The sequence below is a fragment of the Chlorocebus sabaeus genome, chromosome 27, assembly GCF_047675955.1.
Source record: "Chlorocebus sabaeus isolate Y175 chromosome 27, mChlSab1.0.hap1, whole genome shotgun sequence".
In the NCBI taxonomy this organism is placed as follows: Eukaryota; Metazoa; Chordata; class Mammalia; order Primates; family Cercopithecidae; genus Chlorocebus; species Chlorocebus sabaeus.
Window position 1 is genome coordinate 1,967,971 of NC_132930.1, and position 144,179 is coordinate 2,112,149.

At 38.0% G+C, this 144,179-nt stretch overlaps 1 protein-coding gene and 2 pseudogenes across 2 annotated transcripts; 1 reads left to right on the forward strand and 2 right to left on the reverse strand.

Moving 5' to 3' along the window:
* Window positions 1–12,012: 12,012 nt before the first annotated feature.
* Window positions 12,013–89,649, reverse strand: SLAIN2 (SLAIN motif family member 2). 2 transcript variants are annotated; one of them, XM_038008549.2, is made up of 9 exons: window positions 89,005–89,649; window positions 61,615–61,763; window positions 54,111–54,275; window positions 52,249–52,407; window positions 49,125–49,484; window positions 48,286–48,423; window positions 37,155–37,232; window positions 15,976–16,294; window positions 14,487–15,008 (listed from the first exon to the last, which is right to left on the reverse strand). In XM_038008549.2, exons 1-9 carry the CDS (start codon window positions 89,391–89,393, stop codon window positions 14,942–14,944), a joined length of 1,824 nt encoding a protein of 607 aa, XP_037864477.1. In that variant the 5' UTR covers window positions 89,394–89,649; the 3' UTR covers window positions 14,487–14,941. The 2 variants fall into 2 exon arrangements, with proteins under 2 accessions (XP_008015649.1, XP_037864477.1); XM_008017458.3 differs by lacking the exon at window positions 37,155–37,232 and having other exon boundaries at window positions 12,013–15,008.
* Window positions 22,124–22,582, reverse strand: LOC140710540 (U6 snRNA-associated Sm-like protein LSm2 pseudogene; annotated as a pseudogene).
* LOC103246128 (peflin pseudogene) lies at window positions 63,349–64,299 on the forward strand (annotated as a pseudogene).
* Window positions 89,650–144,179: the final 54,530 nt, after the last annotated feature.

Here is a 144,179-nt window from a genome sequence, read left to right on the forward strand (position 1 = left end):
GCTACTTGCTAGCTATGTGTTGCTAGGGCAAGTTGTTTGCCCTACAGAAGCCAAAATTTCCCTGTATTAAAATCGGGAAAAATATTAGTATCTACCTCATAGTTTTGAAATGATGCATGTACATGCCCAGCAAACACATGGTAAGCACTTCACAAATTGTTGCTATTGTTAGCATTATCATCTCAGCTGACCACATCCTTTGAAGACCTTTGTTCTGCTCTCTTTTGGACAATGAAACCAAAATAACTGAAGTCTACAAGAGCAAAATGCTTCAACAAGTAAAAATAGCTATTAAAAACAGGCATTATTTCTTTCCCTACCAATCCTGGTGACTTATTCTTGTTTACTCTGTTATCAGGTGGGTTCATCAGCCCTGCAATATAATCATTGCTCCTTTATAAGGAATTCAAAAATCTGTTTGTATGACTTAATACTGAGTCCACTTGGAATGTTCTAAACATTTAAAATAATTTTTTAAAAATGCTATATTATTAAATTTATCAAGCTTTTCCACTCATACTATTGATTTTGGATTATTTACCCTGTTAATTAGGAAGTCTATGAAATTGACAATAGGATAAATTAGTCAAAAATTATTACATCACATGTCTATGAACAAGGATGACATCTCAGTCAATTTCCAGAGAAGCTCTATTGTAAAGACTCATGGATATGAATGCCAATTTCGGTTTTGGTGCTGTTACCCTAAGAAGTGATCCCTTTGTATAAAACATGTCTGAAGACTGGTTTATTTCTTCCAGGTCAAGGAGAGTGTATCTAGTGTTGCTTCTTGATAACGTGGTAGGCTTAATCACTATCAATTTCTTAGTGAAACATGTGAGAATGTTTGGGGAAGATAAATTAGGATGTGAATTTAATAATGTAAGTGTTCCTTATTTTATGAAAACTGCACATAACACAAGTACTGACACATAGAAGATGCTAAATGATAATTGTCAGATGAATACATATTTCTTTTATCATTCTTTGCTGATTCTGAGATTTAGACATTTCAAAATCATGTTCTTCTGTTTCTCAAATATTAGTAACATCCATCTTCTGGAGATTCACAGATTTCCTTTTGAAGTTTTGTGAGAAGAAAACCTAAGCCTCAATGAAAATTGGTTGTTGTGCTTCAGATTATGGTGGAAACATGTTGGATTTAAAAGAAAAAGTTAGCATTAAAATAACTCTAGATATTTATGTCTGGTTTGGTGGCATCTTACAAAAAAAAAAAAAAAAAAGGTAGATACTACCTTTTGTCTAAAAGATGTTTGAAATGTACATATCTTAAGCAGCTGTTGGCCAAATTTCCAGTTCTCAAATATAGCTTTTTTCCCCTTCAACTTTGTAAAAGTGTGGGGGAAAAAAAGTGTCTACCACAGAAACGTGAGTTTTGTAATTAAAACTGTTTTTCATGTTATTTACAAGTAATGAAGATAAAGAAACTCTTATAGAAACACTTTCTGTAAAAGACTAACAGGTTTTGCTTACATTTACTTAGTAGTCATAATCTCCTTTATTTCCTATGAAGCTAATATTTTAACTTGATTACAAAATTACATTATTAGGAGTGGTTTTGTTCTCAGTCCATAGCATAGGGCTGTGCAAAATAAACCTACAGAAGCCTTGCTAGCTTGCTGAGAATGAAAATAGTTGGAAAAATCTGATTATATATATTTAAAATGTAAATATAAATTTTTCACTTCTGTTCACTTTAATTCTAAGAGAATATTTATATAATAAAATAAAAACACAATCAGGTCTCTAAAAACAAAGAGTAAGCAATGATGCCACACAAGAGCTCGCCTATATTACAAGGCTATAGTAACTACAACAGTATGGTACTGATACAAAAATAGACACACAGATCAATGTAACAGAACAGAGAACCCAGACATAAAGTTGCACGCATACAACCAATTGATATTTGACAAAACTGACAAAAATAAGGAGTGGGGAAAGGGAAACCTGGCTACCCATATGCAGAAGAATGAAACTGTACCCCTACTTCTAACCATATACAAAAATTAACTCAAGATGGATTAAAGACTTACGTGTAAGACCTCAAACTATAAAAATCCTAGAAAATCTAGGAAAAATTCTTCTGGACATTGGCTTAGGCAAAGAACTTATGACTGAGACCTCAAAATCAAATGCAACAAAAACAAAAATTGACAAATGTGACTTAAAGAGCTTCTGCACAGCAACAAAAACTATCAAAAGAGTAAGCAGATAATCTACAGAATGGGAGAAAATATTTGCAAACTATGCATCTGACAAAGGACAAGTATCCAGACTCTATAAGGAACTTAAACAAATCAAAAAGAAAAACAACAACCCCATTAAAAAGTGGGCAAAAGACATGAACACTTCTCAAAAGAATACATACAAGTGGCCAATAAGCATGAAAAAATACTCAACATTACTAATCATTAGGGAAATGCAAATCAAAACCACAATGAGATACCATCTTACACCAGTCAGAACGGCTATTATTAAAAAGTCAAAAAATAACAGATGCTGGCGAAGTTGCCGAAAAAGAGAATGCTTATACACTGTTGGTGGGAATACAAGTCAGTTGAACTTCTTTGGAAAACAGTATGGAGATTTGTCAAAGAATTAAAAATAGAACTACCATTCAATCTGGCAATCCCACTACTGGGTGTCTACTCAAAAGAAATCGTTCTATCAAAAAGATACATGCACTTGTATGTTCATCACAGCACTATTCGCAATAGCATTTATATATTAATACATTTATATTATTTATATTATTAATATATAAAAATTCTATATATAAATGAAATCAACTTAAGTGTCCATCAACAAATGACTGGATAAAGAAAATGTGATACACATACACCACAGAATACTACACAGTCATAAAAAAAGAAAAAAATCATGTCTTTTGCAGTCACATGGATGCAGCTGGAGGCCATCATCTTAAACACAGAAACAGAAAATACTGCATGTTCTCATATATAAGTGGGAGCTAAACAATGGGTACATATGGATAAAAAGATGGGAAAAGTAGACACTGGGGATTCCAAAAGGGGAGAGGTGGAAAAACCACCTACTGGATACTATGTTCGCTATTTGGGTGATGGGTTAAATAGAACCCCAAATTCCAGCATTATGCAAGACACATAACAAATCTACACATGTACCCCCTGAATCTAAAATAAAAGTTGAAATTACATAAATAAATATATAAACAAACAAGACACCTTTGCCAGGTGCAGTGGCTCATGCCTGTAATCCTGCAAATGGGGAGATTGAAGTGGGAGAACTGTTTGAGTCCAGAAGTCCAAGGTTACAGGGAGTTGTGATCGTGCCACTGCACACCAGCCTGGGTGACAGAATGAGACTCAAAAAACCACACCTTCATCTCATATTTCTATAAACCACCTTAAATCCTTTTGGGGACAAAACTGGCTTAAAAAAAATTCAGTTGCTGCAATTGAGCGTCATATATGGATCTAAACTTTCTGGCAACAGGGACAAAAATGCAAACATAACAAATCACATAGGTCTTGTATTGAAGGAGAGCCCCAGTTCCTCAAAAGAGACAATCATTTTTCCAGATACTGCATTCTAGAAAAAAATTCTCACATGGGCCTTTATATAGGGGATATTGAGTCACATAATGAACAATGCTCTTGATAATTTTACACCAGAGGCAGAAGCAGCTTTTGTTCTTCACAAACCCTTGATAAAGCCAAATGCATAATATTAGAGTAAAATTCATGAAAATGTTTCTTGTGGTGCAAATATAAAACTTATGATGCCATAATGGAGAAGGCTGAAACAATGAAGAGTGTATGCACAGACCACATTGAACTCATTTCATTAAGTAAAACAGGTTTTTTGAGGGGAGCAAGGAAGCCAGTGGTTCTATTTCTCTTTTACTGTTTGAAAAAGCAGTGCGTATACATATGGATATGATAAAGAATTCAAACGGGGCTAGGTGGGGTGGTGTGCGCCCCTAAGTCCCAGCTACTCAGGAGGCTGATGTGGGAGGATCGCTTGAGCCCAGGAGTTCAAGGCTGTAGTGAGCTAAGATCACACTACACTCCAGCCTGGGCAACAGACCCTGCCTCTAAAAAAAGAAAAGAAAAAAAAGAATTAAAATACTCAGGTAAAATGCTGGTTCCTTATCTTCTTACCACTGTTAGCTGTGTCTCCCACTCCCCTCTTCACAGGTAACCAGTTACCTGTTTCTTTTGTATCCCTTCAGAGGCAGTCATTGCTAACAGAGCAAACATGACACAAACCTTTTTATTCCAAATGGCATCTTTGGCACCTTGTTTTTACTTTTCATGATGTATCACGGGTGTCTTTCCACATCATTACACAGAGCTACATCTTGATCTTGGTAATGGGTGCCTAATATTTCAGTGAATGTTTCATAATTTAACCAGTTTCCTATTGAGGGACATTTAAGTCCAGCCTTGTTTGTCCACAAATAATACTATAATACATATTCTTGTATTCTTATCTATACAAGCACATATGCAGGTATATTCATAAGATAGATTATTAGAAGTAGAATCACTGGATCCAAAGTACATTCTTTATTTATTTATTTTTTGTAGCGATGGGGTCTACTATGTTGCCTAAGTTGGTCTCAAACTTCTGGCCTCAAGCAATCCTCCAGCCACTGTAGCCAGGCCAAAGGTATGTTTTAAATTTTGTTAAGTGTTTCAAGTTGCTCTCTAGAGACTCCCAACAGCAATGCTTTCATTCAATAAATATTTGTGTGCCTACCATGTGCCAGGCACTGGTCTAAGTATTTGCCAAAAATTGATAAACAAAAATGATCTCTGCCTCCAAGAACCATATATGGTATACACACATGTGGGTGTGTGTGGGTGTGTGTGCTGCGTGGAGGGAGAACAGAAAGTTGGCATAATAATGAGTTAATTATATGGGATGCTAGGTGATAAGTGCTATGGAAAAGAGTTTGGTTAAAAAAAAAAAAAGATTAGAAGCTGGGGGAGGGGCTGAGTCACAATTTTCACTGAGGAGGTGACACATGAGCAGACTTGAAGCAGGTAAGGGACTCGACATAATGGCATCTGGGGCAAAGAGTGTCTCAGCAGAGGAAACAGGCAGTGTTTTCTTGGGTCTCTGGTGGGAATGTGCCTGAGGCCAGGAGCCAGGAGCCAGGGAAGCTGAAATGGAGTGGAGTGAGGGAGATAATGCCAGAGAAATAAGTGGGAGGAGCAATAGACATTTTGGCTTTTACAATAAATACTTGGTGAGCCCCTGGAGGATTTGAGATGAGGTTTGACTTGACTGAATTACATTTTAAAAGGATCACTTGTGGCTGTGTGGGAGTGAGGGTTGAGGCAAGGAAGTGGTTAGAGTCTGTATATATTTTGAAGGTAGAATCAATGAGATTTATTTACAGATTGGTTAGGTGTGTATGGAGAGAGAGCAAGAGAGTGAGTGAGGGATAAGAGATACAAAGAATGACTCCAAAATTGCTATTAGCTGAGATGAATGAAGCAGGTTTGCAAGATCAGAATTGCAGCTTTGCACAGGTACACTCTGAGCTGTCTGTTTAATATCCAAATGAAGACACTGAGAAGGCAGTTTGGTATGTGAGTCTGGGGTCTCCAGACATACAACAAATGGTTTCTAAGCCATGCAACACTGCAAGAGTGTAGACAGAGTAGACAGAGAGGTGGACCAAGGACTGGGTCCTGGGACACAACAAATTAATAACTACAAGACTAAACTTAAGAAACCCCTGGTGGAACTGATAAGAGGTATGGAGGGGAAAGAGTGAGGGAGGGAAGGTGACAGAGAGAGATCCAAATACTAACACATGGAATGAAGGGGTCGTCACTTCAGATCCTGCATTCATTAAAAAGGGTTACAAACAACTTTACTAAAAACTATCTATCTATCTATCTATCTATCTATCTATCTATCTATCTATCTATCCCCACAATACCTATAGAACTCCTACAAATTAGTAAGAGACACCTCAATGTAAAATCAGACAAATGATTTGAAAGAGACTTCACAACAGAGAATACCCAAATGGATGCACTTGGACACGGGAAAACAATACAAGAAAGAACCTTTTGAGAGCCAATTTACCATTGGATTCCAATAATGCCACTGTTAGACCTTCAATATTGCGCTCAGGTTTCTGAGGCTCTGCTCATTTTTTGAATTTTTTGTCTCTCTGTTCTCCAGATTGAATAAATGGTATTGCTGTCTTCCACTTCTTGATTCTTCGGCCATCTTCAGTCAGCTGTTGAATCCATCAAATTTAAATACTTTTACATATCTTTTCAGTTCTAAAATTCCTATTTGGTTCTTATTTTTTCTACTCTCCTGAGGCCTTTTATCTTTCCTTTCATAAGAGTGCTTATTCCACGGTATAATAGCTGCCTTAAAACTGGTAAGTCCAACATCTGGATCATATTGGTGTTGACATGTCTTTTTTCTTGAGAATGTATCACATTTTCCTGGTTCTTTGTACGCCAGGTAATTTTAGATTAAATGCTGCACATTCTGAATATTATAATTTAGACTCTAGGTCTTGTCAAAATATTCTGGAGAAAGTTGATTTTTGTTTAACAATAAACCCATATAGGTTCATACTGAAAGTTTTCTGCCATCTTCTGTGGCTGTGGTTCCCAGTTGTTTTCAAAGGGTGATATTATATTGGATCAATCTTAACATGTACTGCTCAGTAATCTGTGTCTTGGCCAGTGGTTTAAATTGTACGTTAGTTCCTAAAGCCTCTGCTGTGCTGCTTTGGGTCTGTCCTAAGTATGTAAGCTTAGAGCTTGTACTAATTAACACATACAAAAAAGGGATTCCTTCTGCTTTGCTCTCTCTGGTTTTCCCCATCATGCCCTAAGACAGCCCATTCCTCTGTCCTCTGACCAGAAACAAGGGTTTTGCTTGGAATTTTAGTTCCATCACTATTACTATGCAGTTCCCACTCCTCAGGCCACCCTCAGAACAGAGAGTAAATAGAGAAAAATCCAGATGACCTCCACAGTCTTAAAGACTACAAAGGCTCTTTTCTCATTTCCTTTGCCCAGAGAGAGTGCTTCCATCCATTTTAACTGTTGGCACCACTTGCTAGCACAGCTTACCTGAGGGCTTACCCACGACAAGCCATGAGAGAAAACATAAAAACCTGGGGATTTCCCCTGACGTTCTCTAGCTTCCAGGAACTCCTTTTGCTGATCTTTTGGGTTTTTCCTCAGTTTAATCTGCCAGAGGTGCCTCTGTGACAGCTCTTCTGGGTGCCCTCGCTTGGCTCAGGGTCAAGAAAGAAGAGGGGAGAAATGAGAAGTTCACCCCTGTATGGGTCTTTTCTGCAGGTTTGACTCTGTCTTCTATCCTACTGCTACCCCCCACCCCTACCCCCAGTGTTCTCAGTTGTCTTCTACATTTTGTACAGAATTTTTAGTCAGTGGGAGAGGCTTCAGTGGACTTATGTCATTTTGACTATACTGAAATCCAAAACTGCATTACTTTAAGAGCTCCAAACTGGAAACACCACAACTGTCCTTGACATGAGAATGGACAAACTGTGATATACTTATACAATGGCATATAACAGCAGCAATGAAAATGAACAAATTACAATGACATCAGCGACATGGGTGAATCTCACATTATTTTTGTTTAGTGGCTAAGAGAAAATCATTTTTAGCTTTCAAAGAAAAAATTAGCCTTCAAAGAAGAAAAAATACAAATTGTATGGTTTTACTTAAAGCTCAAAAGTAGGCAAGACTAAATTACAGTCATGTGTCGCTTGACACAGATACATTCTGCGAAATGCATTGGTAGAGCTGAGTTCACCCTTGTGGGAACATCAGAGTGTACTTACACAAACCTAGGTGACTGCCCACTACACACCCAGGCAATATGATATAGCCCTAGGCTACAAACCTGTACAACATTTAACTGCACTAAATATTGTAGGCGACTGTAGCACAATGGTAAGTATTTGCATATCTAAACATAAAAAAAGTACAGTGAAAATACCGTATAAAAGATAAAAGATGAGATACTTGTAAAGGGCACTTAACATGACAGAGTTTGCAGAACTGCAAGTTGCTTGAGGTGGGTCGGTGAGTGAATGTGAAGGCCTAGAACATTACTATACTTATAAAACACTGTACTTAGGCTACACTAGATTTATAAATTTTTTTCTTTAATAATTAACCTTAGGTTACTGCAAGGTTTTTATCTTATCACTTATAGTTTTCACTTTTTGACTCTTTCATAATACTTAGCTTAAAATACATTGTATGGTTGTTCAAAATTATTCTCTTTATATCTCATTCTATAAACATTTTTCCTTAAAAAATTTTTTTGTTGAAAACTAAGACATGACCACACACATTAGCTTAGGCCTGCACAGGGTCAAAATCATCAATATTACTGTCTTCCACCTCCACATTTGTCCCACTGGAAGGTCTTCAGGGGTAACAAAATGCATGGAGCAGTCATCTCCTATCATAACAATGTTTTCTAGAATATCTCATGAAGGATCTGCCTGAGGCTGTTCACTTATTTTATAAGTACATTCTAAAATAACAATAAAGTATGGTAAATATGTAAACCAGTATCAAAGTTGTTTATTATCAAGTATTATGCACTATACTTCTATGACTAGCAGCGCAGCAGGCTTGTTTATGCCAGCATCAGCACAAACATGAGTAATGAATGCATTGGGCTATGTCACTAGGTGATAGAAATATTTCAGTTCCATTATAATTTTACTGGAGTATTGACCTATAGGCAGACCATGTTGACTTGAGATGTTGTATAATGCACTGATGCTTTACAACGTTAGAAGTCAGAATAGCTGTTAACTTTTTTCTGAGATGGGGGTCTCACTATGTTGCCCACGATGGTCTTGAACTCCTGGGCTCATGTGATCCTCCCACCTCAGCCTCCCAAAGTGCTGGAATTACAGGTGTGAGTGACCCCACCCAGTCAGTAACTGTTATCTTTGTAGAGGAGGAAGGAAGTAGTGATTGTCAAATGACACTAGGAGAGTTTTTGGGGTGCTGTGAACATTCTATTTCTTGTCTACATGGTGATCACACATGTAGTAATTTAATTCCTTGAGCTGACCATTTGAGTTGCACGAACTCTTCTGTACATACTTTATGTATCAATTTTAAAAACGTTTGAAAAATTACCTCTTCCTTCTGTTTGCATATGACAGAACCCTACTTAAACTGGTCAATGTACTAAGGGGAATCTTTAAAGAGCACACCAAGATGCCTAGTGGAATCCACAGACAGGAGTAATACAGAACCTCACGAACAATTGAGCCAGAAGCTCAAATACTACCAGAAACTTCTCTTCTTACTACAAATGTTTCCTCCAGGTCAGTGACCACTGACATGGTATAATCATTTTATGTAATATGCACTGAGACATTTGTGATGTGCACCTACTGTATTGCTTGCTTAAGACCTTGCCTACTTTCTGGGGACAGTACCACCCTCAGGGATAATGGTCTTTCCCCATTCCATCCATATGATTTTCACAGTAGAAAACCATAGCTAGTGTTCTACCTTAACCCCAAACCTCTAGCCACAGTCAATTAGTCCAGTAATGTGCACCTGACCTGCCCTGGGAACCCTATCCCTAGAATTTTGGGACTTGGAAACTCTCGGGAGTACAGTGCAGAAATCTGTTTTAATAGCCCTTCAGGTGACCAAGTTTAAGAACTGTACTAGAGACTAGTTTAACTCTTCATTTGGTTGCGCCTGTTATTTCTTTAAAGGTATTTTAAAACTGGCATTGTACTCAATCAATACTGTCAATTCGTGGTAGATGGGAGGCAGGGGCGGTGGTGGGGAGCATTCAAGTATCAATAAAGGATACGATACGAAGAATTAAAATAATACAGTCTGGAAAAGGTTTAGAATATTTACATACTCTTTCCAGAACTAAATGGCTTTTTGTAGCAGCAGAATCCATCTAAATCATGGTAGTTATGAATTCAGACTTAAGAAAAAGTTAACTGTCAAGCATAAATGATTACAATTTTAGAAGGAAAAAGAAACAAATACATTATCTTCAAATTTAAGTGGCTGACTACCTATTAAGTACTTTTTCTTCTTTATAATTTACTATATATTTCTCAAATTTCAGTATGTAGAGGCTGGGCATGGTGGCTCATGTCTATAATCCCAGCACTTTGGGAGGCTGAGGTGGGAGAATCGCGTGAGCCCAGCAGTTCGAGACCATCCTGGGCAAAATAGTAAGACCTGAACTCTTAAAAAAAGAAAAAAAAAGTTTTTCTCTTTAGGAAACTAAAAGTCAATAGTCTGTAGTAGTATCACAGCAGGTAAAAATACAACAGCAGGTACAACAGTGGGTGGATCAATTGAAGTCAGGAGTTTGAGACCAGCCTGACAAACATGGTGAAACTCGATTTCTACTAAAAATACAAAAATTAGCTGGGCATGGTGGTATGCACCTGTAGTCCCAGCAACCTGGGAGGCTAAGACAGGTGAATTGCTTGAACCAGGGAGGCAGAGGTTGCAGTGAGCTGAGATCACGTCACTGCACTCCACCAGCCTGAGCAACAGAGCAAGACTCTGTTTTTTTTTTTTAAAAAAAAAAAAAAAAAAAAAGTATAAATTGTAAAAAACCAATTAATGTTATAAACAACACAAACAATACATATGATACTATTATCAATAAATATCTAAAATCAGGAATTAAGATATATGCCAAGCTTTCAATAGCAGTTAATGTATACTTCTGTGCAAAAGCAAACACGTCAACATTTTTACATAAGAAATATTTATTTAAAAGAAACATTTTCTCATTTAAAAAAAAAAAGAAAAAAAAAGACCTACCCTTCCACTTAACATGTTACAACTATGTGAAGGACAGTACTTCAATATTTCTGGATGATGGGATTGCAGGCAACTATCATTTTTCACCTTTATACTTTTTAATATTTTTAGTTTATGTTCTACAGCAATGAGTTTCTATTACTTTTGAAATCAAAAGAAAAAGATTTTTTTCTTACTTTTAAAGAGAAAACATTAAGATGACTTAATGTAGATAATTTGTTTGAAACTGGCATTCAGTTAACACAGTTTTTAACCAATTTGTATTACAGCAAATAAGGCCGATGAGTATAATCGGTTTCATTTTCAGACTGGTAAGCAGAGGGCCAATTTAGCCACCCAAGACTTATATTTAGGATCATTCAAAATACATTAGTGGTTGAACCTCCATATGGGTTCTTCTGTTGCACTGAGTATGTAACAGATTTAAATTTCTCATGTATTGATTTATAATACAAGTATAGTGACATTTAATTTTAAATGGCTCTTCAAGTCTTTAGACTGGCTTGAGAGAAAAAAACAGAAGGGTGTCTTTTTTCCCCCTCTCATCAGTATTAATCTAATTGTAACATGTAATATTATTTTAATGGTAATTATTCTAATTGTAACATGTAATTGCAAAGCAAATATCTCCGAAAGGAATATGGAGAAGTCATTAAACAGTGCACAATTCTTGATTTTTCCATTCATACAAGAAAAAATATACATGATCACCTAAATATTTGCATTTGGCATGAAAATACATTAATCGTCCCTCTTGGAAACTCGCAATAGCTTTTTGCTTGTTTTTTCTAACTAGATATCATATATAGTTATGATGTAGGCAAATGCTAGCTTTTTCTAACTAGATATCAATTCACAGCAGGTGAAAAAGTTCCAAGAACAAATCAATTTAAACTATAAATTTCCTCCAAGTAAAATCCATAAATGTAGTAACTCTGACAGAGAAAATGTAAGACATAAATCCAACCCCATGAAGACTAAGCCTGAAAGGGCAATATGATTTGGGTTTCTGTGTTTAAAGAAGAACTCAACTGAACAATTTATTAAAACCAAGTGTAGGCAAATGAGAGAAAAAAAGGAATCTTACCATATCCAGAGATTAATTAAACAATTAAAAAATATATAAATTTAATAATAAACATTATGGTCAGGCTGTTTATTAAGGAGGCAACCACATATACAAGTTCGGCTATAGAAATGTTTGCAAATCAAACGTAATGTGATCTAAAAGGACCATGCGTAACGTCAAAAATGGACACCTGTACATTCAATAAAAAGTTAATTTAAACATACATAGTCTAGATCATTCTAGAGTTATACAAACATCTGGGGCCATGTATGTTCTAATTTTCTTTCAAAAAAACTTTTTTTTCTTATAAAAGTGATGTATTGAGATAATTTTAAAAAGTATCTGACAATTATGAATGGTCCCCAGTTTTACAAAATGTGATTTCCAGGATACGAAACTGAAAAAAAGTCAACTCTTCAGAGAGTGTTTTATATTATACAAACAAGTTTTGTAGAAAAATGATCCAGCAAATGCTTGAGTTAAGAATATTTATATTTTTTTCCAATTCTTTACACTTTTAGTAACACACTTACAAAAAATAACATTCAAACACTGAGAAAATTAAATAACTTTGGAAGCAGAGCTCATTGTTTTCTGCTTACACGTAAGTGACAATTCTGGGCTGTTGGCACAAAATAATCAACATTCATAAAACCCTTACTACTATATATCAAACATAAGTTAAAATCATAGGCACTAGTTTATCAAATCCACATTTCTTCTGTAAGACTAACCACAGTAAATCCTTAGATTTTCCCAAACAGAAAAATTGCGATATACAAAGGCTTTCTAGTAAAAAGGCAATTTTTCTCTTTAGGAAACTAAAAGTCAACAGTCTGTGGTAGTACAAAAGCACGTAAAATAATACTTTACCAAACTCAGATCCAAAATACGTTTTAACAAGTGATGAAATATTTTAATAAAAAAAAATAGACATTTTTTTCTGATGCAGCCATTTCAAAACAAAGTTAAATAACCTGAATACTCTTTTGAAACTGATTATCTAACTTAAAAAATGTAATGTGTTTCATAATAGGTAAAATTCCTTTCAATTATTAGATTGCAGCATATATATTTTTTGAAATGTTGCACTGAAAACTGAGACTTGTTTTGCTTTTGTACGTGGTTTTTAAAAGAGACAGTAGCTAGTTCTTTTTTTTTTTTTACTTACTTAGACATGAGATACCCCCCTCCCAAAAGAAGATGCTTTATCTTCCTCTGAAAAGCAACATTTTTTAGTTCATTATCATGTAGAATTCTGCGCCATCCTTTCCTGACCCACCCCATCACCCTCAAATTCAAGGATAAAGTTTCTTCTTTGCATTATACACCAAATACATAGTACTGGCAGTTTCAATCTCCAGCTGCTTGTGCTAAATGAATGACTTTCCACTGGTCAAGTTGACAGACTACCATGGTGTCAGTCATGACAGAATGGAGGTCCTGGTTTTAAGTTTTTATCATTCTTTCAACCTATCAACCTTAATGCCATCATGAATATCAAGCCTTCCATTTTCTCTCTTCCAATTTCTTTTGCCAACTTACGGAATGTCTTTGATGAACAGGAAATGAACTTACGTTCAAATCTCTAAAAGTTTTTAGATGACCTAAGTGACAATATCTTAGAGCTGTTCAAATTAAGGATTTAAAAACAGACCTCATAATAAAAAATGAGAGGCCTGCTACAGAAGGAAGTTTTACTCTGGTAATAGTCTGATAAAATTGAAATAGGTGATTTCAAGGATTTATTAAGAGCCATTAGAGACCAAGTATTTATCAGGTTAGAGTCATATGTAGTAGGTTTGTTACCAAAAATGCAAAAATTAATATAAGGCAGAATCTAAGTCAAAAGGGAAAGAATTTTCAATAGATGTTTTATATGGTTACTCAGTTTAAAGTGGATCAACTTAAGTAGGATTTAGCAGGCTATATTTTCCTACCACATAATAGATCGTTATGCCATGTAATAGCAACAATACAACTGTCATCACCAGAGATTTTGTAGGTTAAGTGCATAGATTTTTTTCCCCCTCTCTCTCATTGTATGGTTTTGTTCCAGGTTGTAAGCACTGAGGTGGTGTTGTATCAAGAATAAAGACACACACTACTTGTTCTTTCCTATCATGAAAACCTGCTAATAGAAACAAGATCTCTTAGTTCTGTAAAGATAACAGCATGCGAAGAAGTTGGCTTCAATAGCAAAGGCCATCTTTCCTGAGCCAGGAACTATAAAGTTTAGAAAGATTGTACAACTGATATTAAGCCCTTTTGGCAATCAAAACAAACACACAGAAGTTCGATGTGTCAATGCAACATGATGGATGCGTGCTGTAACACTATCTGGTGGTGGTGATACGTGAGCTACATCCAAAACTTAAGATTAAATGACAATTTTTCTAATGAATCTGCAAAAATAATTTCTGAAATTCTCCCAAATTTAGGAATGTTTTAAATCTCTAGCCTAGGTTTCTTTCCTCCCACCCCCTAATCTCAATCTGTAGTTTCCTGGTGTACTAGTGAAACACTTTAGATAATTAGTCAGCATATTAGTTCTCATTAACACAAATATTTATTGATACTATTTATACAGTAAATTAGGTTGAATGTGAAGTTTTGGATAGCTTGAATTCACCATTTTCTTGTGCACAAATGGGCATTTTTCTCATTTACAAATGGGCATTTCTCTTTGGCATCCATTAAGTATTTGCCCAGATATTGGCCTCTGTCAAATATGTTAAAAAATTCAACCTAGTTTCTATTAAATAAAACTAAAAGTGATTCTATGGAGAGTGATTGTATGATTACCAAACACATCTGATGTTAAATGTCATTAAAGTGCTGTTTGATGATCTCTGTCAGTTTGTGCTAATTAAGACAGAGAGGGCTGGGATTTTATAAATCCCAAGAGTCTTATCTGAACAGTCTGCATATAAAAGTTGTTTTTTAGCCTGGTGAAGGGTATCCATGAAGCCGTGGACTTCTGCATTCTTGTCTTTGCTGGTCAATAACAGCCATCTTTCCAACTGTCATCTTTCATGCTACCATAGGTTTTAGGAGCTGGCAAGGATCTGAAATAAAGCAATTTTGTAATTAAAATTTGATAAATGTCTTTATGAAATATTACCATACTATCTCACACATATATTAATTACTCTTCAGGTGGCATCATGATCCCATGAAGGCTGTACCAAGGCAAAAGCTCTAAACAGGTACTAGTACAACCTCCCAACACTCTGCATTTTCACAACTTCCAAGTTTTACTGGACAACAGATGACTTCCCATTTTGTTAACATAGCTACTAGATCAAAGAAGGGAAAAGATGGTCTCACCTTTTCTCAAGCACATAGACAACCAACCTTATCATTTACTTATTATTTTGAGAGGCAGAATGATGAATGTGATATTAGAAGCTCAGTGTCAGCATCACTAGAAAGGCAGCATGGAACAGTGATTAAAAGAGCTCCGAAGTCAGACATACTTGGAACTCATAGTTTTATTAGCTATGTGGCCTTAGGCAAATTACTTAATTTCATTAAATAGGTTAGACTCTCTGAGGGTAAAACTTAGACCCTACATTTATATAAATCTCATAGATAATTCTGAATTGTAGAATAAGGGTTTGAAAACCATGCTTATAGATTATACTCAGACTTAGTAGCTTTAAGTTTTATCTTAAATATCACTCTATATTCTAATATACCTTTATCATCTTCATTGAATATAATTCTATTCAAAATGAATGAATATCACGATCAAATTGAGTGGTTCTAACAAATTTTTTTCTAGGGGTCCTCTGAGATGCTTAATCATGTTAGGCAACTGGACACATTTAATCTGAACCAAAATGGTGAAAGTCCCAAATGAGGATTTCTTTAAAACAATGTAGTAATGTTTTATTCCAATTGTATTAAAACTCTGGTGGGAATCCACCATGACTTTCTGTTTACTATCAAACATAGAGATGAAGCTAATTAATTCCAGTCTATCCACTTTCAGGTACTCAAGAATGCTGAAACAGAACATTTGCCACTTACCTGCGAACAGGCTGTGCAAGTTTGCTGCGAGGCACTGGTATGCCCCCAGCAGAAGGGGCACTGGGTCTGGGCAAGCCACTTCTCATTGCAGTTGTCCCTGCGGGTCTGGTTAGAGTAGCGCTGTTGATATTGCTGGGAGGATTTGCTGAGACTGTGTTCTGAACCACAGGAGGCCCAGGTGAGGAGGTGGTTTGTGTGAGCTGTGTTATTTCTTGGCTACCAGGAGAACCAGAGCCATGGTTACTAAATGCTTTCACTGGTTGCCGAAGAGCCAAAGGAGATGGTGCTGCAGGGGAACGGAATTTGCCTGGAGAAGGTACTGTGGAATAGCAAAGAAAAGTCAATTTTTGAGTGGAAATCTATATATATATATATATATATGAAACCATCGCTTTAACTTACAACTGATGATTAGTCACTAGTATTCAGGAAACTTCATAGCAATGCAAAAAATAAAAGCTATTCCTGGGCTACTAAAAGAAAAAAAGGTAACTGTGAATTCTAAATAACCAAGTACTTAAAGAGGATTACAACTGTCTTTGACAACAATATTTTAAATAGGTCAGCTTGGAACGCATAACACCAGAAGAGAAAAGGCACTGCAGAATTCTGTCTCACTGTAGCAACTAATCTGGGCCACACATGAATGACCATTCTAGAGGTGAAAAACAGACTGACTATCCAATTGTTGTCTAGAATTTGAAACATATTTCCCCCGAAAAGAAACATTCATGTAAACATGTATCAAGTATCTGGAGGCTCTATGTCCAAATCCCACATTATTGACACTGTAATTAAAAATTTAGAAACTAAAAATCATTTTTAAAAAGTGCTACCATTGCTGTGCTTCACAAAGCACAACGTGATGAAAAAACAAACAAAAAGGCAGCCGGGCATGGTGACATGCACCCATAATCCCAGCTACTCAAAGCTGAGGCAGGAGAACTGCCTGAACCTGAGGGGCAGAGGCTGCAGTTAGCCAAGATGAAGCCACTGCACTCCGGCCTGGGTGACAGAGCAAGACTCTGTTTCAAAAACCAAAAAGATCAGGTGCGGTGGCTCACACCTGTAATGCCAGCACTCTAGGAGCCCGAGGTGGGCAGATCACCTGAGGTCAGGAGTTCGAGACCTGCCTGGCCAACATGATGAAAACCCGTCTCCACTATAAACACAAAAATTAGTCGGGTGTTGTGGTGCATGCTTGTAGTCTCAGCTACTCAGGAGGCTGAGGCAGGAGAACTGCTTGAACCCAGGAGGAGGAGGTTGCAGTGAGCGGGGACTACGCTATTGTATTCCAGCCTGGGTGACCGAGCGAGACTCTGTCTCAAAGGAAAAAAAAAAAAAAGGAAAACAGAAAAAAAGTTTATGTCCACACAAAGACTTGACTACAACTTTGTAACAGCCAAAGACTGAACAAAGCTCAAATGTCCATCAACAGGTGAATGGATAAACAATTTGTAGCATAACCACACAACAGAATACCACTCAGCAATAAAAAGGAGTAAACTACTGATGTATACAACAAAGATGAAACTCAAAAATTTTGTTGAATGAAATGAGTGCCAGACACAAAACAGTCCATGTGTATACACACACACACACTGTAAAATGTTGTGTTATAAAGAAATTTGAGGAAAGTCAAATCTAATTTATGGTAACAAGAAGCAGATCAAATGTTTGTTGGAGGTTGGAAGCAACCTTGTGAAATTCTACCAAATGTTTAAGAATGAACACAAATTCAACATAATCTCCATCACAAAATAGGAGAGAACATGTCCCAATTGATTTTTATGAAGCCAGTATTACCGAGATACCAAAACTAGAAAAGGACAGTACCAAAAAAGAAAACTTCAGATCAATATTGCTTACAAATACAGATGTAAAAATCCTTAAGAAAATATTAAAAAAATAGAATCCAGCAATATATAAATAGATTTATATGCCATGACTAAGTAGGATTTATTCCAAGATGCAAAGTTTGGTTCAATATTTGAAAAACAATCAGTGTAATCCACAGTAACAGGATAAAGAAGAAAAATCACAGAATCGTAACAGTGGACTCAAAAAAAGCATCTGACAAAATTCAACAGTAATCAAAAAAATTCTCCGAAAAATGGAAATAGGGAAAATTTCCTCAACCTCATAAAGAACGTCTACAAAAACCCTACAGTTAACATTATACTTAATGAAGAAGGATTGAATGCGCCTCCCCTAAGACCAGGAACAAGACAAGAACATATGCTCTTACCAGTAGAAATTCTAGCCAGTGCAATAAGCAAGAAAAAAAAAAAAGAAGGATGGAGGGAGAAGGAACGAGAAAGGAGGACGAAGGAGGAGGAGGAAGGAGGAGGAAGAGGAAGAGGAGCAGGAAGAGGAGGAGGAGGAGAAGAAAAGAAAGAGAGAGAGAGAGAAAGAAAGAATGAGAAAGAAAGAAAGAAAGAAAGAAAGAAAGAAAGAAAGAAAGAAAGAAAGAAAGAAAGAAAGAAAGAAAGAAGAGAGAGAGAGAGAGAGAGAAGAGAGAGAAAGAAAGGAAGGAAGGAAGGAAGGAAGGAAGGAAGGAAGGAAGGAAGGAAGGAAGGAAGGAAGGAAGGAAGGAAGGAAGGGAGAGAGAGAAAGAAAAGAAAAAAAGAAAAATAAAAGGCACAGAGGTTAGAAACTGTCCCCATGATGTCTACACAGAAAATCCCAATGAATCTACACACACACACACACACACTTCTAGAAATAATAAGTGAATTCAGTAAGGTCACGGGACTGGATAAAAATACAAACTCTGATTATGTTTCTATACACCAGCAACAAACATTAGAAATCAAGATTAAAAATACCATACCAATTGCATTGCTCGAAAAGAAAACCACTTACGTATGAATCTAATAAATCTCAGCCAATGTTTGCTGTGAAGAGCAAACGAGTAATAAATGTGTAAACTGTTAGTAAAATGTAAAATATTAAACAAATTGTAAGGCATTCTTATCTGTGGTTTTCTTATCTAAAGAATAGGGCTCCTTTAGCGTGCTACAGATGAGTTTCCTAGAAAGATATTCAACAATGCCACACAGAACAGTCTCCTAGGCTTTCCTTATAAATTAACTCAAACATGTTATTACCCAAAATGTATTACGCAAATTGATATTGACAAGTTATAATTTCTCTTTACTCTTTTTGAATACCAAGAATTACACTCGAGTCAGGCATAATGTGAAGGAGAGCTATCTGCTCTGAGCAAAAATTAGAACTCTATAAAAATGACATGACTAAGAATCCTAACCTTGGTGTCTAAGTTATCTCCAAATTAGGATGAAGTGTAATAGAGAATTCATATCTTAAAATATTTTTTCTTTCAATAAGTATTTAATAATTGTGCTAAGTTTGCTTTCTAATTAAGGTTTCTATAATTCAGGCATGCACTTACCCTAAAATTAAAAAACTGAATAAATTATACATATCTTTTTAGCTTGATATTCACTGAATACAAAATGCTTTATAAAAATATATCCAACATGTACCTAGCAATACAAAAGTTAGATATTCCAAGTTGTCTTCACAGAGCAGTCTTCCTTCAAACTACAACTTCCATTAGCTGCATAATTTATAAAACCTATAAATGCCCAGTAAGTATATAGTAATAAAAATAAACACTGGTCATCATGACCAACGGGAAACATCATTTATTAAAACACATATGAATTCCATTATTAACAAATGAAGGACAAAAATATCTCCTTGTCACCTATGCCTTACTATATTGTTATATCATTTCAATTATTCAATGGTCTCTACACTATCAATAATAATCACAATTTACTGATACAATAAGTATTTAAAAATAAGTTCTGGCTGCTAAAGAAAAAGATGAATTAAATATGATTATCTCACTACAGAGTTAAAGAATCCTTGTAAAAAAAAAATTATTACTGACCATGTACTCTAACCCTCTCACTTCATGGACAAGGGAAATTACCACAACCACAGAAGCCAACTGAACAAATAAATAGGAAAGTCAGAATGTCGTGTTATAAATGAACTGAACCCAGGTCTGCCGATTCCCAGATCAACATTCTTTACCAGGAACCAAAAGAGAAACATCTCTGGGGGTAGAAACTAAAGTGTCATTATCAACATTTTTTAAATTTATTTTTTGAGACAGAGTCTCGCTCTACTGCCCAAGATGGAGTGCAGTGGCACAATCTTGGTTCACTGCAACCTCTGCCTCACAGGTTCAAACAACTCTCATGCCTCAGCCTCCCAAGTAGCTGGGACTACAGATGCACGTCACCGGGTTGGGATAATTTTTGTATTTTTTGGCAGAGACGGGGTTTTGCCATGATGGTCAGGGCTGTTCTCAACCTCCTGGCCTCTAACATGATCTGCCCATCTCAGTTTTCCAAAGTGCTGCGATTATAAGTGAGCCACCGTACCTGGCCAAAGTGTCATTATCAACACTTTAATTTTCAACTAGACTCAGAAAGTTTATTTGTGGGGTTACTATCCTAGACAGGTTTTATAAGGTATGACTCCAAAGCATATTAAAATGGCAATTGCTGACAAGTAACCATAAAAAAAAAAAAGACATAGAAGCCTTTGATTTCTTCTTCCATTAATGTACATGACTATTATTTTTGTAAGCATACAAAAATTTTGTTAGTTATTAGAAAAATGTATTAAACATAAGAGGCAGAAAATGCCCCGAGAACAGGGCTTCAATACCTTTTCTTCCATAAATACAAAAAGATATATATGAATGCATAAGCTACCAGCAAACATTTACAGCTTAATCTTCGAATTTACTCTATTAAATAGAAAATAATTTTGGAACTGATCCTCTTCAAGATAACTGCCTCAACCTCAATAATGACTTTTAGAAATAAACTTTTTAAAAAGAAATATTTTTATTCAACTGAAAACTGTAACCACCCTTTGGGTACAAAAGCTGAGAGAGAGAGAATGTGTGTGTGTATATACAAACACACAATACAGGAACTATTTACATTCATTAGATATCTTCACCCTGACAGGGGAAGTTTTTAACAAAATAGCCACATTTCCAAAATTAGGGAATTGATTATGTATCAAAATATGTGTTATCAAGATTTACTGAGAGACACGTTAGTTTTAGTACACAGTAAACAGCTGTACATCTATACCTATATAACTTATTGTATTTTAGTTTAATAAATTATCTAACATATAACTAACCTTAGAGTATCTAGTGAGGAAAGGGGAAAAAATGTCAATGTCAAGATTAAGAAACATAATTATGAGGATTCTTGAAAGATGGTACTGGCATTGGTGTAATTTACGAATTTTCTCAACTCTCTCCATAAAAACATACAGAGCAACTAACTAGGAAGGTCAAACCAAAACCCATTTACAACAGCTACAGTAAAACCAGGTGATGGAGTATCTCCATGAGCCCCAAAATACAAGTGGGTAGGAAGAAGCCACTGACAACTACAAGACCACATGAATTATCAGCATCTGTGCAGAAGGAAGTAGAGGAATATCTCAATGTCCTGAAAACTCCAAAATAACCAACAAGTACTCATATAAAAAAAAAAAAATGCTGAACAGAAGCTGAACTGGGAGGGATTTGCACACTCCAATAGTGAGTGAGTACAAGAGGTCTACTGTAAGGTCTAGGAGGAACATGAGTGGCTATGAATTCTTAAAATTAACCAGTCAAATCCCTCTTCCAGGTAAAACTTCAAGCTAAGGAAAAAAAACTCAGAAGATAATCCAAATAGAGCAGAACAGGGACATTCCAGATAAAGGGAAATGAAGTCCAGATAAAAGCAGGAAAGAGTTCAAAAATCCTGTGAGGACAACTGGATATCCACGTACAAAAGAATGAAGTTGGACCCCTACACTTCACACTATTAAAAAATTAACTCAAAATGGATCACAGACCTAAATGTAAGAGCTAGCCCTATAAAGTTCTTAGGAAACTCTCGCACCATCTCTAGGAAAGTAGTGAGAAAGGCAGATGCTGAGGACTAGGAAGGCTTTGAAGTTTCCCAGCCTACTTACCCTCCCCTTCTCAACAAGGAGAGCTGTTCCCTATTATCCCTCTCATCCAGTCATCCCTTAAATACACACATACACACACTCACTCACTAGTTAAAACGACGACAACAAAAAAAACACCAACGAAACAAAATTGCTTCAAGTATTCACGGTCAGGGGTCCTAGGCTGGGACCTGGGGTTATGAGTCAGCAATGGAAAAGGGAAGAGGAAGAGGAGGAGCCATCACTGTTTCTGCTATAGGGCTTCCTTCCTTGCTGCATTCTGCAGCAACTTTGTCTACCTTGTCTGCTGGCAACTGCACATATTGGACCACTAAGCCCCTAATGAAGATGTGAGGCTATTTCTCAGGGTCTGTAACACTGATGTTAGTTAATTTGATGTTGAGACACTGATCCGCAGAATGGAAGGATCCACAGATATGCAGGTCATTCTTGAATTCCAGGTCCACATCCTTGCCCACAGGGACTGAAAAAGGAATAGAAGAGCATAGTGCTAGTGCTGCAGGCCAGACGGGGAGGAGGGCAGGATGCCACAAGCAGAGCCAGACTTGGGGAAGGGAAGGGCCGCAGAAAACTCCAAGTACCGAAGGGGAAAACGCAGCAGATTCATGTAGCGGATTCATGTCTGGGAAGAGCTGGCAGGGTAGAGCAGAAGGGACAGGAGTAATGACTAGGGTTAGGCACTGATTTCTTATGACACCACAAGTGTGATCCATAAGATCAAAAATTGATAAATGATACTTCATCAAAATTAAAAATTTCTGTGCTTCAAAGGATACCATAAAGGAAGTGAAGAATAAGTCCACTGAGTAGGAGAAAATATTTACAAATCATGGATCTGATATGGGACTTGAATCCAGAATATATAAAGGAATGCTACTACTCAATTAAAAAAAAAAAAAAAACAACCAGAGACAAAGAATGTGAATAGACATTTCTCCAAAGAAGATATACAAATGGCCAATAAGCACATGAAAAGATGCTCAACGTTAGTCATGCAAAATAAAAACTACAATGAGATTCCACTTTATAACACTTCACCAGGATAGCTAAAATAAAAGACAGTAAGTGTTACTGAGGAGATGGAGAAACTGGAACCCTCAAATAGTGCTGGTGACATTCTAAAATGTTGTAGCCATTCTGGAAAACAGTTTAGCAGATCCTTAATATGTTAAACATAAAGCTACCATATGATCCAGTAATTACTAAGTATATAATCAAGAGAACTGAAAACATGTCTGTCCATGTAAACAACTGTGCATGAATGTTCAGAGCATTATTATTATTATTATTTTGAGATAGAGTCTTGCTCCGTCGTCCAGGTTGGAGTGCAATGGCATGATCTCAGCTCACTGCAACCTCTACCTCCTGGGTTCAAGCAATTCTCCTACCTCAGCTTTTCAGGTAGCTGAGATCACAGGCACCCACCACCACACCCAGCTAATTTTTGTACTTTTAGTAGAGACGAAGTTTCAATTTACCATGTTGGCCAGGCTAGTCTCAAACTCCTGACCTCAGGTGATCTGCCCACCTCAGCCTCCCAAAGTGCTGGGATTACAGGCGTGAGCCACCAGGCCTGACCACAGGATTATTCACAATAGGAATTTGTTTCCACAAAGAGTGGAAACAACTCAAGTATCCACCAAGTGATGAATGGATAAACGAAATGTGGTGCATCCACACAACGGAATATTTGGCAATAAAAAGGAACAAAGTACAGTTATGTGTCACTTAACGATGGGGATATGTTCTGAGAAATGACTCGTTAGGCAAGTTTGTCTGTGTAGGAACATCAGAGTGTACTTTCGCAAACCTAAGTTATTTAGGCTACTATACACCTAGGCTATAAGGAACAGCCGATGGCAGGGCCGGGGGAGGTGGAGATGGTTAATGGGTACAAAAAATAATAGAGAAAGACGTACTATTTGATAGTACAACCAGGTGACTGTAGTCAACAATAACTTAATTATATATTCTAAAATACCTTAGAGTGTAATTGGATTGTCTGTAACACAAAGGATGAATGCTTGAGGGGATGGGGACCTGATTCTCTGTGATGTTATTACTTCACATTGCTTGCCTGTATCAAAATATCTCATGTGCTCCATAAATATACACACCTACTATGTACCCACAAAAAATTTTTAAAAATAGTATATGGCTCCTAGGCTAGAAACCAATACAGCATGTTACTGTACTGAACACTGTAGGCAACTGTAACAGAAGGGCATTTGCATATCCAAAAATATCTAAACACAGAAAAAGTACGGTAAAAATGTTATAAAAGACAAAATACGGTAGATCTGTATAGGGCACTTGCCATGAATGGAGATTATAGAACTGAAGTTGAGTGCGTGGTAAGTGAGTAGAGTGTACCCTACTGCAAACTTTATAAACACTGCACACTTAGGCTACACTAAATTATTTTTCTTCAACAATAAGTTAATCTTAGCTTACTGTAACTACTTTACTTTATAAACTTTTAACTTAAAAACTTCTTGGCTCTTTTGTAATAACACACAGCTTGTAACACAAACATGTTGTACAGCTGTCCAAAAATATTTTCTTTCTTTATATCCTTATTCTACAAGTGTTTTTTAATTTTAAATCTTTATTTAGTTTACTTCGATTTTTTTTTTTTTTTTTTTTTTTTTTTGGGCTAAAAACTGAGAGAAACACACACATGAGCCTAAGCCTATACAGGGTTAGGATCATCAATATCACTATCTTCCACCTCCACATCTTGTCCCACTGGAAGGTCTACGACGTTACTAGGTGCAGAAATTGCCACCATCGTACATGCGATCCATTGTTGACTGAAATGTCGGTTTTTTGGTTTTAGATTTTTTGAGAAAGGGTCTTGCTCTGTTGCCCAGGCTAGAAGTGGTGCAATCACACCTCACTGCGGCCTCAACCTCTCCAGCTCAAGCAATCCTCCAACCCTCAGCCTCCTAAGTGGCTGGGACCACAGGTGCGTGCCACCATACCTGGCTATTTTATTTTTTCTGATGCAGTCTCACTATGTTGCCCAGGCTGGTCTCCAACTCCTGGGCTCAAATGATCCTCCCACGTCAGCCTCCCAAAGTGCTGGCATTACAGGCATGAGACACTGTGCCTGGCCCTGAAACGCTGTTATGCAGCAAATGACTATACTGATACATGCTACAAAATGATGCACTTAGAAAACATTATGCTAAGTAAAAGAAGCCAGTCACAAAAGATCATATATGGTTTAATTCCATTTATATTAAATGTCCAACACAGGCAAATCTAGAGACAGAGAAGGTAGATGAGTGGGTGCCAGGGGCTAGAAGTGAGGAATGAGGAGTTCTATTAATAAGTATGGTGTTTCTTATGGGGGTGATATTTTCTAAAATAAGATAGTGGTAATGGTTTCTCTCTCTGTGAATATACTAAAAAATACCAAATAGTACACTTTAAGAAAGGATAAATTTTGAAAGTGGAGGGAGGGAATAAAGGAAAGAAATCTCAGAAAAGAAGCAGCCATGTTTTTGAACACTTCCAAATACAAGAGAGAGCTATAGAACCATAAAATTAGTAAGTCTTAAATCAAGCTAAGTGTTTAGAAAAATCAATTTCATGGAAAAATGAGCAATAGAAAAGGACTGAAGTCAAATCACACATAAAGTTATTACAAGAAAAAAAGAATAAATAAGGAGTAAAGTAACACTTCTACAAGAAGTGAAACCTTACCAGAAATCATGGTAAGAAATCACACACACAAAGATGAAATTATCTAATATTTCAAATTTTAAAAACATTTTAATATTGCTACAAGATACGAACGAATAGCATAAATCAGAGAGAGAAACACTCAGAAATGAGCTGATGAAACTCAGGAAGGAATCAGCCATAAAATGAATCATTTTAAGATGAAGATGAAATTATCTAATATTTCAAATTTTAAAAACATTTTAATATTGCTACAAGATACGAACGAATAGCATGAATCAGAGAGAGAAACACTCAGAAATGAGCTGATGGAACTCAGGAAGGAATCAGCCATAAAATGAATCATTTTAAGATGAAGTCTAAGGAGAAACATAAGAGTCAATATACACAATAGATAATGTTGTAAGAGAAACAGACAATGAAAACAAACTTTTATAGAAGTGAAGAAAGAAAAAAATAATTCAAGAGAAGGCAACAAATATAGAAACAAGAAACGAACCTCAAACATGTGTACAACAGGGGTCCCCACAAAAAAGAAAACCAAACCAAGAGAACAGAATATAAAAAACTACAATTCAATGAAACTTTTCTGAAAAACAAAAAAAAGTTTGCTACTCTATAATGAAAGAACACATCCTGAATCTGGGATAAGCAGCTCAGAATGATCAATACTAAAACATATTCTAGTAAATTATTGTAAAGAAAAAGAAAATATGCATTGTACATCCAGATAAAAAGACCAAATGATTATAACAGAAACAATTCTTTATTCCTGCAGAAAGTGGAGTAAATACATTTAAGTTAAAGAAAATGTGAGCCAAAGATTTCATATCTAGACAATGACTTTCAAGTATGAAAACAAGAGATAAGCTATCATCAACATGTAAAAACTGAAAAAATGAATACTGTTCTCATAACTCCTTAAGGAATCAAAGAATATGTTTCAGACAAGAAAAATGACCGATGAGACAATCACATATAAACTAGCGTTAAGCATCAAATATGTATTTAAATAGAGAGCCTAAATTAAGTGAGGTATGTGAAGGAGAAAACAGTATGTAACAGGTATCTGACAATGTGGATACAGCTTAACTTAAAAAAAAAAAAAAAGCTTAACCAAAAGGTGTAAAAACTGTTTTCAGTAATCGTATTGTATGTCATGCTAATGTTATCCTAAGAACACTTTATGTGAAATATGGGACAAAACAAATTATTATGATATTCTACTTTTATGTGTTGCTGCGAAATAAGATTCTCAGGATGGGAGAATGCTAGAGGAGGTTAAATAATTGCCCAGAAGCTCTGCATTTAATCTTAAAAAAATATACAAACACAAACCTACACATATGCTTCCTAGCTCTAGTAACTAAAAAGACCAGGAAACAATGACCAACCCAGTAGCAGTAAGTATAGCTAAACACACAGATTTTGGTCTTGAAATACCAAAAGCAAGCAGGACTTTTTGGAGAAATGCCTGACTCCAGGTCTTTGGCAAGAAATGTACAAGACCAGCCAATCTTGCCATACCAGCTAGCAAGATGGTATCAAAGACTACTAGAGTTGTGCCAAAAAGACTTGGAAGCCAACTTGTAAAGGCTTCCAGTAAAGCTGGAAAAACATCTAGAATGAACTGAAACATATTTAAAAATATGTTTAAATCTGTAATTTCATAATGAAAACCATTTTTAAAAACTGGTCACCTTTGAAAGGTGCCACGTTGCCATTTTTAAATTTTGTAAACTAGTAAATAAAGGGAAAAAACAAATATTTGGTCTGAATTTCCTAAAGAAACTACCACTGGGTGACCAAATAAGGAAAAAATTCTCTTTATACAGTACTGTGACAAATAAAAAAAGGCACACTGGAATTAAAATTCCCAATTCCCAATTCTGTAATACCTAATGAATTATGAATCTAGGCATTACACATCAATGACTGCTAACATCATGAAAAGAGGAAACCCCACTTTATGCACCTTTGGATAAAGAAGCACCACTACCTATGCAAAACAAAAAACAAAAAACAAAAAAAAAACAGTTTTGCAAAAATAGCAAAATAATTTAATGAACTGCCTAGATCCAACTATCACTTTATAGAAAATACAAGAGAACTTGCTAAACAAAGCCATGAAAAAGTAATCAGCAAAATCCAACCTGTAAGAACCTCTGCAGAACAAATGATCTGGTGGTTTCTTCAAAGAAACAATGAGACAGAGAAAAGAAACGGAAGAAAACTATAAAGTAAGAGAAACTTAAAAAGATGTATCAAAAAGGCAAAACTAGTTTCAAAACTTGGGTGATAAAACTATACAAAAAAGGAAGTGACTGCTATAAAAGTTCAGAAGAGTAGATACTTTCTGGGGAGGGGTCAAGAAAGGGTTGTGTTTGGAAGCAGACAGGTGGAGGATGTCTGAGGTGCCAAGTTCTAGTCTCCTGATATGGATGGTAGTTACAAGGGTGTTTGCCTTATAAGAATTAATTAAACTGTGTATTGGTTTTCTGATTTCATATTTAAAAATAATAAAGTTTAAAAACAGATTTATAAATCAGAAATCATTGTAAATTTATTAATCCCTAAATTATTAGATAAACGCAATACAGTCTATGAAAGAATAAGTCAAGTCCTAGAACATCAAGGTATGGAGAGAAATATGTTAACAAAGTTAATGTATAAGTGGAGGGGAAAGGAGAGAGGATCTGAAGAGGTATACTAAGCTGTAGTGATACTACTGGAAAAAATGTTTCATGGTAGCAGCATTTTGACTTATCTATAAACAAGTGGGTCAGGGAACAATAAAAATATAATGAGGTTGATTGGATACAGGTGAACTTTAAAGAGCTGTAACTTTCATATTCTAAAAGGCAGTCAGCATTTAACTGGAAAAATTAAGGTACAAATTTCAGAGAGGAGAAAATTTTGACCTAGGACTTTCTCAGCAAAGGAAATTGACAGCTGTAATCAAGATTTAACTACAGAGAAAGACAAAGGCCTTAGAAAACCATAAAAACATTATTAAGTCTAAATGTAAAATAAAACCTATAATGTTCAGTTATCATTCCAAAAATAGCATGAAATGGTCTAACAAGAATGTGTGTTTGAAGGGAACCTCAACAACAGCCTCCACACTCTTTCTTCTCTCATTCTTCAAATTTTACATATCAAAATCATAGGAGGGGAAACAACACCTATCATTTTAATTGTTTCTAAGAAGTCTGTGTATGTCAGAAGCTAGTTTTGAACACAATTGTAAGAGGAGAAAGCAAAGGGGCTAGAACAGAGAAGAAAAGAAGAAAAGATACAATTAGTGTATCTTGTTTATGATACAGATTCAATAAATACTTGTCAGCTGATAGAAAAGATAAATTTAATTTTGATTTCTAGGTAATCACAAAATTCTTTCATTCTCCATCTTTAGGTAGTCTAATATCAAAAGGCATTTTAAAATCTAATAATTAGAAATGCAAAAGTCGGAGGGTGGGCCAAGGTCAATTGGAAGTAGCAGTGGTCTGCAGCTCTCACAGAGAGGAATGAAAAGAGGAAAGAAAAGAGTGAGTGTATTCTGCACCTTCAACTGAGGTATCCAGGTTCTTGCACTGGGACTGACTAGGCGAACAGCTTGACCAATGGAGAGCGAGGAAGAGCAGCAGGGTGAGGCAATGGCCTACTTGGATGCAGCATGGAGCCAGGAGAGCCCCCACCACCAGCCAAGAAAGGTGGTGAGTGATTGTGCAACCGTGCCTTGACTTGGGAAACCACGCTTCTCCCACGGATCCTTGCAACCCACAGATCAAGAGATTCCCTCACAAGCCCACGCCACCAAGGCCTAGGATCCAAAGCACAAAGCTGTGTGGAGTCTCCGCAGTATGGTCACTCAGGCACTCACGGAGACCCAGTAGTTTTGCATACTCCAGTTTCAGGAATTCATGTAAGGTAGGAGATCCCTCCATGCATTACCCTAGGAAGGGATATGAATCCAAGGGCTGAATCCAAGGAACCAGGCAGCAGTGTTCTGTGGGCTCCATTCCCACAGCACCTCACAAGACCCACTGGCTTGGAATTCCAGCTAGCCAGCGGTAGCAGGCTGGAGACTGCCTGACACAGACCGAATTTCTGGGAGGAAGGGTGGCCACCATCGCTGTGGTTGGAGTCAGCCGTGCTAGCCTGGTGGCTCTGGAAAGTCCAGGTGGTCCAGACCAGGAGTTTCCCACAATGCAGCACAGCTGCTGTGCCAGATCGTGGCCAGACTGCTTCTTTAAGTGGGACCCTGATCCATCCCTCTTCACTGGGCAAGGCCTCCCTGTGAGAATTTCAGCAACTCCAGCCAGGGTTATATGAACAAAACTCTGATGATGGAGCCTGTGGAGATGGACAACCGCTGTCTCTGTGGTTCAGCCAACAGCTTTTCCAGCCTGCTGGCTCTGGAGAGTCTGGACAGTCTGGACAAAGGGGGCTCCCCCGAGAGCACCACACCTGCTCTGCCAAAGGGCAGTCAGACATCTTCTGTAAGTGGGACCCTGATCCCATTCCTCCCAACTAGGTGAGACCTCCCAACAGGGGTCTCCAGATACCTCATAAAGGAGCGGTCAGGCCAGCAGTAAGTCAGTGTCCCCCTGGGACACAGCTCCCAGAGGAAGGGGCAGGCTGCCATCTTTGCTGTTCTGCAGCCTTCACTGGTGATACCTCCAGATGCAGGAGGAACTGAGGTGACTAGGGTCTGGAATGGACCCCCAGAAAACCACAGCAGCCCTACGGAAGAAGGGCCTGACTGTTAAAAACAGAAAGCAACAACATCAACAAAAAGGACCCCACAAAAACCCCATTCAAAGGTCAGCAACCTCAAAGGTCAAAGGTAGATAAGTCCACAAAGATGAGAAAGAATCAACGTAAAAACACTGAAAACTCAAAAAGCCAGAATGTGTCTTCTCCTCTAAATGACCACAACATCTCTCTGGCAAGGGCACAGAACTGGGCTGAGGCTGAGACAGCTGAATTGACAGAAGTAGGGTTCTGATCTTTGCTGAGCTAAAGGAACCTGTTCTAATCCAATGCAAAGAAGCTAAGAATCATGATAAAACAATACCGGAGCTGACAACCAGAATAGCTAGTTTAGAGAGGAACATAACTGACCTAATGGAGCTGAAAAACAAAAACATGAGAACTTCACAATGCAATAACAAGTATCAACAGCAGAACAGACCAAAAGGAGGAAAGAATCTCAGAGTTTGAAGACTATTTCCCGAAATAAGATGGGCAGAAAAGAATAGAGAAAAAAGAATAAAAAGGAATGAACAAAAAGTCAGAGAAATATGGGATTATGTAAAAAGACCAAACCGATGAATGATTGGGGTACCTGAAAGAGATGGGGAAAACAGAACCAAGTTGGAATACATACTTCAGGATATCATCCAGGAAAACTTCCCAACCTAGCAAGACAAGGCCAATATTCAAATTCAGGAAATCCAGAGAACCCTAGTAAGATACTCCATGAGAAGATCAACCCCAAGACACCTAATCATCAAATTCTCCAAGGTCAAAATGGAGGAAAAAAAAAATTAAGGGCAGCCAGAGAGAAAGGCCAGGTCACCTACAAAGGGAAGCCCATCAGACTACCAGAGGCCCTCTCAGCAGAAACCCTACAAGCCAGAAGAGATTGGGAGGCAACAGAAAACATTCTTAAAGAAAATAATTTCTAACCCAGAATTTCGTATCTGGCCAAACCAAGCTGCATAAGGGAAGGAGAAATAAGATCCTTTTCAGACAAGCAAATGCTGAGGGAATTCATCACCCCCAGTTCTGCCTTGCAAGAGCTCTTGAAGGAAGCGCTACATATGGAAAGGAAAAACCATTACCAGCCACTACAAAAACACAGTGAAGTACACAGACCAGTGACCCTGTGAAGCAACCACATAAACAAGTCTGCAAAATAACCAGCTAACATCATGATGACAGGATCAAATTCACACATAACAATATTAACTTTAAATGTAAATGGGCTAAATGCCTCAATTAAAAGACAGACTGGCAAGCTGGATAAAGAGTCAAGACCCATGCTGTCTTCAAGAGACCCACCTCACATGCAAAGACACATATAGGCTGAAAATAAAGGGATGAAGGAAAATTTGCCATGCAAATGGAAAACAGAAAAAAGCAGAGGTCACAATCCTACTTTCTGACAAAACGGACTTTAAACCAACAAAGATTGAAAAAGATAAAGAAAGGCATTACATATGGTAAAGGGTTTTTAATTCAACAAGAAGAGCTAACTATCCTAAATATATATGTAACCCAATACAGGAGCACCTAGATTCATAAAGCAAGTTCTTAAGAGACCAACAAAGAGACTTAGACTCCCACACAGTAATAGTGAGAGATTTTAACACCCTTCTGACAATATCAGACAGAAGATCGAGATAGAAAATTAACAAAGATATTCAGGACCTGAACTCAGTTCTGGATTAAGTGGACCTGATAGAGGTCTACAAAACTCTCCACACAAAAAACAACAGAATATACATTCTTCTGATCACCACACAACATTTACTCTAAAAGTGATCACGTAATAGTCCTCAGCAAATGCAAAAGAACTGAAATCATAACAGTCTCTCAGACCACAGAACAATCAAATTAGAACTCAAGATTAAGAAATCCACTCAAAACCACACAACTACATGGAAAATGAACAACCTGTTCCTGAATGACTCTTGGGTAAACAATGATATTAAGGCAAAAATCAAGACTTTCTTTGAAACTAATGAGAACAAAGAGACAACATATCAGAATCTCTAGGATGCAGCTAATGCAATGTTAAGAGGGAAATTTACATCACTAAATGCTGACATCACAAAGCTAGAAAGATCTCGTATTAACAACCTAACATGACAACTAAAAGAACTAGAGAACCAAGAGGAAACAAACTCCAAAGCTAGCAGAAGAACTGAAGGAGACAGAGACAAGAAAAACCCTTAAAACAAAACAACACAAACAGTAACAAAAAAGAATTCAGAAGTTTTTTTTTGTTTTTTTTTTTTTTTTTTTTTAGTTAATAAAATGGACTGCTACCTAGAATAATAAAGAAGAAAAGGGACCAGGCACAGTGGCTCACGCCTGTAATCCCAACATTATGTGAGGCCAAGGTGGGTGATCACTTGAGGACAGGAGTTCAAGACAAGTGTGGCCAACATAGTGAAACCTCGTCTCTACTAAAAATACAAACAAATTAGCTAGGCGTGGTGGCATATACCTGTAATCCCAGCTATTTGGGTGGCTGAAGCATGAGAACTGTTTGAACCCTGGAAGCAGAGGAGCTTGCAGTGAGCCAAGATTGTGCCACTGCACTAGAGCCTGGGCGACAGAGCAAGACTCTGTCTCAAAAAAAAAAAAAAAAAAAAGGAATCAAATAGACACAATCAGAAATTATCAGGAGAATACCACCAGTGACCAGAGAAATACAAACAACCATCAGATAATACTATAAACACCTCTATGTACATAAACTAGAAAATCTAGAAGAAACAGATAAAATTCTGGACACCTACACCCTCCCAAGACTGAACCAGGAAGAAAATGAATCCCTGAATAAATCAATAATTAGTTCTGAAATTGAGGAGGTAATAAATAGCCTACCAATCAATGAAAGCCCAATACCAGACAGATTCACAGCTGAATTCTACCAGAGGTACAAAGAACGGCTGGTACAATTTCTACTGAAACTATTCCAAACAATTGAAAAGGAGAGACTCCTCTCTAACTCATTTTATGAGGCCAGTGACAACCTGATACCAAAACCTAGCAGAGACACAACAAAAAAAGAGAAAACATCAGGCCAATATCCCTGATGAACGCTGATGCAAAAATCCTCAATATAAATAGTGGCAAACTGAACCCAGCAGCACATCAAAAAGCTTATCCACTAAGATCAAGTTGGCTTTATCCTCAGGAAGCAAGGTTGGTTCAACATATGCAAATCAATAAATGTAATTCATCACATAAACAGAACTAAAGACAAAAACCACATGATTATCTCAATAGATGCATAAAAGGTCTTCAATACAATTCAACATCCCCTCATGTTAAAAACTCTCAATACACTATGTATTGAAGGAACATACCTTAAAATAAAAAGGGACACATGTGACAAACCCACAGCCAATATCATACTCAATGGGCAAAAGTCTGAAGCGTTCCCTTTGAAAAGTGGCACAAGACCATGATGCTCTCTCCCACCACTCCTATTCAACATAGTATTGGAAGGTCTGGTCAGGGCAATCAGGGAAGAGAAAGAAATAAAGGGTATTCAAATAGGAAGAGAGGAAGTCAAAGTGTCTCTGTTTGCAGATGACATTATTCTATATCCAGAAAACTCCATCATTCCAGCTCAAAAGCTTCTTAAGCTGATAAGCAACTTCGGCCAAGTCCCAAGACACAAAATCAATGTGCAAAAATCGCTAGCATTCCTATACACCAACAACAGGCAAGCAGAGAGCCAAATCATGAATGGTTTCCCATTCACAATGCTACAAAAAGAATAAAATACCTAGGAATACAGCTAACAAGGGAAATGAAGGACCTCTTCAAGGAAAACCACAAACCACTGCTTAAGGCAATCGGGGAGGAAACAAATGGAAAAACACTCCATGCTCATGGATAGGAAGAATCAGTATCGTAATACCACGAAAATGGTCATACTGCCTAAAGTAATTTATGGATTCAATGCTATTCCCATTAAACTACCACTGACATTCTTTACAGAATTATGTATCTCAAAATATAGTGAAGAGTATTAAACAATTACCATCGATTCCTTCTTAGTTGCCTCTTTCCTTCTAAATAACTATGAAACAGGCAAAACATAAATGTTGTTGCCTCTTTCCTTCTGTATTTCCTTCTTTCATGTTTGTTGGCCGCATGTATGTCTTCTTTTGACAGTGTCTGTTTATCTCCTTTGCCCACTTTTTAATGGGGTGTTTAGAAGGAAAGAGGCAACTAAGAAGGAATTAATATCCTGTTATCTCTGCATTCACTTTGTCTAATTAGTCTTCATTTCTTCCCCCTGACTTGGTGAGGTCTCTGCCCTATTTACCTCCACTTTACTAAGTGCCCAACAACAGGGAATGAATAAAATAAAATATTTCTTAAAGCAGTTTAAATAGTCACTTCCATGAAGTCTTAAAAACATAGACTGGACTGTTTTCTTCAGGGTGGGAGAGGCTGAAGAAACACAAAAAACTTGCAAAAAGAAAATGCAAAGAACGTGTCTATCCTTTTTTGACTTTAGCAGCATGACTATATTCATTCAACAAATACTTATGGAGTGACTCTGTCAAGCAACACAATTCTTACTTTCCATTTTCAAATACCTGCTACTACTAAATGCAATTAAAATCAAAGTGGCTATATTTCTAATTGTTAAGTAATCTTTTTCCTCCTCCCATGATCCTGTCAGCCCTACGACATATTAGCTTTCTAGAAAATTGTACAGGTTCATCCCCAGGATGGATGAATTGATTTGTGTGCCAGTCCATGTTTCTTTATTGGACACGTTTAATATGCCAAATATACCTGTGAACAGGTGGCCTCTGTTTCCTGGGTGCCTCACATCCCTACAAGAGAAGAGACTCCTGCCAGTCAATGTAGACCCCTCCCTTTACTGTCTCGGTATGAGGGGAAATCAGAAAATCCACTTTGACCTTAGATCCAAAAGATATCATCCACTTCAGCTTCATCAATAATTAAGCTAATATTTTAAATCTTACCTTATACCTGTGTCCATTTCTCAACTGGTTAAAAATTTATAGAGAAGAGGTAGGTAATGGTAATGCCCACGTCAAAATACCAATCAGAAAATATAAAAGTCTGGATCAAGTTAAATAAGTAAGAGATTAAACAAAACAGAATAGCATACCCCCTGACCCCCACCCCCTTCTTTCCCTTTACTAAGTCAATAAGACAGCTAGAGATGCCAAGAATTCCAGTTCATAACAGTTCTAAGTTTGGGCTTTCCTGTCATCTTATCACAGAGGGTAGGTAGTTTGGTGGCTTGGCGTGATAAATATAATGTAACCCCTATAGGCAAATTTTAAAATTTCAGCTAGAAGTTATGGTTTTCTTAACCTGATCAATGGAGCAACATGAAATCTTTAGGTAAAAATTTTAAGTTATGTAAACCTACTTAATTCTAAAAAACATTATGAAACAGCTTACAGAGGCAAACAACAAAATTTATATCAACTTAAAATCTTCTACTCTTTTATTACGGTATAGTGATCTCCTGCCCTAGTTTAGATACCACAGTGTTTTCAAGTTCATGTTTTTATATGCCTCCCACACCTAGCCATGGAAGTACTAAAAAATATTGAGAAGTCTCAAAAAAAAAAGAAGACTACGGTTCCCAAATAACTACATAAAAATCCCTTTCTATAATGACCCCTATTTGTCACTTCCTTTCCCATCAAACATTCATATTGGAGGCCCATGGTCAACTTCCGATAATCAAAACACAAACATTCATACATTCTGCTTTTTTATTTGCCTATTTGACTTTCCTTCAAATTCTATTATCTAAAACAATTTCCTTAAATTATACTCAATCCAAGGAATCACTGCAAAACCATTTGCAGTAAATTTGCCAAAACTTATAGCACTTTTGTAAACATAACCAAATCTTTTTTTTCCCCTAAAAAAAATCTAATTTCTTCTTCCTGCATAATTTTCTTTAGCGCTTTACCTCTGTTACATATTTTGGTTATTTACTGAGGTCTAAAGCTATCAGAAAACCTACACGTTCTGGATACGGAAAACATTTTTCCTCCTTGTTTCATACCATTTCCTCTGAGGCCTGTTTGTTTTTATCACTGTAGGTCTATCCAATCCCACTGTTTTCTCTTAACTCTACTTCTCTCTAGCTGCCCATTCAGTGTCTTGGAACCAATACTGGACAGCTTTGATGTACAACCTTCATATATTTCTTCAACTATTTTTATGAAAGCTACAACTCCATAAACATTCCAGACCTATCAGTTAACCACAACTTCTGATTTAACTTCAACTACCTTCTAATGTGGAAGTGTTCCAATTTTATACAGATAAGTAAAACTAAAAATCGAAGTCCAAGGAAAAAACATCAACATACAGAATGTCTGACATTTGGTTCATTTTAAAGCACTTATGAAGTTCAGTTGGCATAAAATTGAAACGATGCCCTTTCGTTTTAAGTTGGTAAGAAAAATATATTCTCTATATATCATTTACTCCTTTGAGAGAAGCAACCCGATACATACCTCTGTAGAAAATGTTTCTTCTGGATTTATCCAAATAACAGAATAAATCCTCATTATTTTATTATTTTTTAAAATAAGATTAAAATGTGCCTTACAGACACCACTGACTCAGTATGCCAAATGGCTTAAGATTTAACTAGGTCATTTGCTGAAATTTTAAACTGAGTAAGAGGCTGTAGTTACCTCTTTTTGTAGATGAAGTTTGAAGCAACTGTTTGGCTTTGAGGGAAGTGCGAGGCAAATTTTTCAGCCTTTGCGAAGCTGTTGAAAAATAAGGAACTGTAATATTTGCCTGGAAGTACAAGATAAAGGCTATAGCGTCTATAAACTTGAATGTTTTAATACAAACTTAAAAATTTATCAAAGAACAGAAGCCATAAGGTGCAAATATGTTAGAATCCTAGAAGCAAAAGAATTTTAAAGTGATGCTTAGTGCATTAAGTTGGAAAGAAAAGGGGAAAGAACATAAACTTTAAAAGAGTTTCTTACAGATGAGAAAATCTCCAATATGTCAATTGGTCAAAATATCAAAGAGAAAACAAACCACCACAAACATGCTAGGGATACAAGGAATACAAAGATAAAAGTGATGAACACAAGCACACAGTATAAAGTGCAGCACCTGTTTAACGCAAAAAAAGCAGATTTTGGCAAAGCAGTTATTGTTAGATGAATTACCCTAATGTGAAACCATAATCTGCATACTCAAAAAGGAGAAGAAAACTCAGAACCCAGCAGGTCCTTGGGGAGTCACAATCTAGTAGCATTAATATGTTCAATATCATCTTATAGAGTACAACTAATACAACTAATTTTTTACCTCAGACTTTGGATATCTAACCACCATATCTAAGCTGTGCACATATGTATGCAGGTGGGGAGCACTGTATGTAATGTTGGTGTGGGTTGGGGGATTTGGAGGAGTCAGACCATCTACCTTTTAAAGTTTTCCATGAGGAAAGCTAAGCTTTCTTCCAAACTCCTAATCTATTAACTGCACTGAAACTCAAAATTAGCAGGTAAGCAGCAGCTCAGGGGCATCCAAGATAAAGTGGTTCCAATTTCCCCAATATACAGTTACTATGGCTCTAACAGACTAATGAGTCTCACACCTACCAGTGTATTTAAGTGGTTCTAAAATATTTTAGTTACTCTACTGAAAGTCAGATTTCATATACCTTTAGTGTTTATATGCAAAAAAAGAGAGCTCTCGTCACTCTAAATCTAGGCAGATTGCATAAACGTTATTGGGCTGATAAAAGGATACTTGATACATTATCAGAAAGAAGTAAGATTTCTTGGCCAGGTGAGGTGGTTCATGCCTATAATCCCAGCACTTAGAGGCCTTCGGGAGGCCAAGGCAGGAAGATTCGCTTGAGCCCAGCCTGGGCAGCACAGGGAGACTCTGTCTACACACACACACCCGCAGACACACACACACATAAATAAGCCAGGCATGGTGCTGTGCCTGTGGTCCCAACTATTCGGGAGGCTGAGGTGGGAGGAGTGCTTGAGCCCAGGAGGTTGAGGCTGCAGTGAGCTGTGATTGCACCACTGCACTCCATTCAGCATGGTCGATGAAGGTTCTGCCATAATTTTTGTATTAATGTTTGTATTTTTAGTAGAGACAGAGTTTCACCATATTGACCAGGCTGGTCTGGAACTCTTGACCTCAAGTGATCCACCTGCCTTGGCATCCCGAAGTGCTAGAATTACATGAGCCACTGCGCCCAGCCAATGAGTTATCTTACTTCTATTGCACAAAAATACAGGTTACTATCAGAGTATTTTTCATCTACATATATATTCATACATGTTTTCAACCATTTATATTTTTATTCATCCACTCACTTGTTCCTGTTTTTCATTCATTCAAATAGTTTAGTATCTGCTTTATTCCAGGTACTGTTTTAGGTATAATGTATTCAGTAGGCAACTAGATGGATACAGTTCCTACTCTCATGAAACTAATATTCTAGGAAAAGGGAGATAGACAATGAGGCAGTAAAATATACAGCCTGCCAGATAGTGATAGCTGCTAAGGAGAAAATTAAGTAGAAAAGAGGGACAGGAAGTAGGCGATTTAAGTTGCAATTACAAATACAGTGATCAGGAAAGATTTCCCTAAGATGACATTTGCATAGCAATCTGAAAAAAGATAGGAAGTAAGCTACATAGATATGTGGGGGAAAGCATTCCAGATAGAGGGAAAAAGATACTGAGATAGGACCATGCCTTCTATGTTTGAAGAACAGAACGTAGGCCAGTTGTTGGGTGGCATAAATGAGGGCAAAATGTAACCAATTGAACGTACACTACAGTTCACACCACAGTCCACACTATTAACCATTAAAAAAGTTTATTAAGGATTCAATATTAAATAATGTCTATAATGAACTTGTCTGGAAAGATCCTATTTGAATTAATAGCTACGGTGACTCCAATGGACCCTACCCCTATTTATCCCTCAAGTTTCATGTATGATTGTAATTAACAACGGTTATCTACAGACAAGCAAAAACTGAACTGGGAATCTGAAGAATCAGATTACACACAGAACCAGGCAGTAAACTCTAAATTCACTTGATACAGAAAGAATGAAATGAATCATTTTCCTAAAATACCACAGTCATATAACATTACTCAAATAATAAAAATCCAATGTTATTCTGAATTATCTTAATTTGATCAGTTTTCTAAGACAAAATCATTTTTAAATGACAAAGTGTAGTAGTTTAAGTGAAACTTCGAATTTTTCTAATAATAGAGTTCAGTGTGGTAGCTGTTTGAAAATATTTATGGTTTAAAACTTTCCTTGGTTATTTTTATATTTACATAATTCCACTTCAGCAATACCCTACTGTGAGAAGCAAAGATGCTAGTGCAAAACAATTACTGTTTCATGCCACCATTATAATGTCTTCCTCCACAAACCAGCTCCTTAAAAAAATCTCTTTTCTGTTAAAACACCATTGTCCAAGTCATTCTACCTCAAATTTTTCTTATTTTAAATTCCATTTATTAATCTCTGGTCATTTCTTAAATCTATCGCTTCCTTTACATTCCTGTTGTCTCCTAAATAACCAAATTCAGGCCTTCATCACACCCTATTTCTTGATTCCAATCGGTGTTTTTGTGGTTTCCCTATATTTAATCCTTTTCACTCTATTCATGTACATCAAGGGAAGGGTGGTGAAAGTGCTGCTCACCTCCCCAAGAGCAGGCAATAAGTGGCTGTATTGCCTGTAGGCAATTCAGAAACAAAAATAAAAGCAAGTTGGTCTGCTTTCTATTACCATCATGTCCCAGTAATAACAAACATCAGTTATAAAAGCACTCCTCCCTGAAAAAAAAGTTGGTCTAAGCTATAAACAACTGTTGAGTTTTAATAACATATATGTAAGCTTTAAATAAGCACATTTTATGACTTATACTTTAATAAATACCATACTTCATTTAAGAGTTAATTAGGAAAGCTCCCAATTACAGTCTTCTACTTATAGTCTCCCCTGATACAGGTGGATTTGGCTATACATGTTCCTTTCAAGAGAAAGTTGGTAGCAATCTGAAATTATTCAAGCTCACTTCAGCGAAGTGTGTGCCTCCAACCCTGTGGTACAATATATTATTATATTTAAGCACATTAGAAATAAACAATGGTACAGTGATTTTTAAAGAAAATGAAAGGATTTGGAGTTGCCTCAATTCTGTCATTATATGGGATTTTGAGCTTGTGTTTAAAATATTTTAACTGCCAAGACATTGAAAAATCATTAGACCTCATCCCTCAAAACCAAAGGCATGGAAAGTATGGCAATTTCTGGAATTTACAGGAGAATGGAATTTTAAGATTCTCTGCTGAACTTATCCTTATGTTGAAGATTTTCTCTGTGTAGCAGTTGCTTCATGAAAAAAACTTTCAAAATTAAAATTTAAAGATAGTGTTCTTCCATCAAGAGTAGAGACAGATTCAATGTTGAAAGATCAATTCTGAAGAACTTATTAAGTTTTCAAAAACGAAAGCTATACTATTCACCACTATGACAGATCAATATATAAAAACATTTTTCCTTCTTAAAAAAAGATCAACGTAACTTCAAATTATTAACCAACTGTCTTTTTTGTATTATAATGGTGATTTTATTATTTATTTTTTACTGACAGTTATAAAATACAATTTCAATGGAAGAATATTTTCACTGTCTGCATTTTTTCCTGGCCATTAGTACTATAATTCATTTCATTTCATGGTAACTGAAAATGATTTTTCATATACAGGAGGATGTTAAAAATTAGCTTCTCTAGGTGCCAAATACTAAGCAAGCATAGCCTCTGTGAGTGAAGATTAATTATTACTAGGTAAAATATCCCATTGTCCCATATCCTCATTTTTGTTTAAATCTTTTATTGCTTACAAGTTTTGATTCAGAGTCATCTGGGAGGCCGAGGTGGGAGGACTACTTAAGATGAAGAGTTCGAGACCAGCCTAGCCAACATGGTGAAACCCCGTCTCTACTAAAAATACAAAAAATTAGCTGGGCGTGGTGGTGTGCACCTGTAATCCCACCTACTGAGAGGGAGGCTGAGGCAGGGGAATTGCTGGAACCCAGGAGGCGGAGGTTGCAGTGAGCTGAGATCATACCGCTGCGTTCCAGACTGAGAGACAGAGTCTCAAAAAAAAAAAAAAAAAAATTCATCCAGATCTCATCACACTCACTCCCTTACTGCTGTGTCTTCAGATCTTAATTTCTTGCCTAGATTATGCAATAATAGCCTAAGTGGTTTCTAGTCTCACTTCACTGAATCTATTCTCCACATTGATATCAGAGTGAACTTTCTAAGAAACCACCTTGATTTAAAACCTACTATAGCTCCTCCCACTTGGAGGATGAAATTCAAATCCTATGATATTTTAATACTGCTACAGCCTGTCTTCTCTCTACAGCTATCATCCCTCATGGGATGCTGTACCCACTCCCTTACCCATCATACACCCTACACTTTAGTTATACAAAACCACTATGTTCAGGCTGCCATTCTCAAGACTTTTCATTACTGATTCCAATGTTGGGAAAATCTATACCTCCTTTCTTTGTTGGGCAACTCATATAAGCTCCTCCTGGGCTAGCTGAAATATCTTTTAACATCTTTCCTGAAAATCCCATCACACTGCTGAATTTAATGCCTCTCCTCTGTTCCCACAGAGGTTCCTGCCTAACACTCCCTGCTATTGGAAGGCATGGGCTGTTTTATTAACATTTATATTCCCAGCGCTGGAAATATAACGTATACCCAATAATATCGACTGAATAATTAAGGAACACATAAGTGACTGACCACTGGATAAAATCCAGAACTCTATACTAAGCATTCAAGGTCCACCATGGTCAGGGTCTAACCCACTGGTTCTCAAACTTGAACATGCCCCCAGAATCAGCTGAGATGCTTCTAAAATATAGAATCTGGGTCCCTATCCCAAGTGCATTCAATCAAAATTTCCAGGGGGAAAGGCCTGAAAAACTACTTTTATAAAGTGTCCTTGTGATTAGATAACTGAGCCAACATCATTGCACTACTTAAATAGATGTTCTATAAATGTTTCATTCATTCTTAGATTAGCACATTACACATATTAATCATGACTTATTTGTTTCAATTTGTGTTTCAAAATTATGTATAATTCAAGTGTAATCTACTAGTGTTTTGGTAGTAAGTGAAATCTGGATGGGAATTCCTTCCTCATGAGTCTCATAACAGGATGGCTATGCATAAGCTGACAACTGCTCTGGACACTTGTCCGTCTTTCTTCAGTAAGAGGTCCAAAGTAGAATGTTGATCCTGTATGTATTTTCTCTGGGGTATAACTCTGTATTCCATGCAAAGATATTCTTCTGTTTGGTTAAATGTAAGCAAATGGATAATATTACACTGAATTATTTTACTCTTCTACGATAATTCACAAAATACTTAGTTAATCTCAAATCATGGTCTGATAGTCATTCAAGAATGTTTTCCAAGATGTACTTGTTTGTAATTAGGTCAGCATGATCTTATCCAAACAATGAGGAAGAGGAAAATAGGAGACTCAGGGAGGCCCTGGGAAAAGGGAGAAATCTGGCCTTGCTTTTACCACTTCCCTAGTTATATGGCCTTGTACAATTCATATAATTTATATGGATTTCTGCTCCCTTTCTATAAAAATAAATGATTTGTGAGGTTTAAATGAAATAATACACTTAAACATATACAAAAAAAAATAAAATTTGGTTATTATTTTTCAAATCAGTAGATTGTGTTGGGTTTTTCTCCCTTCCCTTATTTCTAAACCAATTATTCCTATGATTTTCTGGAAACTAAACTTTCTTCTAAACCTGTGCTCTAACAATCTTAGAAAGCAAGGCATTAGCCTTTTGAAAAACTGTCTCTCACAAACATTCCTTCCTTTAATTGACGAAACTAAGAAACTGACATGTATCCATGAACTCTGCAATGCTCTGGTTTTCTTAAACTTTTTAAGTTGTATTTTCCAGATACAAAAGTCAAAAATTGGTAATAGTTATAAAAATGAAAATACATTAGAATGCTCATAAATCTCATATTTGAATGCCAGCATCCACAATAATGCAGCCACAGCAAATAAGCATATAAAAGTAGTGATTGGCATAGTAACAAGGCAAAAGAAGTGATCCCTTAGGTGGAAGTAATAGCAACCTTGCAAAGTTAGGTTCATGCAGACCAGCAAGTAAGAACCAAAGCTTTACCATTTAAGAGCTAAAAAAATAAATACTTAAAACAAAATGCAACATCTGTTACACTAACAACTGAAGTTTACACAAAGAATACAAAATACCAATTCATGTACAAAGTATATAAAGCTTATTATAATTGTACAAATTATATATCAAAATAAAGACTATTATGAAAACTATATACACTAATTAAAAGAATGCTTACATATATATTTCATGTAAGAAATATATAGGAAATTTCAAGATAAATCGATAACACTTTTTTTGCTTCATGTTAAACTACAACAAACTCTTAAATATTTTAAAGTAAACTATACTAAGTTTTAAACTTGCTATTATTTTGAATTTACAACTTTCCAAATACATTTTTGAGAACAGTATAATTCTATATCAAAATAAATATGTGACATTTTAATTATAAGCTTTACTACAGCCACAAATACAGAAATAAACAAGTACATACAATTGAAAAAAAAAAAAAAAAAAAAAAACATGGTACCTTACTTTCTCTTCTGCCTATATATTCAAGTATTGAAATACACCATTACAAAACTGCATACATATTTTCCACTTAAAAGTAAATCAATGATTGGAATCCCATTGTGTTTTCCCTATATATATTTCTTAATTATCAACTTCTGAGGAAAAAAGGAAAAGTAATTCACCTACAGAAAAAAAAGATAGGTTATCAGCAGGTGATTATAATTACACAATGGTAATTCCACCATTAGAGAAGGCAAGCAATCACTGTGAAGTTTAAGACACAGACAATGCATTACTTCTAAACACATTTTTATCTTAGCTTCCCAACCTTTTCTTTTTCCTTCTGCTTTTGTAAAAAATTATTTTTCATTTCCATAAAGCTTTGACATGCTAGAATAGTTCAAATACAGGGCACGTATGAGGGGATGAGGTAAAGAGGATATAAACATAGCTAGTTTTAGAAAGTATCCGGGCCGGGTGCGGTGGCTCACGACTGTAATTCCAGCACTTTGGGAGGCCGAGGCGGACGGATCACGAAGTCAGGAGATCGAGATCATCCTGACTAACACGGTGAAACCCCGTCTCTACTAAAAATGCAAAAAATTAGCCGGGCGTGGCGGCGGGCGCCTGTAGTCCCAGCTACTTGGGAGGCTGAGGCAGGAGAATGGCGTGAACCTGGGAGGCGGAGCTTGCAGTGAGCCGAGATCGCGCCATTGCACTCCAGCCTGGGCGACTGAGTGACTCCGTCTCAAAAAAAAAAAGAAAAAGAAAAGAAAGAAAGAAAGAAAGAAAGTATCCGGTTGCTGTTTGGACATGTATCATGTAAAGTTTTGAGAAATTCACAATGTAACAATTCAAACTAAACATGAAAGCATCTTTGAAAGCCAAGTACAAACATTGTTTTGGATCATCTGTTCATATGCTTTAAAAGCATGGCTTATAATGTACGTAAGTTTTATTATTTAACCTTCTTAATGATTTACTATTTTTCTTTCCTGTTACATTAACATTGTGGGTGTTTTTTTGCATCAGCCAAATGTGTCAGGGGAAAAAAGAAGCCAGAAACAGGATATTCTCAAGTGTCAAATTAAGTTAATCTGTATCACTCACCATTTCGAAGATAAAGCTCAAATTCTATCCTTCCTTTCATTTCAAGTGTTTTGTGAATTCCTGTTTTCTATGCTATTTATTAGTACCACAGTGAGTATTATAATCGCACTCTCAATTACAGAGTTCACAATATCATATAAGACTTGGAGTACTAAGCTTAAAATGTAATTTGCTACAAAAACAGGTTTTAGCATATATCTAGCTGAATACATGTGGTTTACAAATCTCTGGGTAACAATTTTCTACAGTGCTTTAAATATTAGAATTTTAAATCTCAGGAAAAATGGAAATTATATTTCTGGATAATTTTTATATCATGGTCTAAACTACAGATGTGACAAATCTCACTAGGTGAATCTAGACTCACCTAGTGAGATCCAATGCTCAAGCTGAATCAACATGGGTTTAAATTCTAACTTGCCACTTATAAGCTGTATAATCAGAGACAGTTTATTTGGCCATTCAAAACTTCAATTTCTAATCAGTAAAACATGGTAATAATCATACCTCCTTCACAGAATTGTTCTAACGATTAAATAAGATTATGCATCTAAATACAGTATAATAAAAATTTCTGTTATATAAGTAATATCATATGCACCTGGTAAACAAGGAAAATTTGTCAATATATCACAGAAGTCATTTTGATTCAAATATAGTTTTTTTTCCTAGCTTGTTTTGTTGTTTATTTTTTCAATAGACTAGAGTGCAGGAGCATGATCATGGCTCACAACAGCTTCAAACTCCTGGGCTCATGCAATCCTACCACCTCAGCCTCTTAAGTAGCTGGGACTATAGGCATGTGACCACCATGCCTAGCTAATTTAAAAAAACGATTTTTTAGAGACCAGCCTCCAGCTCAGGCTGGTCTCAAACTCCTGCTAGACTGTTGATTTTTCAGCCACCAAGTAACAACAGCTTAACATGAAGTATATGAAGTCAGCTAAACACAACAGGGCGAAGGAAAAGTGCAAAGAAATTAAATTAGCTGGGAATGGTGGAGCACGCCTGTGGTCCCAGCTACTCAGGAGGCTGAGGTAGGATCACTTGAGCCCAGGAAGGTGAGGCCGCAGTGGGCCATGACGGTGCCACTGCACTCCAGCCTGGTGACAGAGTGAGACTCTGTCTCAATTAAAAAAAAAGATGAAAATGAAAAAAGGGTTAAATACCTTCACATTTTTAATTGTTTAATTAACAAGTTATAAGCAAACAGTCAACTCTTGTTTATATCACTTCTTCATAGCCTTGAGAAAATGAAAGAACATAACACAGCTTTCACTTCAACCACTGATAGTAATATGCCACAAGGATCTAGGAGAATATGCATCTATTGTGTACCTATAAGGACCTGAGTGAATAAGCATCCCTTGTGTCCCTACAAGGACCCAAGTGAATATGCATCCTTTGTGTCTCACAGCTCATATACGGGACTGATGTGAGCTGTGAAACACATGGGATGAATACTGAGCATTTATAAAATCATAAAAATAACTGTAATCATTTATTTAAAACTGTTTTGACTACATGCTCAAATCTATCCTAGTTAGAAACTAATTTATTGAAAGTGTTCCATTCCTTTAAAATCAACTTGTACATTAATGTACACAATGCCCATTTACTCCCACATCACTACTTCTTGGCTCAGTTTGGCTATTTTGTCCTATATGTTCTTACTGTATGATTCTCTCTGATATTTGTCTATGTTGCACATGTTTCCTTAATTCAACAGTCTCAACCTTTCCTTTCCATCACATTACCTTCAAATCTTTCTTTAAAAATGAAGTTCTATATCTCCTGGAGCATTTAATAAAGATTTAACATGAATTTAACTGTGCTAGTATAGTTACTGTTTTTATTAATGTTTTCTAAGAAAGTTGCTTGGGTTTTCAGTGGTCTATTCCAGGACTATTCCCTCCACTCCTCATCATCCCATCATCTGTATTGTGTAATACTGCAGAATGTGAGGTTTTCAAGGAATGTATATTTTGTGCTATAGTAGAAATGCCTGTATTCATTTAACGTACTACTTGCCACAAAATAAAAACTCAAGTATTTATTACAAATAATAGCTGAATAAAAATACTGTCACATTCATGGGTTAGTATCCATTCAATGACCAAAATTTATTAAAGATCATAATCTACATGTGTTGTTTCTACTATAGTTCTAAAATTCACCTACTCTAAGAGTTTAGTTTTAGTTCTAAGAATTTGTTTTCTGAAAGATAATTTAAATAGATAAGTCCTGATCAATTCTTAAAAAGTGATGGTTTCTGGCAATTTATCTCAAATTTTAATCTATAAGTAGGATTAGGATTATGAATTAATTTGGCATATATATTGATTCAATATTGTATTTCTTCATTAAAATAGCCTTAACAGACACAGAAAATTAAATCAAAACCAGAAATTTTACCTCAACAGATGCAGAAATAAAATGAGATCATCCAAGAGTTCTTCTGGTATACTTTTGTTTTGGTAAGAAAAGAACTTCAACAATCCAACTTTGATAATAGATTTAATATACTGCAGGTTTGAACAATGAATTGATAATATTTTGAGTATGACTCTAAAATTATGTAATAACCAAATAAACTTCTAGACATTTTTAAAGTGGAGGTTATTAAAGAAAATTTACATAATAAGGGACATACATTTTTGGACGCTATACTGGTTATTATTTCTAATTCTGATATCTATAAGCAAAAGCTACACCTACTTTAATAGCTACACTTTGCTTATTTTAAAAATTCTGGAGAGACCAGAGTTTTGTATAGACAGATGTACTGGCAGAATCAAGTATCCTACACAGAAAATTTAAAACTGTAATATAACTTTGATTATCATCCAGCAATTAATAAACACTAAATTTTACTACAGCTATGGCTTAAAACAGTTTTTCAGCACAAAACAAATATCTAAAATTTTCATTTCTCTTTAATTGATACACGAAAGCATAAGAAGGATACTTACTGGCTGAAGCCTGAGGTTGCATGCGAGGTATTCCTCCATTTGGCACTTGAAAATTTGAGTCACTTCTGCTGCTTTTCACTGAGTCAACTTGTGTATTAGATGTTCGAGACAGGTTTGGAAGACTGCGTCTTAGTTTTTCTGCAACAGAATTTTAATTTTAAAAAAAATCACATTCTTTCAGATGGAGAAAATTAAAATATTAACTAGCATTCAAAAATCAAATTGTTTATCAAACATTGTTTATTTTATATGAGAAAACAGGAAGGACTTGTCTTATTAAAAAAACAAACAACTCAATCTAGGATCTGTAAGTGGGTAGAATATAAGAACCCTTAAAGATAACCACAAATTATATATTTAAATCAAAATCTAAATACAGGTAAACTTCATAAAACAATGAAGCAAAAACAACCAAGTAGAATGATATTTACTTTCTCTTTTATTTTTGTAATGATTCACTATTAATAAAATAGTAAACCTGACTAAACTCTTGATTTACTTATCTGGAATACAAAAACTTGGCAAAAATTGTATTACTTTCATAGTGTAATATAAAGGAGACTTTTTTTTTTAAATCTAGAAACTTTTTTTTTTTTTTTTGAAAACAGGGTCTCACTCTGTTGCCCAGACTGGAGTGTAATGGTGTGATCACCGCTCACTATAGCTTTGAACTCCTGGGCTCAACCAATCCTCCAGCCTCAGCCTCCAAGTCACTAGGACTACAGATGTGCACCACTATGCCCAGCTACTTTTGAAAAGTTTTTCCTAGAGATGGGGTCTTGCTATGTTGCACAGGCTAGCAGAAACTGTCTAATTATCAGTAAAATATGCTGTTTTACCTTCATTTTTAACATTGCTTGTCTGTAAATCTGTGGGATGGCCTTGAAGTGAAAGGCGAGGTTGCTGTAAGCGGCTAATCATAGGCTGTGGGGACACTCTACTATATTCTATTCCCCGAGCAGGAGATCGTGAACGAGGTGAATTTCTGGGTGACTGCTTGGGTGACGGTCGAGGTGAATTGCGTGGTGATGGTGAAAACCTGTTAACAGCAGGGTATACTGCATGATGCATATTGTCATCTTCATCATCTAAACTTTGTGCATCAAGTTCCTGATCACTAAAAGTACCCCGTCTTGTAGAATTGCAAGATGAACCAGAACTGCGCCGAGACGTGGTGGCTGCATATTCTTGCCGGAGACCTGGCAACAATGAATGTTATTTAAATTATATTTTTAAACATTTAAATATTTTTAAAATTTAAAGTAAAAGGTTATCACTAAGAAATTCAAAGAGGGTGTAAAGTGTACAAGAAAATTTCCTTTCTGCTTTTAGACTTATATAGGCTTATATGCCCATATAAGGAGAAATAAATCACATCTGAAGGTTATTTTTAAATTGAATGAAATCCCCTAAACCACTGCCCAATTTCCAGATTTCTTCTTAAAGCTAAAATCTGTCTCACATGGTAGAATCATAAATTTAAAAATATTTCTACCCCTAAAGATAGTAATCCAAATTTGAGACTAATAATAAAGGAATATCGAGAGGAAACAATTACCATCCAACCAGTGGAAAAAGAATATGTATGTGAGTAAATAAAACTACTTGGATACTTAATTATTGAAATAATCTTATTCATGAAGATGATAAAGTACCAAAGAAACTTCTAGCCCACTTATAGGAATTCAGTACTTGGGCACAAACGAAATCTTGATTGCTTCACTACCCAAGAGACTTCCATTTTTATTGTTTTAAGCTTGTTTTCAAGCTTAAATTCTAAGTCTTCAAGTAAGAATTTTCAAAGAATTCTCCTATATAGCTTGATACCTTCGAAAACACCCAAGCAACCTTGGGAGCCCTTCAAATAGTACAGATGCTTCTAGAACAACAGAAAAAAGTTGACAACGTAACATAGTCAATGAAGAAACAAACTCCAATGCAAAAGTATAGAATTTAGGTAATATTCTGAGCACATCCTGCTAACTTTTAGCACTCCAGTCAAAAAGATCTGTTATAAAGTGGTATTCAAATCCTTAAGTCATGTATTCACACACAGAAAGTGCTATCAACATGGTTCATCAAACTAGTGGATGAGAATCACCCTAAAGTATCTTCAAAACTACAAATTCCTAGAGTCCACTCAGTCCTTCAGTCAGTTTGGGAACCAAAATAGTAACCAACAAGTTACTTAGTGTCTAGTTATAGCCAACATGGCACTAAAGTCACCTAACAAAAGACAACAGACCAATGAAAACAGTACTGTTAGCAAAGAAAAACCCACTTCCCGATGTAGGCTCTCCTAACAAGGGGATCCTAAGGAAATCACAATCACTATAGGATCTTGCATTTGTCATCTAAAATTGAAGGACCTTGACCAGGCAACTGCCCAAATCTGTAGTTCTACATTTCTAATCATTACAAAAGACAATGCTGTAAAAAGGAAAATCATCTCTAAGAAAAAAAAAAAAAACTGTAGTTTTCAAGAACTATCACATATATTTTTATTACTATTTGTATTCACCAGGAAAATAAATATTCATGCATGTGGATGGTTTAGAAAAAATTATTAGAGACTAAAACTTCTATTGTTACCAAAACACAATACAAAACCAAAGCAAAGAGCTGGTTGAGCTTCTAACAAAATACTAGGATCTAAAAAGCCAGGGTTCAAATAAATGAGAGAACTTACTCTATTAGGCAGCATTCTTTATTTTTTCACATTCACAACAATAACCAGCCCCTAAACAGCTGACAATACCACAGTCTCAGTGAGGAGTTAATTAAAATTACAGAAGAAAAGAGTACTCTGCTATTAGGTTGTAGGGCTAAATAAAGCAAGCACTAAGTCCTTCTATCTTCCTAGGGGTAGCTGTATGGAAATGGGAAGTGAATCAGCAGAATAAGAAACACTTTAGTTTCTTAATAAATGCTACAGCTTGATAAAGCTTACCACATATTTAAAGAGAACCTATTATATATACAGACAACAGAACGTTTTTGAACTAAACCGTAGCAATGCTCCATTACCCTCAGTCAACTGTCAAGACTTGTCAAAATATGTATTTCAAGGATTCTTTTCACCATAAAGGTTAAAGAAATTACTTCAGAGAGATTTCTTACTTCATAGTTATACAGATAGCATCTTCTAATGAAATGCATTGGCAAGAATAACTACCTTCAGATGAGTACCAGGGCAAGCAGCCATGAACCCTTTAAAAAGTATTAAAAATTTTGTGCATATGTACATTTTGGTGATAAAAGGAGTTATAATTTTTATAGGATTCTCAAAGGTATCTGTGGCCTAAAAAGTTTTCACGGTTCACTCTGCAAAGCACCATCGCATGCTTCATTTAATTTAATGTCACAATTCCAATGTTCTCCTAACGGTCTTTTTTATAGTTTACACCATGTATTCTCAAGTGAGGAGATATTTACTCCTAAGAGGGCAAAAATTGGTTCTTGGGGTGTGAAAAAATTCCTAGATGTCATAATTGTATATTGCCCTCATAGTACTTAGTATATCTTGTGGTATTAAGATTTCATGGGGACTGTGGGTGAAAAGGAAAAACAGTTTTTAACAAGGCTCCTTAGGGGAGCAACTAAAAAGAAAAAAATTGAGAAACGCTGGTTTACACTAAAAACACAAAGGGTAACAGATAACAATTACAAGAGTAAGTGCCAGTGCAGAGTAACATGCAGGGTATGAAAACCAGTCATAGAAGCAGAGCAGCATAAATACTATTCTTTGTCCCTCACACAGCATAACTGCTTTATGAAAAAATGGACTCTGAAAACAAGTTGATGAATAAACATGTACATATGTCGACTAAGCCTCTGAAATGTCTACTGCAACATTTCTACTTTCACTACATTACTATCCTCACAACACTTTAAGACATATTCAATATACAACAAAATTATGCAATAGTAAAAACCTCAACTCTTAAAAATTAGAATACTTACTTTCTTCCTGCATCCGGGCTAGAATCTGTACATCAGTTACATCATTTAGCTTATAATTGGATCCAATTGAATCTTCATCTAATTCTGAAGCACTTAACTCACTATCTATAGAGGACTGAGGACTGAGTGGAGGATTTCTGTCTGAGCTTTTCAAGTTACCTTAAAAAAAAGAAAAAAATTCAAACTTTGGTAAAGCAACTATTAAATAAATGCCTACTGTAACTAACTTGATATTATATCTTTTAATTCATTCTTGTTCTGCCTTTTCTGCTTAAAAAATTCCCTGAAATTAGAAATTGACTTCATTAAGAAAAATGAGTGCTACTGAGACTCCTTTATATGCTATGGCATAAACATATTTTCATCTAAGTATAACTTATCTATTCTCTTATGTAACAATTCAGCTTTCAACACAAAGTAATTGGTGTTCAATAACTATATGTTAAGGATTTCAACTTGCACAAGATAGCCAATGAAACTGCTCTATAAATAGATGAGTTTATGATGTAGTGTTTTCTTCACTCGAATTCACAGTCATTAACAAACACCATCATCTTTTCCCTCATTTTTCTAAATGAGAAAACTATAATTTGAATAAAATTAGATTCCTTAGAGATTTTAGGAACAAAGACCATGAGGCTTGTTTCTCCTACATTATGCCATGTTTTATAAAACTTCTTTACCAAATTAGTAATGGGGATCTAAGGATTTCTCTGAAGTTTAGTAGTGAAGCACGAAAGATGTGATGAAAAAAAAAAAGACTAGATTTTTAAAAAGTACTTATCATTCTAAACCAAGACAGAAAACAGACCAGAGAGATAAAGAATACATACATCTAAAAAAAGTCTAACTTGTTTCTAATGAAATATTTTCATCAGATCACCAACTTTTATTAAATAATAAAATCCCAACACTGCCACTAATATTTCTGTTACAGATTTATCTGAAACACTTGTTTTCCATTATTCTTCACCATAACAGTCAGCTCCAACATGAAAAGCATGTAAGGAGAGCAAGAAGAGTAAAAAATAATTAAACTTTATACTATCAATGAAAGAAGAGCAGAGTGCACATGATATTAAAAGTACTACAAGGTCAGGCTCAAATAATGCCTGAACGAAATTACCTATTTTAAAGCAATATTGCAGCTTAAATTTTTTAACATGGTATCATCGTAGGTGAAGTAAGTAGCAAGTAACAACCTATATACTAAGCAAAGAGCAGGATCATTAGACTAGGGAGTGCAGAGGTCAAAATTTGAGGTGGTTAACCTTAATTTTTAAGGAAGTTATAATCATCAGCCATAACAACAGCTTCAGCGACAATAAGAGTAAATGAATGGGTGAATTTGTGAAGAGTAGGCTACACAGTAACAGTCTCACATAAAGAACCAGCGCATAACATTCTTTCCCTGGTTTATAGAAATCTGGCCTTCCCACATCATTTACTGCCCCTCTCACTCTTTTGGTACATTCACCCCTAACCTCATACTATTATTTAGCTGCAGTATCAAAATTTATTAAAATTCCTATAAAGAGGTTTTAACTCTGGAGTTTTTACAACCCAGGTAGGCTGTTCAATAAGGATCTACTGATTAAAAGAATCATGTTTGTAACCCATTTAATTAAGCCAGACTTAAAAACTTTTAGGTACATGCTAAAAAAAATTTTATGTATTTTACACACTGGCTTATGTGTGCCTGATATAGTACCTGGTGCTAAGTTGCTCCTCAATGATATTTTCTTTAGCCAGTTAAGTTTCATAAGTAAAATGAACTCGAACTACAGATGAATGTTATTTTCTGATACAGTGCAGTAAGCTAAAAAACAGTCCTTAATAGCTCCATATCATTTTCTCCTTACCTGAATTTCCAGGAAGTATAAGCTGTTTGACTATAGGAGGTCGCGCGGGTGTTGAGGATGGAGAATTGAAGCCACTGCTGTATGGGCTACTGGCATTTGGACTGTAAGGACTTGTATAACTCATAGAGTTGAAAGGATTATTATATAAATTCTGCCTCTTGAGAGCTGCATTAATGAGAAGGGGAAAATCAAATTTAATAACTGAGAAAAAGTTAACATTTCATTTCTAAAGTTTTCCTATTAGAAAATTAAATCATTATCTCAATTTAAATGAAAAATATTCTTATGGTAGTGGGAGAAAAATATAATAATCCCAACAAATTGTTTCTATTATCTTAAATTGTGTATGCAAATAAAACCGTAGCCACACCAAACAACAAAAATAATGCAGGAAAAGTAACTCCTAAACAGATTATTGGCCGCTTAATTCACTTCTACCATGTTGGAAAGTTTATTCTTTGATACTTGCTGTATCAATCCTGAGTGACCTTTAAAAATAAATGGAATATAAAAGCATACTTATGTTTTCTCATTTTTCTGTAACAAACGTATTACTTTTCATTTTAAAAAATATTCTTTGGGCCAGGCATGGTGGCTCACGCCTGTAATCCCAGCACTTTGGGAGGCTGAGGTGGGTGGATTACTCGAGGTCAGGAGTTTGAGACCAGCCTGGCCAAAATGGTGAAACCCTGTCTCTACTAAAAAAAAATAAATACAAAAATTAGCCAGGCATGGTGTTGCGTGCTACTTGGGAGGCTGAGGCAGGAAAATCACATGAACTCGGGAGGCAGAGGTTGCAGTGAGCTGAAATCACGCCACCGCACTACAGCCTGGGCGACAGAGTGAGACTCGTCTTGAAAAAATATATATATATTTTTTTGAGAGATGTGATCTTACCATGTTGCCCAGACCGGTCTCAAACTCCTGGCCTCAAGTGATCCTCCCATCTTGGCCTCCCGAAGTGCTGGGATTACAGGGGTGAGACACTGCACTCAACCTATGACTTTTTTAAAAAGCTAAGAAATAAGTTGTTTAAATAGCCTTTGCAAAGTTTGGATTTTTTTTTTTTAAAGCAATGCCGACTATTATGAAGCCAGTTTAAGGTCAAGACATGGGAAATCCTTTAAAAAAAAAAAGCCAACCTGACTACTTCTGTCAAAAAAAGAAAAAAAACCTGTGCTATGCATATACAATTAAATAAATAGAACAGTAGGACTAAGATATCAAATGCACATATTTAAAAAATTAACACCTAAAATACTATTTCTTCCTTCAATCTTTTTTTTTTTTTTTTTTTGAGACAAAGTTTCGCTGTCACCCAGGGCTGGAGCGCAGTGGCGTGATTTCAGCTCACTATAACTTCTGCCTCTTAGGCTTAAGCGATTCTTGTGCCTCAGCCTCCCAAAGAGCTGGGATTACAGGAATGTGCCACCACGCCTGGATAATTTTTTGTATTTTTAGTAGAGACAAGGTTTTGCCATCCAGGTTGGTCTCGAAATTCTGAGCTCAGGTGATCCGCCTGCCTTGGCCTCCCAAAGTGCTAGGATTACAGGCGTGAGTCACCGTGCCCAGTCCCTTCCTTCATATTTTAATATCCACAGCTTATTCAATATTTATGAGCACTGGCAAGAGCACTTTGTAGAATATACACAAGAAATATGATATGGTGCTCTCTCTTAAGAGGCTTGCAGCCAAGTAGCACAGGCAGAGACAACAAAAATTGCAAGGCAAAATGAAATGAGTACTATCATAAAGGTCCAAAGGGCAATGGAAAGGAAGAGTTAGGATAATTCATTACAACTGAGAGAAACTGGGTAAGGCTTTTTGGAAGGAGACGCACTGAAGCAGTCTTGAGACGATGAGCAGTAACTTGATTTGATGCTGAAAGTATGGAAAGTATGTGCTTTACTCAGACCCTCAGAAGTCTGAAACCTATGTAGTAGGTTTCTAAACCTATTTAGTAGCAGTGATTTTATCAAGCGTGATATGATCCGATCAGTGTAAGGAGAAAAAATGACGGAAATCTTGATGTTAAATAAGTTAGACTGAACTAGGTGGTACATGGTGACTAGAAAAAAGGAAAAAAAAGAACAAAAGGATAGATACTAAAAACTGGAAAGGATTGCTAAAGAAAAGAAATCAGCGGAATGAAATGTCTGGTTTGCCTACTGGTAGAATAGTGGTTTTGGGGAGGAGGAACGCATGTTTTCTGTTAAGACAGTGCAGTAATTTGGACCATGTAGTTTTGTACATATTCACCATGAGACAAGATGTAAGACAAAACAATATTTTATATATATTTAGTATGAAGTATGTGGCATGATCTTGGAACTATCAACCTGTACAGAAATACAGTTGCTAAATTCTATCTTTTTCCTCCTCCTCCATCTCCTCTGGAGTTTATTCTCTTTTACTTAGTTATTAATCACTAGCATTCAAAGTTCTGAGCCTTTTTATCTTCTCATTCTATGCCATATTCTTTCTCCTAAGGAATCTCAATCATACAACATCAATTATTATCTATATACTAAACACTTCTCATTATTTATATTTCTAATCTTAAGTTTTCCTCTGAGTTTCAGACCTATACACATCACCCATTTAATGTCTCTCCCCTTGGGTATGGCAAATGTATCTAAGTCAACATATCAGATCAATTCATGATCTTTGCATTAACATCTAATTCTCTTCCAAAGGTCTCTTTTCCAGAATGATCCTAATATTCACCTTGTCGCAGAAGCTGGCAACTTAGAAATCACTACTGATATTCTTGTCCACCATTTCCTCATATTTGGTTCATTCCCTTTTTATTACCATGTCCTTTCACCTTTACTACTACGCTTTCTATTCAGCACTCACGGTCTATCATTATCAACCCTCCTCAAAAGCACCCTACATTCACTCTTGCCCCTCTCCAACCTACTTTCCATACTAGAATAACCTTTCCAAAATAAAATTGATGACATCCTTCCTGTCCACATACACTACACCCTTGTAGAAAACCCTTCAATATTTTTCTAGTGCTCTTAAAGTCCACAATTGGCTGGGTGCCCAGTGCAGTGGCTCATACCTGTAATCCTAGCACTTTGGGAGGCCAAGGCAGGTGGATCACTTGAGCTCAGGAGTTCGAAACCAGCCTGACCAACATCATGAAACCTCGTCACTACTAAAAATACAAAAAAAAAAAAAAAAAAAAAATTAGCTGGGTGTGGTGGTAGGCACCTATAATCCCAGCTACTCAGGAAGCTGAGGCAGGAGAATCGCTTGAACCCAGGAGGCGGAGGTTGCGGTGAGCCAAGATTGCACCACTGCACTCCAGCCTGGGCAACAGAACAAGACTCTGTCTCCAAAAAAAGAAAAAGAATAATGTCCACAATCTTTAACATGGCTTATAAGGCTTTACAGAGTCTGGCTCCTATGTATCTTTCTGGCCTTATCTCACATCTCTCCCTTCCTTACTCTTCTCCAGCGACTTCCTCATGTATGTCATGCTTCATCCCATATGGAACCTTTGCACATACCTTTCTTTTTATCTGGAATGCTCTACTCCATCTCTTTCTTTTGAGATGGAGTTTTACTCTTGTTGCCCAGGCTGAAGTACAATGGCGCAATCTTGGCTCACCACAACCTCCACCTCCTGGGTTCAAGAGATTCTCCTGCCTCAGCCTCCCGAGTAGCTGGAATTACAGGCATGCGCCACCACACCTGGTTAATTTTGTGTTTTTAGTAGAGACAGGGTTTCTCCATGTTGGTCAGGCTGGTCTCGAACTCCCAACCTCAGGTGATCCGCCCACCCTGGCTTCCCAAAGTGCTGGGATTACATGTGTAAGCCACCGCGCCCGGCCCCATCTCTTTCTTAGCACACTTAAATTGTTCTGAATCTTAAGGTTTCAGGTCAAACATCATTTCCTAAGGGAAAATTCCTATTTCTCAAAGCACTATACCTTTATTCCTTTATTTTATATATATATCACTAAAAAGATTATTTGTAGTATGTTTCCCCTACTAGATGATAAAACTCCAGTAAGTGCCAGTACAATGTTAATTTTTCTTTACAAAGCACACCACCTCCACCCTTTTCCCAAAGCCTGATACTTAACAGGTTTGCATTAAAAATTATTTGAATATATGACAAATGAATGTGATTCAGCAGAGGTGATACTAGACACGATATAAACAGATGCAAACACCAAAACAGGGATATACATGAGGCAAAAGAGAGACCTGGGGCAACCTAAACTTAAAAGACAGGCAGAGAGGAAGCAAAGGGAATGGGAAGTTATTGGTTAACCTGGGTAAAGAATTTCAGTATGGGATGATGAAAAAGTTTAGTATAGGATGATTAAAAGTTCTGTTCATCTGGATATGATAGTGACAGTTGCACAGTAACGTGAATGTACTTAATGCCACAGAACTGTACATTTTAAAGGGTGAAAATGGATAATTTTGTATTATATAATTTTATTACAATTTTTAAAAGATGGGCGGAAAAGGAAGAACCTTCAATGAAGACTGAAAAGAAAAGAGCAGGGAGGGTAAATGAGGGTTAAAAAGACAATACACTATCAAAAGAAACAAGTGAAGAAAATTTTAGGAACGAGTGATAGTGCACTGCAGAGAACCTGAGTGTGAAGGAGTAGAAACTGTTCTGCTGCAATATAGTACTTAAGTTCCTAGGAAGTTCTCCCTTACCAAAACAGTGCATTTTAAAAAAAAATCTCCTTGGGAAATGGGGGACTTACAACTACGAAGTTCAAACTTGTAAAAGCCAAATTTTTTCCCTTAAAAAATTTTAAACATATATATTTCAAATAGACATTGTATTTATAGCTATAGCTATTGTTCTATGAATACAGCTATAAAATTTAAACCATGTTAAACAGATGCAGTACTTAATTACATCAAGTTATGGTTCAAGAGTAACTGCCTCTCTTACACACTCCTAATATCCTCCTTACAATAAAAGCAAAAAGCCACTCACTCAAAATTGCTATTTCTGAGGTGCAGCAGCTTTGCTTTTATCCCTCAAGTCCAAATTGCTAGTCACCAATTGCTAATAATTCGTACTCCTTAGGACGTTTTAAACCAGGGGTTGGTAAAATAGCCTTCAGGCCAAATCTAGTCCACCACCTGTTTCTGTAAGTAGTTTTACTGGAACACAGCCATGCTCACTCATTTATGTATAGTCTATGGCTGCTTGCATGCTACAAGAGCAAAGCTGAGTAACTGCAACAGAGATCTTACAGGCAACAAAGACTAAAATTGTTTATTATCCGGCTTTTTGCAGAAAAATTTGCCAGAGCTTTATTTATTTGTTTACTGTCTGACTCCTCTTATAAGAATACAAGCTCCAAGAAGTAAGTCATTTTTTGGTCTATTTATTCACTGCCATAATTTCAGTGTTGAGAACAATGCCTATTATAGCAGATTCTCAACACATACTGTTGAATGATGAAAATTCCTAATTAAATTGTAAATTATATTATTTCTAAGTTGGGGTATTGAAAACAGTTTCTAGGATATATAAAAAAATTTTTTGGCAACAGGGTCTTGCTCTGTCACCCAAGCCGTAGTGCAATGGTGCAAACACGACTCACTGCAAGAACTTCCTGGACTCAAGGGATCCTCCTGCCCCAGTCTCCCAAGTAGCTGGGACCACAGGCGCACACCACGCCTGGCTATTTTTTTTTCTTTATTTTTTGTAGAGGCGGGGTCTCACTATGTTGCCTAGGCTGGTTCTGAACTCCTGGGCTCAAGTGATCCTCCCAAAGTGCTGGCATTACGGGTGTGAGCCACCGCACCTAGCCCTCTAGAAATATTCTTTTTTCTTTCAGTCATGCTCCTTCTGTAGGAATATTCTCAATACATAGTCAGAAAATTTCCATACTTAATGTTCTATGGCATTAAGTAGTATATTAATGCCAGAAATTGGTCAGAAAATGTTAAATTATTAAAAATGGTCTACTAGCTTGTCTACATTATTTCAAATAATCTCTTATGAATATAACTTAAATCAAGCTCCAGGGTACAATTCAAACAAACAAGCTGACAGTCATACTAAACATTTTTAAAAAATCACATAAAGGCTATTGTTTTTTCAAAAGTGCTTCTTTGGCCAGGCACGGTGGCTCACACCTGTAATCCCAGCAGACTGGGAGGCCGAGGCGGGCAGATCACCTGAGGTTGGGAGTTGGGAGACCAGCCTGGCTAACACGGCAAAATCTCATCTCTACAAAAAATACAAAAATTAGCCAGGAGTGGTGGTGGGCACCTTAGTCCCAGCTACTCAGGAGGCTGAGGCTGTGATGAACCAAGATCGTACTACTGCACTCCAGCCTGGGCAACAGAGCGAAACTCCATATCAAAAAAAAAAAAACAAAAAACAAAAAAACAAAAACAAAACGGCTTATTTTCATAGAGGAAAAGTAATACTTTAGTGTCAAAACTGACCCAGATTCAGAACCTCTGTAATAACATCCCATAAGTTATTTGCATGTAACAACCACTACCCCTTATAGCCAAATAAACTTCCTTTTATGTATGCCACTTTAACTGTCCCCTCTGCTTCTTGTGACCATTTTCAGCTTAAAGTCTAACCACAAGGCACATATTGTTTTCTATAATAAAGCCAAAATAAGTAATTTTAAGTACATGGCTGCCAAGTAAATATAAAGCAGAAAAACAAAAACAAAACTAATCATGCATCCATCTTTTACTATCTGAGTACTTCATAAAACAGTAAGAGTCATAAAACAGACTCAGAGAAATACAAGAAGAAATAAACAATATTTTTCCTACATTTCTGCCCACACTGGCATGCTACACTAAATGTCATAAATAGCCACAGACACATTTTGTCAGCTTTGTGAATGCTATTAAACAAAAGAGCATAAAAGTAGTTTAAACCTAAAATGCCAACTAGTTTTACATAACAAGGGAAATGAATACATTTACTTAGCACTTACTGTTAGCCAGAAAACATGCTAGGCTCTTTCACATAACACTTAACCCTTAAAATTACCTTTCAAGGCTCATCATTCTTATGAGACAACTGAGCTCACAGAATCAAATAATGCAGTGACAGAGCAATTAAAGGCTAGAGTGAGAACAAGGTCTCTGTAGTTCTCCTCTTGTATCTTTCTACCACACCAGTTTCCCCAAAGAGTGGAATGTGAGATGATTTTATACAACACCAGACATTTTATATTTTAATAGTTACGTAACTTGTATTTTAAAAAAAAGCTTATCATACGAAATTCATTATTTCATGGATATTATTCTTTAGGACGAGGCTAAATAAAAACAAGATTTTTTAAAAAGCTATTAAGTAAATGATAGGCCAGGGTTATATGAACATGGGAAAAACTCTCATGACCGTATGAACAATGAAATTTGAAAAATGCTCCAAGCAAAGAATTGCTTCCTAAAAACACACTGGTCAACATGTATGGTTTTTGACTAAAGAAAGCAAAGAGATGATTTACAAATAAAATTATAGACATACCTGACATAGTTTGATCAAGTTTGTGGATAAGAGATTTTTTAGCACACTCAACATCAGGACTTGGGTAATCCAAAACTTGCCTGCACCAAACTAATGGACTAACCGATTTCTGCATTGGTGTAAGTTTTTTCTTTGGTGATGAATACAGCCTAGAAGATGACAACAAAAAACAGAAAATTCCTTATTAAGCACAAGGTTATATAAAACAGGGATCCTTTTGGATCAATTTAAATAGGGGAGAAGGGAGTAAAAATCATGGAGTATATTTTAAATCACCCACATTTACTTACTGCACAGGAAATTATAGTAAAACAATCAATATAAATCCAAATTTCAAATACTAAGTGAACCCAAATGAGGTATTCCTAAAGTAGGTGCTTTATTAAGACTATGAGAAAACACCTGTCTTTCCAGCAGTTTATTCTATTTTCAACAGTACTTGACTAACTCCTTAATACATCCATATTATTAAATCTAGCTAGGAAGCAGGAGGAGGAGCTAAATTCCTTGCTCTGCACCTATTTCCCTTCCCACCACATACACAAACATCTACCATTAGTGATTCATTCCTTTTAGTTAAGCAGTATCCAATGTGTAGTCCTCTTTTCAAATGACAATGTGTTGGACAAAAGCAATACTTTAAACCCTAAATAACTAAATGTGAATCAATTACTAAATTGCTTCAGTTTCAGAAAAGAACCAAGAGACAGTATTTTATAAGCTAATGGCAAAGGTATACAGAAGGGAAAAGTTGAACAGAAAATACGGAGGCATGTACATAAATTTTCTACATCATGTTTCTCAGATTAATCCAGATTATGTCAGTTATTATTAATTTATTTCAAGTGTGACCCCTTAAGAAAAATGCAAATAGTTATTGATTTCTAACCAGGGTGATTTTCAAATTAAGACACATTAAGTGGAATTTATGAAGCAAAATTAGGCTTTGATACTGTATATCTAGTGAAAGATTTCAATAAGGATAATTTCACATTTACATTAATCAAGTTAGTGTAATAATATGAAGTGTTGTTTCACTGTAAATATTTAAATAAATGCATATCTACAGAACTACAATAGACAAACTACTTTTAGTGGCAACAGTACCTTTTCCATCACTTGTCTCTTTTCCCCATCTATAACTTAGGTCTGTCACTCACATGCATTATTTAGTTTTGATCAAGATCATCAAGGCTAACTAATGGGGGTAGATGACCATTTCTTTAGTCTACAATCCAAATTCATTTGACAAAAATAGTGAAACAAAATCTCAATTTATGGAATAACTATCAATTCAAAATGAAATCAGTGGGGTTCATTCTATTTCCAATTTAAATACTGCAAAGATTCCTTAACAAAAATCTCTACCTCAGCAACTCCACTTTAAAAATTGTCGTAAATATTACATACTGATATCCTATGTCAGCGAATGTTTAGCAAGGTAAACCTCTATAGATGAATAATAAACAATAATAAAACAATTTTATGACATTATCACTACTCTTTCAATACATATATTTTTCCTACACTGACTGGTTTTACATAATTTACCCACATGGCTCACATGTACTAAGTACATAGTCCCCCTACTGCTGGCTATAAAATTCCTTTTTAAAAAGTGCAAAGCAGGGCTGGGTGCAGTGGCTCATGCCTGTAATCCCAGCACTTTGGGAGGTCAAGGCGGGTGGATCACCTGAGGTCAGGAGTTCAAGACCAGCCTGACCAACATCTCTACTAAAATTACAAACCCCAACCCCTTGCCTGCGTGTGACGTCAGAATCGCCATGGCCAGCTATCCGAACCAGCAGGGCTGCCCAGGAGCTGCAGGACAAGCACCAGGAGCCCCTCTGGGTAGCTACTACCCTGGACCCCCCAATAGTGGAGGGCAGTATGGCAGTGGGCTACCCCCTGGTGGTTATGAGGGTCCTGCCCCTGGAGGACCTTATGGACCACCAGCTGGTGGAGGGCCTTATGGACACCCCAATCCTGGGATGTTCCCCTCTGGAACTCCAGGAGGACCATATGGCGGTGCAGCTCCAGGGGGCCCCTATGGTCAGCCACCTCCAAGTTCCTATGGTGCCCAGCAGCCTGGGCCTTATGGACAGGGTGGCGCCCCTCCCAATGTGGATCCTGAGGCCTACTCCTGGTTCCAGTCGGTAGACTCAGATCACAGTGGCTATATCTCCATGAAGGAGCTAAAGCAGGCCCTGGTCAACTGCAGTTGGTCCTCATTCAATGATGAGACCTGCCTCATGATGATAAACATGTTTGACAAGACCAAGTCAGGCCATATCGATGTCTACGGCTTCTCAGCCCTGTGGAAATTCATCCAGCAGTGGAAGAACCTCTTCCAGCAGTATGACCAGGACCGCTTGGGCTCCATTAGCTACACAGAGCTGCAGCAAGCTCTGTCCCAAATGGGCTACAACCTGAGCCCCCAGTTCACCCAGCTTCTGGTCTCCCGCTACTGCCCACGCTCTGCCAGTCCTGCCATGCAGCTGGACTGCTTCATCCAGGTATGCACTCAGCTGCAGGTGCTGACAGAGGCCTTCCGGGAGGAGGACACAGCTGTACAAGGCAACATTTGGCTCAGCTTCGACGACTTCGTCACCATGACAGCTTCTTGGATGCTATGACCCAACCCATCTGTGGAGAGTGGAGTGCACCAGGGACCTTTCCTGGCTTCTTAGAGTGAGAGAAGTATGTGGACATCTCTTCTTTTCCTGTCCCTTTAGAATAACATTCTCCCTTGCTTGATGCAACACTGTTCCAAAAGAGGGTTGAGAGTCCTGCATCATAGCCACCAAATAGTAAGGACCAGGGCTGAGGCCACACAGGTAGGGGCCTGATGGAAGAGAGGATGGAAGTTGAATGTCCTGATGGCCATGAGCAGTTGAGTGGCACAGCCTGGCACCAGGAGCAGGTTCTTGTAATGGAGTTAGTGTCCAGTTAGCTGAGCTCCACCCTGATGCCAGTGGTGAGTGTTCATTGGCCCATTACCGTTACTACCTGTGTTCCCTCACCAGGCTATCCTGTCACACGAGCCCATTTTCTCCAAAGTGGAATCTGACCAAGCATGAGAGAGATCTGCCCATGGGACCAGTGGCTTGGATTCCGCCACACCCATAAATCCTTGTATGTTAACTTCTAACTGCCTGGGGCTGGCCCTGCTCAGACAAATCTGCTCCCTGGGCCTCTCTGGCCAGGCTCTGCCTCCACGGCTGGAAGCCCTCACTTGCCTGCCATGCTCTGCTCGGCTTCAGTCTCCAGGGGACAGTGGGCACCTCTCCCTGCCAATACTTTTTTTAATTTGCATTTTTTTTTTCATTTGGGGCCAAAAGTCCAGTGAAATTGTAGGCTTCAATAAAAGGATGAAACTCTGGGGAAAAAAAAAAAAAATACAAATCCCATCACTACTAAAAATACAAAAAATTAGCCGGGTGTGGTGGTGGGCGCCCATAATCCCAGATACTCAGGAGGCTGAGGCACAAGAATCGCTTGAACCCAGGAGGTGGAGGTTGCAGTGAGCCAAGGTCACAATCACACCACTGCAGTCCGGCCTGGGCAACAGAGCAACACTGTCAAAAAAAAAAAAAGAAAAAAAAGCCTCAAAAACATTATGTTCAGTGAATGCATACTGACACTTAAGAATCCATTTACATGAAATGTCTAGAAAAGCATATGGAGCAGAAAAAGAGATTTGTGGTTGCCTAGGGCTGGAGGTAGGAATGGGAATGAGATTTCTTTTCAGGGTGATATAGATGTTCTAAAATTATAAGGTAGTGATAATTATGGTAATGGTTTGTCATTGTAAATATACTAAATTCACTAACATACAATGACTTTTTATGATATGCTGATTATAAGCTATTAATAAATGTTATGGTATATAAATTATATCTTGATAAAGGTGTTTTTAAAAAGTTGCAACGTGCTTTGGCATCTTTAAAAATACAGAAACTACTACAAACTAAATTAATACAACAATAATTCAAAATCAACTAAAACATCACAACTGCCCCCCCACCCTGCAAATCCCTCATTTCTTTCCTGTTGTTAATAGCATTATAATTCTTTCAGTTATAAAGACTAAAACCTTGTGAGTAATTTAGGATTGCTCCACCTTTTTTTTTTCCTACCCTTATCAAAATAAACTATTTTTTCTCCCATTCCTGTACTTGCTCCCTTAACTGGGAATACAGAATGCTCCTTCCTTCCATTAGCAGATTAAAGCAACTTGTCCATACTTATTCATAGTGATGAAAAGGGAGAAAATGATACAGTAAGCCCTGGGTACACTAACTTTCTATATCACTCTATCCTCTTATCTGAAGTCTAAAAACAAAGGGCGTTGGCCCATATGATATTGGCACAAAATTCCTTGGTCAGGTAACCTTTGGTTGAGGTTTCAAAGTACATACTTCTAAACTTGCCAGAGGACACATGAGCTGAGTTGTATCACATAACTGAATTCACCTTTAGCAGGACCGAGTTGTTTAAGTCTCTCAATTTAAAAGGAAATCCTAAGTAAATTCTCATTACAAATAATCTATTGGTAATAACAATATATATCATATTCTTTGTTCATTTCTTACAAACACATGGACTTGTTCGAAATAACTATTTTGCCCACTAAAAACATTTTTTTTCATTTTGACACTTAAGAATTTCTTAAATCATAGAATATGATTTAATCAAGAGGGACATAATTCTGATGAACACAGCAAGTTTATTTACAGTTAATGCAACCTAAAACTTGTTAAAAAAACAAACATTACTTCATTATACTAAAATTAAATCATGGAGGCTCAATGGGGAGCTGAGCCTCCAACCTGGCAAACAAGGCACTGGGACATCCTATTCACATGCAGATAGTCAGACTGGATTAAAAAATAAGACACAACGATACGTTGTCTACAAAATAAACATCTTAGATTCAAATTCATAAATAGGTTGAAAGCAAAAGAATGGGAAAAAATAAGACCATGAAAAAGTAACTATAAGAACTGGAGTGGCTATTATTAGACAATAGACTTTAAGATACAAAAAATTACTAGAAACAAAAAGGGACGTTTCAATACATCAGAAAGATATAACATTATAAATTTAAACATACCTAACGACAGTAATAGAACTGAAAAGAAAAATAAACAATTCAGAAATTTTGTTTTGTGGTTTCAATAGCTGACTCTTAATAACTGAAAAAAGAACTACATGGAGAATCAGAAAAAATACAGAAGACTTCAGCAACATTATCAACCAACTTTACTTAACCATTTATGGATTATGGGATGCTCCATCCAACAACACAAAACACATTCTTTTTAATTGCACATGGAACATTCTCTGGGATAGACCATGGGCTAGGACATAAAGCAAGTCTTACTGAATTTTTAAAAACTGAAATTATTTAAAGTATGGTTTCTGACCACAATGGAATTAAATTAGAAATCGGCAACAGAACGTAATTTAGCAAATTCCAAATATTTGGAAATTAAAAACATACTTATAAATAAAGTCAAATAATGTATCCCACAAGGGAAATCAGAAAGTACTGTGAACTGAATAAAAACAAAAACACAACATACCAATATTTATGTGATGACGCTCAAAAAGTGCTTAGAGAAAAATCTGTAATTTCAAACACTTAGGAATGAAAAGAGGTCTAAAATCAATAATCTAAGCTTGAAAAATTAGAACAAGGGCAAATTAAACCCAAAGTAGGCTGGACACAGTGGCTCACGCCTGTAATCCTGGTACTTTGGGAGCCCGAGGCTGGTGGATCACCTGAGGTGAAGAGTTCAAGATCAGCCTGGCCAACGTGGCAAAACCCCATCTCTACTAAAAAATACAAAAATTAGCGGTGGGGGCGGGGCATCTGTAATCCCAGCAACTCGGGAGACTGAGGCAGGGAGAACTGTTTGAACCCGGGAGGTGGAGGCTGCAGTGAACCAAGATCCCGCCACTGCCCTCCAGCCTGGGCAACAGAGCGAGGTTCCATCTCAAAAAATAAAAATAAATAAATAAATAAACCCAAAGTAGCCAGAAGGAAGGAAATTATAAAGATTAAAGTAGAAATCAGTGAAATAGAAAACAGAAAATTATAGGGGGAAAAACTGCTTTTCTGTTTTTGTTTGTTTGAGATGGAGTCTTGCTCTGTTGCGATCTCAGCTTACAGCAACCTCTGCCTCCCAGGTTCAAGCTATTCTCCTGTCTCAGTCTCCCGAGTAGCTGGGATTAGAGGCACCCGCCACCACGCCTGGTTAGTTTTTTGTATTTTTAGTAGAGATGGAGTTTCACCATGTTGGCCAGGCTGATCTCAAACTTCTGACGTCAAGTAATTCATCTGCCTCAACTTCCCAAAGTACTGGGATTACAGGCGTGAGCCACTGCACCCGGCCTATTCTTTTTTTAAAGACAAAAAAAGGATAAATTTTTAAGTGAGACTGATCTAGGAAAAAAGAAAACATAACTTACTAAAAACAAAAGAGAGGACATCGCCACAAACACTACAGACATTAAAAGGAATATAAGCAAATATTATGAACAACCTAATGCCAATAAAATAGTAAAACAGATTAATTCCTAGGAAACATAAATTATCAAAAAAACTCTAAAAACTCAAGAAAGAGAACCTGAATAGACTTTTATAAACGAGACTGAATTAGAAATTTAAAAACCGGCCTGGCGCAGTGGCTCACACCTGTAATCCTAGCACTTTGATAGGCTGAGTCGGGTGGATCACAAGGTCAGTAGATCGAGACCATCCTGGCTAACACAGTGAAACCCCGTCACTACTAAAAATACAAAAAAAACGTGGCCAGGCATGGTGGCACGTGCCTGTAGCCCCAATTACTCAGGAGGCTGAGGCAGGAGAATCGCTTGAACCTAGAAGGCAGAGGTTGCAGTGAGCCGAGATCCAGTCACTGCACTCCAGCCTCGGTGACAGAACAGGACTCTCTCTCAAAAAAAAAAAAAAAAAAAAAAAGAAAGAAAGAAATTTAAAAACCTTCCCAGAAAGAAAAGTTCAAGTCCACATTTTTTCATTAATTCTATCAAATATTAAGGAAATAATGCCAATATCAATCCTACACAAACTCTTTAAGAAAAACAGACTTAATGGTAAAAGACCACATAGTTTCTCCTAAGACTGGGAACAAGGCAAGGATGTACACTCTCATACTTTTATTAAATGATATACAGTACAATAAGGCAAGAAAAAAAAAAACTAAAGGTATTCTGATTGAAAAGAAAGAAGTAAAACATGTTTAATCGCAGACAACATGATCCTGCACGTAGAAAATCCTTTCTAAAACTCTTAAATTAAAAGAAATTATATAACAAATGTGTTCTGCAAGGTCACAAGACACAAGATCAATAAGCAAAAAATTGTATTTCTAAACACATCAATAAACAACTTGAATATGAAATAGATATAGCAATTTCATTCACAACAGCATCAAAAGGAATAAAATACTCAGGAATAAATTTAACAAATGAAATGCAAGATGTACACTGCAAACTACAAAACACTGCTGAGAGAAATTAAAAGAAGACATATGAAGAGATATACAATGTTTACAGATCTGAACACAAGACTGACAAGATGTTAACTCCACCAAACTGACCTGTAGAATCAACATATCCCTAGAAAACCTCAGTAGGCATTTTTAACAGAAACTGACAAGCTGATCGTAAAATTTATATAAAAATGCAAAGGCCAAAGAATGGATAAAACAATTTTGGGAAAAATTTTTTTTTAATTTTGCAAATCTCTGGACTTGCCTGCTTTTCAAATTCATCTTGTACACTGCAGTCAGTGTTTTCTAAAATACAAATCTGACTTTATTAGTATTCTTTTGCTAAAAATTCTGTGCCAGTTTCCCTCTGCCCTTAAGATGGAGCTTTTTTCTAAAAATGATCCCCACAGCTCTTGAGACCTAACCAATGATTTAACTGTCGTAGTTCTTCTTTAGCTTCATTTCTCACCTTCCTCCACCACACAAATTTAAATAGCAGCCATATGGAATTAATTTCTATTCCTGGAAAGTTCAACACTTTTGCTTCTAGGTCATTTGTGCATGTTGTTCCCCTTGTAACAAGTTTCATTCCATTTTTTGCTTCCTCACCCTCCCCTGCTCAACTTCACCTAGCTCTTCTCTATTTTCTACTGGGTATCAACTTAAATGTCAATTCTTTAGGAAAACCTTCCTGGAACATCTCTAATAAGATTGTATTAAGTGTCTCCACTATGTACAACACAGATGCAAAATGTTTTAAGAAAGTATCTTTGTAGACATTTAGATTCCCCCTGTCAAAAAGGAAATTCTATCCCTTATACTCATTATAATAAGAGATTATATTTTATTTATTTTTGTCCCGTTTGAATTTTTTGAGTTGGTATTTATAATTTGAAAAGAGACATTTAAACATGTATTGCAGGCAATAAAAATGCTACACAGGAACTTCAAACATTATGCTAAGTAAAAGAAGCCAGTCACAAAACATCACAGATTGTATGATACCATTTATATGAAATGTCTAGAATAGGCAAATTTGAGATAAGTTGATCAGTGGTTGCCTGGGGATGGATGAGGGGGTGGAGAGAAGGAATGGGAAATGATTACTAATGAGCACGGGGTTTCTTTTGGGTATGCTGAAAATACTCTAAAACTAAATTATGGTGATGGTTGTACAATTCTGTGAATATATTAAAAACTATTGAACACTGAAAACCACAGTACACTTTATTTTTTATTTTATATATATACACACATATATATATATATATATATTTTTTTTTGGAGACAGAGTCTCACTTTGTCACCCAAGCTAGAGTGCAGTGGTACAATATCAGCTCACAGCAACCTCTGTCTCCCAGGTTCAAGTGATTCTCATGCCTCAGGCTCCCGAGTAGCTGGAATTACAGGCGTGCGCGACACCATGCTGGCTAATGTTTGTGTTTTTGGTAGAGACCAGGTTTTCCCAAGTTGGCAGGCTGGTCTTGAACTCCTGACCTCAAGTGATCCACCCGCTTCAGCCCCAAAGTGCTAGGATTACAAGCATGAGCCACCATGCCCAGCCCACAATACGCTTTAAACAGGTGCATTTTATGGTACATAAATTATATCTTGATAAAGCTGTTAAAATGTGATAGGAATAAATTGGCCTTTCAAGATGCCACTTTTTCCCTTAGAACAATCATTACAAGGGAACTAACCACTATTTTTTTTTTTTTTTGAGACAGTCTCGCTCTGTCACCCAGGCTGGAGTGCAATGGCGCGACGTCTGCTCACTGCAACCTCTGCCTCCCAGGTTCAAGCGATTCTCCTGCCTCAGCCTCCTGAGTAGCTGGGATTATAGTCGCGCACTACCACGCCCAGCTAATTTTTGTATTTTTAGTAGAGATGGGGTTTCACCATGTTGGTCAGGCTGGTCTCGAACTCCTGACCTCGTGATCCACCTGCCTCGGCCTCTCAAAGTGCTGGGATTGCAGGCATGAACCACCGCACCCGGCCTAACTACTATTAAATACAATTTACATATACCGTTAAATACTGAGTTATTAGAAATATAATTAAGAATACGATAATACAAAGCTTACAATAAGAAGTCATATTTTGGCCCATATATCACACATACCTGTATAATATGGTGATTAAAGACAACTAAGAATATAACTATTTTTTAAGTGTAATAACTTTCAGTAACATGGAAATGTACAAATATAAGAAATAATAACCTCCCTTTCTCTACCAAAATTACACCCCAAAAGTATTTACAATTTGAAGTATGTCTCTCCAGACTTTTCTTCACATTGTTAATATACTTCTTCACATAGTAGATGGACATTAAGTAAATAATGGTGAGAGGAAAGAAGACAGGAGTTACTTTGCTGAATCTGTGGTAACCATAGTAATCACTTTTCATATTGTAGCCAGCTGAAAGTAGGCTACTGAAGCCAAGGACAAAAATGACTTAAATTTAAGATAAAAATAAAAGTTATATTAAAAGCATTATTGAAATAAATTTCTTTAGATGCAAATTTTTTACAGGCTGAGGAAAATAACAGACTTTTACTACCTCTAAATCATCCCCCTCTACCTATTCACTGAGTAAGGTACATTCAATGCACAAGGACACTGTCTTCACAACATTCAATGCACAATCCCCAACACAGGCACTTATACATGCTCAAATATTTGGATCTGAATTAACACTAAATAAAAAAGCAATATGAAAAGAGATAAAGGGAGGATACCAAAGTAAATTAAAGCAGCCACTTTTGTAACTTTGTTTCCATTTTAATAATTCTATAATTAATCTTTAATTAATAAAAGCTTATCTTATTATCTTTGGGCTGGGTGTGGTAGCTCACACCTGTAATCCCAGCACTTTGGGAGGCTCGGGCAGGCGGATCACCCAAGGTCAGGAGTTCAAGACCAGCCTGGCCAACATGGTGAAAACCCATCTCTGCTAAAAATACAAAAATTAGCCAGGCGTGGCTGCGGGAGCCTGTAATCCCAGCTACTTGGAAGGCTGAGGCAGGAGAATCACTTGAACCGAGGAGGAGGAGGTTGCAGTGAGCTGAGATCGCACCACTGCACTCCAGCCTGGATGACAAGAGCGAAACTCCATCTCAAAAAAAAAAAAAAAATACAAATATCTTTGGTTTTACTCACAAGCAAATATAATTTAATAATTCTAAACCATTAGGATACATTGCTTATAATGCTTTAATAAGCTTTCTTAGTCAATGTAACAGTAATTATAATAATTTATATTGTATTAAATGCTCATTACATGTCAGGCATTGCTTCAGTATTTTAAATATAGTAACTCTTTCAATCTTCATTACAAAATTGTAAGATAGGTGTTATTACAATCTCCATTCTACAGATGAGGTCACTGAGACAAGTGAGGTAAATAAGTTGTCCAAGGCGGCACAGCTACTAAATGGCAAAACCAAAATTGCTCCAAAAGCAATACTCTTAAATATTATACTTTACTGCCTAATAGCATTGCTAAAAAAGAATATAAAAGATTCCTAAATTAAAGACTTTAATAGGGCCAGGCATGGTAGCTCACACCTGTAATCCCAAAACTGTGGAAGGCTGAGGTGGGAGGATCACTTGAGGCCAGGAGTTCAAGACCAACTTGGGCAACACAGTGAGACACTGTCTCTACAAAAGTTTTTTTAAAACATCAGTGGGGCCGGGTGCGGTGGCTCACACCTGTAATCCCAGCACTTCGGGAGGCCAAGTCAGGCGGAACACCTGAGGTCGGGAGTATGAGACCAGCCTGACCAACATGGTTTAGTTTAGAAACCCCATCTCTACTAAAAATGCAAAATTAGCCGGGCATGGTGGTGCATGCCTGTAGTCCCAGCTACCCAGGAGGCTGACGCAGGAGAATCGCTTGGGAAAAAAAAAAAAAAAAACATCAGCTGCGCATGGTGGCAAGTGCCTGTAGACCCAGCTACTTGGGAGGCTGAGGTGGGAGGACTGCTTGAGCCCAGTTCAAGGCTGCAGTGAGCTATGACTGTGCCACTGCACTCCAACCTGGGCAACTGAAAGAAACCCTACCCCTTGAAACAGGGGGAAAAAAAGAAAAAAAAAAAAAAGACTTCAATATAATCATTCTAACAGCCACAACGTTCCCTGCTTTCTCCTAAGCCTTACCAACTATAAAATATAAGGTTTCAATCAATCCCACCTACTACTACAACCAAAAATCACAATTAAATTGAAGAAAAACACATTCAGTTCAAATATATAGTATCTTTTTGAACTTCTAGATTGTTCATAGTGCTATTTTATTATTATATTTGGCCCATCAGCTAATTAAAAGACATATAATACTATATTTATATAAATATATATAATATGTTCTTCTGGTTTTTAGAGAAATATTAAAAATATTACCAATAATACTAATAATTATTAGCAAGGCAAACTTCATTAATAAAGTTTTAGAACAGAGCTATTTTCAAGCACTGAAGTGACATTAGTTGCAGGGTAGAATATATGAGTATGTATGACAGAACACAAAACAACATGATGAACCCAGAAAACAGTGCAAAGCAAGCAGAGTAAACTGAAGAAAACCTTGTAAAGAAGCGAATTTCAAACTTTTAGAAATAGCTATTACGATTCCATTTTCATTTCATGACTCACTTTATTCCCATTCCAGTATGGCATGTTTTTTTTTTTTTTTTTAATTTTAAGAGAATAAAACAATTTTGATATTTCTTGGAGTGTCACTAAACTTGAGGTTGAGAATTAAGTCTTTAAAGAAAAAACTCATAGTGCTGAGCCATAACTATGCACCTGGGAATGCTGGGAACACTAGTTACAGTGAGACCAACCTAGATCGCATCAATCAGAAACTGAGTTGCTTCCTTTTAAGAGAAGAAGACAGGAAGACAAGGAGTCTCAAACTATTCCAGACTCACAAACTGTGGCAATAGCTGCAATACAGTCCTTACGTATACTAGCACAGATCTTTTCAGCTACAACTGCATATATAGATAGCAATTACTAACACAGGAAGTTTTTTGTCCACAAAAAACATACATGGGTATATGTATGGATATGTGCATATATAATATATACATATAAACATTACATACATACGTAATCCATGCAGTTTCTTTTAGAGCACTTTGCTTTTTAGTGACTAAAACAGGATCTTACCCATAGAAACTATGTTAGTTCCTGGCTAAAACGTCATACTTTCAGCAAATGATATATTCTTCAAATCCAAGATAATAATAATGCATACTGCTACGACTTTTAATAGTTCGTCAACTTAATAATTTAGGTTTAAAAAATTAACACTTTTTCATACTGTTAATAAAATATCTACAAATAAATTACCTTGGAAAAGATATAGGAACATAAAGTTTGAATCCACAAGACACTGATAACAAAGGCTTATTAACACAGTAAAGATTAAAAAGTTGTCATCTCAGAGAATTTTCTACCTGCAGTATTCCTACAGGTTCTAAAATTATTTTAAGTTATAATAAAATTAAAATATTTTACCAACTTTATGTGAAAATATAAACCAGATAAGAATGAGAAAACAGATAAACATGTAATTAGATATAATCTACATTTATATATTTATAAATATATAAAATATATGCATATTAAATACGTGTTTAACCTCAACATTCAAATGCTAAAGAAAGTTAACAATATTTTTATGTTACATGCCAGAGTAGGAGGTAAGAGAGATGGGTATATTGTATTCTGCTCATAGAACTAAAGTTAATATTTAAGAATACCAAGCTAGACATTCTCTTCCTTTTTTATTTTGAATTACATATAAAGATAAGAATGGGTATGTGAGGATTCCTGAGGTATACTGTATTCTGAGATGGTCAGAAAGCACAAAATACACTTGGGGGGAAGAAGGAATCGTATTATTAGAATTGGCATTGTCCTAAAAGAAAACCTAATCTAATCCTCCATTGTTAGAGTTTGTGATTCTGTGTATATACCCAATTTTTATATAATTATATAACTGTCTTCACATGGGATTCTAAGCTTCCCAAGAACAAGAATAAGAATATTTCACATCATCCCTTATGTCTCCTCACCCGCAAAGAAAACTTCCTGACACACAGTAAAAAAGGAACACAAGGAAATAAGTATGAAGACTTCATAAAAGAGCATGGCATTTTTTCCTGAAATACTATAACAATGAAAAATTTTGGCCAGGTGCAGTGGCTCATGCCTGTAATCGCAGCACTCTGGGAGGCTGAGGCAGGCGGATCACAAGGTCAGGAATTCGAGACCAGACTGGCCAACATGGTGAAACCCCATCTCTACTAAAAACACAAAAATCAGCTGGGTGTGGTAGCGGTCGCCTGTAATCCCTGCAGGAGAATCGCTTGAACTCGGGAGGTAGAGGCTGCAGTGAGCTGAGATGGTGCTACTGCACTCCAGCCTGGGTGACAAGAGCAAGACTCTTTCTCAAAAAAAAAAAAAAAAAAAAAAAAGAAAATTTTACATTTTTTTTTGGTACTAACCATTTGGTTACCAGTTGTAGATCAGCTGAATCAAATTTTTCCTATTTTAATCCATAATTAAATCATAAATCATTTCATTATTTGTTCCTTTCAAAATACCCATAACAGGCCGGGCGCAGTGGTTCATGCCTGTAATCCCAGCACTTTGGGAGGCCAAGGTAGGCAGATCATCTGAGGTCAGGATGAGACCAGCGTGGACAACACGGTGAAACCCCGTCTCTACTAAAAATACAAAAATTAGCTGGGCATGGTGGTGGGTGTCTGTAATCCCAGCTACTCGGGAGGCTGAGACAGGAGAATCGCTTGAACCCAGACTGCAAAGGTTGCAGTGTGCTGAGATTGCTCCACTGTACTCCAGCCTGGGCAACACAGCGAGACTCAGCCTGAGGGGGAAAAAAAAATACCCATAACAATTAACAAGGATCTCTCTCCCAAGTGACAGTAATCAAATTATCCCAATTTCTGTAAGAGGCTAAATTTAACTGCTCTAATCCCTTAACTTTTTCCCTTTCCCATCAGTTTTTTCTATATCACTTACAACTGTTTAATTACCAAAGCTAGAAGTGATGATTTGAGGGTCTGAAAATGCACATATAGTGTAAAAATGAGCTCTTCTATTCCTTCACTTTATATAGCCCAGGATCTTTTTGTTATTCTATCAACTCTTAAGATACAACTAAATACTTGTTCCTACTATTTTATTCTATGTTTATCAGATAACATTTTTTTAATTTGAAAGTTTTTGTTGCTGTTTTGCCATAACCAACTATTGGTTTTTGGACATACATAATTTTCTAATACGTCTAGTCTTTCTCCTTGGTGTCAGTCACAGAGCTCTAAACTGCTTCTTATGGACATCCCCCCCAAAAACCCTAAAAATGGTATCATCTTTTCCAGTCAATAAATTTTTTGAGCCAATATCGACTGTTTTCTCTCTACATATTCAATTAACATATCCTATTGATTCACAAATCCTTGTTAAATCTATCCCTTCCTTTTCATTTCCACTGACCTTGATCTAGTCTAGGCCCCATCTCATCAAGTATGGACTGTTACAATAATCTTAACTGTTTTCTCCATACCTAGCAGACTTTCATATTTCCAATCTATCTACACTCCACCACTTACGCTCTAAAACACAGATCTACATACCACTGTTTCACAGCTTAAAAACTTTCCCATCAGATATACTCCACAGCTTATTTTTCAAAATTCTGTGTTATCAGATTCAAAACTATGTCCTTTGATCTTTACTCCAGTAAAAAAAAACCACCTGCATGCAGCCAAACTGACCAAATAAATGTTTGTTTCATGCACTGTGGAGAGTTTAACCTATGGATTCTTTGTTCATAGTTATTTTCACTATAAGGGTGAAAAAAAGTTTTCTTTATCTAACCTAGCCTTACTTTGCCTTTCAAGACTGACCATGAAGTCTTTTTTGAAGCTTTCATGAGGCTTTCCAACCATCAAAGTTCTTATGACTATTTCTTACCATTATAGATAATGCTCCACCTATGGCAGGTATACAATAAATGTCTGATGATTACTTCTTGGGAGACCATTCATTCCAGTTTCCCCAAGGCAGTTCTAATTTAAATATACTGTTCTGACATCTCATCTGGTTAGTGCTCCGTTGACTCTCAAGTAGTGCCCAATCATTTGACTTATTCTTAATTTTCAGAACCGCACTGTATTAGTCAGTTTTCATGCTGCTGGTAAGACATGCCTGAGACTGGGCAATTTACAAAAGAGGTTTAATTGGACTTACAGTTCCACATGGCTGGGGAAGCCTCACAATCATGGTGGAAGGCAAGCAGGAGCAAGTCACGTCTTACATGGATTGCAGTAGGCAAAGGGAGAATGAGGAAAACACAAAAGTGGAAACCTCGGATAAAACTATCAGACCTTGTGAGAGTTACTCACTACCATGAAAACAGTATACGGGAAACTGCCCCATGAGTCAATTACCTCCCACCAGGTCCCTCCCACAACACGTGGGGATTATGGGAGTACAATTCAGGATGAGATTTGGGTGGAGACACAGAGCCAAACCATATCAAGCACTATTTCTGACTTAGAAAATGTAAATGAAGCAAAATAACTAGAATACTAAACTTATTACTACAATACAGTACTAGTTATTTCTGGTCACTCTGACACCATACCAGAAGTATTCTTTAAGGCAATGGTTCTTAATCTGTGGTAATTCTGCCCCAAAGGGACACCTAGCAATGTCTGGAGACATTTTTGGTTGGCCAGGGATGCTGCTGGACATCCTACAACACACAGGATAGCATCCACAACAAAGAGTTATCTGACCCAAATGTCAAGGTCGCAAAATTCTGCTCTGGGATTATTCTTATAATAATAAGATCAAAATGACATTTTTAAACAATGTGAATGTTTTTTTAACTGGAACTAAACGATCTTGAAACCAAAATGGTATCTATTATTTCCTTCTTAGGTAAATGGCCTAATCTTTAATCATTTAGCTTGATGTGATGTGATGGTTTTCATGCAACATATAAGTAGTTGGTATGAAATGGAAAGAGTATCGCTGTGGACTCAATACTTTGGTTTGAATTCAATACTTTGGTTTGAATACTTCAGGGCACAAGAGGTGGACGCAAACCTCAGAGGCTGTTTTCTAGCCAATAAAGGTAGCTATGACTTGTGTCCTCGCCTACATACTACACACTAACCTCTCCAAAATGCCATTTTGTTAAGAGCATTCAATATTCAAAAACTCTCCTCCTAGCTTTCACAGGCCATTCACAGTATGATCTCCAACCCAATGATTCAACTTTCTCACTTGTTCCCTAACAAACGTCCCTTTAGTTAAGTATCTTCACAGGCCTTTTCTCTACCGTACTCAAATGTATCACTCGCTCTTTTCCCTAAACATCTTGATTCTCATAGACAGCAAAAAATACCTTTCCATCTGTGCCCAAATCCAAAGTCCCAGCTCTCACTTTTAAGCCCATATAAATCTTTCTTCTAGAAAATATTACTGGTTTCAGAGAGAACAGAATTCTATGTTCATTCTGTCTCCTAGCCAAACTCTAAACACCCTGAAAGCTTATGCTCCACTCAGTAATTTAAACAAATATTTATACAGCAGTTACCACTGGCCAGACAGAAACTTGAAGATGAATTAAGATAAAACTAGATTATTATACCTCACATAAAGGTTGTTAGCCTCTTTCACTCACAGGGTGCACTACCATCAAGACTTATGGTACCTGCTCATCAAGTTCCAAACCTCTAGATTCAGGTTTCTAGGATTCATCAGTTTTTTGGGTTTTGCTTTTTAATCCACTCCAGATCAGTCCTAAGTATAACCAATGGCAAATAAGAATTTCACTGTGACAGGTCAACACAAGATTCACTATCTCCCCCACTCAGAGGAGAAATGAGCAGGCCCACTCAAAAGATACAAGCATTCACAGCCTAAAATTACTATTATTTCTGTATCTATTAATAGGTATTAGCAAAAACACACAATTTAGTCTGATTATCACTATAAAATATAGTACCAATTAGGTATTAAACGCATACTAAAAACCTAACTTGAGAGCACCTATTAAATCCCACTCCTCAGGCTTACTGGAGTCAAGGGTCACTTACAGACTTAGCTTGGCCCACTCCTGCTTCTCATTCACACTTTCCAAACAAAATAAGCCTCAAGAGCCACACATAACTGGGTACTTTCTTACTGTCTCACAGAGGAGCAGAAGCTCCTGAATGGAGTAGTGGAGGGATGTGTGGGGGAGGAGTTTCAGTCTAGTACACTGCAGAAGTGGAAGATGATTTGATTCATCCTCGTGAATTATAAACCTGATTTTTAACTAAATACAACTTTGTCTTATCTTTCCAAATATTTTAAAAAATTTCATATGTGATACTATGGTACTACATTATCTTGCATCTATTATTCTCCACATTTCAAGGAGATACAATCAATATTTTTTCTCTAAAGTCTCTAATTTCTATTTTATTCCAGAATGTGAGACCTTTCCCAGATCCAAGTGAACTGTGTTTTGCAATCTTTGAGCCACTCCTAAAGACCTAAAGTCTTCCTCTTAAATAAGCTAGTTTGTCTTAAAGTTGTTCATTTCCTCCGTAACTTCGATCCCAAAATGAAAGATCTCAGAAGATGTAATTTCGAGTAAATGAAAGAGGTGAAATAAGAACTTACTATTATCAAAGCCTTAAAACCTACATTCTTTTACAAATTCATTTTTGCTACTGAAAATCAGCCCAACAGGAGTCACATGCAATGTGCTCTGGCAAGTACAGATAATTACTATAAGGAATAGTGTATTCAGGTAATGCAAACTAATTATATTAAGACACTACTTAATTCTGTTATTTACTGCCCAAATTGCCTTTTTAAAAAAATCATGTCAAAATTACATGAATTTATATAGTTATAGATACGTTCCTAGCAGAAGAGTAAGGAGGCAGGGGGCTGCATAAGTGGAAGTAGAAGGCAAGTAGCCTTTTTGGGCTACCAGGGTATCAGCACCAGGTTCCCTGGGCCATTTGACATAGGAATTTGAATACAGGGTGGCCCCAAAGATGTGACTGAGGAGTAGTAGCAGCATCAGTGATCCAGAAGGCTCACAGGATGTGAGCTATACAACTTTGGTGTTCCTTATCTGATATTCCTAAAAACCAAAGTTGTGTTTTTCATGAAAACAGACTACATGATTTATTTAGGTAGATCTTATAAATGTTTTAATAGTTACACTTGTGGAGTTTAACTTTTTAAATGTAAAGTTAAGAACATTATAAGAAGCATTCTAAACCACTTTCGGTCCTGGGTGCTACCCAGTTCAATAAATGTTTTTTTGCCCAATTAAACTGTTAAATTTAAAACAAACAAGAATAACGGATCATAAGATCATATATATGTCTTGGGTTCCAATTCTATCAAAAATATGCTATCATTATAGCATAGTGCTCCACCTATGGCAGTTACTCAATAAATAAAACCATATTTATTGAAGCCAAAATTTATCCATCTGTGATATATAATCTTATTACCACTAAGTAACAAGGAAAACTACCAGTAAAAAGGCTTTTAATGTATCATGTTATATTATGATCCCCACATGATCACAGAGTAATAAAACCAACTTAAATTTTATCAACAGGATTTTTTAAATTACAAAAGCAGGGCCAGGTGTGGTGGCTTACACCTGTAATCCCAGCACTTTGGGAGGCCTACGCGGACGGATCACGAGGTCAGGAGATCGAGATCATCCTGGCCAACATGGTGAAATCCCGTCTCTACTAAAAATACAAAAAATTAGCCGGGTGTGGTAGCAGGTACCTGTAGTTCCAGCTACTCAGGAGGCTGAGGCAGGAGAATGGCATGAACCCACGAGGCAGAGGTTGTAGTGAGCCGAGACTGTGCCCCTGCACTCCAGCCTGGGCGACAGAGCAAGACTCCATCTCAAAAAAAAAAAAAAAAAAAAAAATTATAAAAGCAATTCACGTCTTACCAGAAAACCTGGAAATCACAAAAGGTACAAAGAAGTTGTTTAAAACAAAGTGCTTCTGTAATCCTACTAAACAGAGCCATGCCAGTACTTTGGCTAATTTTTAAACTTATTTTAAAAATCAGACACTACATCTAGAGAGTATTTTCTTCTTTAATTCGTCATGGGAAAGTACAGATTCGATACTGCCATTATTCAGAATCTGTGAGAAATATCTCATCTGTAACTGGCATAAGGGTCATGTAAGAAATTTGGTCTCATTGTTTTATAGCTTTGCCTCATTTTAACCTAACATCACTGATAGATTGATACCATTTAAATTAATATCACTGAACTCTTACTATACTGTGGTCCTGTTCAGAAAAACAGTCCTCCTGCTTAAACTGCTCACAATCTAAACTACGCAGACCAAAGTATAAGGTGGTTGTATTAAATATACTCTAAAAAAGGATATGTAAACAGTGATAGGTTAACAATGAAGAGGAAGTAAACCAAGTTAAAAATTTAAGAGAACTTCACAAAGGAAAGAAAATCTGCATCGTACCTGAATAGTAAGTAAAATTTGGTAAGGGGAGGAGGAGGAAAAGATGGATGAACATCAAAAGCCAAAGGGCATAAAAGTTCTTCAAGGTTCTGGCAAAAGCAAGTAAACCTAGGAAAAAGGTAAATTAGTGCTGGACTGCTGAGGACTTTTAAATATCCTGCTAACTCATTTTTTTCACCAGGCAAGATAATGACTCTAATGGTTTTCTAAATTCAAACCTACCCTCAAGAGGAAAACAACTGGCCATTACTGAAGATATTCAGAGAAATGTGCCACAGACTTAAAGGGAAAACATCCATGATGCTTCCTTTGCTAAATATCTCCTCACACTTAAGCTTAGCACTCTGTCTTGAAGGTATCTTTTTTTTTTTTTTTTTTTTTTTTTTTGAGACACAGTCTTGTTCTGTCGCCCAGGCTGGAGTGCAATGGCATGATCTCAGCTCACTGCAACCTCCGCCTCCCAGGTTCAAGCAATTCTCCTGCTTCAGCCTCCCAAGTAGCTGGGATTACAGGTGCCCACCACCAAGCCCAGCTAATATTTTTGTATTTTTAGTAGAGACGGGGTTTCGCCATGTTGACCAGGCTAGTTTCAAACTCCTGACCTCAAGTGATCCTCCTGCCTTAGCCTCTCAAAGTGTTAGGATCACAAGCGTGAGCCACCATGCCCAGCCTGTCTTGAAGTTATCTTATGCTCCCACATAGAGTGCAACAGAATTAAAAGAACACTTAGAATTCACCCAATTCAACTTTTTTACTTCTTTGTAACATCGCTCACAACAGGAGCATTCAGCAGTCTTCTGAAGGTTATTTCCAAAAATTTGTTTAGGGTAGTCCTTATCATCCAAAAACAGCTCTATTAAAAAATTCTTCATTCTACGAAATCAAAAATTGCCTGCCTCTAATTTACACCTATTAGTCTAGTGATGAAGAGTTATATAATAATCCTTATAAGAGTCCTTCAAATACTCAAAAAGTTCTCTTACCCAAGCTAAATATCTATAGGCTAAATAAATCAAGATCAATAGTTCTTCATCAGACTTGACTTTTAGGTTTGGTGTCAATCTCAATTTCACTTTATTAGCTATGTCACTGTGGGTTTAGCTTCTTTTACTGTAAAATAGGGATAACATGACACATTCTACCACATGGATTTACTGTGAAGACAATGCTAAATGAAATAAACCAGACACAAAAAGACAAATATTGAATGATTCTACTTATACAAGGTACCTAGAGTGGTCAAATTCATAGACACAGAAAGTAGAATGGTAGTTGCCAGGGGCTGGAGTCCATGGGAACAGGGAATTACTGTTTAATGGGTACACAGTTTCAACTGAGGAAGATGAAAGGTCTAGAGATGGATGGTGGTGATGACTGCACAACATTGTGAATGTACTTAATGCCAATGAACTGTAAACTTAAAAATTATTAACATGGTAAATTTTGTTATGTATATTTTACAATAAAAACAATAATAATAATTACAACTCCAAATTGTACACATTAAATGATTTAACATGTGTAAAGGAGCTGGACACGATGGCTCACGCCTATAATCCCAACACTTTGGGAGGATGAGGCAGGTGGATCACTTGAGCCCAGGAGTTCAAGACCAGCCTGGGCAACATAGTGAGACCCTGTCTCTACAAAACATAAAAAATAAATTAGCCAGGCATGGTGTCACGCGCCTGTGGTCCTAGCTACTCAAGAGGCTGAGGTAAGACAATCACTTGAGCTGGGGCAGGGTTGGGGGTGGGGGGTGGGAAGGGATTGAAGCTGCAGTGAGCTGTAGATTATACCCCCACCCCTGGTCCACAGAAAAATTGTCTTCTACGAAACCAGTGCCTGGTGCCAAAAAGGTTGTAGACTGCTGTCTTGCAAAATGCTTGGCATATACAACATGGGCACATCACAGTGACTGTAATATACTTTTATCAACCATGGGGCCCTGCTTGGCCAAGTTCTATTTTTTAAGAACTTGCATTATCATGTCTCTCAGTGTTCCCAACACTGTGCTGCACACAGGTACTCTAAGTATTTTTTCCATTAAAGAAAAAAATTTAAAGCCATTTTAGAATGACTGGAAAACCACTGCTAACAATGGAATAGAGAGCAAGGCACAGTGGCTCATGCCTGTAATCCTAGCACTTTGGGAGGCTGAGGTTTGAGACCAGCCTGGAGTTTGAGACCAGCCTGGGCAACATGGGAAGACCCTGTCTCTTAAAAAAAAAAGGAAAAAAAAAGGGAAATAGAAAGCTTATTAGAGGTTTAACTTCTGATTCATCTAACCCACACATATACGCAAACCACATTACTTTAAAATAACATCTCCTTGGTACAGAAGAGTCTAGAAAACATAAAACTTCCCAAGATGTTAGTATGTTAATCAGTGAATGACTGCCAAACTATTCAGATAAGTGGTAATAATTACACAAATTGCTTTATTAATTTAGGCTTACCAAATTAAATTACAGGCAAATTTTACCAATGGCCCTCTACAAAAAGCATACATAAACAAAGAGGTCATACAATAAATTAACTCTCAGCAGTGAAAAGCCACGAGTGACAAAAAAGTATAAAAACCACATACCTACCTAGCTCTGAAATGGGACATTTATCAACAAAAGTTATTGATGAGAAGTCAGTATGAATTTGAAGTGTCTTCATAAACCTAAGATAAATTGATCTAGTGAGCCAGAATGTAGCTTAAAATGGGCTTAGGCCTACCATTCCAAATGATGGAAAGGAACAGAAATTTTATCACTAATATAATGGTGAACACAGGCAGGATCAAAAGTCTGGATGAAAGGAAATATGGCAACTTCTAAAGAAAAAAATAAGCAGTGTCTAGAAAGTCCAGACCAAATTGATTCCTTGCAAAATTCAAAACTGGATTTAAAAAAGTTTGTGAAGAAAAGTGAATACATGAAATGCTAGCTAGAACATTCATCATAAACAAGTCCAAACAAATCAACTGCAATGGCTATTTTAATAGGTTGGTAATAGTAATGTAGTATTCTTCACTGTAGTTGAGAATCTTATAGGCAGAGAATAGCTTAATTATAGCAAGGCATTTGACAAAAATCTTTCATAGTGTCCACACAAAATGTCATATGAGCCTGACAATAAAAGATAGAACTAGTAATTATTGAACAACCATGTGTGTTGATTAATAGACTGGTGTTAATCTAGAGTGAGTCTGACGTGCACACTTCAGAGTAATTTATCCTTTTTTTTTTTAAGATGGAGTCTCGCTTTGTCGCCCAGGCTGGAATGCAGTGGCGAGATTTTGGCTCACTGCAAGCTCCGCCTCCCAGGTTCACACCATTCTCCTGCCTCAGCCTCCCAAGTAGCTGGGACTACGGGCACGTGCCACCACGCCTGGCTAATTTTTTTTGGTATTTTTAGTAGAGACGGAGTTTCACCGTGTTAGCCAGGATGGTCTCGATCTCCCGACCTCGTGATCCGCCCACCTTGGCCCCCCAAAGTGCTGGGATTACAGGCGTGAGCCACCACACACCCGGCCCATAGTAATTTATTCTTATCAATAATTTGAATGAAGACACGGTAGATATGCCTACCAAATATAAAGATGACCAAATAAATCAGAAAGGATAATATTAAATGTCTAAATAAAAACTAACAAAAGGAAATTTAAAAGCCTTATATTTAATCTAAGCACAACTAAAAAAATATAAAATAAAAGCCTTATATTTAAGCTAAAAAAAAATCCATTACACAAAAAATAGGGTTAGGAAGACTCAGTTTAACATCTTATGTATAAAATATATGGGAGAGAAGTTGATATTTAGGGCTCATATTAAGGATAAGTAATAGAAGTTAAAACTGTCAATGAAGTATTTAGTTAAAAAAAAAAAAACAGCATTTGGTTCATACCCACCACACTCTCCATCTGATCAAATATCATCTAAAATGCTGGGTACAACTCTGATAACCATGTATAATGACAATGAGCAATTTAGAGTTAATTAAGAAAAAGAAAAACCATGATTGAAGGATCAGAAAATTACATTATCTAAGGAATGATAAAACAAACTGGGATTATATACTCTGAAGAAGACAAGGGAATGCTCACAGTGTGTGGGAGAAAGAGCAGTGACACCACAGTAGTCTTCAAATATGTGAAGAGGTCATTCATGTGAAAAGGAGATTATACTTGGAAAAAGCAAAATACTGTGGGAACAGCATAGGCTATGATGTATAAAGACCTGGATTCAGACCCTGGTGCCATTATTTAGTGTGTTATTTGATGCTTGGAGAGAGATTAGTTTTCTTACCTAGAAAATGCTACCTATCTCATAAATGTACAAAATTAGAGGCAAAAAATATTTATAAGCTGCCTGGCACAGAATGACACACTGTGATGCACAATGATGTTAGTTCTCATCCCTAAGCTTTTCTGAGTTATTCTAGAACAGTGTTTTTCAAAGTGAGAATTGCAACTCATTAATGGGTCACAGAATCAGCTTAGCTGGGTAGTTACCAGCATTCTTATTCTAATGAAACAGAATAGAAAGGAAAATACCTGAGCATATCACTTGTAGTAAAAGTAATCAACATTTTGTTAAATTTTTGCTTCAGTTATTCATATACATTATTCATACACATGTGAATTCCTGATTATGAGTTAAAATGTATTTATCATGAAGCTGGGTCCAAAAAAAAAAAAAAAGTGTGAAAGTGACTGCTGTAGAGCACTATTTTTATGTGTGTTCTATAAGATACTAGTTCCTTGGGAGCTCAATTAAGTTTAGGACCAAACCATACTCCCTAGAGATTTACTATGTTCAAAACACATTAGCATTTCCAAGAGCCCAGCATTAAAGAAAACTGTTTATTTTTGTAGAATCAGTTTTTCCCACACTTATTCCATCCCGGAACCCACCCACTTTTATTCTACATAGCACTTACTGACATCTTCAGAACTAGCACTTTGTGGCACATACACTCGGGAGGAAACATTCCTCTAGATGAAAAGGAAGGTGAATAGCTAGAAGTTACAGAAGGTAGATTTTTAGCTTGCTAAAAAAGGAAAAAATACTGCCTTTGAACCTTCCTGACACTGACATCCACCCCCTACAACTTTTACCCTAATCACATACCCCAACGCATTTTAAATATTATTTATATCCAACTTACAGTTCACACAAATCTCAGAAAAAGTACAGGACACCTGTAAGATCAAGATATGATGCCAGGATCAAAGCATTAAGCAGGAATCATCTGGTCAAAAGAAACTCCTGGCACAGTATTTAAGGAAGACTTACTTTACCTTAACAAAACTCATGCTCAGGAACCAAAGCAGCCAAAGACTTAATCGGCTTCTCCAAGTGGACTCAATGTGTTCTAATAATACATAATCTAAAATGGGCTGATGGGTGCAGCTAATCCTCATTATTATGAGCATCATTATTATCATCACTTGCAAGAGCCATGTGACAATATTTACAAGATTCTGGATTCTTTTAAAGTGCATGCATACCCAAGATTCCTTTGGGAGAAAGTAATTTCACATTTATATCAAAAACTGTCACTACCATAGTCAGCTCTAATATTTGATATCACTTGGTAACGAAGGTTTGTCATCATATACTCAAGAGTAACCCTGTTACTCAAATCTTCCTAACTGGGAGTTACGAATACCTCTGACGCTGCTCTTTTAGCTGTCAAGAGCATAAAATGCCCTTCCCGCTCTTTACTCACTTCCAGACTCCAAAGCCACCTCCTCCTCAAAGTCTGGCCCAACTACTGTGGACCACTATTTTTCTCCCAGTTACTGAGTACTGTCAGCACTTTTTGTTCTATCACTCTTTGGGTAATTCACTGTACACTTTCTAGTTTATTTAACTGCACAAAACTTAGTTCTCAACAAGACTATAACTGCCTTATGAACAAGGATCAACACTTAAGAATCTCCAGAATCTCCTACAACATCATGTAAGATTCTTGATTTACAAGAACATCATGTTCCTTGATTTAAGTAACTAGGCTTAAGAGTAACAAATACCAGCTTGTTTTAAGACAGTTTACTACGTGCCAGATCCAGCGCTAAATGCATACATAATTATCTTACTAAATTTTCATAACTCTATAGAGGTAAGTGCTATTATTTTCTCCATCAAATAGAAGAAGAAAGTGAGCCTCAGAGTAACTTGCTCAAGGTCATACTGCTAGTAAGTGGCAAAACCAGGGCCTGAATCCAGGAACGCTCTTAACTACCTCAGAACACCGAAAAGTTCCAACCCTACAATAAGAGAGTCTATGCATGATTTCGATTTCACTGTTAGAAGTTTTAATTTCAATAGAGCAGAGATATTTTAGCTAAAAGTTAAAACTTTAACTTTAAGAAAAATTAATTAAGACAAATAATTTCCCACACACATCTTTATAATAAAACGAGGGGAAAACCTCCCATGTCCTATTTATGAAAGTAATATAAAGGTGGGGGGGGATCACAATTTCATCAAGAAGTGGCTTATGACAATACAGCTTTGGTTTAAATTTTTAAATAGGACTCTTTTTCTCTGCCCCTAGGAGGAACGTGGAAATGAAAGATGGATGTGATAACTGTCAATTCAGAGCTCTGCAAAACGCCAGACTCAATTCTCGTTTTAGAAAATAAGAGCCGGGGCTCTTGTTCCACCCTTGACTCTTCACACAAAGAGTAACAAAAACAAAAACAAAAAAAGAAAAGAAAACAAGCAGCACCATCCTCTGCCCTCTTCACACAAAGCAAGCTTTACCCCACTACCCAAAGGGGAGTGCTGATTCACACGGTCTCCCCATCCCTGCCAGACATGGGTCCCAAACACCAACCGTTGCATAGACGTAGACGACTTTGGTCTGCCCCCGACCCCCACACCTGGTGATACCTCATCAAGCAGACCCCTCTCCTACATCCAAAATGCCCAGGGCCACCATCCGAAAGCCAGTATCTTACACAAAGCAGGACCCCGGCCTACAAAGCAGTTTCCCACCTCCGACTCCTCCCCAGGCGAACAGCCCTTCTCAAGCTGCCCCAATCCACAGACCCCAATAGGGTCCAGCACCCAGAAGGTCCACAATCCAAAGGAGAACGAGCTACAACCCTGTTACTTGCTCACGCCTCAAACCCCCAACTCCAGCTGAGGTTCCCTCTGCCAAAGCAAGAAAACCACGAGTCCCCACGGGAGTTTTCTCGACTACACAAAGCGAGGCGCCAGACCAGAGGGACCCTCAGAGGACGCTCTCCGCCCCCGGGTCCGTCCCCGCCCAGCTCCGACCCGGCGCCCCAAGCTCACCAGCTCTCCTCTTCCTCCTCCCAGCCTGACAGGCGCTCCAGCTCGTCGGGCCGCAGAGGCTCCACCTCGTCCAACAAGCCGCCCTCGCCCGCCGCCAGCAAGGAGGTGGCGTCCCGCAGCTCTTCGCTACTCGTCCGCCTCGGGCCCGACCCGGCCCCGCCGCCCGACTTGGCGCTGAGGCCCAAGGGGAAGCCCCGAGGAGACGCCGCGCCGGAGGAGGGAATGGACGCGCCGGCCCGAATCGGGCTGCCGGGCCCGAGAGAGCCGGCGCCCTGCACGGCCCCCGAGCGACTCCTCAGCTGTTCGTTCTGTTTCTCCAGCTTCTTCACCAGCTCCTGCAGCTTTCGCACCTCCTGGTCCGCGTTCACGTTGGAGTTAACGTCCTCCATCCCGGCCCCGCCGCCTCCGCCGTCCGCTCGCTCTCGCAGCGACAGGGAAAGAGCCGGAGGAAAGAGGCGTCGCCGCCACTCACTCTAGCCGAGGCGCCGGCATATAGCAGGACCAGGCCCCACCGCCAGGGTCCCCCCACCTCGGGTTCCAAAGCGCCGCTGGCCCCAGCCGAGCTGCCTCATCTGCGCCGGCTCCAGGATTGGGGGAGGCGGCGCCAATATCCGGCCTCTGCCGCCATCTTCCCTCCGTCCCTCCGCCCCCCGCGGGCCGGCCCCGTCGGTGACCTCAGAGCGTCGCGGGTGGACGCGGCCGCCGGCGGGCGCTGAGAGGACCGGGCGCCGGTTCGCGGCGGGGCGGGGCCACTGACGGAGCCTATGGGGCGGGGCCGGTGTTCGAGGGGCGGGGATTAGGCCGGAAGGGGCGTGTCTGCGGATGTGGGACGAGGCCGGGCTGGTTAGGGAAGGTTCTTGCAGGCCGGGAGGCTAGAAGAAGGCTCGCGGCTGGCGGGACTGAGGTGGCTAACGTGGACGTCGATCAGCCCCGCCTGTTGGCCTGGGCGTGTGGGGTGTTCTCCACCCGGTACAGGGAGTGTGGGACCCGCGGGCCAGTCTCGCGCTTGTTCCGGGCCAGACCTCGAGTGGGCGCTCAGCCCGGCGGTGGAGAGACAGTTTACTTTGCTCAGCAAATATTTAATCGATGCCGACTTTTATTGGAGATTATCTCGGCTGGCGGGATCGTCTGAGACTGCCTGTGTCCTGTTTCTTCCCCTGAAAATAAACCCCAGTTTCAGACAGTTAAGAGAGGTCTAAGGTCAAAATAATAATCATAATTGCTTGAGTGCTTCCTACTGGCCAGACACTGTGCTAAGCAGTTTGAAAGGCATTATCTCATCCGTTAAAACATAGTTTTCCCGGCTTAAAGTTTGCAGCACACAGGGGCGGAAGCGAGGGATAGTAAACCGCTTCTCTACCCCCTTTCTCCGTTTATTGACTCATTCTGCTCTTTGGATCATTTTCTTCGGAAAAAGTTCCTCATAGTGTGTCTTGATTTTTTTAAAAGTTGTGTGCTAAAAGTACTTAAACACGCTGACAGATAGTGAAGAATGCAGAAAATTGTATGAATGTGAAGTCCGCCTTTAGAATGTGGCAGCAAACCCAAACAAAACTTAAATGCTTTGTTTTGATCACATTCATTGGTTTTTGTCTGTTTACTTGCTTTAAGGAGACATTCATTTTTGCTTACCATGTCTAGTACACTGACACAGTGGACACTCAATACTTGGTGTGTTGTAAGTTAAGTAGACTGTAAGTTCTACTTAAAACCAGGTAGCTATTTATTCGTAGCAAAAAACGTGTTAAAAGTTTGCTGGCTAACTATAAGTCGAGTATTTTTCTAGCTATACAGACCTAGTCAAAGGATGTGATTGCTTGCTAACATAATTGTCAAGTAATATATATTATCTATGTAATGCTCATTTAAATATCATTGCTCTTTCTGACCAGTCTGAACTTATTGCCAGAGGGTTAAAAATCATGACTTACTGCACGTATAGCAGTTTTCACTTGCATTCAGTGCTTTGTAAAATAGATTCCAACTAGTCAGTTTCTGTAAGGAGAACCGTTCAAATATACTCCTTGAAAAGAATAGTTCACCGGACATTTTGAAGTTAGCACTAATGTTTGTGGGGCAGGAAAAGCTTGTTGTAGTGTGGAACAATGAATTAAGAATCAGAAAGCCTGATGTCGGGTTCTAGCGGTAGCATAAATGCGCTTGACCTTGATCGCTGCTCTCTAATCTCTGGTCCTTAATTTACTTTAGAATGCGTGAGTTGGAGAATCTCCAGTATCTCCAGTATCTCTTCCACGATCAAAAAGTAAAGGATTCTGATGAGTTCTCATGGTTGCAAAACATAAGAGTAAATGTACTTAGATATATAGAGAAGTTCATAGTGGATAGATATACTTGGATTTTTAAATTCTATTGCCTTACTCAATATCTTACCTTTTTCATTCAATAAATATTGAGTATCCACTATGTGGCAGGCACCAATCTAGGTATTTGGATGTTTAATAGGCCTCTTAAGTGTAAGACAACGTTCAGTTCATACACACATACACACTGCACAACATACACCCTTAAATCTGCTTGTCCTGTAGTTATCACCATTCCAATAAATGACAGCTCGTTTCTTCTAAATGCTCAGACCAAAAACCTTAGGATAATCCCTACTCCTCACTTTCTTTCACCCACCAAATCCAATCTTTAAGCAGGTCATGCTGGCTCTACATTCAAAATATGTCTAATTACCTCCCAGCACCTCCACTGCTATGACTCTAATTCAAGTTGCCATCTTCTCTTGTCTAGATTACAGTGGTACTCTTTTAATGAGCCATTCCACTTTGCTTCTTTATAGTCTCTTGTGTACATGGCAACCAGATGATCCTTTGTGTTAAGTCTCATCAGGTTACTCTCCTGCTCAGAATCCTCAGAAGCAACTGGCTTCCCAATGTACTTCAAAGTCTTTTCCTTGGCCTATAAGGCTCTGGATACTCGGCAACTTCTGCAAGTATCTCATTAACACCCTTCTTCCATCACTCTGCCACACTGGCCTTCCTGATTTTCTTCAAACAAGCCAAGCATATTTCTACTTTAGGAACGTTGCACTTACTTTTCTATCTGTCTAGGATCTAGTCTTCTTTCACATTGTCACGTGACTGACTCACTTCATTCAGGTCTCTGCCCAAATAGCACCTAAAATCACTATCCTCATTATGATGATTCTCCATAAAATAGCGTCCATATCATTCCCCATCCTCTTAATCCTGTTTCATTTTTTCTCAGACACATCTTTCCCTTTCTCTCTTGTTCTTTTCCTTCCTTCCTTCCTTTTCTTTCTTTCTTTTTTCTTCACTGCCTGTCTCTCCCCCGTAGAATGTGAACTTCATGAGAACAGAGTTCACTGTTATATCTCCAGTGCCTAAAACACTGCCTACAACAATGCCTAGTACATGGTAAGTGCTCAATACATGTTTTTTAAATGAGAGAGAGAATGGATTTAGGCTAAGTGAAGCCTCCTAAAAGAGAATTATAGATAAATATGGTTATATCTCAAATCATTGAAGTGGAAATTTGTAATTGTTTTGAATGGTTGACTTTTAAAATTACATTTTCTCCTTCCAGAAGAGCAACATGTCATACTATATATGTCATCCTTAAAACTAGGTCACTCTCCACCTCCTGAGAGCCAACAGCCTTTAAGAATTGCTGAGAAGAGAGTTTTAAGTTCTCACTGAGAAGCATAAGGACAAGAATATTTCCTTTCTATCCTTAACCTTGCCAGGATCTTCCTCTTTCAGGTTAGCTATGATACCCTGTCTTCTCTGGTGACTCAGAAGTGTTAGATAATGTTTTTTATTTTTAATTTTTTTTTTTGAGACGGAGTCTTGCTCTGTCACCCAGGCTGGAGTGCAGTGGCGCCCTCTCGGCTCACTGCAAGCTCCACCTCCCGGGCTCACGCCATTCTTTTGCCTCAGCCTCCTGAGTAGCTGAGTAGTAGGCGCCAGCCACTACGCCCGGCTAATTTTTTGTATTTTTAGTAGAGACAGGGTTTCACCTGTGTTAGCCAGTATGGTCTCGATCTCCTGACCTCGTGATCCACCCGCCTTGGCCTCCCAAAGTACTGCGATTACAGGCGTGAACCACCGCGCCCGGCTAAGCATGTTTTTTTAAAGTCACTCTAAAAGTGACTTTTATATAGCTACAAGGAGCAGAGTTAGTAGGCGTCTGAAGTATGCATCCCAGTTAACCCAACTAGCTTTTTAGGTGTTGTGTTTTATAAGCTTGGATTGTTGCTGGAAGAAGGATTTGTTTCTTTTCTGAGCAGGTGTGACCTGTTTTCATAACTTGCTCCTACATGCAGGTTAGCTCTTAGTGAAACTCCTGACAAAGTGGAAAATATTACAAACCACTGAAAGTATTTAGAATGAAAAACTATTACTCAATGGCTTAAAGATATTTAGCCATCCTAAAATCCTAAATCAAGAGGTGTGTGTGTGTGTCTATATAAGCACATGCTAAAAAGTAGTAGAAATTGCTAGACACAGAAATATTTGCATTTCCTTAGAAAATGCTCAGATTCTTTGACAAAACCTTTGCTATCCAATCCATCCATTTTTTTAACATAACAGATCATTTCACTAGACAGTCCATCCATTTAATCTTCATAGGTACACATGGTCAGTTATTTTCTACTTGCCCTCTTTAATCTGTTCCTCACCAGCATCCCTCCTCCAGATGTGCCTCCCTTTGGTCAATCAAGAGGCCTCTTCTTCACTGTCTTGGTACAATGCAATTTTACAAAGGAGTTCTAGGAACCTTAAAAGTTAGGTATATAAGAAATTTTGAATTGAACGCTTGGTGGCAAAATGAAGGGGGGCTTTTTTAGGGAGATTCTCTGTCTAGAGGGTGGTCCCCTATCACACTGTTGGGGGCGTATATTATATAGATGTAGAGGTGGGTAAGTCTGTGATCAGAGCAGACGGTGAACAGGTTCTTGAACTGTCAAGAAGCTGCCGTCTTATCCAAAATGAAACAATACCTTGTCTTCCACCCTTTTTCAGTGGCAGCAGATGGGAAGATAAACTCTTAAATAACATGTATTATTTCTTTTTTTTCTTTAAGTAGTATATCAGTAGGACAGTGAAGTTGGAAGAGTGGAATATGAACCACTTCTGAATGTGTTTGATGTTCTAGAGAAACTACTATTCAAAGATGGAAGAAAATTTGGAATAATCCAAATATCCAAGTCAATTAAATAAGTCTCAATAATCTGCCCTAGGATTTAAAATACATTATTCTGAGTATTGACCTAGAGATGTGGTGGAGAGAGTAGATTATACATAGAGACTTGTATCAAGCAAAAGGAAATTAAGCTGCCACTGAAATACTTACATAATTAGCCTTCTAGGAAGTTGTAGAGAATTCAATTTCTGAGTCTTTGGGAAACTCCTGGAGTATTACCCCGACTGACATCATCAACTGTTTAGTTTGCCCAATTATGTCAACAAAGTTACTTTCTATTCATCATCCTTCTTATGTAGACAGTTATATGTGCCCCGGAAATTTAATTCTATAAATATCCAGGTCTCCAGATTGGCCCAATAATAATAGCAGCTGATAGTTATTAACCACTTTTATGACAAGCGATAATTCATTTAAAATTCACATTAGTCTTTGGAGGTAGCTGCTATTCTCATCATCATCTGCATTTTACGAATGAAGAAACTGAGATATAGAGAGGTTAAATAATTTCCAATACCATAGCCAGGAAGTAGTGGAGCTGAATTAGACCCAGCTGTTCTGACTTCAGAATTGCACTTTGGCCCATGAGCATGATGAGTTCTCCACTCTTTTACTTAAAAGGGTGTTGATACCTAGTCAACTACCATCTGGGGTGGGGATTGAGGGATAATGTTGAGAACTTAAGGGTCATTGCCTTTGCGATACCAACAACACAATCTTCCTCTAACAGCAAGTTTGCCAGATTTGATGTCTCAGCAACTCTGGAACCCAGCATTGAAGCAATCAGTTCTTTAGAGAGGGAGGTAGTTCGGCTGGGCACTGTGGCTCACACCTGTAATTCTAGCAGTTTGGGAGGCCAAGGCAGGTGGATCATCTGAGGTCAGGAGTTCAAGACCAGCCTGGCCAACATGGCAAAACCCTGTCTCTACTAAAAATACAATAGCTGGGTGTGGTGGCGGGCGCCTGTAATCCCAGGTACTTGGGAGGCTGAGGCAGGAGAATTGCTTGAACCGGGGGCGGGGGTGGAGGTTGCAGTGAGCCAAGATTGTGTCACTTCACTCCAGCCTGGGCATAAGAGCAAAACTCCATCTAGGGAAAGAAAAAAAAAAAAAGAGAGAGAGAGAGAGAGGGAGGGAGGTCCTGGATCTCTTGCTCAAAATTTGCCTGTATACTTGGGCAGTAGTCCAGGTACTGGAGAGATAGGTAGGAATGGCTGAAGACCCATCAGTCAGCAGTTTGCTGAAATAAAGCTTCAGCATTTGAGCTTCTCATTGCAAAAGTTAGTGAACCAGCCTAGCCTGTAGGAGTTTTATGGGGGCAGAACTAGTCTTTTACCCAGGGCAGTAATAACACCAAAATAAACAAAGCAAGAAGATCTGAGAGTCAGAATTTAGTGGCAAGAGTCCTGGGCCTATACAACAGAGAAGAAAAATTAGAACGGGTCCTGATATAAGGAAGACTAGAAGCAGACATGAAAAGCCAAAGTATAGAGCCTGGGAAACAGATGAGAGCCAGGTGTACTGGGTTCAACGCTAGATAACAGGGTGATTCCTTGTGAATGCCAAAACAAAGTAGTTGCAGGCAACTGCAACCTTTGTTTCCATGCCCTTTGCAAAGGGCATGTGGAAGAAATAGTTGCATTTAAGGGTTAGAGATTCTGTGACTTGGCAGGGTTGTGAGTTTCCAGCATTGAGACAAATTGGTAACCAGATCTGCTGGACTACAGCCCAAACTGCAAAGCTCCCTAATGCAGAAGAGTCCATCGTTGTGTAAACAGATTCTATCTTCCCAGAGCTCCTGGAAACCAGATAGCCTTCATCTCACATCTTCACTCTATTCTAGAAAAATGAGGGTAAGGTGTTGGGCAGGGCAGAGTAGAGATGAATAGTTGGGTATGGCACAGGTGGCTCCCTGTTATCAGTGGGTATGGTTTACCTTACATAGGGCACCTACACATAAAGCAATGGCCAACAGAACTGCTTTGTCTGTTGGCATGGCTGTCTTACTGTAGGCCTGCATTATTGGAGGACTGGTTTCCTCTTCCCTACCAGGAGAATCCTCCCAAGTTCTTTGAGCTTTTTCTACTGCCTATTTTTGCAGCTCAGGTCAGTTGATCAGGAGGTGTGGCCTTGTATTTTAGTTCACCTTGAGTCAGATGCAGCTATCAGTTAGCAGCTCTGCTTACTATTTGATATTGGACTCAAATCATGATATGGAATCATTTGTAGACAGCTCTTGAGCAAATCACCAAAATTCTGCTGTGCAGTGACAGCAGGGCAGATCATGGTGTTAACTGTAATCATCCTGGTAGGGAGAGGGTATTTATATACTATAGGGCAGACAGAGAGTGTGTACTGCTTTCAGAGGTGGGATTGCAGTCTACGTGGGAGGCAATGAATTTCTCCAACCTCTCCAAAAGCAAAGATAAAAAACATGCCTGTCTATCTCTTCACCTCTGATGCATTCAGAGCTACATCATAATGTTGCACAAGGTCCCCTTTAAGAGTAGGTGTAGCCTGTTAGAGTCCAGGCAGGGCATATGAAGATAGAACAAATAACTCCTCCTACACTCAGTCGAAAGGCCACAACCTCCACACAGAAGCTGATGTTCTTCCTTAGCACAATAATGCAGTTGCCAGATCTTCCACATGGCTGTAACAATGGGCTTGACTCTGGAGCCTTAGATTTGGGCAAGAATATTTAATCATCCCTTGAAGTGCCACCGGCTAGGATTTTTACCATGAGAGAATATGGGCAGGAGCTATTTAAGAGGATCCAAAATGATGTGCTAGAAGGCTCCAGGCTCATTTTATTGTGTCAGTCTTATTTAAAGGTGTAAGTTTCTCAAGCAGTGACTAGTTCAGGAAAAAAGAAAAAAAGTAAAGGCATAAGGCTCAAACAATCCTTTAACTGACCTCTAAGCAGGTAATAAATATCACTTCTTTTTTTTCCCTTATAGTTTCTTTTTTTTTTTTTTTTTTTTACCTTTTTTACATTCAACTCTTTAGTCCACTTGAGATTTTTTTTCTGGTATGTTATGCGAAACATAAATCACATGGACACTTTTATATGGGGCACTGTCATGTGCAGGATTACAAATACCTGTTGAACTTATTCATTCAGTCATCCATTACCAGTGCAAGGCACATTGTTAGGGACCAGAGATGATAAACATCAAAAAGAATGTGCTCCTTAATCGGTAGCAGCTTATTGTCCATTTAAGAAGATCAGAGGTACATAAATTAGTGTATATACACAGCAGCATGTAAAAAGTACCATGTGAGTGATGTGAACAAGAAAGAATATAAAATATAAGGATTGTTTTTTATTTTTACCTGAGGGCATATTAGGGAACTAGCAGTAGATTCCTTCTGCCTGGAATAAGAGTTTTCCCAGAAGAAGGGTCACTTGAGGTGGACCTACAGGGGTAGGTAGCAATCTTAATTGTGACTTGTTGGATATAATGAACAGAAATCCTCTTGTATCATCTCAATTTAAAAAGGGAGCTATCCACTTATCTTGCTTCTAAGAATCTATTCTAAAAGCAAACTGGCTAAAGTATATAATGACCTATACACATAGCTATTTATTATAGTATTACTTCCAATAGCAAAAGACTGAGAACAACCCAAATATTATCAATATGGGACTAGTTTAAAAAACTATGATACATCCACATGATGGAGGACTGTGCATCAATAAAAAGAAAAGGAATGACGATCTCCATGTAGCTCCAGGAAAACTGGTTCAAAATGGTGCTTACGGTATACACCTTTGGTACAAGAAGCAGGAAAGGATATGAAAATATATACATAAATGCTTATGTTTGTAAAAAGATACAATGGAAAAATAAGCCCAAAATCAATAAAAATGTTAAACAAATGCAGAAGGAGGGAATAGAGTGAAGGGTGTAGAAATAGTGCTATGCATCAAAAAGCTTATCCACTATGATCAAGTGGGCTTCATCCCTGGGATGCAAGGCTGGTTCAATATTCGCAAATCAATAAACGTAATCCAGCATATAAACAGAACCAAAGACAAGAACCACATGATTATCTCAATAGATGCAGAAAAGGCTTTTGACAAAATTCAACAGCCCTTCATGCTAAAAACGCTCAATAAATTCGGTATTGATGGAACGTATCTCAAAATAATAAGAGCTATTTATGACAAACCCACAGCCAATATCATACTGAATGGGCAAAAACTGGAAAAATTCCCTTTGAAAACTGGCACAAGACAGGGATGCCCTCTCTCACCACTCCTATTCAACATAGTGTTGGAAGTTCTGACTAGGGCAATCAGGCAAGAGAAAGAAATCAAGGGGATTCAGTTAGGAAAAGAGGAAGTCAAATTGTCCCTGTTTGCAGATGACATGACTGTATATTTAGAAAACCCCATTGTCTCAGCCCAAAATCTCCTTAAGCTGATAAGCAACTTCAGCAAAGTCTCAGGATACAAAATTAATGTGCAAAAATCACAAGCATTCTTATACACCAGTAACAGACAAACAGAGAGCCAAATCATGAATGAACTTCCATTCACAATTGCTTCAAAGAGAATAAAATACCTAGGAATCCAACTTACAAGGGATGTAAAGGACCTCTTCAAGGAGAACTACAAACCACTGCTCAGTGAAATAAAAGAGGACACAAACAAATGGAAGAACATACCATGCTCATGGATAGGAAGAATCAATATCGTGAAAATGGCCATACTGCCCAAGGTTATTTATAGATTCAATGCCATCCCCATCAAGCTACCAATGAGTTTCTTCACAGAATTGGAAAAAACTGCTTTAAAGTTCATATGGAACCAAAAAAGAGCCCACATTGCCAAGACAATCCTAAGTCAAAAGAACAAAGCTGGAGGCATCACGCAACCTGACTTCAAACTATCCTACAAGGCTACAGTAACCAAAACAGCATGGTACTGGTACCAAAACAGAGATATAGACCAATGGAACAGAACAGAGTCCTCAGAAATAATACCACACATCTACAGCCATCTGATCTTTGACAAACCTGAGAGAAACAAGAAATGGGGAAAGGATTCCCTATTTAGTAAATAGTGCTGGGAAAATTGGCTAGCCATAAGTAGAAAGCTGAAACTGGATCCTTTCCTTACTCCTTATACGAAAATTAATTCAAGATGGATTAGAGACTTAAATGTTAGACCTAATACCATAAAAACCCTAGAGGAAAACCTAGGTAGTACCATTCAGGACATAGGCATGGGCAAAGACTTCATGTCTAAAACACCAAAAGCAATGGCAGCAAAAGCCAAAATTGACAAATGGGATCTCATTAAACTAAACAGCTTCTGCACAGCAAAAGAAACTACCATCAGAGTGAACAGGCAACCTACAGAATGGGAGAAAATTTTTGCAATCTACTCATCTGACAAAGGGCTAATATCCAGAACCTACAAAGAACTCAAACAAATTTACAAGAAAAAAACAAACAACCCCATCAAAAAGTGGGCAAAGGATATGAACAGACATTTCTCAAAAGAAGACATTCATACAGCCAACAGACACATGAAAAAATGCTCATCATCACTGGCCATCAGAGAAATGCAAATCAAAACCACAATGAGATACCATCTCACACCAGTTAGAATGGCAATCATTAAAAAGTCAGGAAACAACAGGTGCTGGAGAGGATGTGGAGAAATAGGAACACTTTGACACTGTTGGTGGGATTGTAAACTAGTTCAACCATTATGGAAAACAGTATGGCGATTCCTCAAGGATCTAGAACTCGATGTACCATATGACCCAGCCATCCCATTACTGGGTATATACCCAAAGGATTATAAATTATGCTGCTATAAAGACACATGCACACGTATGTTCATTGCAGCACTATTCACAATAGCAAAGACTTAGAATCAACCCAAATGTCCATCAGTGGCAAACTGGATGAAGAAAATGTGGCACATATACACCATGGAATACTATGCAACCATAAAAAAGGATGAGTTTGTGTCCTTTGTAGGGACATGGATGCAGCTGGAAACCATCATTCTTAGCAAACTATTGCAAGAACAGAAAACCAAACACCGCATGTTCTCACTCATAGGTGGGAACTGAACAATGAGATCACTTGGACTTGGGAAGGGGAACATCACACACCGGGGCCTATCATGGGGAGGGGGGAGGGGGGAGGGATTGCATTGGGAGTTATACCTGATGTTAATGACGAGTTGATGGGTGCTGACGAGTTGATGGGTGCAGCACAGCAACATGGCACAAGTATACATATGTAACAAACCTGCACGTTATGCACATGTACCCTAGAACTTAAAGTATAATTTTAAAAAAATAAAAGGAAAAAAAAAGGAAAAAAAAAGAAATAGTGCTATGGAGAAACAAATACATTGGGAAAGGAGGATAGGGAGTGTGGTGGGGGCAGAATTTCAATTTTATTATTTATTTATTTTGAAACAAGGTCTTGCTCTGTTACCCAGGCTGGAGTGCAGTGGTGCAATCTCAGCCCACTGCAATCTCTGCCTCCTGGGCTCAAGCAGTCCTCCCACCTCAGCTTCCAGAGTAGCTGAACCACCGCGCCCAGCTAATTTTTCTATTTTTTGTAGAGATGGAGTCTTGCTGTATTGCACAATCTGGTCTCAACTCCTGGACTCAGATGATCCACCCGCCTTGGCCTCCCACAGTGCTGGGATTATAGGTGTGGGCCATTGCTCCTGACCGAGATTACAATTTTATTTTATTTTTTTGAGAGAGAGTCTCTCTGTGTCACCCAGGCTGGAGTGCTGTAGCACAATCTTGGCTCACTGCAACCTCTGCCTCCCTGATTCAAGTGATTCTCCTGCCTTAGCCTCCCAAGCAGCTGAGATTACAGGTGCTCACCACCACGCTCGGGTAATTTTTGTTATTTTCGTCGAGACGGGGTTTCACCATTTTGGCCAGGCTGGTCTTGAACTCCTGACCTCAAGTGATCCACCCTCCTTGGCCTCCCAAAGTGCTGGAATTACAGGTGCGAGCCACTGTGCCCGGCCGGGATTGCAATTTTAAGTAGGGTGCTTAGGGCAGGCCTCACCTGGAAGATCATGTTTGCACAAAACTCTGAAGAAGGGTGAGGGAGCCAACCAGGCAGGAAACTGCATATGAGCATACCAAGCAGAAGAGCAAGTACAAAGGCCCTGAGGCAATAATGTGCCTGGCATCAAGTAAGAACAAGGTTGGATGACTAAACTGCAATGAATGTCAAAGAGCGTGGTAGAAGATGAAGTCAGAGAGAGGAGGAAAGATTCCTTACAGCTTGTAGTCAGTTGTGAAGACTGACTTTTACTCTGTGTGACATGAGAAGACAAGGCAGGATTTGAGCCGAGCAGTGACAAGACCTGACTTACATTTTGACGGGATCGCTCTCTCTGTTTCTGGCATGTTTGTCATTTGCCCCATTCCCCCTTATTCTATCTCAGAACCTCTGCTTACTCATGTTCTATGTTCTCTAACATCAGCCTACATGTGGCGTTGGGTTTGGTGTTGTAACAACTGGTGACATTTCAGTTCATGTGCCTCCTATGACCTAATCACTCAGTCTCTCAGTTTCTCAATTCCAGATTCTTGGATGACATGATATTAGACTCATGTATTATTAGACTAACTAATATTAGCCCACCATGGTACAGCATGCTGAGACTGGAGTCAGAAGTGAGCAGAATCCTGTAATATTTCCAAGAGAGAATATGGGCAGAGAGGCAATGGTTAGAACATCAACTTCATCAAGTACTTCAAATATTTTGGATTCTCAATAAATAAATACATGAGTCAATAAATCTAGCATATTTAGTAAACAACTTATAATCCTACCTACTGCTGTAATGCTCAGTAACCACTTCAGAGTAATAGTAATAATAGATGACTTTATACTAAATGATGGCTTTATACTAAAACAGGTTTCTAAAACTATCTGTGGTAAGAACTAGTTTTCTTATTTGTATTTCCAAATATCATTCTCCATAGGAGAATTGAAAAATTGAAAAAAAATTTTATTATTAGATTCAACAGAAGATTGCTATGTCAAATTGTTCTAGGTTTCTAAATGCTTAGTCTCGATTTCTGTACTTATCACACACCAGTAACAGTTCCATACTTTAAATAGCACTGTACTAAAACTCACTTATCTAAATAGTAAATTTTATAATAATGATGGTCGATTAATGGCATTTAATTTTCTGAATGAACATATTAAAGAATGTGAAGTTGTTTTGTTGTTGTTTTACTTCTCTGACTTTTCTCATTAGATAAGCTAGTGTCTTGCATGTAGATTCTAAGGGATATTTGTTATTGAAATATTCCTCTAACTTAAGAACATATTTTCTCACATGAAAAACAGTGTGTAATTTGTTCCACTTAGATTTGCTAGTAAATTAACTCTACTGCTAAATATGACTGAAATAGTTTCATTTTCTCTTGGGTTAGAAATGGGAGAAACAAGGAAAAAACAGGGATTATCTTTCTTAAATTTCAGAGACAGACCAAAAAAGCATTAACACTGATTTAGAGGGAAGGAAGCTTCTAAATATTCATCCTTCACTGAGATCTAAAATCCTGGTATTGTAATTGATTTGAGGACCATTTTCTTAATTTACTAAATATTTAAGTGCTTAATTGCTATGCTAAATTTTCTATAAAGTGAGTTAAACTAATTCAAGCCCAGTATTTTATGGCTTCAACAACTTAAGACAAGTTGCTTGCCCTTAAGCAGGAAAAACATCAAACAATAGCCTACTTGTCCCTTTTCTACAGTATCTCTGTAATGAACAGAAACAGAAAATTAAAAATGAGAGGCCATCAATGAAATTATTTCAAATTCATCATTTGAATACAATAGACAAATAAATCACTGGTTTACTTACAAGCTACCATTCTACAACAATCAGTCAGAGAGAAATTATAGAGTAAGTTTATACCGGTAGCAGTAAGCCTTGGCTAGTGATTCATCTCCTAAGACTATGACTTCATCATCCACAGAATTGTGGCTAACCAGAATTTCAAAAGCATGTATAAATATAATAAAAATATCTGAAATGGTTATTGAGAGTTCCCAGGGTATTCAATCCCCTTAGTTCTGCCTTAGAATTTTTAAAAAGTATCCATAAGTGTTCCAATTTTTTTATTCATACAGAATCAGAATACTTCAGATTCCCTCAAGCAGGAAAAACGTCAAACAATACCCTACTTTCCCCTTTGCTACAATATTTCTTTAAGAAACAGAAACAGAAAATAAAAAATAAGAGTCCATGAAAAAATTATTTCAAATTCATCATTCACAGCAATTTAAATTGTTTTCCTTCATATATATTGTTGTGACACATTAATATTGTTTTCACAATTTCCTTTTAGAGATATCAATGTTTTTCTTAAGAAAAACAATCTAATGGTAAACATTTTCTAAAATACAAATTAATAAATATTCCCTGAATTCATCTGTAACAAGTGCTAGACTCATTGCCTTAGCCACTGTAGAAGGTACCACAGCTCCAGAGATGTATCTATGGTGGATATATATAGTTTTTTCTGCTTAGCTCTTCCTCCACACCTGCTTATTAACAGGGAGACATTTCTCCATGGATCGCTTGCATTTCTGCACATCTTGTGACGTGGGACTGGCTACTCTTGTTCTGCAATATCGTTTCAGGAATGTTTACATAGCAAACAGTCTTGGAACAGAGATAATTTATCCCTGTGGAGCAAAGAGCAAATTTGTTTACTATCCAATATAAAGATAAAGGTAATGTGTCCCTTCTGAGCAAAGGTCAGGTACTTACTGACCATTATAAAGATTTGGGTTCCTAAACTCAGAGTTTCTCACTGGTAACATAGCCCATTGGGTGTATAAGCCCCACCTGGCTTTCTTCATGTCTCCTTGTGCGAACCAGAGCAAATACTGATACTCTGGCTACTATTGCTATGAGTGATACATTGTCCTTTGTCTCTAATGAAGGAATCTTGTGTCTTCTGCCATGACACTGAGGCAGGCTAATTTGAGAGCTTGCAAGTAGGGAAAAATCCTTGAGTTCTCTACCTTGCACTAATTCCTGCTTTGAGTTCTTTCCTAAGACATACCTATGCTTTTGCCCTTCAGCTTCCTGGGAGAAGAGTGTGTCTGCATATTAAAATTTCTCTTGGCCAGGCACTCACATCTGTAATCCCAGCACTTTGGGAAGCCAAGGTGGGCAGATCACTTGAGGTCAGGAGTCCAAGACCAGCCTGGCCAACATGGTGAAATCCTGTCTCTACTAAAAATACAAAAATTAGCTGGGCATGGTGGCACGTGCCTGTAGTCTCAGCTACTCAGGAGGCTGAGGCAGAAGAATTACTTGAATCCGGGAGGCAGAGGCTGCAGTGAGCCCAGATGGCGCCACTGCACTCCAGCCTGGGCGACAGAGCAAGATTCCCTCTCAAAAAAAAAAAAAAAGTCTCTCTTTTATTTAGGCTTAGGTGGTGTTCTATTACTTATAATCAAAACTGCCCTGATATGGCCAACAAAATTTGTTTCTTTCTGAAAATTGGACAATAGGGGGAAATATCTGTGTGATTTTCTAAGTGCTTTCATTTAACAAACATTTGTTGAGCAGCTACAGCATTCCAGGTATGTCGGATGCTGGAGGTACAATAGTGAACAGCATATGGTTCATAGAATTTCAATTTTTGTATGGGAAGTTGTATAAACATTATGTAAACCAATACAAAATAGCTGCAAATTATGAGAAGTGCTATGAAGAAAACAAATGAAGAATGAAGGCAGAGAGTAAAGAGGAAAGCTTCCTTGGATAGAATGAGTGGGGAAGGTGACTTTGAGGGAGTGGCATTTAAACTGAAGTTTGAAGGATGAGAAGGTGAAGGATTGGTACAAATTGAAGAAACAGTGGATGCCAAACTCTTGAGATGGAAAAAGCTTAGGGAATTGTGAAGATTGAGAGAAGAACAAGCATAAGCAAATGTAGTAAGTAAGGGGAAGAATGCCATTTGGTGCTATAGGGAATTAGGTGGGGACCGGATTATTCAGGGCCTTACAGACCAAGGTGAAGAGTTTGGATTTATTGTGTGTACAATGAGAAGCTGTTCAAGAGTTTTAAGCACTTGAGTGACGACCCAATTTGTAATGAGCTTTGCTTTTGTGTGTAGGATAGATCGGAGGAAAGCAAAAGTGGAAGCAGAGAGGCCCATTAAAAAGTTGTTGCTTCGTCCAGGAGACAAATGATGGTGGCCACGAACAGGTGGTGGCAAAGGTGGCAAAGGTGGCAAAGGGAGAGTTCCCTGATTCCCCCTGCAGAATGTGTGACAGGGGTGTAGCTAGCCCATTCGGTCTCCACTACTGCTCAAACCCCTGACAAGAGGGGGAGCACAATTGGGCAGGTGCAGGAGTGGGGGCAAGTGCTTTGGGCTCCAGCCCCATGGTAGTGTCTAGGGGTGAGTGCCTGCAGCCTCAGTGTTACAATGCTTTTTTAGCCTTGCCATCTGCAGACAGCTTAAGTGTTAACCAGCTCAATGGACCCTCTTCCTTTTCGCAAGGAGGGGACCAGTGTGACAGCTTTCTGTATCCCAAGCTCTTGACCAATGTCCCAGAAGAATTGGATCACGTATGGGCTTGAAGGATGAATGCAGAGTTTTAGTGAGTGGTGGAGGTGGCTCTCAGTGGCATGGATGGTGAGCTGAAAGGGGAATGGAGTGGGAAGATGATCTTCCCTTAGAGTTTTGGCCATCCAGCAGCCAAACTCCTCTCTGACCGCCCCCAGCCGAGCTCCTCTTGGCATTCAGAGGTTCCTTCTCTTCTCTCTTTCTCTGCCATGGCATTCGTCTGGTTGTCTCCTCATCTCCCCATCTCCTCATCTCCTCGTCTGCTTCTGGAGTCTGGGGTTTGGGGTTTCCATGGGTACAGGATAGGGGGGTGTGGCAGGCCAAAAGGCAACTTTCTAGGTGTGAAAGCAAAAATGCCTGTTCCCTCTTAGGGCTGTGGGTCTCCAGATTTGAGGGTGGGGCCTTTGCTGGGGAATTGCCCTCCTCTGCCCAGTATTTCCATGTCTCCTGTCCATATCAGTGGTGATAGAGAAAGTAGATTCCATGCTGAAGAGACTGGGACAGTGGATATGGGTGAGGGGTAGAAAGGAGAGAGGGTGACCATCAGGGAGAGTAGTGGGATGGAGGAGATTTAGGCTGAAGAAATGAAGAGTGCCATTTGGTGCTTTGTTTAGTTTGATCTTTCTGTGCAAGAGTAGACACCCAGTTGGTCATTGGAGATGGGAGCCTACAGTTAGGTACAAGATTTAAGTTGGAGATATAAATTTGGTGGTTATCAACATATATATGATACATGGTTCCAGAATCTCAATCTCCAGGTTTCTTTCAGTTCACTCTATCAGGCGTGGTGCTTACCCTCTGCAAATCAGGGCATACAGGAACTTCTAAATCTCCTGTAAACCATGCACAGGTCACGAAGAACTAGGAGCACCATCTCAGGCTTTCTCTCAGCCAACAGTACCACCACTACTATTTTTTAATTTTTAACTGTGGCAATTCCACGTTGGTAAGTGTCTTACTCCAAGGTGGCCTTCTCACAGATATGCTGACAGAAAGGAGTTTCTGCTGACATCGGGAGTAGGATTCTGGGTTCTCTCAGGATCATATACTTCCATGTTCATGCCTATAAATGGAAATAACATTCCCTTCCCACTCAAGCATAAATGTTTATTCTATTTTTAAGACTGTTTTTCTTTTTTCTTTTTTTTTGAGACAGGGTCTTGCACTGTTGCCCTGGCTGGAGTTTAGTGGTGTGAACTTGGCTTACTGCGACCTTAACCTCCTGGAGTCAGGCCATCTCCCACCTCAGCCTCCCAAGTAGGTGGTGCCTGCCACCACACCTGGCTAATTTTTGAATTTTTTTGTAGAGATGTGGTTTCACCATGCTGCTCAGGCTAGACTCAAACTCCTAGCCTCAAGCAGTCCACCCACCTTGGCCTCCCAAAATGCTGGGACTATAGGCGTGAGCCACCATGCCTGGCCAAGACTGCTTTTTAAAATAGCTTTATTGACATATATTATGTACTATAATATTCACCCTTTTAAGTGTATAAATAGTTTGAGTAATTATACAAAGTTTTGTAATCAACACAATCACTAAGTTGTAGAATATTTCCATCATCCCACCAAATTCTTCATGCTCATTTGCAGTTACTCCTTGTTCCTTCTGAAGCCCTAGGCAGCCACTAATCTACTCTTTCCTTCCACAGATTTGCCGTCTCTAGACATTTCATAGAAATAGAATCATACAATATGTGGTCTTTTGTGTCTGGCTCCTTTTACTGAGCATGATTTTGAATTTCATTGAAGTTGTAGCATATATCACCATCTTGTTCCTCTTTTATTGCTGAATTGTATTCCATTGTGTGGATATACCACATTGTGTTTATCCCTTCTCCTGTTGGTGGCCATTTGGGTTGATTCCATGTTTTGGCTATTATGAAGAATGCTGCAAAAATAACATTCTCATTCACCAATCTCACTCAGTTGTTGGAAGAATTACTTAATTTTCATTTTCATTTTATTTTATTTTAGTTTTTTTTGTTGTTGTTGTTTTATTTTATTGAGATGGAGTCTTGCTCTGTTGCCCAAGCTGGAGTGCAGTGGCGCAATCTCGGCTCACTGCAACCTCCACTTCCCAGGTTCACACCAGTCTTCTGCCTCAGCCTCCTGAGTAGCTGGGACTACAGGTGCCCACCACCACACCCAGCTAATTTTTTTTTGTATTTTTAGTAGAGATGGAGTTTCACCATGTTAGCCAGTGCGGTCTTGATCTCTTGACCTCGTGATCCTCCTGCCTTGGCCTCCCAAAGTGCTGGGATTATAGGCGTGAGCCACTGTGCCCAGTCAAATTACTTAATTTTTAAAATTGTGGGATAAGATGGTATAATTTGGAGTTTTTCTTCTAGTTTCCAATTTCTCAGAAATTTGATTACACTGTAGTTTTAAGAATAAATTTCATTCATTTGATTTAAATTTTATCATAAAATAGACCAGGTGTGCAGTGGGTCATGCCTGTAATCCCAGCACTATGGAAGGCCCAGGCAGGTAGATGACTTTGAGGTCAGGAGTTACCAGCCTGGCCAAAATGGTGAAACCCTGTCTCTACTAAAAATACAAAAAATTAGCCAGGAGTAGTGGTGCATGCCTGTAATCTCAGCTACTCAGAAGGCTGAGGCAGGAGAATCACTTGAACCTAGGAAACCAGGAGGCAGAGGTTGCAATGAGTGGAGATAGCGCCACTGTACTCCAGCCTGGGCAACAGAGTGAGACTCTGTCTCAAAAAAAAAGGAAGTATTTGCATGTGTGTGTGTATATATATGTATGTATATATAAAAAATATATATATTTAAAAGTATGTATATATTAAATATATGTATATTATATATATATATATACACACACACACACTTTTTTATGTGATGTTTTGCTCTTGTCACCCAGGCTAGAGTGCAGTGGCAGGATCTCAGCTCACTGAAACCTCTGCCTCCCAGGTTCAAGCCTGCCTCAGCCTCCCTAGAATTACAGGCATGTGGCACCATGCCCAGGTAGTTTTTGTATTTTTAGTAGAGACAGGGGTTTCGCTATGTTGGCCAGGCTGGTCTCAAACTCCTAACCTTGTGATCTGCCCGCCTTGGCCTCCCAAAGTGCTGGGATCACAGGCGTGAGCCACTGTGCCTGGCCCATACATTTTATCATAAAATAGTTCAGTCGTACACAAAGGTATAAGAGAGGTTCTTTTCTATTTTCCCTAAGTGTCGGCTGATCTGAGAAATAAAGGGAAAGAGTACAAAAGAGAGAAATTTTAAAGCTGGGTGTCCGGGGGAGACATCACCTGTCAGCAGGTTCCGTGATGCCCCCTGAGCTGCAAAACCAGCAAGTTTTTATTATGGATTTCACAAGGGGAGGGGTGTACTAAGAGGGTGTAGGTTACAGAGATCACATGCTTCAAGGGCAATACAATATCACAAAGCAAATGAGCAGGGCAAGGTCACAAGGCCAACGTGAAATTAGAACTACTGATGAGGTTCCCTGTCCCACTGTGCATGCACTGTCATTGATAAACATCTTAACAGGAAACAGGGTTCAAGAGCAGAGAACCGGTCTGACTAGAATTTTGCCAGACTGGAATTTTCCAATCCTAACAAGCCTGGGGGTGCTGCAGGAGACCAGGGCATATTTCATCCCTTATCTACAACTGCATAAGACAGACACTCCCAGAGCGGCCATTCTGGAGGCCTCCCCCTGGGAGTTCATTCTTTTCCCAGGGCTGTTCCTTGATGAGAAAAAGAATTCAGTGATATTTCTCTTATTCACTTTTGCAAGAAGAGAAATATGACTCTATTCCGCCTGGCCCCACAGGCAGTCAGACTTTATGGTTATTTCCCTTGTTCCCTGAAAATTGCTGTTATCCTGTTCCTTTTCTAGGTGCGCAGATATCATATTGTTCAAACACACATGCTCTACGAACAATTTGTGCAGGTAACGCAATCATCATAGAATCCTGAGGCAACATACATCCTCAGCTTACGAAGATGATGGGATTAAGAGATTAAAGATAGGCAAAGGAAATTATGAGTATTGATTGGGGAAGTGATAAATGTCCATGAAATCTTCACAATTTATGTTCTTCTGCTGTGGCTTCTGCTGGTCCCCCCATTCAGGGTCCCTGACTTCCCGCAACAGGTATAGTGGTGCATGCCTGTAATTTCAGTTACTTGGGAGGTTGAGGCAGGAGAATCACTTGAACCCAGGAACCCAGGAGGCAGAGGTTGCTGTGAGTGGAGATAGCGCCACTGCTCTCTAGCCTGGGTGACAGAGTGAGGCTCTGTTTCAAAAAAAAAAAAAGTATATATATATATAAAATATATATAATATATATAACATATATAAAATATATGTATAGTTTATATATACACACACTTTTTTTTTTTTCTGCAATCTTTTGCTCTTGTCACCCAGGCTAGAGTGCAGTGGCACGATCTCAGCTCACTGAAACCTCTGCCTCCCAGGTTCAAGTCTGCCTCAGCCTCCCTGGAATTACAGGTGCATGTCACCATGCCCAGCTAATTTTTGTATTTTTAGTAGAGACAGGGGTTTCACTATGTTGGCCAGGCTGGTCTTGAACTCCTGACCTTGTAATCTGCCTGCCTTGGCCTCCCAAAGTGCTGGGATCACAGGCATGAGCCACCGTGCCCGGCCCATAAATTTTATCATAAAATTGTTCAGTCATACACAAAGGCATAAGAATAATAACAACAAACCATCATGTACCCACCACAGATCAAGAAATATTCCTTTTCCAGGAGATAACCACTATCATGAATTTGTGTTTGTCATTTTCACTCATTTATTTGTATATACATTTACCAACATGTACACATTCTTACACAATATACATAAAAATAATGATGCTATGTACTCCTCTTCGTACTTTAGTACTAACTTATTATAATTTTCACAATAACCGTAAGATGTGGAAAATATTATTCCCATTTTACAGATAAGAAAATGGAGGCCAACCAAGGTTAGAGACTTGCCCAGGTCTTACTGTTAGTAAACAGTGGAAGCACGTTTGAACCAAGGGAGTCTGACACCAGCACATCTGCATGACTATACCACACTGTTTCAAATGCTGTTTTACTATTATTGGTATTCTTATGCAATCTTCTTTTACCCTCAGCATTATGGTTTCAAGATTCACCCATGTTAATACATGTAGCCCTAGCTCATTCTTTTTCACTACTGTATGGTATACTGTTCAATAAATAGACCACAATTAATTTGTTTATTCTTCTATTAATAGAAGACATAACCAACAATGTTGCAAGTGCATACTTGTATATGTCTTGTATATATCTCCTTGTGCATATATGTAAGAGTTTCTCTAGGATATATACCTACAGGTACAATTTCTGGCTTACATGTGCATCTTCAAATTAACTAAACATCCAGGAGCACTTTCCAAAATGGTTATCATTTTAGTTTCAGGAAATAAGTTTGTAAAAATTCTGCTGTCCATAGTTATCATGTATAAAATAATCAGATATTACAATAAAAGAGAAGAAAATTTAATAAAAGTAACAAAAATAGAAGCTAAAATAGAATAGTAAAGTAATCCAAATCTGACATTTATAAATTATCTCTTTTAAGTGCATGCAACAGAGGTGAGACACAGCATTTCTCTACTCTCAACTTTCTCTTCCTTCTAAGCAATACTCAACTCTCAGACCTTCCCTGAAGAGTGTGGATGTGATAGATTACTACAAATATTAAAATATCCAAATTTAACCTGAATTATGTTAAGGTGGATTTCCCTCACAATTCCATGTCTTATTTGATCCCCTCCTCTTCAAGCATTGCCATAGGTTCCCTACCAGCTTGAAACCTCCTATTTAATTTTCATTCACAATTATGGAGTATTAATGAGCTGAAATGCTCTGTTTCATATAGAGATGTAAATACAATGTACAGATAAAGCTACAGACCTCAAGTAAGTTTTCTCAGCAAAGATCCATGATAGGCCAGGTGTAGGGGCTCATGCCTGTAATCCCAGAACTTTGGGAGGCTGAGGCAGGCAGATCACTTGAGGTCAGGAGTTCGAGACCAGCCTGGCCAACATGGTGAAACCCCATCTCTACTAAAAGTACAAAAAATTAGCCAGGCATGATGGCTCATGCCTGTAATCCCAGCTACTTGGGAGGCTGAGGTGGAAGAATTGCTTGAACCTGGGAGGTGGAGGTTGCAGTGAGCCGAGATCACACTGCTGCACTCCAGCCTAGGTGACAGAGTGAGACTCCATCTCAAAAAAAAAAAAAAAAAAAAAAAAAAAAAGAAAGAAAGAAAAAGAAAAGAATCATTGGGAAAACTGGAGGAGCAGAGTCAGAAAATGAACAGGAACTGAGGGGACTAGGCAGTCTGGGACTCAGTCAGAGATACCACCAGAACAGTGCTTATCTTGGACACTTGTTCTCACCCACTGACTCTGTTCTCACTACTGTCACTCCACTGCATGCTGGATATTGCCTCCAGCAACAGAATTAATGCTCTACTGTCCTGTCCTTGCTTCTTTGATTCAAAACTCTTAAGTCCTGAGCAGGGAACTTCCAAATGGCTGACCGTAGGTCACATGGTACTTCCCTAGCTGTGAGGAGTCTAGGAGAGCAAGTATCTGCTCTTTCTGGCTTCCTTAGTGGGAGGCAGAATCTGTTTTTTGCCAAATGTCATGCAATAGAGCCTTCCCCAATGTATGAGTCAATTCTGAAACTGTTATAAAGAAATACCTGACACTGGGTAATTTATAAAGAAAAGAGCTTTAATTAGCCATGGTTCCGCAGGCTATATGGAAACATAGTGGCTTCTGCTTCTGGGGAGGCCTCAAGGAGCTTAGAAGCATGGCAGAAGGCAAAGTGGGAGCATGAGTCTTACATGGCAGGAGCAGGACCAAGAGAGAGAAAGAGAGAGAGAGAGATAGGAGGTGTTACACACTTTTAAACAAACAGATCTCATGAGAATGCACTCACTATGCAGTACCAAGAAGGATGTTACAAAACCATTCATAAGAACTCTGCCCCATGAGCCAGTCACCTCCCACCGGGCCCCACCTCCAACACTGGGGATTACAATTGAACATGAGACTTGGGTGGGGACACAGATCCAAACCATATCATCCAAACAAAACATTTATTTGTATCATTAAGTATTAGGCAGCTATACATGTACAGAACCTCATAGAAGTAGTGACTAGTCTGAAAGAATGATTAGGAGATGGCCAGTATATCAGTCAGGATAGGATACCTATGCTGCAGTAACAAATGACTCCAACATCTCAGGGGCTGTCAGTAATCAAGGTTTACGTCTCATTCATATATATTCCAGATTGCCAATATTTTCATATTAGGACCCAAGCTGATGAAGCAGCCTCTAGAACATTATTGATCTCATAGCAAGGAAAAAGAAAAACAAAAATCCATAGCAAGTCACATTCTGGTTTGTGAAGCTTCTGCTTGGAAGTGACAAACATAACTTCTGCCCACATACTATTGGTCCAAACAAATTATGTGTCCAAACCTGATTTCTGTGGAGCAGGGAAGTATGATACTACCCCAGGGATGGGCAATTAATATTTTTGAAAAAGAATATTTTGAGTAGAATACTGCCCTAGTCATTATTAGAGTGAGGAAAGTTATGCTAGGTAGTGGGAACAAACGATTTAGAGGCAAGAAATAGAATGGTGTTTGGGCAGTAACTACCAGTAGTTGCTATTAATTAAGCATAATGTATAAGGAAGGAGAAAGGAAAAGATGAAGCAGTAATAACAGGTTGGGAATAAGTCAGGACACCCTTGCTTTCAGGATAAAAAGCTTCACCTCCATTCTGTAAGCAGAAGCATCCTTGAAGGTGTTTCAAAGGCGTTTGTGGGGCTGGTGATGGCTAAATTTGTGCTTTAGACAGATTACTCTGGGAGAAGGATGGACCTGAGGGAGATCTGTTAGGATGCTATTGTGTTTATTCAGGTTGAAGGATGATGACAGCCTGAACTAAAGCATCTAATAGGTGTGGAGAGGTGGTGACAGAGAGGAAGCAGAGTAGCAGGATTTGTTGATTGATCAGATGTGAAGGGTGAGAAAAAAGGAGGGAGGAAGGATGTTCCAAAGTATCCATCCTCTGCAATCTAATTTCCTTCTCTTTCCTGTCAAATGGTAAGTTTAAATTCCAGCAGCACCAAGGCATCTTACTATTTCAGACCTTTTGTTTCCCTAGACATGTACATAAGACGAGGTTAAAGGCCCCCAAGAAGATCAGAATGGCTAAACAGCCCCATCACATACTCACGTCGAACGGGAGAACTCAGAAGCGAACGTTCTCTCTCAAGTGACAGCTTGATCTCCCTTTTTCATTTCTCCCCTTTTCATCATATTACTTCTTACTCTGTTTTTTAAGGTGCAATGTTTGGGGTGTGAAAAAAGCACTCACTCTCATACACAGCGCATGGAAGTGCAAATTACAGCAAGCTTTTTGAAAAACAATAAGGCAATATTCTCCAAGAGCTTAACTGTATTCACAGATTTAGGCCAGATAATTTTAGATCTGGCAATTTAACCTAAGAAAGTAATTATCAATGTGGAAAAATGATTTATGCACATAAATGTTTATTTTGGAAATATTTATAATAGTAAAAAACTGAAAACAAGCTCCATGTAAAAAATTTGTGCCTTGTGAAGTCAGACACATCTATATGTTTATTAATGTTTCAAAATAATTTTTAAATAGAAGAATGCTTATATTATAATGTTAAGAGAAAAACAAGGCTGAAGTGGAGGATCACTTGGGGCCAGGAGTTTGAGACCAGCAGACAGAGTTTGAGACTCTGTCTCTACAAAAAATATTTTAAAAATTAGCTAGGCATAGTGGCTTGTACCTACAGTCCCAGCTACTCAGGAGGCTGAGGCAGGAGGATTGCTTGAGCCCAGGAGTTCAAAGAGGCCAAAAATCAGCTGTGACCATGTCACTGCACTCCAGCCTTGGTGGAAGAGCAAGACTTTGTCTCTAAAAAAAAAGAAAGGAAAGAAAGAAAAAGAAAAAACAGTATAAAGGTTAATACTTACTATAATGTCAAGTTTATTTTATAAAAACATAGCAAAAACTGGAAAACATTGTATCAGGGGTTGTGATATTATAGGTGATTTTTCTTCTCTTCATTTTATTTTTCTCCAATTTCTATAATGTAATGATTTCTTTTATAATCAGAATAAAGTTTGCTTTTTTTCCAACCCTACCCCACACTCACCTGTTATATCAGCTCTGAAGCGATAAAGCAAGATGGTTGACAAAGCAAAATTGTTAAAAGACATGTACAGGTCACCTAGACTCCTGGGTAAATTACTAGAAAGAGTGCAGCATCAACCTGAGTTACCCACAGAAGCTCAGCAATTAGTTAGTAGCTGATTAATACTGAATTTAATCCCTGCCAGAATAGGAGAGAAGAGCTGAGCTTTGGATCTTACCCATTAGAGATTAGGATTGGAAGCTAGAGGACAAGGAGCCCACCAGTGAGGCTGAACTGACAGAAATGGCCTCCCACCTTCTCCCACTCCCTCCATCCTTTAATTAAAATAGCTCTGTCACCTGGGTATCATTCTCCCCACTTTGTGGGCCAGGACCAAGGCTTAACTTCCCACGTTCAATTTTTGAACGCTTTGAATAATTACTAGGACGATAACAAGCATGGCTGGGGAAATATGCTGATCTTTACCTATGACTAATAAGGCCCTTAATAATTTTTTTTTTTTTTTTTTTTTTTTGAGACGGAGTCTTGTTCAGTCGCCCAGGCTGGAGTGCGGTGGAGCGATCTCGGCTCACTGCAAGCTCCGCCTCCCGGGTTCACGCCATTCTCCTGCCTCAGCCTCCCAAGTAGCTGGGACTACAGGCGCCAGCCGCCACGCCTGGCTAATTTTTTTGTGTTTTGAGTAGAGACGAGGTTTCACTGTGTTAGCCAAGATGGTCTCTATTTTATGACCTCGTGATCCGCCCGCCTCGGCCTTCCAAAGTGCTGGGATTACACACGTGAGCCACTGTGCCTGGCCAACCCTTAATAATTTTTAATAAGTCAAAAAAATTAGAGGGAGAGGGAGAAAGACTATATTAGCTCTCTCAAAGACATCAAGGATTAGCTAGGCAGTTGGCAAGGTTTCACATAGAATATAGAGGAAAATGCAGATTCAGGAAAAATTTAGGAGGTAGGATAGTCAGGCCTTGGTGCTTGATCCTACTTGTGCAGTGCAGGGAAGGGAGAAATCATGAGTGACTGGAGATCATTCGGGGTAGGGAGACTGATGTCATGTGCCTGAAAATTTTAGAGGGGCTAGGGCTGGGGCTGAGGAAGTAAACTGTGGATATGGTGTGGTGGTGTCTGTCAGGGAGATAATTCACTTCATCTGGATATTGATTGCCTACAGGGAAAATTAATAGATTAAGGGCAATGAAAGACAACTTTCTTACAGAGTAAGGAGAACAAATACAGAAAGAGGAAAGGCTAGAATAAACTCTGTGATTGAGACCATCCTGGCCAACATGGTGAAACCCTATCTCTACTAAAAATATAAAAATTAGCTGGGCATGGTGGCAAGTGCCTGTAGTCCCAGCTACTTGGGAGGCTGAGATGGGAGAATTGCTTGAACCTAGGAGGCAGAGGTTGCAGTGAGCCGAGATCACACCACTGTACTCCAGCCTGGGGACAGAGTGAGACTCCATCTCAAAAACAAAACAAAACTCTGTGGTAAATGATTAGAATTATAGATACTTCTGTGATCTCATAGTGGTATTAATATGCAGATGTAGATTTTGAAATAGATATAGGAATCTGTATTCTCTGGCTGTGTTTGCTAAGAGGGTCTGTGAACAGTGGCATCTTTGTAGCGATAAGCACACTTCGTACCCACATCTTGGTTTTTAAATACCTTACTAAAAGGAACTAAGGCTCATGGAGAAGTCACCAGTTTCAGGGCTGTGCCAATGAAAGTATAAGCTGAGTGTGAAACATCTTCTTCCACCAGAAAATAAGAAAGCTCTCAAAGTAGATTTGAACCACATTAAACGACAAAGGATTCAAACCGAAGGGGATCCCACTTGCCAAATATAAAACAATTTGAGCATCAAAATAAGTAACATTAGTAACAGATTATAAGTCATTGAATAAAATAGAATCCATGAACCTATACTGATACAAAGATATGAATAAATAAATAAATGGAAAGCTCTTTTTTACAATTTAAGCCAAATAGTTAACGTAAAAGAAATAATAGGTCCGGCATAGTGGCTCACGCCTATAATCCCAGCACTTTGGGAAACCAAGGCAGGCAGATCACCTGAGGGCAGGAGTTCGAGACCAGTCTAGTCAACATGGTGAAACCCCATCTCTACTAAAAATATCAAACATTAGCTAGGTGTGGTGGTGGGTGCCTGTAATCCCAGCTACTCAGGAGGCTCAGACAGGAGAATTGCTTGAACACCGAAGGTGGTTTCAGTGAGCCTAGATCAGGCCATTGCACTCTAGCCTGGGCAACAAGAGCAAAACTCTGTTTCAAAATAAATAAATAAATAATGGAATTAGAGAATCACCGTTTGATAACAACCATACTAAAATAGGAGGCAAAATAGTGAGTTAAAGTTTGATGAGAGAAAAGGTACTTAACATATTCTCAAAGTATCTCCCCATAAAATGCTTTTTAAATTATTTAATAATAGCTAAACATATTTATTTATAAGATTAACAGTGGACAAACAAAATGATAAAGGTTAACTTACCAGTAATAGGACAAACTGACATTGTGCACCTCCTAATATGATGCCCTAACACAGTGTCACTTGTGATAGTCCTGCCTTGCAAAATCATAACTTTGATCATGAAAAAATATCAGACAAACCCAAATTGAAGGTAATATAAATATCTGGCCTTCAAAAATGTCAAGATAATAAAAGACAAGGAAAGCCCGAGGAGCTGTCTAGATTAAAGAAGATATGTACATGACAGCTAAATACTGTGGATAATCCTGGGTTGAGTCCTGGAACAGAAAGGAAAGGGTGAAAGAGAAAGAGGGTTTTAAACAATTGTGGGTTTTTTGTTTCTTATTTTGTTTTGTTGTATGTTTGCTATAACGGATATTATTGGGATAATTGGTAAAATTTGAAAGGGGTCTGTACATTAGATAGCACTATATCCATGTTAATTTCCTCATTTTGATGGGTATGCTGTGGTTTTATAGAATAGTGTCTGTGTTTATAAGGCCAGTGGGGCATTATGTCTGCAACTCACTAGTAAATGGTTTAGAAATGTGTATATATATGCATAATATATATAAACTATGTATCATATACTATATATAATTATAAAATATATAAATTAATATATAAATTATGTAATATATCTATAAATTATATACATATCTATAAATTATATAATATATAAATTATATATAATATATAAAAATTATATAAAATAATACATGTAATTTATATATGGCATATATAAATTATGTACATATGATTTAGAGAGAGAGAGAATGGTAAATCGATAATAACTGGTGAACCTGGGGCCTAGGTGAAGTGTGTATAGGATTTTCTTGTACCATATTTTATAATTTCAAAGTTATCTTAAAAAAGGTAAATAGCACAGATATTATGTGAAATAATTAAAAATAATAAGACTATATTGACAAATATATTCTTCAGAAAAATACCCTTGACACAGGATTAGAGATAGATATTGCTAAGGAACTGAATAATGTAAGTGGTTAGGGGAAACAGCAGCTCTCAGAGATGTGTCCCCAGGGGCAACATAGTTCCACAGCAGATATGACTTTTGGGATCCCAGTGACAACATTCTGGTGAGGCTCTAGTCCCTAGTGCCCAGTCCCTTCCTCCAGTGATCCACCAGAAGTAAAAAGAGGAATGTAGCAATGTAATAGAAAACAATACAATAAACTACTCAAAAGCCAATAAGCACCATCTAGTGGCAAGGAGGTGATCTTCCCCATTTTGTATGTGTTGTCGAATTCAAACTGCGTGGGCCAATTTGCATTCCTAGCAGCAGGGTGTGAGAGTTTCCAGGGTTCTACATCTTCACTAAGCTTGTTAAGCTCAGACTCACTAAGTTTTCTCATTTAGTGAGTACAAAATAGTATTTCCTACAAACTGACAGTAAGATTTAGAGGTTTGTTTTTGATTCAGTTTTTAAGATTTATTTATTTAGGTAAGATACTTTATATATGATGCTCTATACTTCCTATTGTATCACATCAAGAGGCACATAATGTCTGGTTATCCGTCAGTTAAATGTGGTTCAAATGTGGTTGACCTGATTCATCAATAGATATAGTATTAAGGATCTTTGTCTATCTTTCACCTAATGGTTTTAGAAACCACTGATGATTATTACTTAGATCCATCATTTTGTAAAATATTTCAAAAATAGTAATTTTCTAATTTTATCATCCTTTCTGCATTTATTAACTGTAATTATTCAATAAAGAACTTTCCCTCCTCAACCACTAGGTACCTTGAAGTCCGGCCCACATAAGAAAAGCAGGGTAAGTGATAACTTACATTTATTGATTTTTAGAATAATGATTTGGTGTCTTCGTCTGTTGTATGTTGTTATAAAGGAATATCTGAGGCTGAGAAATTTATAACGAAAAGAGGTTTGTTTGGCTCACAGTTTTGCAGACTGTACAAGAAGCACAGTACAGGCATCTGCATCGGGTGAGGGCCTCAGGCTGCTTCCACCCATAGTAGAAGATGAAGGAAACCTGGTGTGTACAGAGATCACATGGTGAGGGAGGAAGCAAGAGAGAAACGGAGGAGATGCCAGGCTCCTTTTAACAACAGGCTCTCATGAGAACTTACTGAGTAAGAACTCACTCCTGGAAGAGAGCAATAAACTATTCATGAGGGATCTGCCCCTGTGATCCAAACACTTCTCATTGGGCCCCACCTCCAACATAGGGTATCCAATTTTAACATGAGATCTAGAGGGAACAATATTCCAAACTGTAGCATTTGGTATCCTGGTAATTGGTGAACAAAGAGGATTTTTAAAAAAGACTTATTAAGGACTCTGAGATTTTTACACTTATGATTTCTATTCATTGCAGTCTTTATTCCTTTTTTTTTAATCAATATTATTGGAAGTATAATTTAAATGCAATACAATGCACTCATTTAGAAACTGCAGTTTAATGAATTTTGAAAAATGCATATGCCTGTATAGCTACTCCCACAATCAGAATACACAATATTTCTTTGTTTGTTTGTTTGTTTGTTTGTTTTTTGAGACAGAGTCTTGCTCTGTTGCCAGGCTGGAGTGCAGTGGTGTAATCTTGGCTCACTGCAACCTCTGCCTCCAGGGTTCAAGCGATTCTCCTGCCTCAGCCTCCTGGGAAGCTGGTATTACAGGTGCCTGCCACTATGCCCAGCTAATTTTTATATTTTTAGTAGAGATGGAGTTTCACCGTACTGGTCAGGCTGGTCTTGAACTCGTGACCTCAAGTGATCCACCTGCCTTGGCCTTCCAAAGTGCTGGGATTATAGGCGTGAGCCACTGTGCCCAGCCTAGAATATAGAATATTTCTATCACCCCCCAAAATTCCTTTGGGTCCCTCTGCAGTCAGTTCCACTCCATCCCTAGCCCTAGGCAACCATTAATCTGCTTCCTGTCACTATATATTAGGTTTTTCTAGGAATTCCTAAAAATAGAATCATGTCTCTGCATTCTTTTACTCAATTGCATCATATAGTAAGTGTATTGTTATTCTCTTTTGATGCTCAAATTGTTGCCATTTTTGGTGAGTAGAGCATTTTTAGTTTGACTCTTTAATTAATTTGATATGACCCCAGTAGTCTCTGATAGCTTTCTGGCTTTCAGGCATAGCAAGCGGTCTCAGGCTCAGCATGTATATTTCCTATTCTATATGAAATCAGCCATTTCTTCAAAGGCCCTGCTTCATTAGTCTTTGAAGACTATAATCTGAATGCTAGAGATGATCGTTGCTACTAAGTTATTATTACTTCCAGACCTTTTCCAGTGGGCAGAACTCGGAAATAACTGTTTTCTAGAAGAAGAAAAGTAAATAATGAGCTCGTACTGGTATTTTCTATTTAAATTAAAGATTAGAACTTTCACCTACTTTTTAATATTTTGCCTTGTTCTCTTAAGCTAAAAATCTTGGTTTTTAATAATATTAACATTTATTTGTCTTTTCCTACCACATAAATAATATATATTTGGTATATGTAGCTATTTATTTATTTATTTTAGAGATAGGGTCTTGCTATGTTGCCCAGGGTAGAGTGCTTGCTATATTGCCCAGGGTAGAGTACAGTGGCACAATCATAGCTCACTGCAGCCTCAAACTCATGGCCTCAAGCAATCTGCCTCAACCTCCTGAGTAGCTGGGACTACAGGTGCATGCTACCACACCCAGTATCATAGGTATTTTAAAAATAACAGTTTCAAAATAGCAACCCCAATGTTGTAAGTAACAATTAAATGACTAAATACAGGTTACAGTTCTTTGTGATGTTTTAGTCTTTAGGATATATCTCACAAAAAAATGAAAGCCAAAATATTCCTTTTGCAGTCATTAGACAGAACTCTTCTCTATTTGGTCGTGCCACCAACTTGCTGTAGAGCTAAGTTCGCTTGTCTCAATTTGGTGTAGATTTTTAGGGATTGCTTTGTTCTTTTATTTTCTTCTTAAAGTAATTGGTTATTTAATAGCCACATTTACATGTTTTGAAAGTCAAGACCATATGACAGATTTCATCTGAGAAGGTTTATTTCCAGTCCGTGTCCCCTGCCTTTCTTTTTTGTTAACGGATTTTTTTTTTTTAAACAGCCTTAAGTTTACAGAAAACCTGCCTCTTTTTCCCTGTTATTAATGTCTTGCATTATCATGGTACATTTATTACAATTGATAGCCAACATTGGTACACTATTATTAACTGAAGACCATGGTTTATATTAAGGTTTGTTGTTTTGTGTTGCACATTCTGTGAGTTTTGAAAAATGTCTAATGACATATCCACCATTACAATAACATTCAGGGTAATTTCACTGCCCTAAAAATCCCTTATGTTCCAATATTCATCGCTCCCTTCTTTCCCCAGAATCCTGGCAGCCACTGACCTTTTCTTGTATCCATAGTTTTGCCTTTTCCTGAATGTCATACATAATAGTCCCCCTTTATCCTCAAGGGATATGTTACAAGACCTACAGAAGGTGCCTGAAACTATGGATAGTATAGAACCCTACAAATACATACTTATAATACGGTTTACTTATAAATTATGCACAATAAGAAATTAACAACAATAACTAATAATAAAATAGAACAATTATAACTATATACTGTAATAAAAGTTATATAAATATGCTTTCTCTCTCAAAACATCTAATTGTACTGTACTCACCTTTCTTGTATATGTTGATTTGATAACAGAGACATCTATTAAGTAACGAATGTTTATGGTAATATATAGAGCATGGATGTGTGGACAAAGGAATGTTTTGGGTCCAGGGCAGGATGGAGCAGGGTAGCACAAGACTTCATCATGCTACTCAGAGCAGTGTGCAATTTAAAGCTTATCAATTAGTTATTTCTGAAACTTTCCATGTAATATTTTCAGGCCTTGGTTAACTGCAGAAATCAAAACTGTGGATAAGGGTGGATTATTGCAGTCATAATTATCTACTGAGACTGTTTGTTTTTTTTTTTTCACTTAGCAGTATGCATTTAAGTTTCCTCCATGTCTCTAAGTGGCTTGATGTCTCATTCCTTTTTAGTTCTGTATAATACTCTGCTGTAAAGATGTACCACAGGTTGTTCATCCATTCACCTACTGAAGGACATTGTCTGCTTCCAAGGTTTGGCAATTATGAATAAAGCTGCTGTAAAAATTAACATATAGCTTTTTGTGTGGATATAAGTTTACAACTCATTTGGACAAATATGAAGGAGTATGATTGCTGGATCATATAGTAAGAGTATGCTTGGTTTTGTAAGAAACTGTCAAACTGTCTTCCTATGTGGTTTTACCATTTTGCATTTCCCCCAGCAATGAATGAGAGTTCCTGTTGTCCACATCCTCACAAGCATTTAGTGCTGTCAGTGTTTTGAATTTTAGCCATTCTAATATATGTGTAGCGGTATCTCATTTTAATTTGCAATTCCCTAATGATGTATGAGGTTGAACATCTTTTCTTATGCATATTTGTCATCCTCTGATTCCTGTTTTTTCCTTCCACTATAAGTAATCATTTTTCATTGGCTTTTGGTTTATCCTTCTATCATTACTTTTAAAAAATGCTTATTCCACACACACTCATACACATACACTTATAGTCCCTCTTTCTTAAACAAAAGATAGCATGCTGTATGCAATTCACAGCATCTTATAGAGTATTTTTTATAGTGGAAGAGTGTTTCATCATTATTTCTTCAACTAGTCCTTTATTGATGAATATTTGGATTGTTTGCAATCTTTTGCTATTACAAATAGTACTACAATGGATAAGTTTGTATATACATCATTTCATATTTCTGCCTATATATCTCTGAGATAGATTTAGAAGGGTGATTGTGGTGTCCAGGATTAAATGCATATGTAATTTTGCTAGATATTGCCAAATTCCCATCATACTGTTTTTGCATTCCTGCCAACAATATGTGAAAGTGTCTATTTCCCTGCAGAGTTGATAATAAGGCATTTTGTCAGACTCAAGGATTTTTGCCAACATGATAGATAACAAACTGTAATGTTCTGTATTTCAGCTGGATGGTGGGTACATAGAAGTTTGTTCTATTCTTAATTATACATTTTTCATGTATCTAAAATACTTCATAAAATAAGCTAACATAAGGAATTGCTCTTAAAGAAGAGAGGTTTTCTATTTTGGCTTTAGAAGAAATATGTCATTTTTATGGATAACTTAACTATTGACTGAAATCTCGAATGATCCACAACTAGACTTGAAAAGAATTTCAAAGACAAGAGATTCTGATCCTATCATATAACAAATTCAGGCTCTAGGGCTCAAAGAAGCCAAGTAATTAACTTGAAGTTACCTAGTTAATGAGAAACAAGCTTGCCTTTAACTGTAATTGGCATTGCAGTCAATATATAAAATTTATGGAGAGCATTATCCAAAAAACTGGGATGTGTAACACTCATTTTCATAACAATTCCACTACATTTAAATGATACAGGAAGTAGAATGCATTGCATCAAAGTCAAAATACTAGACTGATTGCCACTGTGTTTCTAAGTGCAATTCTGAAAGCTGGTATAAGCTATACAACTCATATTGTTTGGTTACGACAGCCTTATTAATCATTTCTCCTTTTTCAACTTTTCAGTAGAATAGATCAGCTACTGAGCTTCCACCAACAGTCCTCAAATTTATTTTATGAAATCTGTAACATATTCAGGACCTATATATATTAGAAATTCTCTGTCAATGTTACTATGAGAATTGTTTGTAATTTTTGAGAGCAAAGTCTGAAGAACCATCTCTTAGAACTGGATTATTCTTATAGAGGGGCAAGGTGAGACTAATGTTTTCACAGTTTTAATCTTGTTATGTGGTGTAAATACTTTAAGTATTTTATATTAAATTTGCATTCTGAGGCTTCTCAACAAAAGCAACATGAAACAAATTACTCAAAATCACCAATTATCCAATGATGTCATTCTTAGGAAAATAAAAACAATTTTGTGACAGAGTCCAATCTAGTCCAGCGTCACTTACTGCATTTAGCTGCCATGTCGCTCTTGTCTTCTTTCATCTGGGATAATTCCTCTGGCTTTCTTTGTCTTTCATGAGTTTGACATTTTTGAAGCATATGGACCAGCTACTTTGCAGAATGTCCCTCAGTTTAGGTTTGTTTGATGTCACCTCATGCTTAGATTCGGGTTGTGCATTTGGGTTAGGGTTAGCACAGAAGTGATGCTGTAATCTCAATGTGTTGTGTCATACACACATCAGTTCACATAATATTGGTTTGTTTCAGTAGTCATGATGCTACTTTGGTTAAAGTGATGTCTGCCTGTTTTCTCCACTCTGAAGTTACTATTTTTCCCTTTAAAGTTAAACAGTAATTTGTGGCGAGATACTTCGAGACTATATCCTCTTTCCCATTGAACTTTTGCCCACCAGTTTCGGCACCCATTAATGATTATTGACTGAACCAGTTGCTACTGTGATGGTTACCCATGGTACAAAGTGATTCTTTAGTTTGGGATTTCTTAAATTATATTGGTTTGCATTTTCATCAAATGTGTACAGTGTCAGAGAAAATCAAACAAATAAATCAGCAACCTAAAGAAGGAAATAAAAGGCCGGGCACGGTGGCTCATGCCTGTAATCCCAGCACTTTGGGAGGTCGAGGAGGGCTGATCGCTTGAGGTCAGGAGTTCAAACCAGCCTGGCCAACATGGTGAAATCTGTCTGTACTAAAATAAAAATAAAAATAAGCTGGGCATGGTGGCATACGCCTGTGGTCCCAGCTACTTGGGAGGTTGAGGCAGGAGAATTGCTTGAACCTGGCTGAGATCATGTCATTGCACTCCAGCCTGTCTCAAAACAAACAAACAAAAAACACAAGAAGCAAATATAACAAAAAATTTGAATAAATAACAAAAACTGATTTGAAGTATGAATGACTTGCTCACTTGCCTAAATCTTTCTTTTGACTTGTAAATGTAAGGTCAAAGAAAGCCTGGAAAACCTTTTAAAATTGAATTGTCACACTGTCATGGGAGATAAGTAGAAAACGGGTCTGCCCCCCACCAAGATAAGTTGAAAAACAGGTGTTCTTCCGGCTGAACTGGAGTTGTTACATTAAGTATTTGTTATGGGGGCAAAATGAACTATTAATGAACTTGAGCCTTTTCAGATTGCTTCAGTATGCCTTGCTTTTGTATTTCCCCAAATAATTCGAGCATTTTTCTTATTAATAACTTAAATAAAAAATTAATTTCATCATTAAATATTTCCAGTATACAGTAAGTAATATTAGACAACCATTTACCTACCATCTGAATTTAAATGATATTTACATTTTACCATCTTTGCTTCAGAATGTTTTTTCTCTAAATAAATAAAATAATATAGATACATGATATTATGGATATAACTAAAACCATACTTCCATCTCTTTGCTTTCTTTCCCTGGGGTTAGCTATTTCCTGTCAATAATGTATCATTGCCATGCATGAGTTCATGTTTTGGACACACACACACACACACGTACACACACACTATATATAGATACTGTATATATGCTCTCTCTATATATACTGTGTGTGTATATACATATACATTTTAAGTAGGCTGGGCATGGTGGCTCACCCTGTAATCCCAGCACTTTGGGAGGCTGAGGCGGGGAGATCACTTGAGGTCAACAGTTCAAGACCAAACTGGACAACATGGTGAAACCCCGTCTCTACTAAAAATACAAAATTAGTCAGGCATGGTGGTGTGTGCCTGTAATCCCAGCTACTCAGCAGGCTGAGGCAGGAGAATTGCTTGAACATGGGAGGCAGAAGTTGCAGTGAGCTGAGATGGCACCACTGCACTCCAGCCTAGGGAACAAAGTGAGACTCTGCCTCAAAAAAAAAAAGGAAAAAAAATTTATGTTCATAAAAATAAATCACAGTAAGATACATTCAATTTGATATAATTTGTGTATAATTTTACATGCACAAAATAATGTTTGTATATATTGTATCATATTGATTGTATCCTATTGCGATTACTTTCATTTTTACTTAAATTTTTGAAATTGATCCACTGTATACATGTACTTATGATTTACTTGTTTTAACTACTATATGAAAACCTACTGTATGGATATTTACATACTGTTTATTTCCCAACCAATGAAGAATTAGACTGTTTTTATTTTCTTTATTTCTGCCTCAAAGGGTGAGGTAATAAACATTCTTATATTATACATTCTTCCTTGTGTATGTAGGCAAGTTTCTCTGGACTGAAAAACCTGAGTCTTGGTGTAAAGACATTTTCAGCTTTACTAGGTAGTATCGAATTGATTTCCAATGGTTGTACCTATTTATATGCCTATCAGCAACTCACATCCTTCTGTGCTTGGTGTTATCAGACTTTATACTTTGTTAACAACTAGAAGAATGTGAACTTTTTTCTTCTTATTGCTTAAATTTGCATTTCTTAATTTGTAGTAGATAGAGCTTCTGTTGGTATGTTTTTGCTTTTGGATTTTCTCTCTTATATACCTTTTTATGTCCTTTGCCCATTTTTACTGGGTCATTTGTCATTTTCTCATTCATCTGTAAGCATTATTTATTGTGAATTTTAATCTTTTGTTCTGTACATTGTGAACATTTTCTCCTACCTGTTACTTGATCCCTTTATTTATAGTGCTTTTGGTTAAGTAGAAGTTTTAAATTTAATATAGCTAAAATTACTAATCATACAGTTTAATTTTTTGTGTGTCTTGAAGATGAGACAAGCAGCATTAGAGACTACCTTGATGAGACCTATTTGGCTGTGATACACATTCCCTAGTTCTAGATCCCCACCAATGCCTATAGTAGCAGAAGAAATTGAGACAAATTCTTAGAGTTTGAACACAGATGGAAATCTTTTTTTTTTTTTTTTTTTTGAGGCAGAGTCTTGCTCTGTCGCCCAGGCTGGAGTGCAGTGGCCGGATCTCGGCTAACTGCAAGCTCCGCCTCCCGGATTTACGCCATTCTCCTGTCTCAGCCTCCTGAGTAGCTGGGACTACAGGCGCCCGCCACCTCGCCCGGCTAGTTTTTTGTATTTTTTAGTAGAGACGGGGTTTCACTGTGTTAGCCAGGATGGTCTCGATCTCCTGACCTCGTGATCCGCCCGTCTCGGCCTCCCAAAGTGCTGGGATTACAGGCTTGAGCCACCGCGCCCGGCCCATAGATGGAAATCTTAAGAGTGACTACAAGAAGCTGCAGTTTAGGCAAATGTTTTCCCTGAGCTAACTGGAGAAAGTTCAGAACAACTCACAGTTTTAGTATCTGTTTTTGTTTTGTTTTATTTGGGGAGGGAAGGGTTGAATGAGGTAGATGGGATTTTGTTGCTTAACAATGATCATAATGTACATTATTCTTAGAAGAAATGTGTGTTTAATGGAAAAGGGAAGTATTAATAATCTGGAATATGCTACTTTTTAATAATAAGAATAAATTAACAAAAAAGACACCAAGTCTTCAATCACACGACTGAATAGGAATACCCAGAATATTTCTCATAACAGCCTGCTAGTTGTGTGAGTGACAACCGGGATTTATAACACCTGATGCCTCACACTCTGCCATATGTTAAAAAATTTCTTTCCTGGAAGGATTAGATGGCTGGCCACTTTTCTTATCCAAAATGAAATAGCTCATACCCAATGCCACCTTGCTGAATGCTTGAATAATAGGATATATACAAAGTTGATACAATACCCATCTTGCTTCCAAATTAATTCTTTAAATTTATAGAATTAAAGCCAAATTTATATTCAAAGAATTATTTTGGCTTTAAAGCAATTTGCATAATAGGTTTGCAAGAACCTATTTTACTAATACTAAAAATTATACCCTTACTTTACTGATGCTCCACGGATAGAGGGCTTAACTTCCGGCTGGGTGAGGCAGACAGAAACTTGTATCAAGTTATCACTTCCTTTAATGTTTTCTTTTCATGTTTATATGTGAAGTTTTCTTCATTTTTCATGATAATCTCTAACATGGATTAAGGACTGTTTTTATTGTTAAATGATTAAATTTTTATTTCTTATATAAAAGTATGACTTTAAATTTAGTATAATTGTTACAAAAAATAGTTTTTTTTATAAAAGCTTTGAAAATCTGATCATAGAAAATATACATACTGTTGTAGAAAATGTAAAAAAACAAAAACCATAAATATAAAAATTATAAAGATATCATCCAGAAGTAACAACTATTAATATTTTAGAAGATGACTTCAGTCTTTTTTCTATGCATGCAGCAATTCATTTTAACCATAGATGAGATCATACAGTCCATCGATTTTATAAATTTATTTTTCGTTATAACATTTTGCCATATTGCTAAATATTTCTTAAAACATGCATATTTTATCACAGAGTTGGGGCATAACATACATAAATATTCCCAATCATTTCCAACTTTTTATGTTAAAATTTTAACATTGATGAAAATCATTCTTAATAACTTTTTGCACATGTCCATAAGCATTTCCTTAGAATACAATTCCAGAAATGGAATTGTTTGATCAAATGGTACACAAACTTTTAAGGTTTTTGCTATTTACTACAAAATTCCCTTGATAAAGCTTTTATAATGTATGCACCTAAGAGCCTTAAACTCTTAATTTTTATTCATTTAAAAAATTATGTGAGTATGTAGTAGGTATATATATTTATGAGGCATATGGGATACTTTGATACAGACATACAATGTGTAATAATTACTTCAGGGTAAATGAAGTATCCATCACCTCAAGTATTTATCCTTTTTGTTACAAACAATACAATTATACTCTTTTAGTTATCTTAACATGTACAATTAAATTATTAACTATAGTCACCCTGTTGTGCTATTAAATACTAGATCTTATTCATTTTTTCTAGTTTTTTGTACCTACTAACCATCCCCCCTCTACCGCCCCATCCCCCACCACAACCCCACTACCCTTCCCAGCCTCTAGTAAGCATCATTCTCTTTATCTCCATGAGTCCAGTTGTTTTAATTGTTAACTCCCACAAATAAATTAGAACATGTGAAGTTTGTCTTTCTGTGCCTGCCTTATTTCACTTAACATAATGACGTTCAGTTCCATGTGTGTTGTTGCAAATTACAGGATCTCATTCTTTTTTATGGCTACACAGCACTCTGTTGTTTGTAAGTACTACATTTTCTTTATCCATTCATCTGTTGATGGACACTTAGGTTGTATCCAAATCTCAGCTATTGTGAACAGTGCTACAATAAACATGGGAGTGCAGATATCTCTTCAATATACTGATTTCCTTTCTTTGGGATAGATACCCAGCAGTGGGATTGCTGGATCATATGGTAGCTCTTATTTTTAGTTTTTACAGGAACCGCCAAACTGTTCTTTATAGTAGTTGTACTAATTTACATTCCCACCAACAGTGTACAAGGGCTCCCTTTTCACTACATCCTTACCAGCATTTGTTATTGCCTATCTTTTGGATAAAAGTCATTTTAACTGGGATGTGATGATAACTCACTATAGTTTTGATTTGCATTTCTCTTAAGATCAGTGATGTTGAGCATTTTTTCATATACCTATTTGGCATTTGTATATTTTCTTTGGAGAAATGTCTATTCAGATCTTTTGCCCATTTTAAAATTAGATCATTAGATTTTTTTTCCTATAGAGTTGTTTGAGCTGCTTATATATTCTAGTTATTAATCCCTTGTCAGATGGGTAGTTTGCAAATATTTTCTCCCATTCTATGAGTTGTCCCTTCACTTTGTTGATTGTTTCCTTTGCTGTTCAGAAGCTTTTTAACTTAATGTGATGCTATTTGTCCATTTTTGCTTTCGTTGCCTGTGCTTGTGGGGTATTACCCAAGAAATCTGTGCCCAGTCCAACGTCCTGGAGAGTTCCTCCAATGTTTTCTTGTAGTAGTTCCATAGTTTGAGGTCTTAGATGTAAGTCTTTAATCCACTTTGATTTGATTTTTGTATATGATGACAGGGGTTGTGATGATTAATACTGGCTATCAACTTGATTGGATTGAAAGATACAAAGTAGTGATCCTGGGTGTGTCTGTGAGGATGTTGTCAAAGGAGATTAACATTTGAGTCAGTGGGCTGGGAAAGGCAGACCCACCCTTAATGGGTGGGCACAATCTAACCAATTGCCAGTGCAGCTAGAAAATAAGCAGGCAGAAAAATGTGAGAAGAGAGACTGGCCTAGCCTCCCAGCCTACATCTTTCTCCCATGCTAGATGCTTCCTGCACAGCAGCACTTCCATCATCAAATGGAAGTGGTATATATGTGATCAGGGTCGAGCAGGTCCTGACGGCACAAGTAAGTTACATGAGGAAGTGGCTCAAATGCCCATGGTCTCAACTCCTGCCATCCTGCCTTCTTTCCCAGCCTGCCTCAATGGCCTCATGGGAAGTTCCCTATGATCAGTTGACAGGAAGAGAAGACTAGGTTTCACAGATGGTTCTGCACTATATGCAGGCACCACCTGAAAGTGGACAGCTGCAGCACTACAGCCCCTTTCTAGGACATCCTTGAAGGACAGTGGTGAAGGGAAATCTTCCCAGTGGGCAGAACTTCAAGCAGTGCACCTGATTGTACACTTTGCATGGGACAAGAAATGACCAGATGTGTGATTATATACTGATTCATGAGCTGCAGCCAATGGTTTGGCTGGATTGTCAGGGAGTTGGAAGAAGCATGATTGGAAAATTGGTGACAAGGAAATTTGGGGAAGAGGTATGTGGATAAACCTCCCTAGCGGCCAAAAGCTGTGAAGATATTTGTATCCCATGTAAGTGCTCACCAACAGGTGACCTCTGCAGAGGAGGATTTTAATAATCAAGTGGATAGGATGACCCATTCTGTGGACACCACTCAGCCTCTTACCTCAGCCACTCCTGTCATCGCCCAATGGACCCATGAACAAAGTGGCCATGGTGGCAGGGATAGAGGTTACACATGGTCTCAGCAAGATGGACTTCCACTCACCAAGGCTGACCTGGCTACGGTCACTGCTGAGTACCCAATTTGCCAGCTGCAGAGACCAACACTGAGCCCTAGATATGGTACCATTCCTCGGGGTGATCAGCCAGCTACCTGGTGACAGGTTGATTATATTGGACCTCGTCCATCATGAAACGGGCAGAGGTTTGTCCTCACTGGAATAGACACTTACTCTGGATAGGGGTTTGCCTATCCTGCACGCAATGCTTCTACCAAGACTACCATCTGTGGATTCACAGAATGCCTTATCCACTGTTACAGTATTCCACACAGCATTGCCTCTGACCAATGCACTCACTTTACGGCTAAAGAAGTGCAGCAGTGGGCTCATGCTCATGGAATTCACTGGTCTTACCAAGTTCCCCCCATCATCCTGAAGCAGCTGGATTGATAGAATGGTAGAATGGCCTTTTGAAGTCACAATTACAATGCCAACTAGGTGACAATACTTTGCATGGCTGGGGCAGAGCTCTCCAGAGGGCCATGTATGCTCTGAATCAGCATCCAATATATGGTACTGTTTCTCCCATAGCCAGGATTCATGGGTTCAGGAATCAAGGGGTGGAAGTGAAAGTGGCACCACTCACCATCACCCCTACTGATCCACTAGCATAGTTTTTTCTTCCTGTTCCCACGACGTTACATTCTGCTTGCCTAGAGGTCTTAGTTCCAGAGGGAGGAACACTGCCACCAGGAGACACAACAATGATTCCATTAAACTGAAAGTTAAGATTGCCACCTGGACACTTTGGGCTCCTCCTGCCTTTAAGTCAACTGGCTAAGAAGGGCGTTACAGTGTTGGCTGGGGTGACTGACCTGGACTATCAAGATGAAATCAGTCTACTACTCCATAATCAAGGTATCCTTAGGGCGTCTCTTAGTATTACCATGCCCTGTGATTAAGGTCAATGGGAAACTACAACAGCCCAAACCAGGCAGGACTACAAATGGTCCAGACATTTCAAGAATGAAGGTTTGAGTCACTCCACCAGGAAAAAAAACCACGACCTGCTGAGGTGCTTGTTGAAGGCAAAGGGAATACAGAATAGGTAGTAGAAGGTAGTCATCATTACCAGCTATGACCATGTGCCCAGCTGCAAAAAACAAGGACTGTAATTGGCATGAGTATTTCCCCCTTCTTTTCTTAAAAACATGTTTGTGCATGTATACACCTGTACTAAGAAAATATCTTCATTTTATTTCCTTTCTTCTTTATCATGTGACATAAGATTTATTGACTTCACATCAGCATTTAAGTATTGTATTTGGGTTGGTGATTGGTGTGTTTCTCATTGTATGAAGGATAGCTGCGTTATGTTAGGTGTAATTATGACCTTATTATTATCTTTATTTGAAGATTATGTATGATCTCAGGAGATGTGTATTAGTCCAAGTTGACAAGGAGTGGACTTGTGATAGTTAATACTGAGTGTCAACTTCATTGGATTGAAAGATACAAAGTATTGATCCTGGGTATGTCTGTGAGGGTGTTGCAAAGGAGATTAACATTTGAGTCAGTGCACTAGGAAAGGCAGACCCACCCTTAATCTGGGTGGGCATGATCTAATCAACTGCCAGCATGACTAAAATATAAGCAGGCAGAAACATGTGAAAACAGAGACTGGTCTAGCCTCCAGCCTACATCTTTCATGCTGGATGCCTCCTGCCCTTGAACATTGGATTCTGAGTTCTTTAGTTTTGGAACTTGGACTGGCTCTCCTTGCTCCTCAGCCTGCAGACGGCCTATTGTGGGACTTTGTGATCACGTGAGTTAATACTTAATAAACTTCCCTTTATATATATATATTTCATTAGTTCTGTCCCTCCAGAGAACTAGGGGTCTAGTTTCATTCTTCTGCATATGGATATCTTCTCATTTTTACTCGTACAGATAAGATGTTAGATTTATTGACCTACTTTGCAGACCAGCATTCCCCAGTCTTTTTGGCACCAGGGACTGGTTTCATGGAAGACAACTTTTCCACGGATTCGGGAGGACGAAAGGGGATGGTTTCAGGATGATTCTAGCACATTGCATTTATTGTGTACTTTATTTCTACTGTTATTACATTGTAATATATAATTAAATAATTATACAACTCACCATAATGTAGAATCAGTGGGAGCCCTGAGCTTGTTTTCTTGCAACTAGACGTCCCATCTGGGGGTGATGGGGGACAGTGACAGTTCATCAGGCATTACAGTCTCATAAAGAGCAGGCAACCTAGATCCCTCACATGCACAGTTCACAATAGGGTTCATATGCCTATGAGAATCTAATGCTGCCAATGGTCTGACAGGAGGTGGGGCTCAGCAACAATGCTTACCCACCGCTCACCTCCTGCTGTGTGGCTAGGTTCCTAACGGGCCATAGACTGGTACCAGTCTGGCTAGGGGATTGGGGACTCCTGTTGTAGACAATGCATGTCAAGCTTATTAATGTTTTTCAATGGACTGCTGATGCATTAGCATCCATTTACTAGAGCATCGTCCAGCAGAAGTCTCTACCATGCACCAGGTGACCATGAATGTGAGACATTTCTAGCATTACATGAAAATGAAAAATAAATTTAAAAACTTGTCCATAAATTATTTCAAAATACAGTCAAGAAAATACTTTTTTTCCCCACACACTCCCAGATCATTGGAGGAATGAGTAATACATGAAGAAGGCAGTCTTTGAACAGAAGTATATTTTTTCATTAAAATATAAACTTCTGAGAATTGTTATCCCTAAAATTTCTATAGTCTGAAACTATAATATAAAATAAAAAATATTTAGATAAATTCATGGATAATTGAATAGTGATTGACTTTTAAAGCTGAGGTCCAGGTGTGGTGGCTCGTGTCTGTAATCCTAGCATTTTGGGAGACTGAGGTGGGTGGATCACCTGAGCTCAGAAGTTCAAGATCAGCCTGGGAAACATGGTGAAATCCCCATCTCTACTAAAATACAAAAAATTAGCCAGGGGTGGTGGTGTGCGCCTATAGTCCTAGCTACTCAGGAGGCTGAGGCACGAGAATTGCTTGAACCCAGGAGGCAGAAGTTGCAGTGAGCCAAGATCATGACACTGCACTCCAGCCTGGGCAACAAAGTGAGACTCTGTCTCAAAAAAAAAAAAAAAAAATTAAATCAAAAATAAAATTGAGGTTAGGTAGATATAATTATTTAACTAAGTAACACTTTTTCATGAACTTGATTCATCATAAATGTTAGATAGCCTAATAATCTGATCCCAATTGGAATTTATTGTATTCTATTATCCTTACATTCACTCATTCAACAAATACTTGAGTGCCTATCTGAGCCAGAAATTTAAAGACTGCTAGTCTTTTTTAAAAACGAAACAATCTTCCATTAGCAATTTCATATTCTACTTAGCAAGTTCAGAATTTTATGATGCCTAAATTACAAACAAATATAGAGAGTATTAAACCTTGGATATATGTGTAGACAAATATGTTTGATGAATGACCTTGAAGGCCCAGAAATGAGAATGGCTAGAACTGGGGATCCCCTCTCTCTGCAGCAGGAGGCCCTGCATCTAAACTCATCTTCCCACAAAGTCTCCAGATTTTGGGCAGCCAGCTTTCTCAGCACTCGCCAAAATAGCTGGCAATTAAGTTCAGACTGTTCAAGCAGTCCATTTGCCACTTTCATACTCACTTTGCTTAAAGAGAGAGTACAATGGAGGGAATGGGGTCCCTCTCCTAAAGGATGGCTAGCACAGTGTCTCCAGCTGTTTCCTGGTTCGTGCATGTCTTTTTAGAATGTTCAGCGAAGGAGGAACCATCCACTGCTGACCTGTTTGCCTAGAATCCCAGCTTGCTCCAAGCCATTCCACACCTGTTCGCTGGAGTTCATTGCCTGGCAGTATTCAAATAAACACTGTTCTTGAGGTCTGTGGGAATCTTGGATCTGGCAGGGTCCTACCATCCCCTTCTAGACTTCTCCTCAACTTCTCCATGACTTGGTGGAACTACCAGAATTTCAGGCAGGATTATGAAGGCACATTATACTCTACCAGAGGTCCCTAAACCTCCCTGGGGGGAGCTCCATTGCCAATACTTGTTTCCTAGCCCCACACACACATGAACTGAAATGTGAGGGTTGAAGGAGGTGACCAGCTCTTAAACCCCATAGATTCCCCTTCAGTTTTTCTTCCCTATCTTCTACAGGTTTGTTCCTTCCTTTGGTTTTTGGTGATGGGGATGTGGGTGCACTTGCTTTCACATTTTTGTTTATAGCCTTACATCTGGACATTCCTTATAAACTTAAAAAGCTAGACTTCAGGATCTTTATTCTCACACCCAGAACTGACCACTGCCTGACCCCACCTAGATGGTGGCCTCTTGTCCTGCAGCCCAAATGGGAAAGATTGCCATGAATAATGGTGGGGTGGGGAATAAAATAATGAGACTAACACCTCACAAAATCATTGCATCTCATACCTTCCAAATATTATTAGGTTTTACATGAAAAGACAATTATGTCACAGGAAGTGAAAAGAATAGGAGAAATGTATTTACACCATGATTAAAGCTATATAAAATAAAACTGTATATACAAAATAAGACAGGGATGAAGAATACTAAATGGGTAATCTTGGCTATGTTTAGAGTGGTGGGGTTGTGGTGAGATTTTATCTCTATGTTTTCCAAAATGCTTGTGGTTACTTTCATAAGTAGAAAAAAAAATGAATTTACTAAAACAAATAGGGAAATGTCTTTTATTGCTTGCAGGTACATTTCCTTGAACAGACCTTGAATAATGAAGAAATAACCTAAATTTATAGATAAAGATCCCATTCTCCTGTGGTAAGCCCTTCTAGTGTTTTAATAACTTTCTTATCGGGAAGTCTTCCTTCTATTTATCATAAAATCTCTTCTGCTATGTTATTATAATGCTTTTATTTCTGGCTGAAATTTAAATTTGTTATTTAACTAATGTAATCACTGTGGTTAACCACGAAAGTATCTTTATGTATTATAAATAACATGCTAGCTATATTATTAGATGTTCATTGAAAGCATTACAAATCATGTAAACTGCCATCATAATGTATTAGAATAAATATAAACTGGGATCAAATTGTTTGTTTTTATGGTCTCTGTATCTATCAGTCTTCTTCGCACCTGGGAGATTCAATAAATGATTGTTAAGGACCGGGTGTGGTGGCTCATGCCTGTTATCCCAGCACTTTAGGAGGCTGAGGCGGGTGGATCACTTGAGCTCATTAGTTCAAGACCAGCCTGGGCAACATGGCAAAACCCTGTTGCTATAAAAAATACAAATTAACCAGTCATGATGGTGGGCATCTGTAGTCCTAGCTACTTAGGAGGCTAAAGTGGGAGGATTGCTTGGACCTGGGAGGTCAAGGCTGCAGTGAGCTGAGATTGCACCACTACACTCCTGCCTGGGCAACAGAGTGAGACCCCATCTCAAAAAAAAAAAAAAGATTGTTAAGCAAATATATTAAGTTTGGAGATGTTAAAATTATTTTACTTATTTCTTAACAATATAAATAATTCAAAATATCTTATTTTTCAAAAATCTCTGGATTAAAATCCAGATCAAGACTTGTAGATATTTTTAAAAGAACTATCCTCATCTAAAATATGACAGATTTTGCATGAAGAGCCACTAATCCTTTCATCTACTATAATTCTATTTTATGTAAATCTATTTTATGATTTCAGAACTCATTGGCCTACAGATGGCAAAAAAAAAGCCCAGTTATTTTTCATATCCTTTATTTTCAGAAAAACTGAAACATAAAACAGAACATGCACAATTAAGCAGACTATATTGTCAATGGCAAACAGAGTTGAGCAATTCTGTGGCCTAGTGGATTCAGATAGCAGAACTGTGTGACTAGTCTAAACAATTCTCACTCAAGATGACAGGGTGTATGCTATTTTTACAAGTAGTGAGGATAACTTAAAAAAATGGATATATGCTTTAAATAGTCTTTTTCACACTCCATATTGACTATGCACATGGACTGAAGTAAGAATTAGAGTACAGTATAAATACTATAGGAGCAGCTAATTGACAACCAACAGCTTTGAAATTGTACAATCCAGCTTTGGATTGTAAAATTGCAAAACTTGCCAGGAGGTAGAAGGGAAAACAGAACCCATTGTCTAACCAAATGCTTCCAGTTCAGAGTTTTTCTTAGTTTCAGCAATGGCCCAAAGGAACGGCAATTCAGACTACGATGAATCTAGGTGCATCTGTTGCAGTATGAAAGATCTTTCCTAGGTCAGGGTAATTAATCCCTCTGAGGAGGTTGTGGGCAGTTTTAGAGTCAATTAAGGAATCTCATTTAATATAAAATGACTAGGGATCCCTTTATATCATGAACTCAGGCTATGGAAACGCCAATGGCAGTGCTTTGCAAAGTGTGATGCCTGGGAGTATTTAACACAATGTTGTTTTCCCTGCTCACCCTTCTGTGAATGTACTACCATGGTATGCTCTAGATCTGGGGCCACAAGTCATATATGGCTACTAATCACTTGACAGTGATTAATCCAAAGTGAGGTGTGCTGTAGGTATAAAATATACCCAAAAATATGAAAGCTTAGTACAAAGAAGGTAAAACATCTTAATAATTTTTTTGTACCAATCACATGTTGAAGCAATAATATTTTGGATAAATTGGTTTAAATAAGATACCTTATTAACATTAATTTTGCCTATTTCTTTTTACCTCTTTCAATGTGGTTATCAGAACACTTTTGATTACACATGTGGCCTGCATGTGTGGCTCATCTTATATTTATATTGGACAGCTGCTGCTCTGGACAGACCACTTGGCAGAGCTCCGGTGCATCACAACATTCCACTCCCACAGCATGCTGGGAGTTACACCTGGGACCACTAGAGAAAGCTCTAGCCCAAGCTGAGTGAGGAGGATTTATCTGATGGCCAACAGCAGGGGGCTGTGTGAAGGAGCTAGGTGCTGAGTGCCTGGGGCTGAGTCGGAGGTGGAGATTGAAAGTGGATGAGGTAGAGGGCACTTTCGGTTTCCTTACTAAGTGGATTTATTTAAGTTAAAGAAGTGAGTAAATTAAAAAAATATGTTAATATAGTAGGTATGTGGATTTGTAAATATAGCAATTGAAATTTGTTCTATACATCATTGTGACTGTTCACTTAATATTCTTTGAACAAATCCATTGATATATGTACATACCTATATTATGATATTACTTGCTGGTTTTTATTGTGAATTCTGAACTTTTCTATTTCATTCGAAACACAGCGAGGGGTTTATTTTCTCAATGACCTCAGGAGCTAGCTAGCTCTGGGTCATTCAAGGAAGGAGAGACGCTAAGTTCTCTGTCCCGCACCGTTCCCCTCTAACTTTACCTATACCTGAAGCAGTCAAATTCTCATGCTACTTTGCTGTTTGACACTTAATCAAAAATACCTACACTTAGGATCCATGATAGGAGCTCGTAATATCCTGACTTGTCTATTTGAATGTTTCTGTCAGCCTCAGAAGAGTTGCTTGAGTTGCATTATGATGGAAGGATGTTCAATAGATAGGGTACTAGTCTTAAGATGTTTCTTTTTCTGTTAGGGTTAACAATGCAGGAAATTACAAAGAGCAGACAGCCTCAGCCACATAGAATAAAATGCTATTTTGAAAGTATAATTGACTTCATTAGCCCATATTCCACAAAGTGAAATGTATTCATTTATTCACTCACTCAACAATGTGATGAGAGTCTCCTAGCTGGATACAAGGAGAAGGTATACAGTAGGTGCTAATTTCATGAAATTTTGCAGGCAATTAAGAAGAAACCCCACAGAAGACAATTTATAGTCCATATCTGAAAACTTCAAAATGGAGAAACTCAAAGTTGGCAAAGAGAGAAAGAAATTCCTTTTAAAGGAAAAAGATACTAATTTTTACCTCTTAAAAATGATTCAGAGGGCTGCCATCGGTTCTAGCATATTTCCTTATCATCACAACGATGTCTGGAAGGCCAAATTTTCCTGTGGGCTTTGTTCCCACTATTGTTCAGAAGCCAAGAAATAAGTTGAACTAAGGGAGCCTAGCTTGGTTTTGGTCATCATGTTGTGTTATCAATGAGATGAAATCACATACACTATTAGAAAAACAAACACAGCAAAACGGAATTCCTAACTTTTAAATTACTTGTATTTAAATTAGTCTTGGGGGAAAAGGGAAGAGGCAAAAATTTCTTCCATTTTATAAACACATGGAATACAAAACCTCCTTAATTTGGAATTAATTTGGTTGAGCACTTCTGGGTGGGGACCTCTGGAGATGGCATGGAACATGCCTTGATCTCAGTTTCTCGGTTTCTTATGTAATCAGTTGTAGCTATTACTGAGTTCATAACACCAGAGTGAAAGACAGGTCATATTCCTTATTAGTCTAAACCAAATGTCACCCACTTGGAGCCCTCTTTTGCATACCTTGCAGGAAATCAAATCTCAGTTATTATTCAAGCCCTTTTACTCCCCTCCATGGAATCCTACAAGAATCACAGGCTTACACAGTCCAGGAATGTTGGGGCCCATACTTAGTGGACTTCATTTCCACTGATTCTTTTCCCTGATGTGGCTGCTGGTCGCTGGGACTCTGGTGGAAAAGACTGGTAAATGAAGTAGACCTTTGCTTGGTGCCTCTCAGAGCTCATTTGGAACCACATTTGAGTGGGGGCCTTAAGAGCTGCCATTCCTACAAGTCCCTCCAAACTCCAGACCCTATTTTCAGTCTAGGGGTAGGTTCTGTTTTAGGTTGGGTTCCCCCAAAAGCAGAGCTCGAGTTAAGGACTTCTATGTGGGCAGTATACTTAGGGAGATCCCAGAAAGCAGGCGTGAGATAGGAGGGGGAGTAAGCCAGGGAAGGAGGTCATGCCACTATGAGGGTGTGTTACGGATTATGGAGGTGAATGCATTGTGCCACAGGGCTTTGATTCGGCTGAAACCTCCTGAGCAGCATACTAAGTGCCTTTCAGAATTTCCACTTGAAGGACTGGAGGTGGAAACCTCATATATAAACATCAGGTTGTCCCCTATCTGTCGAGGATTGTTGCATTAGTGTGTTAGGGCTATATCAAACATAACGGAATACCATGGACTGGGTGGCTAAGGCAACAGAAACACATTTTTTCACAGTTCTGTAGCCTAAAAGTCCAAGATCAAGGTGTTTGATTTCTCCTGAGGCCTGTCTCCTTGGCTTGCAGACTGCCACCTTCTTGCTGTGTCACCTGGCTTTTTTACCTGGTTTTGTGTGTGTATGTGTGTACACATTCCTGGTGTTTCTTTCTTCTTCTTCTTTTTTTTTGAGATGGAGTCTCACTCTGTCAACAGGCTGCAGTGGCACGATCTTGGCTCACTGTAAGCTCCAACTCCCTGGTTCAAGTGATTCTCCTGCCTCAGCCTCCCGAATAGCTGGGATTACAGGCACGCACCACCAAGCCCGGCTAATTTTTGTATTTTTAGTAGAGACAGAGTGTTGGGAACAGGCCCCCAAAAATCTGGCCATAATCTGGCCCCTAAACTGGCCATAAACAAAATCTCTGCAGCACTGTGACATGTTCATGATGGCTATAACGCCCACGCTGGAAAGTTGTGGGTTTACCGGAATGAGGGCCAGGAACACCTGGCCTGCCCAGGGTGGAAAACTGCTTAAAGGTGTTCTTAAACCACAAACAATAGCATGAGCCATCTGTGCCTTAATGGCATATTCCTGCTGCAGATAACTAGCCTGACCCACCCCTTTATTTTGGCCCATCCCTTCGCTTCCCATAAGGGATACTTTTAGTTAATCGAGTATCTATAGAAACAATGCTAATGACTGGCTTGCTGTTAATAAATACGTGTGTAAATCTCTGTTTGGGGCTCTCATCTCTGAAGGCTGTGAGACCCCTGATTTCCTACTTCACACCTCTATATTTCTGCGTGTGTGTCTTTAATTCCTCTAGCACTGCTGGGTTAGGGTCTCCCCGACCGAGCTGGTCTCCCCAAGAGTTTCACCATGTTGGCTGGGATGGTCTTGATCTCCTGACCTCATGATCTGCCTGCCTCTGCCAGGCAGGGTGGCTCATGCCTGTAATCTCTTTATCTTCTTATAAGGATGCCAGTCCTATTGGATTAGGACCACACACTTAGGATGTCATTTAACCTTAATTACCTCCTGACAGTCCCCATTTACAAATACAGTCACTTTGGGGGTTACGGCTTTAACCTATGAATTTTGGGGGGACATAATTAAGCCCATTACAGCTTCCCTTGGAAGTGTTAACTGGCAACCTGGGGTTCATCAGTGTAAAGTGACTGGAGATTCTGATTTAGATGACTTCAGAGACAGGAGGAAAGGATGTGAGTTGAGGCTTCACATGCTTTTGCCTTCACTTCACCCCTTTTCAATTCAAAGTTGGACCATATTATCTGTCCATCTAAAACCACCCAGCTTAATCCTTCTCAGTGGGTTAGGAACACAGCGATTCTTTTTTCTTTTTTTCTCTTTTTTTTTGAGATAGAGTCTCGCTCTGTTGCCCAGGCTGGAGTGCAGTGGCGCGATCTCGGCTCACTGCAAGCTCCACCTCCTGGGTTCATGTCATTCTCCTGCTTCAGCCTCCCAAGTAGCTGGGACTACAGGCACCCACCATCACGCCTGGCTAATTTTTTGTATTTTTAGTAGAGATGGGGTTTCACCGTGTTAGCCAGGATATCGATCTTCTGACCTCATGATCCGCCTGCCTCGGCCTCCCAAAGTGCTGGGATTACAGTTGTGAGCCACCACGACCGGCCCACAAATGTATACTTTCCTCCTGGGTGAGGCTGGGTGTTTAAAGACACCGTGCTGATCTCTGTTTCCTGGGATGAGCATCTTACTTAGATTACGATGAATACTCATCAATCCCAAGATAAGCATTTTAGTATAAATGGTTTATTTGGGAGGAGATTCCAGAAACCACTTGTAAGGGACTGAGGAAGTGAGACAAGGAAGGGGGAGAAGTGAATAAAGACTATTAGTGAACAAGTTATCACTGAGGGCAAGTGGCCCTCGTTCCTGCTGGGAACCACTGGGCACATGCCTCAGAATTGTCCCACCCAAGGGGCAGGGAAACCAGGGTATTTATCCTCCAATTCTTATCCATCATTGCTTGGTGGCAGCTCCCTGGGGATAACTCTTTTGGCATCTGGCTTACTCCCTATAGGAGAACCAAGAGAAAGCTCTCAGGCAGAAGATGACCTGTGAATCTAAGAGAAAGGGGAATGCCAGCTGGGTGGGGTGGCTCAGCCTGTAATCCTGGCACTTTGGGAGGTGAGGCAGGCTGATCACTTGAGGTCAGGAGTTCGAGACCAGCCTGACCAACATGGCGAAACCCCATTTCCACTAAAAATACAAAAATTAGTTGGGCATGGTGGCACATGCCTGTAATCCCAGCTACTCAAGAGACTGAGGCACGAAAATTGCTTGAACCTGGGAGGCGAAGTTTGCAGCTGGCTGAGATCGCACCACTGCACTCTAGCCTGGGTGACAGAGTGATTTTGTCCAGAAAGGGAAATGTCAAAAGGATATATGAAGGACGCTAACAATGACTACAGTGGGGGTAAGGAAGGGAAAGAGAGTTAACAACAGTTAGTTTGGAAACGAACTAAGTAATTAATTGTATTAACAGACCCATAGGAAGATTTATTTTTGCTTAAAAAAATGCCACAACATTAGCAGTATTTATTTGCATTTGCTTTATTATAGTTACTTTTAAAACATTCTACAATTCAGAGTTAATGTTAATTCTAATGGTTGTTCTTCTGTGTTAGGTTTAAGTCAATATAGTTTTAATATTCTTTTAAAAATATTTAATTAAATGTGATTTTTCTCTCCATGTCTTTTTTATTTTGCAAGCCCAAGGTAATGAATGTTGCATGCCAGGGTCTGAAAATTTAAATACCTACAGGATCTGACAGGTAAAATAAGTATTAATGAGTAAAAGTGAACTGGGAGTAATAAAATAGACTCTAGAACAGAGTAGTGGGTACTGTGGCAAATGTATTACAATGCCCTGCCTAAAGGGGGCAACAGCTACTGATTCCCAGCTAACAGTTGCCAAGCGGGAATATGGATGTGAATTTCAAGGAAAACTGAAGAAGCTGGGTATGTACAGTTGCGTAAATACTAGCATGGTGGTCAAGATCAGACTCTGGAGCCAGACAGCCTGAATTTGAATCAAAGATCTACCAATTACATTAACTATGTAATCTTGAGCAACTTACCTAATAACTCTGACCATCAGTTTTCTCATCAGTAGAATGGGACTAATGATTGTAGCTATGCCATAGGGTGGTTATCAGGATTAAGTGGATCAAGTGCATAGGATCATACTTAGCATTAAGCACTCAATAAATGTTGGCTATTGTCATTATTAGCTATTAATTTAAAAAATCTAATTAAACGTTTAATTTTGATATAATTATAGATTCACATGTGGGTTGTAAGAAATAATCAGAGAGAGTTCACATTTACCAGTTTTCCTCTGCAAAACTGTAGTACAATATCACAGCCAGGATGTCAATATTGATATAGTCAAAAAAAGAACATTTCCATCTCCATAAAGGTCACTCATGTTACCCTT

Excerpts from the sequence above, each read along its gene's own strand:
- SLAIN2 (XM_038008549.2), bottom strand. The coding sequence starts at position 89,393 with ATGGAGGACGTTAACTCCAACGTGAACGCGGACCAGGAGGTGCGAAAG. Across the intron at positions 48,424-49,124 it reads AAGCAATGTTAAAAATGAAG|AAAAACTAAGACGCAGTCTT; the intron begins GTAAAACAGCAT and ends ATTCTGTTGCAG. Across the intron at positions 15,009-15,975 it reads CTTGCACAGCCTGTTCGCAG|ATCCTTGCCAGCTCCTAAAA; the intron begins GTAAGTGGCAAA and ends GCTTTATTTCAG.